This window comes from Oryza glaberrima, chromosome 10 (genome assembly GCF_000147395.1).
Source record: "Oryza glaberrima chromosome 10, OglaRS2, whole genome shotgun sequence".
NCBI classification, from domain to species: Eukaryota; Viridiplantae; Streptophyta; class Magnoliopsida; order Poales; family Poaceae; genus Oryza; species Oryza glaberrima.
The window spans coordinates 8,921,987-9,066,165 of NC_068335.1; the positions used below are offsets into that span (position 1 = coordinate 8,921,987).

Below are 144,179 nucleotides of genomic sequence, written 5' to 3' on the forward strand. Positions count from 1 at the left end.
AATCTTCCAAGGTATAACTTCAACTAGGCAAACCTCTTCCTCATAAGCAATATCTACACGATGGTCTACTATAAAATCACATACAATTTGGCCTCTCATAGATTTCAATGGTTCATAAGCCAAATCATATTTTATCAAAGCATATGCCCACTTTCCAATTCTCCCACTTAGAATTGGCCTTTGCAACATGTGTTTAATAACATCGGCTTGACAAGCAACTATGCATGTACTAGATAACAAATAATGCCTCAATTTGGTACAAGCATAGTATAAGCATAGACAAAGTCTCTCTATAAAGACATACCTCGTTTCGGCATCCAAAAGATGGCGGCTCAAATATGTAATAATATATTCATTGCCATCTTCCTCTTGCGTCAAAACGGCACCAATGACTTTGTCTTCAAAGGCAATATATAACCGAATAGACTTTCCGGCTTTAGGTGCCCGCACAACGAGTGGAGTAGATAAATACCTCTTCAACTCCTCAAACGCTTCTTGTTGTTTTGCCCCCCAAGTAAAATCGGCTTTCTTCTTCAAATGAAGTATAGGAACAAAAGCATCGATTTTACCCGCTAGGTTAGAAATAAATCTTCTCAAATAATTCACCTTACCTAGCAACTTTTGAACTTCCTTCTCTTCAACTCCTCAAACGCTTCTTGTTGTTTTGCCCCCAAGTAAAATTGGCTTCTTCTTCAAATGAAGTATAGGAACAAAAGCATCGATTTTACCCGCTAGGTTAGAAATAAATCTTCTCAAATAATTCACCTTACCTAGCAACTTTTGAACTTCCTTATTACATGTCGGTGCTTTGAAATCACGAATTTTTTCTATCTTCTTAGGGTAAATCTCAACTCCTCTCTCATGCACCATGAATCCTAAGAATCTCCCCGCCGACACACCAAAAGCATATTTAAGTGGGTTCATCTTCAAACCATACCGGCGCATCCTCTCAAAAGCTAACCTCAAATCGGCTATGTGTCCCTCCATACCATCTGATTTGACAACAATATCATCAATGTAGATTTCTAAGATAATACCTAGTAAATCATGGAAGATCAAATTCATTGCCCTTTGATATGTTGCACCGGCGTTCTTCAATCCAAAAGTCATGACAACCCACTCAAACAAACCAACAAATCCCGGGCACCTAAAAGCCGTTTTGTACATATCTTCCTCTGCCATAAAGATTTGATTGTAGCTGACATTACCATCTAAAAAACTAATCACCTTATGACCCGAGGCATCATTGATCATCATGTCGGCTATAGGCATAGGATATTCATCTTTGGGAGTAGCTTTATTTAAATCTCTAAAGTTTATGCAAACTCTAATCTTACCACTCCCCTTCTTCTCCACCGAGACTATGCTAGAAACCCACTCCGCATAACGGCATGGCCTAATAAACCCCGCCTTCAACAGCTGATCAATCTCCTCTTTGACTCGGTCATATAGCAAAGGATTAAAATGACGAGGTGGTTGCTTATAAGGCCTAAAACCCGGTTTAATTGGAAGCCGATGCTCAACAAGCTCACGGCTAAGACCCGGCATCTCATGATACTTCCATGCAAAGCAATCAACATATTCTTTGAGTAGCTTGATTATCTTAACCTTATAATCGGCTCTCATATTTTTGTTTACAAAAGTCGGCCTTGGTTTAGTTCCATTACCTATGTCTACTTCTTCCAATGGATCGGCCGATGTAAACCCTTGTCCAAGCTTCTCCACTTCATCAAAATCTTCAATAGTTTCACCAATATCGTTCTTTGTAGACCGATATTCTTGTACCCTCTTTTGTAACCACTCTAAATTAGCTTCTCTACTCATTGCACAAATTGACATGGCCTAGCCGTGCTAAACTAGCCGGCTTTACAGAGATAGGTACAAATTTGCCATCGGAAATACTAATGAAATCATAGCTAGAAAGATCCATCCCCGATAAGCATTGAATATTCCCATGACGCCACTCAAAAGTAGCATCGGCCATTGCAACATCGGCTGATGTATCCGCTTGAACAATCTCAACATCATCGCCGTCCCATTGAATTAAACATTGATACAAGGTAGAAGGCGCACAACAATCGGCATGGATCCAACAACGACCCAAAATAACATTGAAATTACCTTGCACATCTACGATGAAGAAAGCGGTTGGTAGTGTCTTGTTTCCCACGGTAAGCTCTACCGAAAAGATACCCTTCGCCTCCGTTGGTTCACCATTGAAGCCATTGAGAATCATGTTGGTCTTCTTCAACTCATCATCTCCACGCCCCAACTTCTTGAACAACGAATATGGCATCAAATTCATGGCGGCACCTCCATCCACTAGCATCCTAGAGACTGGCTTCCCATCAATATGACCCTTGAGATAGAGAGGTTTCATATGACGGTTTGACTCATCGGGCTTTTCAAAAACCGCATCTTTAGGACCTAGTGAAAATTGAGCAACTTCGGCTTCATCCACAGCACAAAACTCCATAGGCAACATACATACCATGTTGATATCCATGTCTTCTTTTAGAGATGACTCATCTTTATCAACCGATTGTTTTTTCTTCTTCTCTACAACAATCGGTTCTTCCTTCTCTACGGATTTACGCCTCCAAACCGGTGGTGATCACAACTCATTGAACCTCCTAGGTTTCGGCTCTGTTCCAGGAGGTAAATAATGCCCCCTGTTAGGTCTGCTTGAAGACGATGAAGTCCCCGCACTACCCTTTGTAAATCTCCCATCGAATCGGTGCTGGAGCCCGGTCAGACCGGACTTAGACCACCGGTCAGACTGGCCAGGGGTGCCGGTTAGACCGACATGATGCCGGCTGTCAGACCGGCCTGGAGCATCGGTCGGACCGTCGTTAGGCCGACGGTCAGACTGGCCAGATGGTTCGGTCAGACCGGCCGTATGGCTGCGGTCAGACCGGCCAGAGGGCCTGGTCAGACCGGCCGACTACGATGAGCTGGTACCGGCTTCTGGTTTGTTGCTTGAGGACTCTCCAACTTCATCTCCAGAAGGTATTGGCACATCATGAGACCCCACTTTGATGGTAAACACTTCCGAAGTCCTTGCCTCCACCTTAATACGTTTTCCTTCCCTCTTTTCTTCATTGGCCCGGTTCTTACCATAAAACCGGCCATTGTTTAGTGAAGACAAACGCTCATGGATTGGCCTCCTTGGTCCTCCCCACCCTTGGTTGAATTGTATTGGAGACATATGATTGAACATTGGCGGTGTTGCCCCCCATGGCATGTAGATAAGGATAACCCGACGGCTGCATTGGATAAGGACCCTATGACATGTTTTAAGAACAATTATATTGAGTTGATTCCGACCGTCTTGGTGAATGACCAAATCGCTCCCTAGGAGGTATTGATCTTGGTCTTTTCCCTTTGTTGCGAGCTCTCTCACCACCTTGCTTCTCGTACTTCTCCAAAAGCATATCAAAGGTCACTTTGGTCTTCCTAGGGGCTTTAGAAGTTGAAGCTTCATTCTTATTTTCCTTCCAAACACCAACCTCTGGCTTCTTTGGCACTATCATCTTTGGCCTCGGTTCACCAATGACCACTCCTTTTCCCTTAGTAGATTCGGCTTGCTCCGGCCGAATCAACACCTTCTTATCATTGAAATTAATTGTATTCACCGGAAAAGGATCATGATCAAGCTTCATCTTGAACTTCAATCGTCCTTCATCTATGGCCGATTGAACCTGTCGTCAAAACACATTGCAATCATTAGTAGAATGAGAGTGAGAATCATGCCATTTACAATAAGCTCGACGTTTCAATTCTTCTTGAGATGGTATGATATGGCCTTTAGGTAATCTAATTTGTTTTTCTTGTAAAAGGTAATCAAAGTCTTATCACACTTGGCCACATCAAAGCTATATTTAACCTCACTTTGCCAATCTTTGCGAGGAGTCGGCATTAGATTAGAGCAAACAAAAGGCTTGTTTTTGTTAGTCCATGACCACTCAGCAACATACATATCATGATCACCCTCACCCTCACTATCACTAGCCTCAGGGCAATCAATCAAATTAACATTAGGCTTTTTCTCATATGGTCTAACAAATTTTTTATTATCCTTAACCCGGCTTTTTCCTAAGCCAGAGCCTTTTGCATAAGTTGACTAACATCAAGAAATTGTTGGCCATCTAACCTTTCTCTAAGAGGAGCAATTAAACCATTAAAAGCAAGACCAGCCAAATCTCTATCAGTTATATTCAAGCTATAACATCGGTTTCTAACATCCCTAAATCTCTTAATATAATCAATGATAGGCTCATTATATTTTTGCTTAACTGATGTCAAATCACATAACCTAAGCTCAGTTTCTCTAGTATAGAAAAAATCATGAAATCTTTGTTCTAATTAAGCCCAAGTATGAATAGAATTTGCCGGTAAAGAAGTAAACCATGTAAAAGCGGTACCGGACAAAGATAAAGAAAACAAGCGCAATTTAAAAGTATCACTATTAGCCTCACCACATTGCGCTAAAAATTGACCTACATGCTCCCATGTGGTCCTACTATCTTCACCACTAAACTTGGTAAATTCGGGAACTCTATAACCACGAGGAAATGGCACATTATCATAATAATCAGGATATGGCTTTTGGTAAACCTTAGCATGATTCCTAGCTTCAATCCCAAATTTATCCCTAATAATCCCACTAATTATTTCCTCCATATTATCAGGCCTATGTTGATTTGGTGGTGGATTTGGTAGCCTAATAGGTTGTGTTTGCGGCGCAATATGATTATATTGGCCTTGCCTAGTATAGGGAGGATACCCCCTAGCAACATCATTATAAGCATTAGGAACATGTGGGGGAACTTGGGGATTAGTTGCAACAGTAGATACAGGAGAATCAAATGTTCTAAGATGAAACAAATAACTAGCATTAGTCATTGGATCTATCCCCTGAATCGGGATGATTGCGCCGGTTTGACCGGTCCAGGGCCCGGTCTGACCGACGTCCAGAGGCGCGGTCAGACCGGCCTGAGTCCCGGTCTGACCGCCGGGGTAATACCCGGTCTGATCGGCCGTTTGGCCGGTCGGACTGACGGCGAAGTCGCGGTCTGAACGGCCATCAGGCCCGGTCGGACCGGCTGTCTGCGCCGCTCCATCGGTTCTACTACTCGTTTGATCTATAGGAGCTTGGCTAGCACTGGTAGAGGCTTTATCTTTTAACATAAAATCGGCCATGAGAGGGCCGAATTTAGTTCTTAAAAACTCATCAAATCAACCTTCAATAGTTGCATCTAACTTATTTTTAAAAATAATCATGGATGAATCTATTGTAGATGCAACTTGTTGTTGGATAGATTGTGTTACCTCTTCATTGCTTACCAAATCGAGAGTGAGCTTAGGACGTGGCCCGGGCTTGATGATCATGCCTTGACGAGTCCTAGTGCACGCCCTCATCAATGCCTCTTGTGTGATCTCCTTAATGTACTCCTTCATGGACTTGCGATCTTCCCCTTCAAAATCATCCAATGTGATTGGTATCACATTGGTCGGCTCCACCTCCATCTTGGATGACGACTGCTTCGTCATGGCGAAGTAGAAGTTGAGTTGACGCTGAACGGACCTCCCCAGTGGAGTCGCCAAAAATTGTGTTGGCAACTTTTTGTGACAAGTTGACAACGACGATCACAGCACCTTATGCCTTGCGGTGATCCTAGAGTCGCCAACCACTTCGATCTAGCAAAGAGCTAAACCTAGATGGGTTTTGACAAATAAACCGGCTAGCGGAGCCGATTCTAGATAACTACCCGTCTCGTGGGCAAAACGGAAGGTTTTCAGGACAAACCTATAAAGAGATGTCGCACTCTCGCAGCGGCGGCGGACGGTTTACGGCGCAAACCGACAAAGATGGACAAACTAAGAGAAAACTAAAAGCAATATGAAAAACGATTCGATTGATTAATTGTAGATTGGTTGTTTACAATAGAACCGGCCATGTCCCTTATATAGGGGTTGGTCTTGCCCTCTACAGGCCCTCCTCCACGTCCAACTCGGGATAGAAACCAAAGGAAACCCGAAACATACCCTCCCGAGCAAGGAAACTTCGAGACCCAACGAAACACAGTCGGACTCGGACCTGCCGGTTAGACCGGCCACACACGCCGGTCTGACTGGCCTTCAACCGCCGGTCTGACCGCCCAACACACGGCAGTCAGACCGGCCCACTCGGAGGAAACCGGTAGACTTGTAAATTTTGACAATCTTTTCTATTTTAACCTTAGATGCCAAACTTAGGTGTAACCACTCAGCCCCTCGAGAAGTGTGGATATCTTGGCTCGTTATGCTTACTGGTCACCGATTCAGCGTCTCGAGAAGTAGCTCAAAAGGGCTCATCTCCCTCATCACCTTCTCTCAGGAAAAAAAATATGCCTCCGCCGTCGTCTCGCCTCTCTTGTTCATCCAAAGTTTCAGCCTCTCACCATGTATCGTGTGTTCCTCTCATCAATCCTTCCTCGTTGTTTCGTCCGCCACTGGAGGCGTTCGGCCCTGTCGTGCCAAGCAATGGCAGATTGGCAGGACGACTACGTTCAGCTCGAGTAATGTTGGGTCGACAATTGATGGGTCAATTCTGGCTCATGTCTGTCCACAACGTGCGAAGAAGGCCAACCGTATAAGGGTGGCATCTTGGCCAACTGATCTGTGGCTATAAAATGGGAAATTAATTTCGTCCCTCGAGGGCCCATAAATATAGCTGCGAATGTGGGATAACTATTTTTAGTTTAATTTATTATTTTTATTGCAACTTACAGAAGTTGAATTTAGTCTTACATGTTTGTGGAGTGATATGTTTTGTATAAATCTATATTGTCATTTTTTTTAAAAAAAATTGATAGCTATTTAGACAATATGCAAACAACGAGGAGATATCCTCTCTGAGGGATGAAAATTCACATCCCTATAAAATACATAATCTAGGCGTTGTACAGATATGAACCATCTCTGAATCTACAGAAACCTATACCGTCTTCCTCTGCTATGCTCTCTCCGAACCTCCATTTCTGTATCCTCTTCCTCCATTCTCTTTCGTGTCGGGAAAGTTCGTAACAGGAACGCCGGGCATGATTGTCGTGGTCGGGGAGCTCTATCTCACGTACAGCGCCACCTCGACCTCCGAATCTTCGACCACATTGTAAGCAATCAGCCCAACTCCCTTACCTAGTTGTTCTCTTCGACATCTATTAGACTGTTCGGAACATTATTTAGAGTTTGTTCAGAGTCAAGAGCATGATAATTGTTGTACAGTACATGGAACCCATGATCATCAAGCATTCCGGTGATGGTGATCGAGGGAAGCATGAGTGCATGACATGGAGGAGCAGATTCACAACAAGAAATTTCTGTGTATTTTCTGTAGAAATTTTTTGTTAAGCAAAAATGCTGAACATAGATGTAGTTTTGAGCTGAAAGAGAAAGAGAAACAGAAGCTTTCGTTCGATGTTGGCTCAGTGTCTGTTCTCAAAGCAGGCTAGAGGTGGAGCAAAGTCTGCCCAACTAGAGTTTTACCTTGCCTTTGATTTGGTGAAAGCTCAAATGGGTGGAACGACTACACCATGGCCTTAATATGCCTAATGAGCCAGTTCAAACGAGGAATTATAGTTTTTTGCAAAAATTTTCTATAAGCAAACCGAGGACGAACGCTTCAATACAGCAAAAGTTATTTAGCTGCCGAGACCTTAACTCAAAAACAATGTTTCTGCAATAATTCATTGAAACAATCACATTCTTTTAACACATCCATCACACTGTTCATTTCAAAACATCCGCATGTATTTCAGATTTTTGAAAAAATACATTGTACATTGATGGAAACATCTACATCAGCATCAGATGTTTTGCACAATAGAATAATCTCTTAACTGAATATTGGCAACGATGCATGTAACAGATCAAAAGTTCAAAACCATCTACATGAGCATCAAAGAATCAAAGGATTCATGCTTGATCTGAGACAATTACACTAGTGCAGCACCACACTACGGATCAATGCTCATGCAGCTCTACACATCCGTAGCGGAGGCGCCGCGGCGACCGCCGGGGCGATGCGCCGCCGCGGCTCGACCACGGCGACGGGACGCCAGTTTTTCACCTTCTTCCTCGGCGCGTCGATCACCTGGATCATCCTCTGCTTCTTGGCGGACGCGGCATCCTCGTAGCCCTCCTGGAGCTTGCGCTTCGCTGCCGCAAGCTTCGCCTCGTCCACGAGCGCCGGCGCCTCCTCGCGCTTGTTCGATGCCGTCTTCTTCGGCGGCGCCGTTGGCGCCGGCTTTTGAGCAGCCGGCGGCGTGTTTGCCTTCTTGGCGCGATCGGCCGCGGCGAGTGCAGAGGCAGTCTTGGTCGGCGGCGCCGGCGGCTTCCTGGTCAGGTGTTCGTCGACCAGCGCCTTCCAGTTCTTGTAGAGCGCGGCGGCGAGATCGCGCACCTGCTCCAACGAGTGCTTCCTCAGGCCGCTGATCGTCTTGCCGATCTTGCTCGCCTCCAGCGTCTGGAACGTCATCGGCACGGTTTGCAGCGCGCGGAGCAACTCGAACACGGTCTTCTCCGACGAGTTGGAGGTCGGGCTGCCGTCTTCTCCGATCTCGAGCTTGCTCTTGATCCTCTCAACCTCCTCGCCGGAGCCGGAGACCACGGCCATGGCAGGTTTCTTGGCGCGTCGGAGTTCTTGCTCATCGCAGAGCCGAAACATATCCTCGAACGGGATGTCGCGGCCCGCGAGCTCCATGGTGGCGAAGCTGATGGCCTCGTCGAGCTGCTCGGCTCCCATGGAGCGAACCATCTCCCTCACCGCCGACTCTGCCTCTCCACCGGCCATGGTAGCGCGCGAGCGCGAGCGAGAGAGATCGCTCAGATTTCGCTAGTGGCGTTGCAGCAATGCAGCTTTGCAGGAATTGGGGATGGTTGGCACCAAATTTTTAGGGAAAAGGGAGGACGAACACGGTGTCTCTCCTTCTCAGATTCGAACTCATGGCGGGGCGCGGACTCCGACTCCGACTCCGACTCTGACTCCGATTACGCGGGAAAACGCGTAGTCGATTTAGCGCTAATTCGATCACGCATGCTCATCCAAGAAACAGAGCCGCGAGAGGAAGCAGAGCACTTGCTTGGAACCGATCTCTCACTGCGTTGCTGCCATGGCCGCCGGCGGCGAGGCGATCCCGGAGGAGAGGTGGAAGGAGCTGGTTCGCTCCTTGGGAACCGAGCAGCTCGTCGACGCCATCTACGTCGCCATCGACGATCTGTCCGCGCGCGAGCGCGACACGATCTCGCCGGAGCTTTGGCGGCGCCTCGGCGACCGCCGCGCCGCCTACAAGAATCCTTTCGCACGCAATGGATTGGGCTCCGGCTGCTCCGCCGGTGAGGACGAGGTTGAGAAGATCAAGACCAAGCTCGTAGCCGTGGTCGGGGAAGACGGCGGCAACCCGAGGTCCGACTCGTCGTCGTCGGAGGCCGTGGTCGAGTTGCTCCGAGCGCTGCAGGCCGTGCGGATGACGTTCGAGACGCTGGAGGCGAGCAAGATCGGCAAGGCGATCAGCGGCCTGAGGAAGCACTCGTCGGAGCAGGTGCGCGACCTCGCCGCCGCGCTCTACAAGAGCTGGAAGGCGCTGGTCGACGAACACCTGACCAGGAAGCCGCCGGCGCCGCCGACCAAGACTGCCTCCGCTCTCGGCGCGGCTGATCACGCCAACAAGGCAAACACGGCGGCTCCGAGGAAGGCAGCGTGCAACAAGCGCAAGGAGGCGCCGGCGCTCGCGCCGGAGATGGACGAGGCGAAGCTGGAGGCGGCGAGGAAGAAGCTCAGGGAGCGTTACAGAGACGAGGAGACGGCCAAGAAGCAGAGGAAGATACAGGTGATCGACGCGCCGGGGAAGGCGAGGGAGCGACCCGCCGTCGTCGAGCAGCGCGGCGTGGTCCGGCGCACGGTGGCGAGTCACGCTCCGGTGGCTGCTTTTGTCCGGGCGTAGATGGTGTTGTGGTGTGGTGGTGTAATTCTTGGATGAATACTACTCCACTCTGCTTTGCTTTCTGTAGATGGATGATTTCTTTTGCAAGTTCAGTCGTCCTGAATGCAGAGTAATTTTTTGATGTAATAATGTACAAACTTCAGGTGTACTATGTATTACTAAGTCAGGTTATGTGAATTAAATAGCAAGGCAGTAATGAACAAAATTCTGTTGTATGTGGTTTCAGAAAATCCAGAAGCAGCCCATATTGTGTACTCCCTCCATACTCGTAAAGGAAGTTGTTTTAGATAGCGACACGGTCACCAAAACACAACTTTGACTTTTTGTTTCTATAAAATATTTATTGAAAAGTAATATATGCATACTTTTATAAAAGTATTCTTCAAGACAAATCTATTCATATAATTTTGAGAATTTTTACCATCCTTTAGTATGGGTTGGTACCAAATCTGGACCGTCCACTGAACAAGATCGGATGGCTCAAAACAGCTGGTACCAGCGCATCCATGTTTTTTTTGGGGTACCGACGGAACGAAATTTGGGTGGAAGGGTGAATTTGTCTTTTCAGCATCAGTGGCGAAGGGGATCGAGGAATCAGGCGTAGCCCTAGACTGCGGACGCGGAGGCATCAATGGTGGCGGCAGGTTGTGGAATCGACGCCCGGCGTGCACCTCCATCACGGTTCATCACTGGCCACTTCCCCGGCCACACCAACAGCACCATCAACAACCACTAGCACGTCGTCCGCGCCCGCTGCTCCCTCGAGCACTCCAGGCTCCTCGATAGGGCCATCGCCACCGTCTCGCCTTACTCCTACTGCACCGGCAGCCAGCTTGACTTCGGCAGGGGCGGCGAATCGTCGGACGCACCCCATGGCTCCCTGTGCATTGACTTTGGTTGCAGCGCCGGCGTGTCGGTGTTGATCAACAGGTTATCCTCATCGTCTTTCCCTGCATTGTTCTTTAGGTACTTCACCGGCGCGAGCTTTGACACATCCATGTATAGCGGCTACAATAGCAAGCAGATGGCGTTGCCAGAGACCATGGTACAACCGCGTTCATACTTAGAGGCGCTAGTGAGGCAAGGAGTTAGCGTTGGCTTCTTTTCTTCATAGCTCATCGTACCCTTGCCGATTGAACGACCGGATTTTATTTGGTGACTGGCGGTACCAGTACCGCCCGGTACTAATTGCTGAACGGGAACAGACCTCTATAATTTTTATATTTTCAAACTCAACAACTTGAGAGTTATTCATGATTTATATTTCCCAAGGTTTGACTTAAACATTGTCCTAAACGACTTTCTTTACAAGTTCGGTGGGAGTATTAGAACTTCAGAGAATGTACATATGACTTGGGCAGACTGTGTATCCTGCATTTTTGCAAATATCTATCTGAGTATATCCCTAACTGGTTATTTGACTTATTTGGCCACAACCTGAGCATATATTTTGCTGAAATGCAAATACATGAAGTAATAGTCACAACCAGAGCTTTCGTGTGGCTATCATTTTGGTCATTACATTAGCTTGTTCGTGCCAATGTATGTTTGCATGTTGCATGAACAGATTATACATTTTTTGACAACCTGAATACTAACCTATGGATTTAATGGCATTTTGTACCTTCAAATCTCATATCATGATAATTCATTTCTCTTTCTCTGTAATAAGAAGGCAGCTTCTGAAAATTCGGACGATTGGAACTGACGGCCGCTCAGGCTTTATGCCACCAGCCTACACTAGTGGAGAAACCATCTTTGGTTGGTCGGCCGAAATCCACAATAGTCCCGGATCCATTTAAAACCGGATCTTTAGTCCCGGTTGGTGGCTACAATAACACCAACCGAGACTAAAGATCATCTTTAGTCCCGGTTGTAGAGATGCCAGACGTTGTCAGGGCCCTAGGATCTTTAGTCCCAGTTGGTGTTACCAACCGGGTCTAAAGATCACGGCGATCTTTAGCCCCGGTTGTTAACACTAAAGATCCCCCCTTTATATATGCCTTTTTCCTCCTCCAGCCCGAGAGCAAGCTTCAAAATTTCTCAAAGAAAGAGGAGAGGTCATGTCAAAATTTCTTGTGAAATTTTTTTAGCGATTATATACAAATCGGAGGTGTCTAAAAGGTTAGTACCTACATCCTCCAATGTTTTTTTGTTGTTATATTACTTTTGGAGCTATGTTTCACACAATTTTTTTTGTCTCCAAAACTTTGTTGTAAGTTGATGAGAGAGAAAATTTGTGTGGGGAAGAAGAATATATAGAAATTTTATTCTCATAGTTTAAAATATGATGAAAATTAATCTTAAAAAATAGAAAACAAACTAAATTGAAAATTAAGAGAAGTACAACATTAATATTAGTTTAGAACTTCAAAAATTGTTAATAAGAATTGCTTGTCGAAAGAGTTTTTAATTATTTTATCATTACTGTTTGACTGTCATTATTGTACGAAAATTTATTTATGTTCGATATTTTTTTCATTTCATGTAGATGGATCGGCAATGGATGTACATTGACCGGCGGTCCAAAGAGTTTATCGAGGGCGTGCATTATTTTTTGAGAGTGGCCGAAGCTAACAAGCGTAATGGTTTTATTTGTTGTCCATGCAATAAGTGTAAGAACCAGAAGGAGTATTCTGCATCCAGGACTATTCATTTGCACTTGTTTGAGTCGGGGTTCATGCCAAGCTATAATTGTTGGACATCCCATGGTGAGCAAGGGGTTGAAATGGAAGAAGATGAAGCGGAGGACGAGAACATTCCCGGCTGGGCTCAGTACACTGGATTTGAAGGAAATCAAACGGGCGAGGTGGACTTAGATGCTGGCGATAACGACGCTGCGGATGATCTTGGTCAGATGTTGCAGGACGCAAAGGAGGACTGTGAAAGTGAAAAGGAGGCCCATAAATTGGAGCGGATGTTAGAGGACCATAGAACGTCGTTGTACCCAGGTTGCGAGCAGGGGCACAAAAAGTTGGATACCACTCTGGAGTTCTTGCAATGGAAGGCGAAAAATGGTGTTAGTGACAAGGCATTTGGCGATTAATTGAAACTCGCCAAGAACATTCTTCCGGAGGGAAACAAATTGCCCGAGACAACATACGAGGCTAAGAAGATAGTCTGCCCTCTAGGACTGGAAGTTCAGAAAATTCACGCATGTCCGAATGATTGTATCCTATATCGCGGTGAGGAGTACGAGAACCTAGAAGCATGCCCTGTTTGTAAAGCACTACGATACAATATTAGACGAGAGGATCCAGGTGAAGTTGACGGGCAGCCAACAAAGAAGAAAAATCCTGCTAAGGTGATGTGGTATTTCCCTATAATACCACGGCTAAGGCGTTTGTTCAGGAACAAGGGGAATGCTAGAATGATGCGTTGGCACGCTGAAGAACGTCAACAGGACGGGATGCTGAGACACCCCGCCGATGGTTCGCAGTGGCGAAATATCGACATAAAATTTAAAGACTTTGGAAAGGACGCACGAAACATACGGTTTGGTTTAAGTACGGATGGCATGAATCCTTTTGGAGAGATGAGCAGCGGTTATAGCATTTGGCCCGTTACGATGTGTATCTACAACCTCCCCCCTTGGCTATGCATGAAGAGGAAGTACATAATGATGCCGATTATTATTCAAGCCCCAAGCAACCTGGTAATGACATCGATGTGTACCTAAGACCACTGGTCGAAGATCTTAAACTGTTGTGGAAAAAGGAAGGTGTCCCCGTGTGGGACGAGGACAAACAGGAGGAGTTTAATCTACGAGCGCTGCTGTTCATAACCATCAACGATTGGCCTGCACTTAGCAACCTTTCCGGGCAGTCCAACAAGGGGTATAAGGCTTGCACTCACTGTATGGATGAAATAGAAAGTACGTATCTTAAGCACTATAGGAAGGTTGTGTACATGGGTCATCGTCGATTCCTTGCTGCAAACCACCCGGTACAAAAGAAAGGCAAGCACTTTGAACATAAGGTGGACCACCGTACGAAGCCTAAATATCGCAGCGGGAAAACAGTGTTTGCTATGGTTAAAGATCTTAAAGTAGTGTTTGGAAAGGGGCCTGGAAGCTAGCCTATAGAGAGCGAAGATGGTCACGCGACGATGTGGAAAAAGAACTCTATATTTTGGGAGTTACCCTATTGGGAATTTTTGGACGTCCGCCACACAATCGACGTGATCCACCTCACTAAGAACATTTGCGTAAACCTTCTTGGCTTCCTAGATGTATATGGAAAGTCAAAAGATACACTGGAAACACATAATGATCTGAAGCATATGGAACAACGCGGCGACCTTCACCCGGAACCAAAGGAGAAAGGAAGCCATTACTTGAGTCCAGCCAGCTACACTCTTAGCAAGGCAGAGAAGGAAAGTATGTTTGAATGCTTGGAGAGCGTAAAGGTACCGTCTGGATACTCCAAGAATATAAAGCGAATAATAAGCACGAAGGAGAAGAAGTTCACAAACCTAAAGTCTCATGACTGTCACGTGTTGATGACACAACTGCTACCAGTTATAATAAGGGGTATCCTTCCAGACAATGTCCGGGCAACAATAACAAAGCTATGTGCTTTCATGAACGCAATTTCGTAGAAGGTCATCGATCCGGATAGATTAGAAGCCCTTCAGAATGATGTGGTGCAATGTCTTGTCAGTTTTGAGTTGATATTTCCACCTTTATTTATCAATATAATGACGCATCTGCTTTGTCACCTTGTCAAAGAGATCGGTATTCTCGGGCCTGTGTACCTACACAACATGTTTCCTTTCAAGAGGTACATGGGCGTTCTGAAGAAGTATGTTCGTAACCGTGCTCGTCCAGAGGCAAGCATCGCCAAGGGGTATGGAACAGAGGAGGTCATCGAATTCTGCGTAGAATTTATTGAAGACCTTCGCCCAATCGGGGTACCTGAATCACGCCATGAAGGGTACGGGGAAAGGGGACTCTCGGAAGGAAAGCAATAATGATGGTAGACAACAATTTATTCCGTAAAGCCCATTTCACGGTTCTGCAACAATCTTCATTGGTGGCTCCTTACATCGAGGAGCACTTGGCTCTACTTCGCGCCAGAAACATCGGTAAGTCTGATGCATGGATTACACGGCATCACATTGATACTTTCCCCGCGTGGCTACGACAACATCTCTTGGGTAACGAGACGATTAACCAACAACTGGCCTTCCTAGCGAGGGGACCATCTGGCTCGATCGCGACATTCCAGGGATATGAGATCAATGGGTACACATTCTACACGAGAGCCCAGGACATGAAGAGCACGAACCAAAACAGCGTTGTTCGTATCGATGCCATGGGACACGATGGAACAACTGGCACGTATTATGGTGCCATCGAGGACATATGGGAACTTGACTATGGTCCTCTCAAGGTCCCTCTGTTCCGGTGCCAATGGGTTAGGTTGACTGGTGGAGGCGTAACGATTGATGACAGTGGGATGACAACGGTTGACCTTAACAAGGTTGGATACTCGGATGAACCTTTTGTCCTTGCCAATGATGTAACGCAAGTTTTTTACGTGAAGGACATGTCTAGCAAAGGAAAGAAGGGAAAAGGGCCTGAGGAGCCGAAGCGCCACGTGGTTCTCCCAGGCAAAAGAAAAATCGTGGGAGTAGAGGACATGACTGACGAGGATTACGATCAGTTGGATGGGCAACCCCCTTTCACGGTGACGATTGACTCTAGCATCCACCTATCAAATGAAGACACCCCTTACTCACGTAGCGATCGCAAGGAAGGAACAATAGTGAGGAGAAAGTACGTGCGGTCAACCGTCACCGCCGATGTATTGCCGTAATTGTTGTATACACGATGTAAACTATTTTGGATGTATTGAATATCCATATAAATCAATTGTTGTATGGCATATGTTAATTATGTATGATTATTAAAATTTTTAACAAGTTTAAATCATGCATATGCTAGTTATATGCTAGAATTTTTAACAATCATGCATATGCTAATTATATATGATTATTGGAATTTTTAACAAGTTTAAATCATTCATGTGGTATTTACATATGTTAATTAGAATTTTTAACAATTTTAAATCATGCATATGCTAACTATATATGATTATTAGAATTTTTATTAATTTTAAATCATGCATGTGGTATTTACATATGTTAATTAGAGTTTTTAACAATTTAATATCATGCATATGCTAATTATATATGATTATTAGAATTTTTAACAAGTTTAAATCATTCATGTGCTTATTACGTATTATCCCTTAATTTACTACAGAGAACAATAATTTTTCGAAGTAATTGTCATTAATTTTTCGACTTTAAATAATTTTAATGCATTATTTACTATTTTAGAAACACATATGTAATGAAATTCAATACTCAATGCTATTATCTGTAGTCCCGGTTCTTAACCCTAACCGGGTTTAAAAAGAATTTGGAAATAGCGGGAAAATGTCTTTAGTCCCGGTTGGTGAGAATAACCGGGACTAAAGATATCTTTACTCCCGGTTCGTAAGAACAACCGGGACTAAAGATCTTATCTCTATTCCCGGTTGTTCTCACCAACCGGGAGTAAAGATATCTTTAGTCCCGGTTGTTCTCACCAACCGGGACTAAAGATCTAGGGGTATATATATTCCCGATGCGCGCCCTCGTCTTCTCCACCAACACTTAGAAGTTTTTTCCCCGATCTCGGCTTCTTCTTCGCCGCCACTGCCTAGGGCATCCCCGCGCCAACGCCGCCGTCGTATCTCGCCGTCATCTCGCGGGCGTCGTCGTCGCCGCCTCCGCCGCCACCCCACCTCTAGGGTGAGAGCCGCCGCCGCCTCCCTCTCTCTCTCGACCTCGATCTCTCTCTCTCTCTCCAAACCGCCGCCGCCTCGATCGTTGCCGACGCCGCCGCCGACGTCAACGTGGCCGACCCCGACTCCGCCTCCCGCTGATGCCGACCCCGACCTCGATGCGGCCGCCACCGCCAACGACGTCGCGCCGGCACTGCCGACGACGCCGACGCCACTGCCACGCCACCACCCCCGTCTTGGCACGCTACCGCGCCACGCCGCAGCCACGCCGCCGCTCCGCTGCCGCCACTGCTGCCCCGTCAGTGAACGAAACATGAACTTAACGAGAACGCAAACATACGTACGTGAACGAAACGTGAACTTAACGAGAACGAACGTGAATGAACATACATGAACAAACGTGAACGAACGAATGTACGTGAACGAAACGTGAACTTAACGTACGTTAACGTGAACGAAATGTGAACTTAACGAGAACGCGAACGTGAACGAAACACGAACGAACGTGAACCAAACGTGAATGAAACGTGAACGAACGTGAATGAAATGTGAACGAAACATTAACGAACGTGAACGAACATGAATGAACGTGAATGAAACGTTAACGAACATGAACGAAACATGAACGAACGTGAATGAAACGTGAACGGTCGCCTTATACGACACTATGTGAAATACAATATATGGTACTTTGCGTTTAGACTAATACATTTTTTTTATGTTGCAGAAAAGACGTCGTCGTCGTCGTCCCTCAAGCCGGAGTGGTAGCTAGCCCTCGAAGGAATTCGCGCAGGCAAGTGATGTAAAGATATGATTGTTAAATTTTCAAATTGAATATATATATATATATATATATATATATATGTATATGTATATATAGGGTAAGACTATTCTACACCCAGGGTATAGAATAACTATCCTACACCCCCTACCCTTCTCATCCCGTACCACTCCCTCCCTCCTCCCACCCTCCCAATCCCCCCTCCTCTCGATCTCTCGTGCTCCCCCTCCCACCCTACCGATCCCCCTCCCCCCTCTCTCTCTCTCTCCCCCTCCCCCTCCCCCTCCCCCTCCCTCCTCCCGATCTTTCTCTTTCTTTTTTTTCTGTTTTTTTTCTTCCTGAAACATTTTTTATCTTTTCTAGAAAAATAAAAAAATAAATTGCTAAATTCAAGACTTGAACCCATGACCTCATAGTTCAAAACACATTCTTCTAACCAATTCATCTAATGATGCTATTTGTTTCAAGAACTTTGTGAGAAACTAATATGATTATCAATTCTAATATCTTTCACTACCGAAACTCATAACATGTTACTATGCTCCAGTAATAATATTGTTGTAAAAGTACAGTAACACGTGACGTTACTGTAGAACACATAGGACATTACTGCACTTTTGGCAGTAACGTCGTAGTAAAATTGTAGTAGACCAGGAATCGAAACAAAAATATATGGGTTAAAGCCTCACATACTAACCATATACTTGTTACTGTACAAAAGTAGAAGTGTTACTACATAATAGGTGCATGTTACCACTCCCAAGTAGCTATGTTACTACACGATAATCGTAGTTTTACTATGTCATTTTTACAAGATGAAGATCGAATAGGTGGGCTATAGGTAAGTCTGTAGGTGGCTTTGAGTGAGGTCTGATTGATGTAGGAGTGTTTTGAACAATTTTATACATTTGGTAAAACTATGTTACTGCATGTATATACCCATGTTACTACAAATTACATATTCTGTTACTGCATATGGAGTGGTAAAGTTCAAAATGTCAATATTTGAAAAGCAATATCTCACAAGATATGCATTATTTTCTAAAACCGTTTTCACAATGATAGTATAGTGTTACTGCATGTGGAGGATAGAACTTCAAAATGCATCTACATACTCCCCTCCTCAAGAAACCGTTCTTCCTCCCTCTTCTTAAGAAAACCGGTCTTCTCCCTCTAATATAGTGTTACTGCATGCATGTATATGACATTACTACACTTTTGACAGTAATATTGTGGTCAATTGCAGTAAATCAGGAATTGAAACAAAAATATTTGGGTACAAAGTCTCAAATGCTAACCGTATACTTGTTACTACACAAAAGTAAAAGTGTTACTGCACGGCAGATACACGTTACCACCTGACAGTTACACATTACCGCATATTTATGCAGTAACACTATCAAGAACTGCAGTAAAACACTTTGTTACTGTAAAACATATAGATTGTTACTGCACCATTGGTAGTAACATTGTGGTGGAATTGTAGTAAACCAGAAATCAAAAGAAAAATATGGGTTAAAAGTCTCACATGCTAAATATACTTGTTACCGCACAAAGTGGAAGTGTTACTACATGGCAGGTACACGTTACCACATGTTTATGCAGTAACACCATTCAAAAATTACAGTAAGACGCATTGTTACTACAAAACTTATGGTCTTTATTGCACACTTACAGTAACGTCGCGATGAGATTGTAGTATTGCATGACAGATGGTAGTAACGAGTAGTAATGCTATCTAGTATTACTACTTGTGAAGAGTTAAGATCCAAAAAACCCAAGCTTCGAATAACAATATCTCTCATGTGATGTATGATTTTTTTAAACCGTTTGCACCATGATATTAGAAAAAAAGTGCTTATCAAAAGTAGATCCGTCATGACTATATTTCAACTAAATTTGAATATTGTTACTGAATGTAAGACACAACGTTACTGCACGATGGCTGTCGCGTTACTGCACCGTTCCGCGAGATGAGAGCTGAGAAGAGGTGGGTGCTGAGGGGAGTTGGTAGGCGGTTTGCCCGGGCTTTGACCGATGTGGGGGTGCTTTGATTGACCTTTGACTGAGATAGGAGGTGGGTTTAACCCTTGGGAGGGAGGGGTGGTATAGAATAGCTATTCTATACCTCGGGTGTAGAATAGTTTTTCTATATATATATATATATATATATATATATATATATATATATGTATGTATTGAAACATATATATATATATATATATATATGCATGGTTTATATATTTATATAAACCATGCAGCAACAAGGCCATGCAAATAAAAAAAAAGGCAGCTCGATCTTTAATCCCGGTTGGTAACACCAACCGGAACTAAAGATCGATCTTTAGTCCCGGTTATTTCACCCGGGACTAAAGATAGCGATCTTTAGTCCCGGATTGATAGTCCTGGTTTGAAAACCGGGACTACAGGAGGTTACCAACCGGGACTAATAAGGGTTTCTCCACCAGTGCTAGCACTATACACTATGGATGTGTAGAGCGTTGTGTATCTTCACAAGCAGTAGTGTCCAGTAATTTTTGATGGTCTCGTCGTCTCCTCGGCACGAGGGATTAGCTATTGTTTTGTGGTGTAGAAACACGGGCTCATAACAATCATACATCGTGTATGTAACGCGGCCAATGACATAGGTTTTCAGATACTTCACAAAACACACATCAATAGAACGTATTAACGCCAATCTACTCTGCTCCCGTTCTTTTCTCCAACAAGAGTTGTATGAAAATTAAGATTTTTGTGGCACGCTTTTTAAACTGCTAAACGATGTGTTTCGTGTGAAAACTTTCTATATGAAAGTTGCTATAAAATATCATATTAATCTATTTTTCATGTTTGTAATGATTAAAACTCAATCAATCATACGTTAATACCACCTCGTTTTACGTAGAAAACTTAATCTTTATCTTCGGGAGAAAAGAACACCACCAGAGGTAAAAATTACTCTAGAGACATCAATCTTGTGCCACGCGTGCACACAACATTCTTTTTTCTTTGAGACTCGAAGGAGATGCATGTAAAAAGGAAATTTGAAGTCGATGCCAGCTTGAGCTGGTTTTGTAATAGTCAAATTTGGTACCATACTAAATTTACACCGTGTTTAGTTCTAAAGTTTTTCTTCAAACTTCCAACTTTTTCATCACATCAAAACTTTCCTACACACACAAACTTCCAACTTTTCCATCACTTTTTTTTTGAAATCAGATCAACTTGCATTGACCAGGCTTTTTAAGAAAGCCGAAAGACATACAAAGTCTTGTACAGAAAAAGTAAAAAACAAACACATAGCAGGATAACCAGCAGCAAGGCTGGGGACAAGCTTCAGCACAGCTCACGAGCAAACCAACTAGACCCTGAGAGAAGCAACAAAAACCTAGACATCAGACTGGCCAAACAGCCCACAAAAGTCTAAATATCTATAGGAAGATTACAGGGCTTCGGCCGATTGAGTTTTTTCATCAGCAACTCGCACCACCTCTTCATAGTTACTTGATCATCTTCCTTTAGCAGAAGGCACCAGCGTTGTACAAAAGATAAAGATTTGTAAGCAACCTGCAAAGGAGACTTCACCAGAATATTTGAAAAAACCCAATCATTCCTCGTTAACCAAATAGCCCAGCATACGCTTGCAATAAGCATAACCCAAACCTTCAGAACTTTATGCCCCTTCATCAAGCCCAAACAATTTCTAAAATTAATAGGAATCTGGGCTAATCCCAAGGCATCTCTCACCACACACCAGGTAAAGGCAGCTAAAGGACAAAAGAACAGGACATGGTTAGTGGTTTCAGTCTTGCCACAAAGTTTACAAAATTCATTCCCTCCCTTCCACTGTCTTTTAATCAATTGGGAAGCACAAGGTAACCTTCCTCGATCTGTCATATAGATGAAATGTTTAATTTTCAGTGGAATTTTACTCTTCCAGACAGCCATCATCCCAAGATCCCTAACCCCCCCAAAAGTTAATTCTCTATACATGGACTTGGTAGTAAACCCATTTTTACTGTTATGTGGCCAAATCATTAAATCATTGCCCTCCTCCAGAACAACTCCCTGAACCAGCTGAGTGAGCTCAGCTAGCTCTGCCTCCCCATTAGCATCCAAGTTTCTCCTAAAGTCCAACTTCCATCCCCCATCTTCAAACAAATCCTTAACAGTAGCAGTTTGGTGGTAACTGATAGCGAAAAGATGTGGGAAAAGAATTTTTAGACTACACTGGCAGCACCAAACATCAGTCCAAAAGTAAGTGCTTTCCCCATTATGAACCTCTTTCAGCACTAATCTTTCCAAAACCTTCTTACATTCATGCAAACCCTTCCAGAATTGAGATCCTCCTTGAGGAGAGCTTTGAAAAAACCCACCCAGATCCAGATATTTCTTCCTTAATACCTCCAGACACATATCACTATCCCCTCTTTCTAGCCTCACAACCCATTTGCTATGTAGGCACAAGTTCATAATCCTAGTATCCATAAAACCAAAACCTCCAAAATCCTTAGGTCTTATCAAACCCTCCCATTTCATCATGTGGTACTATTTCTTCTCTCCCAAACCCTGCCAGTAAAAGTTCCCTCTCAGGGAGTCTATCTTCTTATGAAACTCCCCAGGCAGATAGTAGAAACCCATCGCATACATTGGAGCACTCGACAGACAGGAGTTGATTTTGATCTTTCTCCCACCATAAGTAAGATATCCACTTTTCCAAGTTTGTAATCTCTTTTCCACTTTCTGGATTATCAGTCTAAAATCTTTCATCCCAACTTTTTCACAGTGCATTGGCAACCCCAAATAGGTAAATGGCATTGTTCCTACTTTACAATTAAGCATATTGGCTATCCTTATTTCTTCCTCTTTATCCACTCCCAACACATATACTTCACTTTTTTGGTAATTTATTTTCATACCAGACATCTCTTCAAAACAGAACAAAAGGAACTTTAAAACCCTCACATTGTCATCCCCCACCTTAATGAAGAGAATGGTGTCATCTGCATATTGCAAGTGGGACAAACCCCTAGGAACTAGGTCAGGAACTAATCCCTTCAAAATCCCCCTTTCCTTTGCCTTTTCTAGAATGACAGCTAAAGCATCCCCAACTAAATTAAACAACAGAGGAGATAGAGGGTCTCCCTGCCTTAAACCCCTAAAAGTTCTGAAAAAAGGGCCCTGATCACCATAGATGTTAATGCTGACTTTGCCACCCTCATTGAACTTCTTCACCCAACTGATAAGTGCAGGATTGAAATTCTTTTTCTTCATGACCTCATATAAGAACCCCCAATTTACTCTGTCATAAGCCTTTTCGAAGTTGATTTTGAAAATAACTCCTTTTTCACCCTTTCTCTTCAGCTCATGCAGAGTTTCATGGAGAATCACACACCCCTCTAAAATGTTTCTTCCAGGAATAAAAGCAGTTTGGGTCCAGCTAATAATTTTATCAGCTACCCTAGCTACTCTCTCATTGATGGTCTTGGTCAAAATCTTTATGATGACATTCTGAACACAAATAGGCCTATATTGTTTTATTGTGTTTAAATCCAAAACCTTAGGCAGGAGAGTGACCACCCCATATTTCAACCTGTCAGTATCAAGAGACCCCTGATGCAGTTCATCAAGCATTTCTTTGACTAAAACTCTAAATTCTGGCCACATGTTCTTGTAGAAACCCACAGGGAACCCATCTGGGCCAGGTGCAGTGTTTGATTTCATCCCTTTTATTACCTCATCAATCTCCTGGAATGTAAAAGGCTTGACCAAATCTAATTTATCCTCCTCAGAGAGTCTCAGATTTGTCCCCCAAACATCATCACTAAGATGCACATTTCTACACCCTTCCCTTCCAAAAAGTTTCTTGTAATAATCATAAATGTGGGTCTGAATTTGGGTAAAATCAGAAATTGTGCTCTCCCCATCCTGTAGAGAAAAAATATGCATCTTGCGTTTTCTGCCATTCGCCACCCCATGAAAAAACAAGGTATTAGCATCCCCTTGAGAATCCACTTTTCTCCACACCTCAATTGCCACCAGATTTCTTCCAGGAAATAAATTTTCTCCACTTCCTTCTCTAATTCATATCTCTCTGACCATTCATGATAAAAAAGCTCCCTATCTTCAGCCTTTGCATCAATCTCCCTAAGTTTCTGTTCAATTAGTTTCCTGTGTTTCTTTGTGTCACTAGTCTTATTGGCTCCCTAGCCTCTTAACCATCTTCTAATACAAGGCATCAACAGGTGCCAATAGTCCAAAACTCCCTTTTGCAACCTCACTGGCCAAACCCTCATTAACTGTTCCCTAAAACCTGGATGTTGAAACCATCCCAATTCAAATCTGAAAGATTTAGTTCTCATCCTATCTTCCTCTCTTGTGTCCAGTAAGATAGGACAGTGATCAGAACCCACTCTTAACAAAGAACACACCAAAGTCAAAGGATTCTTTTGTTCCCATGAGTTTGATGCAAAAACCCTATCCAGTACCCCCATAACAGGAGAGAATTGTTTATTAGTCCAAGTAAACTTGCAGCCAGCCTTGTAGAACTCATGTAGGCTATGATCATTGACAAACTTATTGAACATATCCATTCTTCTCACATCCACAACCCCATTGGACTTATCTGAGCTATATCTGTACATGTTGAAATCTCCCCCCATCAACAGAGGGTACAGACACTTTGAGATTGCATCTCCTAATTCAGACAAAAAGATATCTCTCCCCTCCTGATGAGCTGGTCCATAAACATTCATCAAACCCCATATCATGCCATCCTTCCTGTTCTTGACAACCATATTAAGAAGATGAGTCCCCGAGTCCAATCCATGATCTCAAATAGGCAATCTTTGACACCAGTAAGAAGGCCCCCAGAATGCCCTATAGTTGCTACATATCTCCAAGTAAACTGATCACCCAACAACCCCCTCAGTTCTCTGTCTGAAAAATCTTTCTTGATGGTTTCTTGAATGTAAAAAATATCTATCCTATGCTCAAACACTAGCTCCCTCAATTGCCTTTGTCTACCCACAGCCCCCAAACCCCTTATATTCCAAAACAGAACTTTCATCAGGACTTTTTCCTTCTTCCCTCATCCCCTTTCTTTTTCAGCACAGAGCCTTTCCGGCTACCTTTCCCTGGCTTTAATTTCACTAAACCCTCACCAATTGGTTCCTCATCAACCACAGTCAACCCATCACTTGCAACCCCCTCCTGATGGGCTGTCTCATCAGTTATAGCCCCCTCTATTTCCTCCCTACCAGTTGAGTCATCCACAGCTGCCATACTTATCAAGTTCTGTTCAGCCTCAAATAGGGTAGCCTGAGCTACTTCTCTAGCACAGATAGCCTCCAAATTCACATTAATCTCCTCCTCACTATCCCCAAGAGTAATACAACTAGCACTAGCAATTTCTTTTAAAATATTCCTATCAACAGAATTAAAAATGGCATAAGGATTGGATGTACCTGGATTCAGATTGACCTTGGACTTTCTGATCTCAGCCTTGAGTTGCACAGGTACATTCTTGTCCCTCACCCTTAAGCCTTGTTTCTTGGCAGGTATCACTCCCTTCTTCTTGTTCTTCCTTTCTACCTTTAGAAAAGCCTCTTCTTCTATAATTTGACCCATCACATCTTCACATGCCCCCTGCTCATGCTCTTCATCTTCCCCTTCATTTTCTTCCTCCCTCATTTTTTCTATATCAGAATCAGTTGGTATAGCACATTTTCCATCTTCCTCATCTTCATATCCCCTTATGGCATATTTCTTCTGAAGATCAATATCCATCAGATCCTGCAAGTCACACTCCCTTAATTCTTGTGAGTCAGGATCTAGTATCTCAGTGTGTTGGGATTCCTTCTCTGGCTGCCAAACTATCATAGCCAAATTCTCTGGAGTTTTTGGGGAACCCACATCAGACTTACATGCACTCAGAATGGCCCCTTTGTCACCCTTGGTAACAGGACTGCATATGTCAGTAGCCCCTTTACCATCTTTGATAACAGGACTGCATAGAAGAGTAGCCCCTTTACCACCCCTGGTAACAGGGGGAGCTGATTGTATAAGCCTTGAACTGTTACTAGCCCCAGTACCCAGCTTGCTCAGATCAGGTTTGTTCTTACTCACCCCTTTATCCCCCTCTTCCTTCTTTTCCAGATCCTTCTTGTCTTCATCTTTGTCATCTTCCTCATCATCATCATTCCCATCAGGAGGAAGAAGATCAGTTCCTTTTAGTGAATCTTTTTCCACTTCCCATCTTAATTTGTAGCCAACTCCATTAATGTATATCACTATAGAACAATTGATTGCAAAAGGATCAAGAACACCCAATCTTCATTCTCACAAATTCCCCCTTAGCCACAGAAGTCCCATCCACCTCTTCTAATTCCCCCACCAATTCAGCGACAGCTTTGATTGAAGCTTCAGATCTGGCAAAATCAGGCATCCCATACATTCTTACCCAAACCACATACAGTTCATCCATAGTCATCTTTGATTCAGTTACACTGGCCTTGATGGGAAACTTATCAAAATCAAAGCTCTTAACCAGGGTCAGCTTGCTCCTAGCTTCAGGATTAGGGAAATCCACTAGAAAGTCATTATCATTAATTTGTCTCACCTTCCAATCCCATTTGAGGCCCTTAAACAGAGAAGATAATTCAGCCATCACTTTAGGAACCGAGCCCTTGCCTCTAATAACAGACAAAATTCCCCTACAAGCAGTTTTAGACCCTTCCCCTGCTGGAACATCTATTTTCATGCTGTAAAAACCTTGCTCATTAACTCCATATCTCTTAAACTTAATCTCCACTCTCTTATCAGACCCCATCATGGTAGGACAATGAGATGAAATGTGGCCAGAGCTCTTACAGACATAGCAGAGAGATGGTTTTGTGCACCTCACCTGATGATGGCCGAATTCACCACAGTTGTAGCACTTGATGGTGTCCTCCCGGGGCCCCTCCTGGACTTGTTCTTTCCTCCTCTTGTCGAATCTCCTCACATCCAGCCCTTCCCTTTGTTCACCTTGCCAGACTCTCCCCTTTTCACCTTGCCAATTGCGACCCCCCTCTCTGCGCTCATCCGGCCGCCATCTTCCTTCGGGTCTTCGCTGATTCCGTCCAAGCAGGCGCCCACGGAGCTCCTCCTCCTCCCGCTCCCATGGTGCCCGATCCCCCCAATCCCTCTGCTCCTCATCCACAGCCCTCCTCTTGTTTGATTGCCACTGATCAGGGCGAGGATTCGGTGGCCTCCTCTCCATGGAATCACCCCGTACAACCTCAGCAAACGATCTGCTATCTACCCTACGCCTCGCGGCCTTCCAGATCCGCCTCGCACTCCCCCCAAATTTGTGAATCTCTGCCTTGCGAGCAGGAAACCCTAGCTGTGGCTCCAGCACACGACCTCTTGGAACCCACAACCACCGAGAGGGCAGCTCAATCTCCTCTACCTGCTTTGGGATAAGGTCGCGGATTGACCAACCTGCGCCATGCAGCGAGTCGCCATCTCCGCACCTCTCCTCCCTCCGTGCAGACGTGTCACCATCGCCATGGAAGCCCACACTGCCAAGTTGCGAGAGCCCAGTGCTACAGCATTGGGCTGCTTGAGTATCCCCTGCACGGGATCCCTCAAGGAGCGCCCATGGCGTCCAAACCCTAGGCCCAGGAAGCCATGGCGGCGAGATCGCCTCACGTGTCGCCACCGCCACTGCCTTACCTTTTCCCTCGCATGACGTCATAGTCAACTTGTTTCAACTTTTCCATCACATCGTTCCAATTTCAACCAAACTTCCAATTTTAGTGTGAACTAAACACAGTCTTAGCTTTTATGAGAAAGATCATAGCCTTCACGTTATGTCCGCATGACCGGACAATGAATCTTGGTCAGACAATAGATGTCCAACCGGTCTGAACTCTTGAGTCTAATATTGTATTTCTTGTATTTTTCTTGTCTGAGGCCATGGTTTAGCCAGACTAATAAGACATGAAGAAGTCCTGCGGATGCAAAACCCCCGCCTTTAAATATTGGGGTCAAGTCCGATTGAAGGAATAACCAATCAATCGTTAAAATTCAGGCTATGAAAAATTCAGGTTAAGGTTGCACCAATCAATCGTTAAAATATATAAGGTTTGATGTATTTCAGGCTAAGGTTGCACCTTTTGTTTAGAGTTTGCAATTGATATATGATGTGACATACTTATTTTCTACTGTATGTGTATCAAATGTCAAATGCCAAAATGTTAACCGATAGTTGCATCAAAAGATATTTCCAAAATCTCAATGCCACTCATTTTCATATTGGTTGGATCATTAGAATCACCTAGTAATGAAAAACTAATTTTAGGAGAATACTTTTATTCTTTTACTCTTAGCCGTTTAATTGCAAGTAAAAGTCAAGGTAAAAAAATAAATATAATAAAAAATCTCATAAAATATTTTAAAATAGATTCTTCAAAATTTAAATTTGGCTGGAGCTACCCGAAATCATCCTATTTCGTTTTTTTTTTACTCTTTTACCCTCCGTAGAACCCTACCAAATTGTCCACCTTCCCCAGACACTGCACTACTGCAGCCCCCCGACCCCGATTGATCGCACGTATCGCCGGCGGCATTGGCCAAGAACTAGCAGCCGCGCAGCGGATGCAAAGCCTCTCCCGCTCCACCCTCCTCGGCCTCGTCCGCCGCCTTCGCTTGTCCTCCCCTCCATCCCCCGCGCCCCAACCGCGCCGCCTCCTCTTGACCGCCTCCGCGCCGCCGCCGCCGCCGCCGCCGACGACTGTCTGTTGTTCTCGTCCGGCGGCCGCGCCAGGGCGAGATGCTCGGACGATGGCGGTGGCCCTGGCGGCTTCTCCCGATCGATCCATGGGCCGTGAATCCCGGTCTGGTTTCTTGTCCTGTTATGAGTGAGATAGATCTGCATTTTTTTTCTTCTGTTGGTCGGTTTCTTCTTCTCCGTGAATGGATGTGCGAGGGCCATGCGCGTCGTAGTGGGTTTTGGATTGGGTTCGTACGTAGCGTACTTCTAATTTGGAGGATTTTGTTTTAATCATGATCCATAAGGCTGTTCGCATTGTTCTGATTTTTTGGAGGCAAATTAAGAAAATGATTTAATTCCACACATGATCCTAACAAGAAGGAACTGAAATTAAACCAATTCAGGTAACCAAATCATGATGTCGAGTTCAAATTTAGGTAAATGACTGCGTTTTCATTTGTTGTATCTTACTCCCTCCGTCCTTGTCAAACTTTGATCAAGTTTATTGAAAAATTTAGCAACATCTAACATACCAAATAGTTTCATTAAATCTAACATTGAATATATTTTGATAATGTGTTTCTTTGTGTTGGAAATTCTACTATATTTTTCTATAAATTTGGTCAAACTTAAACAAGTTTGACAAGAAAAAAAAAGTCTAAACGACTTATAATATGAAATGGAGGGAACAGTATATATGATTTGGTTGCTTTAGACTGAAGAGTTAGTTACTTCTGCTCTCTGTCAATAGATTTCGTCATGGATGGAGGAGTCTGACCAGCAGCTCTGAGGAAAAAGGAGCGCTGAAAGATGTACCGGCCGCTGCCATGCTGAAGAATAGAAATGATAACGAGAAGAAACGGAGTAGGAGGAGGAAGCCTGGAATAACCATCCTTAAGAATAGCGGACACCGTGATGGTTCTATATTTAAGGGCAACCGTGGCTGGAAAATAGACTTCCGTATTGCAAACCCTGATGAGAGTAAGTAGTTTAAATTTATGTATTTTCTTTTTGCGCTATTCATATTTTGGTATACTTCCTTATTAAGAGTTAAACTATGCACTATGATTTAGTGCCGTTCTGAAGGGAGTAGGCTACAGTATGTAGAAAATCACATGTGCACAAAAATCTCAGTCTGTGTTCAGCTAGGTGCTAGTTGGTCGATGACCCACTGACTAGGGACTAGTCCTACTAGTTGGTGACTAGTTGGCAGTTCCAATATGTTGAACAATAAACCACAGAAGCAGCTACCTTATTTGACAACATATCTTCAAACTATTGAGTACTGACAATTGATGATTAAATGAAATATAAAACTTAGATTTGATAAACGGTGCGATGTGAAGGCGTGAGAGGGTGTGGCGGCACTTGGCTGCTCCATACAGGGCCAAAGGAGGGAATAAAGGGACCGTCTTAACCCTAGGAACCATCCGCCCCCTCTTATCCTGCTTGTTTGGCCCAAAATTTTAGCATGTGCTACTTTTTTATTTCCTAGTTGGCCCATTGAACTGTCTAGTCACTGAATCATACTGACCGACTAATCGGTCGGTCTGACTGATTCACTGAATCAAGGCGGGTTGGTTTCGACTACTAACTAGTCACCGATTAGCCAGCCTAGTTGGTTGACTAGGTGAACACTTGTTATGGGCATGGGCCTGGCCCATGCAACAGTTTAGGCATGATAAATTAGGAATAAGTCACATAAATATAGGAGATTACCTAGTTAGGAAAGAGATGAGGTTTATTAGAAAGTTAGAGATAGAGATTGGATTGGATTGGTTTATATAATACTAGAGACTAGTTCCTTAAGTGAGTCTGTCCTCCCTATATATAAAGGGACCCCATGTATTCTATTATCAATCAATCAATGAATCTCTAAAGTTAGCCCTAAGCCTCAGAGCTTCTTTTAGCTCAACAGGGAGAAGCCCTTCCTCTGCTATTAGAGGGCGAGCACGCTATCCCCGGGTCTTAGGACCCTTATCCTAGCCAATCCATAACAACACTGATATCAGTTAATGTCGTGTATTCACATGCTGAAAATTTTTATGTCCCTCACGTTTAACACATGTCATCAGCTCATCAATCATAGGAGAGGCACAGTTGCCATAGCAGCCCAAAGATGGCTTTGTAGTTAGTACTTCAGTGCAGAGTTTTGTGAAACATTTTGCCTTTCATACATGGGATTAAGTCAGTTTTTTCACTAGGCAATGGCTTTATTTATTTATGAACATAAGTACGGGAAAGTGTAAACTACTGTTATTTCAATATTTCTCTTGTTCTGATTGCTTATTTAACTATGACTTAAATCTCTGGTGAAGCCCAGTTCGAGGCCATGATGCTGTCAGATCCTGGAGATTGCAAGCCAGATGAAATAGCATGTGTTATGCACCAACCATGTCCCATGCTGCAAATTTTTTCATTGAAATTGGCTAAAACTTCCATTGATCGTTTTCCAGTTGAGTTGTATGGATACATAGCAGTGCGGGATCTCATGGATCCACTGCGCAATTATGTTGTCCGTCGCAGCAGGGATGATACCATTGCCGTGAAGCCGGTAAGCATCTGCACTTATCTGCAATTATGTTAATGTACTTCATTCATTTTACAATATGTGCCAAAAACTAACAAGGTTATAAATAAAATGAAACATGCATATCATGACATATTACAACATTTAATCTCTTTTACATCCTTATGATTTGAACAGACAGTGGAATACTGGCAACACTTTTCCCTTTCCATTTTTAAGGCTGGATACAATTTTGCAACATTGTATTAAGTATGATATTGGACTCAGTCTGCACTCTTGATTTACTAACTAATTAGACAGAAAATCCATATGTGGTTGAGCAGTGGATATTCATATTACATAAAATTTTATGGTTTTACCTAGTTTTGTTTTGGTCTACTAAGTTATAACTGAAAAAACTCCACTATAGACTATAGTAGTGCAGCGATTATATCATGGAACCAGTTAAGGTGCTAGTTGTTTTAACAAAAGAAAATATCTATCGGAGTAAGGACAATAGAAAAACCTGTCATTTCCTCTCTACTCTAGCGGTCGTTTGGAGAAGATAGGGAGAAGAAATCCCTTGTTTTCCTCGCGTACACCTCCCGAACTGTTAAATGATGTTTTTTTTTGTAAAAAAATTCTATAGAAAAGTTGTTTTAAAAAAATCACATTAATATTTTTCAAGTTTGAAATAATTAATACTCAATTAATGATGTGCTAAGGGCCCACCTCATTTTGCGTATCTTCTCAATCTTCTCTTTTCCCCTCCTCTCAAACACAGCATATGATAAATGAATTTGAATCATCACAATGTCTTTCCTCTTGTACCAGATATATTGCACATACAGTTGAGTAATAGGGATTTGTAATAAAAAAAATGAATAAATTATCGGGGAGAATATGTAATTACTTTCACACCCTTCGACACATAATAATGATTGATAATGCCGTGTTGTTGGCATTATTATCTGATAATGTATGAGCCATCCAGGCTGATCCTAGCCTGAATGAATAGGTGCAAGGAAAGTTGTTTGGTTGACGTATCACTTGAGACGGGATTAAGTGAGATGTTGTTTGGTTAGATGCATGAGTGGTGAGTTTGGTTACCTCTTTTTGTTGGGGGTGAGTTTACCCCCTTTTCAATCTATAACTGGTTTTTAACATGATAAAATGCAGTATACTAGTGAAATCTATTGCATAGTTAACACGTAATCAGTTTTAAAAAAATTAACTAGTTGCCCTTCGGTGTATAATAAATGAACCGTAGTATCTTTCAGTGCTCAATACAGGATGCATTTCTTTAACCGATTTGAGGAAAAAGAGGAAAAAAAGAAAAACAACAAAAATTCTTAGTGCGTGGATGTCGTCGTCCCCAACACTTCAATTGCCGGTAGAGGGGCCCTGCGGCGCTGGTCTCCGCTCCCCTCCACTGCCGGTGCCGGTCACTGTTCCCCTTCCCCTCGGCCATGGCACCAATCTCTGCTCCCCTTCCCCTCCTCTGCCATGCTTTTTGTCGAACCCCTTTCCCACCCTCCACTTGCGGCCATCGGTGCTTAGATCCACAGCAGGTAGCAATCCGATGGCTGTAGAAGGGAGTGAAGAACGGCCATGGAAGATGGCGCCAGCGATGAGAGGAGGAAGACGGTGGTGGTGACAGCGGTGGTGCCGCTCCAGTTTCCAGATCCGGTGTCATTCATCGAGCTCATCGTCCCTTCAACATAAGTGCAGTGTCCTCCGATGAGCTCCTTCGTCCTCCCCAGCCGGCAAACCTTCTGGATCTGCTCACGCATCCTCGAGGCAAAGAAGGAGAGGGCCTCTAGAGGAGAGGAGAGAGGAAGAGGAGAAGCATGCTGCAAATGGAACCGGAGAGGTGAGCGGATTGCTCGTGGGTCACGCACTCGCACCCGCGCCTGCATCCGCACAGCCAGGCTTAGGAGCGAAGCTCACTCCTCACGTTTCTGTTGGGCCTGCCTCGAGAGTGTATTTTGCATGTGTGGAACCAGGCTGAGATCTCCGTGCAGGCAACCAAACAGCTGGAATTTGCATGTGCGGGTGCGAGCCAAGTCCCATGCAGGGAACCAAACACACCCAGAGTGATCCATCTAAATGCTGCTAGGTGTCTAACAGGATACATTGAACAATGCTCGAATTTCCTGTCAGATTTGGTAGTTCTGTTCTAAAGCAATCATTTAGTACAGGGATCTTGTCCAAGCCTTTCTCATGGCAAGTATAGTCATCCAGCAAATTGAAAGCAAAAGTACTGATCCTTAAAGGAAGTCAGCACCAAAATTGAGAAGCATAATAAAACCAGAATTGGTTGTTATGAAAATCAGAAAATTATGGAAAACAGAACGCAGGCCTTTTATTTTTCCGGCCTGAAGGCTACAAATTATTCTCGTAAGGAAAATTTGAATCTGAGAATTGAATTCACCAGCAACTAGTGCAATATTGAACACATGTTTTATGAGGATTACAATAGGGAGCTCAGCAGAAATACTGCAGTTCTTCTTCACACTTTCTAAATATACATGTACTGTAGTAACAGGTGGAAGAACAAGAAAACAATTTTCGTTGCAAAAAAAATCTTATCTGAGTCAAGGTAAAAAATCCTTATCTAGATATACATCTGTGTAGAAAAATCGAAGTGATTTTTGAGTCATACATTTAATAGACAACCAATAAGAATGAATAGGTAGATAAACCATGGAGACATTTACATGGCCCCAGAGACTTGTGGTACTCAACAGGTCCTCACTCACATAACAAAGTTCTGAGCCCATAGAGTTGGATATTCCTCTTAACTGCATACCTTTATAATTGAAACATCATAAAGGAAGTATTTAGCTTTTGGTATTTCTTACTTTGCTATGAAGAGCTACTAAAAATTTGTAATTATGTAGGGTTCTCTCATCGGAATGACTGGACCCAAGCGTGGCATAAAATTCTGTTCATCTGCCCTAATTGAGTATGATATGAGAATCAAGACAGGAGAACAAGAAGAGGATGATATACAGCTGATTGACGGTGTATTAGGCATCTTTGATGATCTAAGCAAGCCATCGTGTAAACCGTTCAGAAGTCGCATTGATGGAGTTGGTGGGGCAGTTGACATCACCGTTGGACTGCTTCCCAGTGCAGTGGAGGCCACATTTGAAGTTGCCATATCAGAAGTCCAAAGTTGTTTCGATCTCACCATGTGTTCTTATGCTGGTGGGTTAAGCCAACAATTTAAGATCTTTCAGGGCACCATTGGTGAGTCGTGTGGCTTGAGAAGGTCCGTGGTTGCTGTAATGTTGGATGGTATGTTGCACCTGAGGTTCATAGCTCGGAGAAAAGGCTCTAAACGGGATCATGAAATTGCTTGTTCAATCAGAGCAAAGAAACATGGAAGCTCCACCCACCAGTTAAATACTGAGCTCGCTTCCTTCTTGGTCAAGGTGAATTGGTCGACATTGCCTATGTAAATTCCTTATCTTTTCTGTTATTCCTTAAATTTTTGTTAGAAGAGATAACCTTCTTCATCCCGTTAATTCCTTAAATTTTTGTTAGAAGAGATAACCTGCTTCATCCCGTTAATGCATCTCCATCAATTGTGGATGTTTGAAATGACCATTTTAATTCCCATGAAGGAATTAACAGACCAGCAAAATTTGCTCAGTAGTCACTAGATTGTAGTTCTGATTCATGGTTAAGAGCCTAAGAATATGCTGGACTGAGCCCATCTTTTCGCTCATGCTTATCAGCTAAAATTTGAATTTTTAACCTTAAATTGTTGATTTTGGGTTTTGTTTCTATCGTAGTTTAATTTTTAGTCTTTGCTTTTAGATCGTTAAGAACACATATATAAAAGTTTTATTCATATTATTTTTCATTTGCAAATATGCCGTTTGGCTTATTCCAAATGGTGAGGCTTCAATGTTTAGAGCACAATTAATATATTCTACTAATACTACAGATTTACCAGTAACAATACCCTGGGGGCGGGGGTGGTATAGAAAAGAACCTTTACTGAACTTCATGGAGATTAACAATAACTTGACCAATCTGAATTGAACAATATTTCTGCTCTAAAAGGTTGAAACTAACATATACTTAAGTCACTTGTTTTACGACCACCTTGCTGACCTATACAATAGGCCTAGTTCTTCGCGACTGATGAAGAGAAGTATTAAGGCCTTGTTTAGTTCACGAAAAGAAAATTTTTGGATGTCACATCGGACATTTGACTGGATGTCAGAAGGGGTTTTCGGACATGAATGAAAAAATTTCATCACTCGCATGGAAACCGCGAGACGAATCTTTTGAGCCTAATTAATCAGTCATTAGCACATATTAGCACATGTGGGTTACTGTAGCACTTATGGCTAATCATGGACTAATTATGCTTAAAAGATTCGTCTCGCGATTTCCCCCTAACTGTGCAATTAGTTTTTATTCTTATCTATATTTAATGCTCCATACATGTGTTCAAAGATTCGATGTGACGTTTTTGGGAAAAAAAATTGGGGAACTAAACCGGGCCTAAATAAGGATACACAAAATGAGAAAGCCCTTCGCGTATGATTAAAATTTAGTTTAGTTATTACAAACTTAAAAATGGATTTATTTGATATTTTAAAATAACTTATATATAAAAAATTTTCACACGAAATGTACCGTTTAGTAGTTTAAAAAGAATGATAACGGAAACTAAGTAAAATCTGTATCTTAATCAAGGTTATTAGGATCAGGACTAAGTAGTCTCGTTTTGCTCAAAGTAGTATCGTATCGTAGTATCGAGATACTATGAGATTTTCTTTTTTTAAGTTTATTTAATATTTATATTAATTATATATAGCAATTCTATATAAAAATATGTAGTAATAATATATGTTATGCAAATATAGATATTTATCAAGAGAAATCACGTTGGTTTTGATATATTTAGCTAATTTCTATATAAACTTGAGCATATTTATTTATATTATTTTTAAACCATCTTATTTTAAATAATATTTTGTAGTATCGTAGGGATCGTAAAATCGGGATACCACCTAAGATTTCATAGGATCGTATAGTGATGAATAGTATGATCGAGATACTATGAAAATTAGGATACTTGGTGGGATCGGTATCGTTTCGGCTTGGTAGCATCGTAGTATCCTAAGATACTATATACGAATCGGGATACTGACACACAAGATTCTTAATCATATTAGAACGGGCCTGCTTATTATGCATTTACCTTAAATAGGCAAAGCTCCAACAAAACTATTTAATAACTTGCATGCAAGAGATGCACAATGAATTAGGCAAGACATAAGAAATTGCGTGAAGTCAATGAAATGATGACCGAACCGAGCGATTTGCAAGGCTGTAAAAAGAAATGAACTAGCAGCAACATATCTGTAGCAAGAGTCAAGTGTGGTCCATCAGAACTAGTCAAACTCAGGTGGCCAATTGGCGCGGACTGTGGTAAAAATAATAATTCACAATGCTCACCAATATTGGTTCTCATCATCTAACAATATGGATTTCAAATTCTATCTATGTAATTTGTTTTTGAAAGGGAAGTGTACTTTTACCCAAGAGTGGATGTCTCCTCATGTACCTTTACTTATCAAATACTACGAAAGAACCTAAAAAGATCATTAGCGTCTACTGCTCCAAGAAATCCAATATGTACCAATGTTTTGAGTGGTCAGTAGCAGTTCAAACAAAACAATTGATATAATGAGCATCATATAGCTACAAGATCCCCAATGTGAGCGACTAGATGCACCTTGTTCGCTTAGCTATTATTACCCTCGAGGTGTAGATCGAGGTCCCATAACTTGTTTGAGTGTGTCATTTCGGTTTTAAATTGCTATGACCACTTCGGGGTCCTACATGTCGTGGACGTGGCATATCACACAGACATTAACATGGTACCATCACTCATATACACTCATTGCCAATGGGCCCAAAATACATAAGTATTTTTTCCTCCTTTTCTTTTTTTTCCTTCTCCTCTCCTTCCTTATTCCTCTCTCTCTCCCGCTTTCACGGTGCGCTGCAACAAGGAGGACTAAGGCACTGCCAGTGTAGCCTTCTCGAGTAGTTCGGTTCAAGTCGGAGGATGGCGTGCTTGTCATGGTCGTCGCCGACGCATTGTCGTGGTGGTTGCCACCTACGCGGGCTTGAGTGTGAGCTTCTCTGCGCTGAGTTGCTCCCCCAACACAAGCTTGAGCTTGAGCTGCTCCAAGCTCGAGATTGTCCCCGGTGGTGTACCTAGGATTTTTTATAGGTGGTCCAAATAACATATCTCTTAAATATTCTAAATACTAACAAGATTAGAAGTATAAATTCTTCAAATGTGAATCTAAGTATTGTTGGAATTAATGAATGGGCCTTAGCCCACTCGAAGATTAATTATTTGGAAAATCACAAAAGCCCACCTCATGGGATGGCATGGATGTGGAGTTTAGTACCACCTTACTTATTCTAGGAGAGGGGGACCTCCTTAAAAGGGAGGATGCCCTCCTAGCCACTTGAAGCATGTGTGGTGGAGAGAAGAGGGGAAACACACGCGCGCACTCGCTTGCCTCGCCTGGCAGGGCAAGGCAGGCGGCGCGCGTGCACGACGTACGCATCGAATGGTTTGAAAAATTGGCTTCTCACCCTTGCGCAGATGCAGCCTCTTTGCAGTTTTGTTTTGCTGCAAATTCGGATTCGTTTTTGTTTTGGAAACGTTCCGAAAAATTTGGTACGTGCAAACGGCGTGGAGTCCGGATAAGTTACGCGCGACTTATCCGGTTCGGTTACGCGCAGTAGAGATCGTGCGGGCGCCCTGATCATGCGAACCTTCTCTATATAAACCGACTTGCCGTCTTCACACAACACACGCGAAATCAATCTAGGGTTTGCCTCCTACTCTGTACTGCGCCGTCGCTCGTAAACTACTCCATCTCGCTCGTCGGCGTGCACCGGCGATCGGGAGAGCAGGTCTCCAGAACCTCTGCCTTCGACGTCCTGCACTGGGAGAAGGCGGCAATAAGGTTTTTGGGAAGCGCTTCGCGCGACTGCTCCCTGTTCGTTCGCGACGGCTCGCCTTCCTCTTCGCTCGCGTGTTTCGTGACTTCGTAGACGCCTGCAAAAAGTTTCGACCAAGCAGCCGGTCTTTCCGTCACCTCGGTACGTGTTCAATATGTTGCGCATATTTGATCTGTTCATGTTATACTGTGTAGTTTATATGTGTAGATCTAATGATGCGTTCATGCTAGTTTTCATCTGTAATGTTATGATTTATTTATGGAATAGATTAAATCATTATATGCCTATAATCTCAACAAGTATATGTTGACTGACTGTGCATCATAATTTACTAATAAGGGAGTTATTTTTTGTTTTTACATATGTATATATGCATTGGGCTAGGATTTTTTGGTGGTCCCGGGACCACCCCATATATCCGCTTATGATTGTCCCACCCCAGATCCATGTTGCCAAGCTTGTCATTGTCCCCCGAGCTCAAGTGTTGATGACCTCGTCCTTGTCTCTTGCTTCGCGTTGCTGAGATCGTCAACAAGGTGAATGGCAACGACAGCCAATGCAAGGTCGAACCGCTGCGCCTTCCACATGGCCCATAAGGCTAGGTGCCACACCTCGGCCAGAGGTGGATGTCCTGCACTCTCCCTGGTGGCTGCACACTCCTCTCCCTGGAGGCGTGAGACGGGCTCGAGGAGGAAGGCGAGGACAGGAGCAGCGATATTGCGTGCTTCGGGGAGGACATGATGGTGAAGGTATCGACGCCATGCTAGCAGGAGTAAGTGGGGAACCAAAGGAGTGAAGAAGGGAAAGAAAAGAAAAAATGGGGAAAAATATCCTATATCGTGCCCATTGGTAGTGAGTGTATATTAGTAATATAGCCACATTAGCATCCATGTGTGGCATTTCACATAACACCACATAGGATCCGAGAGAGGTGGTCATTTGGGATAGAATTACACATTCATATAAGTTCTAGTACTTATATATGTATTTTGTGAGTACAAAAACCTAGATAACACATACGAACAAATTTAGTAATTGTCCATGAGTTGTATCCGAATACCATCTATTTCCCCTGAACTGGTATTCAAAGTGAAAACCGCACCGTCAATATGACCATGCTGCCTATTGATTTTTATCCTAACCTCGCCATGTCTCACATTCCTGACACTTGTCGCCTGGCAATACGAATGTGAATATATACCTGATCACCGACACTATTACACTCGGGTATCATATACTCCCTCCATTTTTTTAATATATGATGTTTTAAGATACGTTTGGCCATTTATCTTATTAAAAATTCTATAATTATTATTTATTTTATTATGATTTGATTTATCTTCAAATGTTCTTTAGTATGTAATTTTTTTAATATTCGTAAAAAAATTGAATAAGACGAATGATTAAACGTTTGTAAAAAAATTCAACAGACATCGTATATTAAAGAAGACGTAAAGCATGGCTACCATTGAACATTTGAACATGGCTAGTTTTAGAAAAGATGGCCTGGTCTCCATCAGAAAAAAAAAAAAGAGCCTGGTCTCTTGTGATTATTTTGGGACCGTTAGTTCCTGCAAGAATCATCTACTATCCCGACCTCGCACTTCATAACATGTGAATTTATATATATTGATTTGATCTAATTTGGGTATTGCTGCATGTAGTTAATTAGAACTTGTAAATTAAATGATCCTTGGATCGTTCATCACAGGACAAGTACTGTCGGCAGAGAAATTAAGGCCGGATATATGGCGTTGGATTGATTGGATGAGGAAATTGACTGCATAGGTGTGTGAAAAAAAAGGAGACCTAGATCGATCTAGGTAAGAAAAACTAGGTATTCTATGTTCCATGGGCCAGAGAATCTTTTAAACTTTCATCAAGGATTCAAGGGAACTTCGCTTTCCACACTTGTAGCATCTGCTTCCTGCATTGACTTGACTAAAGCCCACTTGATTTCATTAGTACCCTCTTGGAGAATAGACCCATCTAGTAAACTCAGAAGCTCCAATCAGAGAACAGCATCACTTTGAGGGATAAGATCGCCTACTCTGAGTGGACCTGTGCTCGTTCATCCCAATATACTCGGCCACACTATCACATAAGTATAATGTATTGTATCTCTAGCAAATGCAGACGTGGCAGGAGTGTTTGTTTCCAATATATATGAAGCACACATCATGTGAGAACATAGTATCAGCCCCAATTTTTTCGCTTTGTCGTTAATGTGAAATCTTTGTCACAATTAATATTTTTTTATGAATAATCGACTTTGCAAATGAATTGATTAATGGAATTGGTATTTTGTGATGAACAATTAACTTTGCAATTGAGTTGATTAACATAATTGGTTTGGAAATATATATGAATGTTGGTGTTAGTGCGTGTGACTAATATGGGTCAAATTGTAATATCTGTGCACAGAAATAGTTATTTTGGTTGATTGTGTGTGGTGAGGACTGGAGCCATGCTTAGGTAGGAGAAAAGTCTTATACGGTTAGGATACCATTTGAAAAGTGATTAGAGTTAGCTTTCTTGTAGGTTAATTTCGGTCAGCGGTGAGACCGAGACAAGATTCAGCGAGGAATTGAGATCCAAATGATCAAGAATGCTGGATGATGAAGTTTTACAACAGGCTTTACAAGGTGTACGTGCAAGCTTGGTGTTCACAAAGGAAATTGGTGGAGAAAAATTGAAGAAAACTAAATTGGGGAAAGAAGTGCTACAGTACTTGAGGTGCTGTAGTGGAGATACTGTGGCACGCTGCACGCAGTTCTTGGATGAATGTGGTATCGATGTATGCAGGTGTGCAGGTCCGGGCAGCAGCAGTGGCGCCTATAGGCCAGCTTGGTGTTTGTGCAGAGCGGCTCGGTGACAGGCCGGCCAGGAGAGCCAGTCTGATCACGGAGTCGGATTGCTTGCGTGACTGAAGCTTTCCAACTTTTTCTTTAAACTTTAAACTTTTTCATCACATTAAAACTTTTCTACACACATAAACTTTCAACTTTTTTCTTTAAACTTTCAATTATAATCAAACTTTTAATTTTGGTGTGGAATTAACAGCATGAGATTTGTCTAGGATTTCTGTTTGGATGAATTTGGAAATTGATGGTTTGAGTTCTAGTGAAATTAGGAATTCAAAGTAGAAACTATAAATAGGAGGTTTATGATATAAATAGAGAGGGTGGTTATGCTCAACCACCTAAAAATCTCTTGCGCCCAACTGCTGCATCAGGAATGTTATCAGTTCCATATGCCCTTGTTTGTATCCCCACCTAACCAAGGCGAACTGAGTGAGATCGACAACTTCGCCAACCTTCCTACTCTCTCTTGAAACCTCTCTTGCTACAGTAAATCACCCTCTCTCGACCCCTCTTCCTCCTCGATTCCGGCGGCCTCGTCGCTGGCGGCGGGAGGGAGAGGGGTCGTCCCCCCTCCCCTAGTATAGCTAAGTAGCCAGGCTAGTCTCGTTAGGTCGGGTTCTTCCCGTTTTCCCCTCGTTGGTGTGGTATGGAAGTTGGAGATGGTGGTGGATTCGACATGGATGCAGCTTGTGATGGCGATGGCGACGCGGAATCGACCCGAGACGACGGCAGCGGTGCGGATCTGATCCGCGGTGGTGGCGGCGGCTCGGATGCGACATGCGGCAGCTACAGCGGCTCCGATGCAGTTTGTGGTGGCAATGGCGACTCGGATATGGTCAGCTGCGGTGGCGGCCTCACGGATGCGGCCCGTGGCCGGGGCAAACGCGCAGATGCGACCCGCGGCGGTGGCGGCCGCGCCGATGCTGCCCGCGGCGGCGGCCGTGTGGATGTGGCCCGCGGCGGCGACGGCCGCGCCGTTGCTGCCCGCAGCGGCGACGGCTGCGCCGATGCAGGCCGCGATGGTGTCGGTGGTGTGGATGTGTCCTGCAATGGCGGCGTGGATGCGGCTCGGATGATCTCCTCTTCTTCAACCTTCTCCATCGAGTTACCAAGACAGCAAGTTTTTCGCCACCATCTTCAGATTGAGTCTTTGGTTGGCTGGATTTGGGGAAATTCTTCCTCTCTGTCTCATGGCAGTAATAACCATGCAGGGTTTATCGTTCGGGTTGAGCCCAGATTGGATTTGCAACCTTGGTTTGCAGGTTTACAGTCCGAGCTCCTTAGATTCAACGATGAACTCCGTGGAAATCTTTTGCGGAGTCCGGTGATGCTCACACCAAAATCTACGGCTTCGCACCAAACCTCTCATATGTGTCGTTCCCGTGGAGGCAGCTGAAGAGGTTTACCGGTTCGTCAAGCGGAGTACACATCAATAGAGGCCCTTGGATGCAATCGTAGCGGCATTGCCGCAGTACCCTGTCGATTGGCTCCTTCATTGCTGCTTAGTTTCATTAGGAAGTTTGCTTCCTTTTTTCAGTTGACCTCTCTCTTGTTAAAGATGGTCCAACTCTTAGGTTTATCCTGGGCGATGTATTGGGGAATTCAATTCCCCTAAATGCTGTCGTTTAATAAAGTGTGATGTGTTTTTTTAAAAAAAATCAAGGCGAACTGAGTGAGGATTTTTATTTTTTATGGGGGATCATAGGAGTTGAGTGCTTTTTAGATAAAGGCTGTGAAGGTCAATAATATGGATTTATACCATTCAAAATTATTGAAGCCATCACCAATACTTTTTGCAAACAGCTAAATATACTCCCTCCGTTTCACAATATAAGTCATTCTAGCATTTCCCATATTAATATTGATGTTAATGAATCTAGACATATATATTTATCTAGATTCATTAACATCAATATGAATATGGAAAATGCTAGAATGACTTACATTGTGAAACAGAGGAAGTATATAGCTAGCTTTACCTACTCAGAATACATCTAGATGAAAACCTATAGGCAGCCAACTAGCAAGAAAACTAAATTATTATTCTTATATGTAATTTAGCTAGCAGAACTGACAAGAGGTCTACATTATATACTCCCATTCCCATATTCTAGCCTTGTTACGGCTCATTTGGTTGGAGGGAGTTTTTAGGAGAGATTGGGAGTTTAAAGGGATAAGGCTATTAAGTGTTTTGTTTGATTGGAAGACATAGGAATTTTGGTGGGATGGGGATGGGGAATTGAGGAAGAAACTCCCTCCTTTTCAATACCTAGGTAGGGGCAGGTAATTAGGAGAGAATTCCTCCTTTACTTTTTCTAAGCAAATTTCAGCCATCCGTTTTTATTAATGACATAATCTCCAACTAAACTTCCTATCAATTTCCATCACCTCTACCAAACAAGATATTAGAATTAAAAATCAAATTCTCATTTTAATCCTATCATCATTTCTCTTACGTAAACTCGCAATCCCCTTATATCGAGTTACCAAACAAGCCACAAGTGTGTTGTTTGCTTCAATAGTAATTTATGGGCACACCGTAACTTGGCTTTCCTTCAACACAACTTGTATTCTACTTTACGAGGATTGCCTTAATAAAGCCTCTTAGCTGTTTTTGGTTGCCTTCCACTTTTCTTCATGGATAGACCAACGCAAGAAGCTATGTGTCTATATGATTGGTGCCTTTCGTATACTGACGAAGTATGATATAATGATTCTACCTTCGTTTTTTCAATATATGACGTTGTCGATTTTTTAATAAACGTTTGACCATTCTTCTTATTCAAAATTATTTTTAAATATAAAAAATTTAAGTCATGCTTAAAGAACATTTGACGGTAAATGAAGTCACGATAAAATAAATAATAATTATATAATTTTTTTTAAATAAGATGAATGGTTAAATATATCTTAAAAGTCAACAGCATCATATATTACAAGATGATAAACGTATCTCAAAAGTCAACGACGTCATATATTACAAAACGAAAGTAATTAATTAGATAAGAGGGGAGAACCGCCACCGAGAGGAAGCCCTGATGCCAACGATCTGAATGCGAAAATTGACTATCAATGATGCTTGAGAAAATTTAATATTGACGAGTTTGTGCTATCTAGAGTATAACAAACGCGGTCATCTATTTGCAGTTTAGCTAGACCGAGTCTAGTGGTGCGGCAAGTCCCTGTATAGCAAACTAACCTGTGAACGGAAAATTCATTCAATAGAGATAAAATCGCAAGCCCAGAAATTAACTTTCACTTAAATTTAACAAGAAACTTACCACCGATAACGTTTGTTTTTTTTGTATAAATATTAAGGACGTGGTGAACCTGCAAAACGAACAAATAGATAGGTGGTCTTTCTGGAAGTGTTAAACAAAAGTTTTCCATGTCACTACTTACCAAATTAGTGGTTTATGTATGTGCGTATTTCGAGTCATCATAAAATAAAACTCAAATAAAACTCTTAGTGATATTAACTTTTTTTTACGCAACTGTCTCTTAGTGATATTAACTTTTTTTTTTTACGCAACTATCCCTTAACAGTGATAGGGACATCTGAGGGGCATTCTTGTCATATTTCTTGGCATGTCTGTTTTAGGTGGTCTTCATGGGCTGACCTTAGGTCTTAATTGGGTGTTTACGCTGAAGGAGGCCTACTACTTGACTGCCCCAGTGAGTACACTCATGTGTTTGTGGCTCCACCATACTTGTTATCCTTTTGTCGTCCTGTTGCTTTTGCCACTTCAGCGACTCAAAAACATCTCATCATGCTTCCTTACTCATGTGGCTTCATCTACTTCATCCTTTTTCCGCTGTGGTGCTTACCTAAGTGGCTCTGGTTGTTTCATCATGCTTCGCCGCACAATCTTGATTGCTTCGGCTGCTTGGCGGAAAGCCTCACGACCTACCTCCAATGGACATAAACATCAGATCTAGAAAATCAAATGGATGCTCTAATTAGCCATGTCCAATATCTTTTTTCTACGGGACGCTTTCCAAAACTCTTTTTTTTTAAGCGTAATCCCTAGAAAGGTGATCCATAGCATATTCCATCACAAAGCCAATATCGAATAAGAAGGTTCACGGACGTTAACATCTTATATCTTTAATGAAGTAGAGGACCAGAGGCATTCAAGAACTATTAACTAGTTACAAATCTAGATTGCTGGATTGAAAAAACTATAGAGTTACATTTTCTCAGTAATAAAATCAGTCTAGCCTATGCATCAGATGTATTCGGTAAGTCATAGAGAACTCAAACAATTGCCAAATTGCGACGGAAAAAAGTCAGCCAATTGAGCTTAGAAAACAAACACTTGCCCGTAGAGAACTACAAATAACCATTTGCAATTTAATTTAATCTGAACTTCTGAAGTCATGTTATCTCCGATCCAGTCCCCATCCACACTGACACGCAGAACCAAACAACGAGAATAATCAGGTATTATATGTAATTGAGGATAGTACTACATCACCAGACCTTGGAATCAACTTAATTAATTGGCAACCACACGTACTTATTAGCCAACTAATTAATGGCTGGCTAGATGACTTTGCCGACTTCCTCCTAGAAAACCAAAATAGTATCCACACTGACACAGCAACTTGGCCAGCTAGGAATTGACGAGCGATGCCACCCGTATTGGGAAAGTACACGTGATACACCTTAGATCTCGTTCCAGGTCCTTCCACCATCCGACAATATTACTTATTTATAATTTGTTATCCACATATGCTCCATATCAATTGATAAACTTGATATATCAATGGCTAGTTAATTCAAAGACAGGAAAAAATAATTCATTAACTGCCAAGTGGATTCCTGGACAGGTGGACTATGAATATTTTTCAATCAGACATTGCAATTAATTTTGCTAAGCAAACAGTTAAAAAAAAACCTACACTGCAGCAGGTGCATGCACCCAACGCACAGTGCTGTCCCACCGTACCGAAGTTGTGTAGTTGACCGACAGGTTGTCATGTAGCAGTATTTCAAAAATTACACATATAAATTTGGTGCGTCAAACAAACTAAGGGTCCCCTTTAAATCAAAGGATTTACGTAGAAATTTCATATAATTCAAATCCTATAGAAAATTTACCTATTTGGTCCTTTGATTTAAATGATTGAAGCTTTCCAAATCTCATAAAATTTCTATGGAATGACACATTGCATGTGAATTTTAAAGTAAATTTAGCAAGAGTTCCAATCTCTTAGAAAACATTTTTTCAACCCTAAGATTCAAAGGGGTCCTAAGAGGATAAACATTGAAACAAATGAAACAGATGAGTGATGACCACAATCACCATATATATCTGCAATCCATTATAGAGCGTCTGTTTATATTAGTACTTGCTCAACTTTGCTTGGATTATTGAGAATACTACATATTTCTGAGTTTTCGTTGAATCAATATATGCACGTAAGCGTTCACTACTAGAGAAACCATCTTTACCGGGTTGCCCAAAAATTACATTAGTCCTGGTTTTACTAAAAACCAGGACTCTTTAACCCCGGTTGAAAAGCCCAACGCCATTATATGATCTTTAGTCCCGATTAAAATAGCGTCTGGTCCCCTACTACCAACCGGGACTAAAAATCAACACGTAGTATATAATCCCTCACACGTATCCTCTCCTTCTCATTTTAACTTCCTTCTCCTCCCTTTCCTCTCTCTTTCCTTTCTTATCCTCTCCTTTTTCCTCTCTGATCTCTTGTCCTTTTCTTTAAAGTTTCCTCTCTTTCGTAGGCATGTAGCAGCAGTGGGAGAAAGCAAAGGTGGGGGCGGCGGCGGCTGCGGTGGCCCGCGCGCGGCGGCGGCTGGCACCAGCGAGGGGCACGGCGGTGCCGACTCTGGCGCAGGTGGCGGAGCGGGAGGGCAAGTGGCCACACGGGGATTTTTATCTGTGATGTTTTGTTGATTTGTGATGTTTAGATCTGTAATTTTGTGATGTGAATGGTAAATTTGTGATGTTAATCTGAGTATGTTCATTCGATCTGTAAATTTGTGGAAGATTTTGTAATGTTTTTGTGAATGTGGATGTTTGTTGTTGAGTTTGGTTTGAAATTAATATGCAAATAGCAAAAAACAATAAAAAAAGGAAAAAAATCTTTAGTCCGCCAACCGGGACTAAAGATGGCTGATCTTTAGTCCCGTTTTTAGACCCGGTTATTTCAACTGCGACTAAAGATCGCTATCTTTAGTCCCGGATTCGTAGCCCCAGTTTGCTACCCAGGACTAAAGGGGGTTGCAAACCGGGGTTAAAGAGGGTTTGTGCAGCAGTGGTTGCTTCATCTTAGATGACTTTGAATTTTAATTTTAATAGCCTTTATATAGATTCTGTTAGCAACTCTTAGATTTTCTCTCCGGATTGATATATATTTCGTCAGGAAAAACTTTTAGTTACACTAGAAAAAATACCCGTGTATTGCAACGGGAAAAAATAATATTATAATAATGATTATAGTTATTTTATAGTTCCATAGGAGTTATATGAGATAGTTCTGGACATAAAAAATGAATTAAATCTATATCTAACCCTAGTTCTCTCCCACCGTGAGCGACGGCGGTGGCAAAATAATATGATATGGTTGGATTAATTTTTATTAAATTAACCATGATTAATAACAGTCTTTGAAATTTTGTTGGAATTTTTGAAGCTTAATTGCAAATTTTACAATAAAAACATCATTTTAGCATTTATTTAAATAAAAATCCTAATTTCTCTCTGGGCCATTTTCAGCACATTTACTTTCTCAGTCTGCAACTCAAGTCTAATTTGTCTCCCCCAACTCCTCCTCGCTGCGTTGTGTTGGACCCGCCAGCTTGCCCTTGGCCCATCAAGCGTGCGTGGCCCAACAGTGATGTGGCCCAACCGATGGAGGCAGCCCGATGCAAAGGTGATTTGATGCACGGCTTGGATCGCCTCTGCGCCGCTGAAGATGCGGACGGGAGAAAACCCTAACCCTAACCCTCACACTTTATCCTTCTCTCTCCCGATCCTCTCTCCCGGCGACGAGCGTGAGCCTCCCCCACCGCAAGCCACGGCGGTGGTGTGCGAGCAGCCGTGGCAGCGCCCTCCCATACCGTGAGCAACGGCGGCGACGCGCGAGTGGCGGCGGCGGCGGCGCCCTCCCATACCGCGAGCAACGGTGGCGACGACGTTCCCCACCACGAGCGATTGCATCCTCCACTGGCTTCCACGGGTGGATCTGGTGGCGTCGTGTGGCTTCCCGCGGGTGGATCTGGTGACATCAGCGACTTCCCGCAAGTGGATCCGGCAGCAACGGCGACTTCCCACGGGCAGATTCGGCTGTGTCGATGGCTTCCCGCGAGATTGAGATAAGATTTGTGCACTTTTTATTAATTTTCCCGTTCTTTTTCTCTTTGTTTGGATTGTCTGATTGGATTTCGATTGGATTTACGGACGGAAAATTATTGTTACGGACGGAAATTTGATGTGACGAATGGAAAGTTACAAATTTTTTTAAGTAGTTAAGATATAAATAGATTTAGTAATAACTATAACTATTTATTACCTAATAAAACTTACTCTATGACCTATCACATTTGGAAGATTATGGCCGGTCTTTACACGTTACCTTCCTCGCGAAAAAATATATATACACACATTACCTGGGTCGTGGCCCATACAGGCCTTGAGGATGTCATCCCGCTCCTATCAGTTATGCCAATCTATCCGCTACCTGTAATATCTTTTTTTTTTTCCTTCTCGGCAATGAACGGAACAAGCACATAGAAACATAATCGGATCGAGAGACAAGCAAAAGCCGACGACGTACGAAATATTTTTGATAAAAACACCTTGAATTTTTATAATATTAGAGATGTGAACTTTTGTTAAATTAGGCCAAGCCAAATTAATGAATTTTCAACAAATTTTAACCAAATTCTAAACCTTCCAATGGAATTTAACCAAATTTTGTTCAAATTCATTGAAAAATAAAATCTTTGTGTTCAAATAAATGGTAAAAGTCAAAATCTTTTGTGATTTGGTAAAATTCAAATTTTATTTTCAAAGCCAGCTTAAAAATAATGTGACTTCTGGTGATTCAGAAATTTAGCATCGTGCTCTATATGGGGACCTTACTCACTAGTTATTTTCAAGGGCAATATGGTTAGCATTTAGCATTGTGCTCTACAAGGGCAATATGGATATTTTCAAAGAAAATAGCATGATTAACTTATGTTCAACCAGTGTAATGTGCATATAGGCCACAAAAAATGAGAACCTAATTAGGTGGGGCACATAAGGGTTGAAGCAAAACCCAATATGCAAGGATTGAGTGCAAAAACACATCAATTTTATCTCAGTTATTATATCATGGAGGGCATAGAAGACCATAGTTAAATGTAAAGAAATAATATTACGTGCTTGGTAAGCATTACAGAAATATTTATGATTGTGCATGCATCGAAGTAAGCATTATGTACACTTTTGAGTGCGCACATATTTGTGCACCCCACATTATTTAAGATTAGATTTTAGATGGAAACCCCCTTGCCAGAAACTCTTTCTTATAGTAGGTGAAACCTCGCGCGTTGCGATGGAAGTTTAGTGCGATAATAATAAGTAAAAAGCTTACATAAGTTGAAGTGGTTTATGATAATTTAAATTTCAATAATATATAGAATGTTGATTCAAATGTAAAAGTAAAGTGGTGTGGTTTTATGTGAGAAGAAAATTTGGGAGATAATTTGGGTCAAGATTAATCATCTAAGGGTTAAAAAGAATTGAGATGATATGGAAGAAATTAAAATGAGGGAGATAATTTGGACCATAGATCATATACAGACTAAAAACAATTGTGTGATATGGCTTAATGAGAGAAAAGAGAAATAACATCAACTAAATAAGAATGAACTATATAGATATATATATAGGATATTACAAGAAATGATGGAGGGATATATGAAAATATTATGTGAATTATGTGGGATGATGATTTAACATGTTTGCATTTTAAAGCTATAAAATTTAGTAAATTATAAAATTATAGATAATATGACATGTTTGCCTGATGTTTAAATATAATAATTGTTAGTAAATAATGATGTGACATTTTTTGTATTTTGAGTTTTAGAATTTTTTAGTGGATCATAACTATATAGGATGCGGTCTCTTCTCAACTCACTTTCTCGTAGCAATGCCCTTGGACTAATTAATTAAAATAGTGAAATTATACAAAATCATATATATTTTAATATGGAGGAAATAGAAGAGTGTGATATAGAACCGCAACAATATTGGTAAATATATGCTACGTGTCGCATAGGAAGCAAACACGACAGCAATTAATGACTCACCTCACCGAGCAAGCATTCATGAGTACTTCTTTGTTTCACAACGTAAAACTTTCTAGCATTATTTATATTCATATAGATGCTAATGAATCTAAGCATATATATGTGTCTAGATTCATTAACTTCTATAAGAATATGTGCAATGCTATAAAGTCTTGCGATATGAAACGGCGGGAGTAGTATATATCCACCGGAAGGGTAAGCACTAACAACTAACCCTTCCGTCCCACGAAGATGGTATTTTTCAGTTTTTGATATAATATTTAACTCTTCGTCTTATTTAAAAATTTTATATGATTAGTATTTTTTTTATTGTTTTTAATGATAAAATATATATGGTACTTTATGCATGATTAATTTTTTATATTTTTTTATAAATTTCTAAATAAGATGTATGGTCAAATGTTGGATATAGAAATCCAAAAATAAATCTTTATGAGACGGAGGGAGTATATATATGGTGCAAGTGACAATATCCTTATCTCATGATGATGTGAACCACCACACAAGGTGACAATCATAAAAGAAAGAGGCAATATATATACCAATGACTACAATTAATGACAAGGGCATGTGAAGTGACAAGGACTATGGCACTCTATATATATATATATATATATATATATATATATATATATATATATATATATATCACCGTTGTTAGGCCTTGTTTAGTTGGGGAAAATTTTTAGGTTTGGTTGTTACATCGGATATACAAACACACATTTAAAGTATTAAATGTAGTCCAATAACAAAACAAATTACAGTTTCCGCCAGAAAACTGTAAGACGAATTTATTAAGCCTAATTAATCCGTCATTAGCAAATATTTACTGTAGCACCATATTGTTAAATCATGGTACAATTAGGCTTAAAAGATTCGTCTCGCAATTTACACGCAATATATGTAATTGGTTTTTTCTTTTGTCTACATGTAATACTCCACACATATGTCTAAATATTCAGTGTGACAGCGTGAAAATGCTAGTTCTGGCAACTAAATAGGGCCTTAGTTTCCGATCGAGCAACCCTTTAGCTAGCTAAACTATTGAGGGTTTTAGCCATTTTGCATGCTAGTATTTTAGTGACTTTCGCTCTTTTTTCCCAACGGACTCGTCTTCAGTAGCTCAAAAATTAAAATTTGCCTTATATAGCAACAAAGCACGTACTTTATTTCTTATCTTCGGTCTCTTCTCAACTATTATGTGCCTTTGTTTAATACCGGCACTTTATTTCTTATCTTCGGTCTCTTCTCAATTAGTTTAGCTAATCCCTAAAACACGTTTTAGTCTCTTCTCAATTAGTTTTGGGAGCTAAACCCTAAAACACGTTTTAGTCTCTTCTCAATTAGTTTTGGGAGCTAAACCCTAAAACACGTTTTAGTCTCTTCTCAATTAGTTTAAAAATGAAATGACTCATTAGCGTGTGATTAATTAAGTCTTAGATAATTTTTAAAAAAATAAATTAATATGATTTTTTAAATAAGTTTTATATAGTAAAATTTTGAAAAAAATATTGTTTAGCAATTTGGGAAGCGTGTGTATGAAAAATGAGAGAAAGGAACAAACGTATTGGATAGGTGGGAAGAAACACCTGAGATAAACTGGGTCTAGGTGAACCGTCGTATATAGTGCTATGTAGCAGGGAAACTACTATGTAATAAAGCAGCTATTTCCTTCAAAAAAATGTAAAGCAACTAGAACTTCCAAACCAGACGACGTTATTACTCAACCTTTTCCACTATAAACACCTGTTCACATTTCAAACTTAGTCTATATTCATTGTGTTTTTAGGTGATGTGGCATCGAAATCACAATATGGTCCTATAGTGAAACTGTAGTTCATTTTTCAAATTAGTAGATGACCTAAAAAATCATAAAATAGTCCCGTTTGCACGCGTGAAATAAAGTATAGGTAAACCTGCACAAAAATATCTTCTAGTACGAAGAGCAAGCTAGGCGGATGATGAAGGTGTCGCAGCTACGAGGTTCTATAGTCTACTGGATGATCCCTAAATGTTTGACGCCGTTGACATTGTTAAATATGTTTGACCGTTCGTCTTATTTAAAAAATTTAAGCAATTATTTATTCTTTTTCTACCATTAAATTTATTGTTAAATATACTTTTATGTATACATATAGTTTTATATATTTCACAAAAGTTTTTGAATAAGACGAACGGTCAAACATATTTTAAAAAGTCAATGGCGTCAAACATTTAAGGAAGGAGGGAATACCATTTAGCTCCTTTTCTTTTCAGGTTGTAATAGTTGTAGCTTTGTGCTATGTGAAGCACTCTGAAATGTGTGGTGTTGGGGCCTGATCCTCCTGTTTTTTTGCACCTTTGGAAATTGGAAGTTCCGGCTGGGTCTCCTAGTCCTGTTTTTCCTTCTAGTTTTTTCAGACCTATGTAACTTTTGGCTTTCTCCCTAAAGCTGGGTAATGAAAATTGCCTTCTCTCTAAAAAAAAAATCTTCAAGTATAAGCCGGTATCATTTATGATCACTTCCGAATGTGCCATCAAATCTGCCCCGCCATCTCCACATTCATCTAAAACACACAGAGAGCAGTTTGAATGTATTGGCCTCATAGTTATAGTGGTCGGTGTGGCAGCCTTAAGGTCTAATCGATCGGATATGATGGCCTTGAGCTCGTTTGGATGTCATGTGCATTTGACAACGTCTTGCTTCCATCTCTCCTTATAGTGGACAAGTGTGGCAGCCTTAAGGTCTAATCGACCGAATCTGATGGCCTTGAGCTCATTTGGATGTCATGTGCATTTGACGATGTGTCGATGTCTTGCTTCCATCCTCTCCTCACACATATGTTTAATGCATAGTCGAGAGTAAAAAAACATTCTATATCTTGTTTCTTTCTCTAGGGATCTCAATTACCTATTTTTAGTATTTATTTTAATTATTTCTGTACAATATCGCCGCTAAACACATATGACAGAGCATCGTCTAATTTGCAACTAAAGGCTTATATACAAAATAAATGCGCAATACAAAAAGTTGAAAAATATATCACAAACATCATAACATGGATAAATATGTTTTGTTTTCTTGTATTTAACTATTGTCCATTGGATATATGTATATTAATTTTCCTTTCAACTAGGTGCACACTCTAATGAATACAAAATATATAATGACACCTATTGCTAGTACTATATCTCCAAGGCCATGTGTCAACCACTGCCTTATAAAATTATAGTTAGACTATATTGAAACCCTCAACCGAAAGCAATGGGCAACGAAAACAACATAACTTTTTATATATATTGCAGGCCTTCCATTGTGAAAACATAAATAAATATTGTCTCACAATTCCACCTCTAAAGTCTGTGGAAAGGAGTTATTCACTCTAAAAGCTTTACTTCAGACTTTTGCTCAAGGGACCGGACTTCAGACTTTTGCTCAAGGGACCGGGCTCAAGGTTAATTACCATAAATCTTGTTTGATTCTAATAAATGTCAGTGAGGATAAGGCTCAAATGTTGGCAAGTGTTTTTGGCTTTGGTTCTTTAATTGCCTTTTAATTATCTAGGTTCTTGTTTAATAGGAATGTTTCAGTCCAGTGTTCTTCGTCAATTCAATTTGAGAATAACTTTCATCTACACCCCCCCCCCCCCCCCTCTCTCTCTCTCTCTCTCCCTCCCCGCAAGCATATGATGAACTTCAGTCGTTATCAGATATGATAAGTGAGGTTGATCAGTCACTAGAAAGTGATAAATGGATTTTTATTTGGGGAGGATTGAAATACACTTCACAGTGTTCTATGCTATTAATCAGAGTCGGTATATTTTGGGATACCTCTTTGAACATGGACAATATGATGATGGAGGCCAGAAACAACTATCAAGGTCGATGCTTTATGGAAAAAATTCTTGTAGGGGCTTGGAACATATGTAAGCAAAGAAATGGTTTTATTTTTTTTAATAACAAGTCACCCTCTTTACTTTCTTGGAGACAGCTTCTTTAGGGGAGACTTCTCTCTTTTGTTGCTTAGGATGTAGTCAAGAGTTGGATTCGGTTAATGTAATTTTGTATATTTAGACTAGTTTGTTTTTCTTTTCTTTCTCAAGAAAGTTTAATTTAACAGCGGAGGCCTCCCCTCCAGTGTTTTTTTTTTAAAAAAATTATACTACACTTTCTCCCTTTCCACCAGGGCTTTGATGAACTTCTATGAAGTAGGACCTCCATCTCCACCATATATAATCTCCATGGTATCACTAACCCTTATCCATAGTTTTGCTTGCCTCTTCCCAATCCTTGCGTGCCTAGATTAATTAAGATCTAAGTTAATTAATTAATAATGTCTTATTTAAGACTACCTCAATATATAGTAGCATCTAGCTAGATCAGATCAACAACAAACATAGGAAATTCGAGATAATGTCTAAATCCACTCGGAGCATTGCTTAGTTCGATCAATCGACATGACTGCTCAACTACGTTTTCTGTCCTCTCATAGACTTCATTTTTTTTCTTTTTCCCAGGCTCTTCGATCTCATTCTCATAAACTTTGCCATCATGGCTTTAGCCATGTGTACCATGGAGTGGTCTGACCCAACAATAAATTGCCATTCTCGATCTCTCTCCTTGAAATCCCACACTCCAAGAGGAAGAACAACCAAATGTTAACGGTTTTTTATTGTATTTTTTTAAATAAAGAAGATCAAGAAGAGGAGAGCAGACTTGTTGGCCATGTTGTAGATCCTGTAGCAATAATAATTCACGACATGATGACATGCATATATAGTCCTAAATACGCACCCCAATCAAGTTGTTTGTTTTAACAAGATAATGCAATATATGGATAGAGACTTCTTATTTTCAGATGTGCATATGTCATAAATTTAACACACAATCATGGGAGCAGATACCATCTTCCTGTACTATTCTATTTTTTTTTACCATGTAATTAAGCATACACCTAATATGCTAGCTAATGCAAAATGTGAACAAGAATCAGGTTAGAGGACTGATAATATTATATCCTCCGTTTGCAACATTAATATATGGCTGGTGACACCTCCATCACTCTTCCTCATGTGCATCGATCAAAGCAACTCCTGTTCTTCACCTACATATAGACCTGCCGTTGCTCTCCATCGTCTTAGGTGCAGGGATTTACCGGAAAATAGTCTCTGCAGTCTGCACGCGAGGACAATGGCCTCGCGTCACCAGCTGCATACGATGCAGTTCACGGACCCGGCATCTCGCAGCCCACGTCCGGTCGGCGGCGGCGTCCATGGCCAGCCGCCGCCGACGCCCATGTCGTCGCCGTTCTCCTCGCGGAAGCCAAGGTAATAATTTGAGGATTTTCTCTGATGATCAGCTGTCTTCTGCATGCATATCGAGCAGCAATGCCGTTCGTTTCCTTCCCTATTTCTTTTCGTCGTCCTAATTATACGAGAAAACATATACATATGCATATTGGTTTTGTGCATATCTTAGCTATGCAGCTGTGTTAAGACTGATCTTTGATCAATGCGATTGTATCATCTTAATACTATACGTATAATTAATTAGCCGAGTTTAATAAAAACTCCCATATATGTTCTAAAACACTTATCCATGAATACACATATTTACTTACACTAACTCACTAGATATAGAGACCATGATAGAAAATCTATGGACGTTAAAATTTCCTAGTGAAACATATAGCCGGTGAGTACATAATCTTGAATCTTGATGCATGGATGAAGTCATGCACACCCATAACCTCAATGCGCTGCAGATCTAACACTACATAAATTACCGCTGCAAAGTGTGTTCTCGATGCCAGGACCTTATTAACAGAATCTTCAAGCTGAAGACTCCCGCAACGCTGAAGCTCCAAAATATTCAACAATGAGGAGGCACTATAATATTATTCAACTAAGGCCTCGTTTAGTTCCAAACTTTTTTTTCAAACTTCCAACTTTTCCATCGTATCAAAACTTTTCTACACCATATAAATTTTCAACTTTTCCATCACATCATTTCAATTTCAACTAAATTTCTAATTTTGGCGTGAACTAAACACACCCTAACATCTCTCAGAGAAATAAATCAGGTTCTCCCTCTCCCGCTGGAGTTATTAGGGGCACAATATTTAATCTGTGACGTAGGGCATATTAGTTGCTGGACAGCAGCGATTATAATTCAATAGTTTGTCCAAGTTGAATATGCTGAAAGAGTGAAGTCTGTGTGCCTTGACCTTACAATTTTACAAACTACTATAGTCCTTTTTTTTAATGAGTACAGAAAACAAATTATGTCCGATACATTGCATCTACAGCGTGCTCCGGATAATTTTAGCACTAAATAATTAGGCCCCCACATATGATATATATATCATTCTAATTCAAACTCAACTCACCCCAAGTGGTATATATGGAGAGGCAAGTGGCAATTATCTATACAGACAGTGTAATTTTCAGTTATATATGAGTACTTTGGCTCTTGGTGTGCATGAGGAGCTGGTATCCCACAGTATATATATGGAGACATATAACCTCTCAGGACAGTACGTGTTGCACGTTGCATAAATGATGTGATTATACTGTTGGCTTAGATCTTCCAATCATATTATATGGCACAGTATTCAAAGTAATTAAATATTTAATTCTCCACTACTAATAGCAGCAATCTACATAAAATTAGAGTATTTTGAAATATATATACACACACAGATCTAAGTATATGTGCTGGCTAGTAAGAGCAAGTATAATACTGAGATATAACTCTACTATAAACTTACGTGGAGAAAAGATATAATATAAAAAATCATGCAAGAGCTAGCTTATCACAAGCTCCAAAACAAATATATTAAATGTATAAGTGAGAAATGGAGAGAGGAGAAGAAAATTGTAGCCAACCTATATGTTGGCTTTAAGATAGGCTAATAATAGAAAGTGAACTCTACTATTATTCTTACTCTAACTATATACATGTAGAACGTAACTAAGAGGGAGGACCACAAGCTGTTGTGAAGGGGCTGGATAACTAGTATATGTGATGGTTTTGCCTTCTGTACATCTACTCTCTCTATCCCTCTATCCCATAAAGAATTAAATTCTGGGGATGAGTCTGTTCCTAGGATTTAATTCTTTACGTGACAGAGGGGGTATGTTGTTAAAATCGTGATACTATATCGAAATAGGAAGTTCCAAGTAGGAGCAAATAAAAATTGTAAATCGTCGATTTTCTACCTATGTGTACTGAACCATAAAATTAGGCACTTAGACGTACTGTCAAGCTGTAAAATCGTATGACATAATCGAGATTTTGATAAGTTTGCCTACATAGAGAAACTGCTTAATTAGGATACGTTGCTAAGCTGCTAATGGAACAGATGATGATATCAAAAGCTGGACTGCTAATGGAACAGATGTGATGATCGCGGTGCAGCTGGACTACTGGAGAAATATGACGGTCTATACACACCACCATTAATTAGTGTGCGACAATAGAGTGGTCAACAAATTTATAAAGTAGATCTACGTACTACTCCCTCCGTCCCAAAAAAAGGCAAACCCTGGGTTTTCTTGTCCAACTTTGACTGGCCGTCTTATATGAAATTTTTTTATAATTCATATTTTCATTGTTATTAGATGATAAAACATGATTAATATTTTATACGTGACTTGTCTTTTTAATTTTTTTTCTTAATTTTTTCAAATAAGACGGATGGTCAAACGTTGGGCACGGAAATAAAGGTTTGTCTTTTTTTTTGGGACGGAGGGAGTAGGCAGGAGAAATGGTAGTAGAAACATTAACCAGAGCTATCGATTCACGTGGGTTTTATTTGAGATAAAGAAAACTAGGTGAAATCCCGCACATTGCTGCGGGAATTTAGTATGATAACAATAAAAAAATAACGTGTAAGATAGCTATGATAGCTAGATAACACCATATTAAGTAAATTAATGTGGTTTATGATAATTTAAATTTAAATAGTATGTAGAATGGTGATTCAAACGTAAAAAGTAAGGTGGTATGACTTTATAGAAGAAGAAAAATAGGGAGATAGTTTGGGTGTGTGGACTGTAGATTAATCATCTAAAGGATAAAAACAATTGATAGGATATGACTTAATTAGAGGAAAAAAGGAGAAAGATAATCTGGACCATAGATTAATCATTTAAGCACTAACTAAGTGAGGATGAACTATATAAGTATATAGGGTATCATAAAACATAATAAAGATGTATATTGAAACATTATGTGAATTATATTGGATGATAATTTAACATGTTTGTATTTGAAAAGCTCTTAAATTATAAAAACTATAAAGACATAGCATGTTTGCATAATGTTTAAATGTGATGATTGTTAGTGGATGATGATGTGGCATCTTGTTAATTAGTGGATTAGTGGATGATGATGTGACATCTTTGCATGTTAAGCTTAAGGAGTTAGTGGGGGATAACTTTATAGTAAGATAGGATATGATGAAATATGTAGATCATTTCTACACACACACACTAGCTTTATATTCCATTATCTAAAAATATATACTAGCTAGTGAGACCATCGTAAAAGATGTTAAAGATAGAAAAATATAACAAAAGAGGAAGGTGGAGGACGCTGGGCCTAAAACCTTATCAACATATTTAATTATATACATGAAATCCTTGCTTAAAACTATTTGCGATGAATTTATTCAACACACATTGAATAAACATCTACTATCGTGTTATACGCATTGTTTCGTCTTTAAGATTAAGTCCTTGCTCTTACCTCACTGGCCTTCTAGCAACTTGGTTAGTATATATCTGGCTTGTCTTCTATATGTGTTCTAGTTTTCCTATAAAACCCTTTTGTTTCAGCCTGTTTTTATATGGCAAATTGTTTGATATGACATATTTGAGGATATATTTAGAGTGGTGTGCATTATTATTATTATTATTATTTTGACATGAAAGGTGTGCATTATATTATTATTGTGCATGCCCTCACATAACTATATATAAACGAGAGTAGGCCCATTATATTCCACAACCTTTTCAAATTTACCATCCTCTGAGCCTAATTTACAATTTATGAATTTCTTTTGAAGTAGTTAATTACTTTAGAGTAAAATTATATAACGTGGGTCCATTATTTGTCAAATAAAATGTACCCTTATCTATATATGAATAATCACTTCATAGGAGGTGTACATGCATACATATCACCAAGATTTCTTTTTTTTCCATGATTTCATTGACATTACTTATTCCTTGTTTGGATGGTGAACAAATATTGAATAAGTATCATATAAACGTGTACAGTTCTACAATATAAACGACAGTACGTACTTGTACCGTATACATATCTTAGTACAAATTCCAAAAGTTGTGCTAGCATATGAAAATCTATTATCTTCTATTATATACTAAAAGTCCATTAAACTTCCTATAAACGCTCCTAAGCCGCCATATGGCATCCTATAAACGCTCCTAAACTGCCACATGGTACTTTAATAAATAACCGTTGATTTCTATTAAATTTGGTGGACCCATTATTTACAACCATTGGATTTTTTTTTAAAAAAAATATCATCTCCTGAACTCGGCCCACCCAGCATTAGGTACGTTACAGTTACGTACGTACGTACGCCTTCTCCCTTTTTCTCTTTTCCATTAATTCTTTCTCCATCTTCATGCTTTATTTGTTAAAATATTAACTATCTAAGATATCTAAATCATATAATAGTTTTTTTATCCATCGATGTCTTTATGACCAAATTCACGGTTAAAGACCAAATTACACTATTACTAAAATATGAAAATAAATATGTTACTTTTGGGCATGCATTTGAAACAATTAGAAGAAATATAAAAAACAATAATAATAAATATTTATCATCCTACATAACTTCACGATAATTAATTTAGATCTACATTTCTAAGAGTAAAATGAACATAACTAGGCTGTGTTCATTCCATGGGTTACGACCTAATCTCTAGAGCACCAGAAGAAGCGACTTATTAGCACATAATTAATTTAATATTAGCTATTTTTTTAAAAAAAATGATTAATATGATTTTTATAAAGCAACTTTCGTATAGAATTTTTTTTTAAAAAACATACCGTTTAGCAATTTAAAAAGTGTGCCCTAGAAAAAAAAAGAGGAATAAGTTGGGAAGTTAAAGCAAAGAACAAAGAAGTAATATTCCCGGCCTAACTCATCTCAAAAGAGGGGTAATTATTTTTCTAATTAGGTATTACATCTTAAAAATTAGAAGGAAGAATTGAAGGAAAAATTTTAAGTCGCTATGTGCTACATCTTAATAATTAGAAAAATAATAATTTGAAATTTTATGAACAAAATAAATCATTGGTTTTCACTTAAATCATTTATTAAAAAAAAAGAGAGAACCCCCTCCCCAAAAACATCCTCTCCTCACATGCGCACAAACACAACACTACCCGTCTCCTCACTCCTCGGTTCGCACTTTCCCCTCTGCCCCTCATCGATATTTTTATAGCTATCAAACTAAAAGGAGAAATAATTTTTAAGCCACACATTTTATTTCTAATATAAATTGCTCTATTCATAATGCCTATGTTTGAAACTTAAAATAAGAGTAGTATAAAATAAAACAATAAATAGAAAATATTAATAGGAACATTGTTTCCTACTTTTCATTAAAATTGGAACAACCATTATATGTTCCATTGCCATAACATTTTTTTTAAAAAAAGATACTATAGATCACGCATATATCAGGGATGGAGGTCTACAAAATAACATTTGAAATTTATATGTAAATATGTAAAAAATTGCGTCAATATGAACCAACTAGGAGGACTAGCTTGGTACACATAAAACATATTCATTAACAATAGTAGTTATTTAGGATTTGCTAAAAAAAAGAAAGCTCCTAAACATTCTATTAAACAAGACAAAACACCACATGTCACCAAACAAATTAAATCAAACTCCTTTATAGATAATGAAGAGATGGTACAAAATTGTTTATAGGAATGTATTAAATATTATATATTTTAAAAGCTAACAAATAGATTGAAAAATTTATCTAAAGCAACACTCATTTTAAGTTTTCTTCAAACATAATCTATAATATATGCCCGCGCAACGTACGGGCTACCTTCCTAGTTTTAGATAATGTTTTCATATTTCCGCAATACTATTACAGGATGCAGGAAGGGCATCCAACATGTGTCAACCTTACGCCTATACCACATACAGATGGCCATCTCTGGAGGAAGTATGGAGAGAAGAAAATCAAGAACTCATCGTTCCCAAGGTACGTTTTGGAAATTTTCAACATCCCCTATATTGCAATCCTAATTCACGCATAATCATAATGCCCATTGTGTTATCCGAGTTAAAACTAAACCCTAAACAATTGAGAGGCCGCCCGTATGAGAAAAGTGGCATTGAAGTAATATATACAAAAAGAATTGAGTAGGATATTATAATCTCCGGAATGAAATTTCTTACTTTTATGTATCACCATTCACCAAATATATATAAGTATTTGTTTTCACTAAATATACATAAGTTTCATTCTGTACCAATCTTTGTCATCACCCAGGTATGAACCACATCTTTATTAATTAGTATATCTTTTGATCTCTACACTAAGAATGCACACAGCCATAATTGTGTAGTCCGGGATTTCAATTTGGGTTAATTTTGGTGTGGATGGACCGCGAGTATCATGAGGCATGACACTATCACACCTATATCACAATATTTTTAAAGAAAAAATAATATTTTCTAATCTTTGGTGCACGTACTAATTGCACATTTCATCAATCTAGATTATGTACCTGTATTTAGTATGTTTGGTACTCGTACCTACTAGTCTACTACCAAAAACTCGAATAGCCCCCAGGGCAGAAAATTAATTTACCTGACGTGTGTATTAATTAATCTGTCACGAATAAACCAATCTTTCAGACGTTGGTGTAACACTGTCGCGATCTACAGGCTATACTACCGATGCTCTTACCGGGACGACAGGAATTGCATGGCGACCAAGGTGGTGCAGCAGGAGAACGACGCCGACCCGCCACTCTACAGGGTCACCTACATTCACCCGCACACCTGCAACCCATCGCCGCCGGCCCCGACGCCGGCCCATGTCTTCACCGAGCCACCGCCGGCCAAAGCGGAAGTACACCACGCGGTGTTGTTCAGGTTCAGCTCCACTGCCGGCGGCCACACGGCCAATAATGCAGTGCATCGTCAGCAGTGGCAGCCTGCGGCGGCTACGATGGCGGCGGGGGCCCAGGCGCAGCTGTCAATGACGATGAGCGACGACGAGCGGGAGCAGCCGCCGGAGGCCATCCGTTCTGCGCCGCCAGCACGGCGGCTGTCGATGTTCCGCGCCGTCGTTGATGGACTCAGGCAGATGCGGTCGTCGGCGCCGCCAACACCGTCGTCGTCGATGGTGGTGGACGACGGATGGGACACGTTCTCGTCGTTTGATTTGGATACGTGCGAATTCAGTGTCGATGACGAGCTGCTCTGTGGTGACCATATGTATTTCCCGGACAGTATGCAGCAATAGTAGTTCTGACGAGCCTGATGGATGTTCAGACTAGTCGATCCGTAGTACCACTAGATTTGTCGTGGAATTATTTTGGTGCCATAGTATTTTTTCTTTTCTTTTCGTGAGCATTTCACCAAACTTATAGTCATGAAAAATGCATATCGGAGCGCGTCATGAAAAAAAAAGAGGGAGAGCACACTGGAGTCCAAATGTGTTGACATGCATTGTGAATACATGCACTCCTTATCACTCTTTGTTCAAAGCACCTACCGGGCTCTTACAAGATTTTAGTACCAATCCTACCTAGTAACATGCGCGTGCTATTGCTATGGCCATATTTGGTGATGATACAAATTAAACAGTTAAAATACAATTTATGTTTTAACAATTAAGCATACAATGAGATGGATATATGATTCACATAAAAACAATGATTAAGAACATTCCAAAGGGATCATCCGGCAACAGGTAAAGGGTAAAACACACCAAATATGGCCTAAAAAAGCTTACAAAAATGGTATAAAACCTTTATGTCGGGCACCTTTTCATGTGCATCATAATAATTCCAAAGAATTATTGAATCGCGTTAAAAATTAACAGCATCAAGTCACATCATTGTGAGCACATATTGCCAAAGCAAAAAGCGCCTAAGTCCCTAGGGATCACAACGGGCCACGCTGAAAACATAATTGGGCATAAGTACTATACAGGCCCAGGCCCATTAGTACTCCCGATACCCTAATAATACCGAAGTGAAAAACGTCTCTTCGTCTTCCCCGCCGAGACTCTCGCCATTTTCCCCATTTCCAGCTACAGTGCAAAACTGCGCCGGGCGAACTAGGGTTCATCAATCCGCTCAAATCCACCCTCAAAAACTTCACAAGATTTCTCCCCGCATCCACCGCTCCGATTCCCCATTCCTTTCCAGCCATATCTCGAACTAAATCAATCCATCCAGTTCACATTCATGGCGAAAGAAAGAGAAAGCTTCGAGAGTCAGTGGGCGCCCTCCGATGTGACGGAAGACAATCTGAAGGAGATGGTGGCACACGGCGTTCTTCCAGCAAAAGAGATCATCGGGTGGCGACCGGCATTTGGTGAGGCATTCCCGACCCCCGATACACACGAAATCGTGGTATTTGCTCATTTCTTCTATGACGGATTTTCTCTTCCAACCTCGAGATTTTTCCGGGGTATTCTGAACTTCTACGGGATTAGCTTGCATCACTTGAATCCAAACTCCATAGTACATATTGCCAATTTTATCCACGCTTGCGAAGCTTTTCTGGGCATTAGGCCTCATTTCGCCTTGTTCCGCCGCATCTTCTTCCTCAAGCCCCAGCCAAACAAAAGCAAGCCGTGCGTTGTTGGGGAAGCTGGTTTCCAACTCAGATGAACCTTGAGCCAAAAATATTTCTCCATGCCCTTCAAAACCTCGAACAAAGGCTGGCATGCGAACTGGTTCTATGTTCGGAATCCTGAGCCCGCACTCCCCGAGTACTGCTGTCTTCCTCCGGTTTACCAGGACACATGGAACTCATTGCCTATGGGAGATGAAGCTGCTCAGGCGGTAGAACTGATGGAGAGGATGATAAAGCTGAAAGAACAGGGTCTTCAAGGAGAGCAGATCACCCGGCACTTTATCAAGTGTCGGTTAGCTCCAATCAAAGAAAGATCCCGCACAGCTTTTGAGTTTGATGGCAAGCATGATCCAAATCGGGAAGATCCAGATTCTCTTGACTTTAAGGTCATGAAAGAAATAATGTACAAAATCTTCTCAAACGCTATTGTTGTCAGCTATTCACATCTGCTGCCCGTTGTGCCATTCAACGCATTCAACCCTCCTCCACCGGTATGCACTCAAACATTTCATCCTTCCTCAAAATATGATCTTGTTTTCCTGTTGAATCAATTAACAATGAAAGATATTACACCCAGGAATTTGCTTTGATGAAGTCGGATCTCCCAATCGCTCAACGCTGATCTCCCCGCCACCAAATTGGGCAAGGGAGCGGAGGACCAAGAATTCGGTCTGAAACTCAACCAAGTGCTTCTGATCCAGTCGGCCAGTCAGACTCTCGAAAGAGGAAGCTGGTTTTAAGTGACGACGAAGCCGATGATACTACCAGGCGGCCTGAAGACCGAGAGACAACCAAGAAACTACCAAAACAGGCTACTCCAAGGAAGAAAACATCCAGTCGCCCTGCGCCAAAGATCAGGAAGTCTTCTAGGTACAACTCATATAACGATCGCTCTTGCATTAATGCGCATCCATTGCGGCAATAACACTGATAATCAAACTTGCAGGAAACCATCTGATATAGATCCGTCTGGGAAAGATTCTGACCCGACTAGCGTGGACGCAAGTTCTTCCAAAGAAACCGGGCCAACTGCCGAGGACCGTCCGAGTGACAATCAGCCGGCAATCGATAACGTAGAATCCGGTGATCAACCCTCGACAGGAAACCAGTCGGCCGAAGCCAAAGCCGGAGTTAATCAGGAGCCCCCGACTGGAAACCAATCGGACGCAGGGCCAAGCCAAGAGGTTCCAGAAGTCGGAGCTCAAGCAGACAGCCTTCGCGGTCAAGACGCCAGCAATAACCAAAGATCTGGATCTCCTTTAAAGGCATCCGAATCCACTCGTCCTCGTCCAGAAATCATTACGGGTAAAACACTTTGTCTGAAACCATGTCGACCCAAATAACTCTGACCAATTGTCTAACCTCTGTCAGTGGATACATTAGGGCCAATGATCAGTAATGAAGAAGAAATTCCCCGCATACGAGCAGCTGAGGATTCACGCCCTCCGATTCTGGTCAAGTGGTGGGATGACAACATGCAGCCTCAAGGGATCGTGATAAATAAGCAAAAAGAGGACGAAGAGTTATGCCTACTGAAGAAGGCACTTGGTCAGGCAACCCGCATGGTAAATGTAAGCCCTCTGGTACCTGATCTCGACCATCTTGTTTGCCATTTAATTCATGCGCTAATTAAACTGTCTTGCAGAGGATTCATCTTAGGAACGAAGCTAAAACGGCAACCTTAGAGAGGCTAGTCCCTCATCTCGGGACCCTCGAAGCCACCAGGAGTCTGCTGCACGAGACAAAAGAGCTTGCCAGGAAAAATGAGCATGATCTGAGAAATCGAATTGCTGAGCTCCAGGAATCCAATTTTGAACTGAGTGGCTCATCAAAAGGTTTGCACAAACTCTGCCCAACTGATTTATACTGTTATCTTTGCAATCTTGATTTACAGTAATCAATGTTAGCAAGCTGCCAAGATATCTCAGTTGGAGAAGCAAATTCAAACTCTGGAAAACGACAAGGCAGAACTGGCAAGACAAAAAGACCTGGCTTTGAAGGAAGTTGAAGGTATCAACAATCAATACCTCAAAAGCCATTATCCTCCATATGCTGACTTATTAATATGAATCTGTCGATGCAGACCGCAAGATCAAATCTCAAGCTCAATTCGACGTCCTGGTTGGCAAGATCAAAAAACTTGAAGGAGTCCGGGATGAGGTTGCTAACACTGCTGCCCCAATTGTTCAAGCGATGTTCCTCAATAACAACGGCCCGAGTACACTTGATGCTTCTGAAATTTTCAACAAGCTGAGAGTTGCTCCGGATATATATTTCAAGAACATCAAAGAAGCTGGAAGTATGGGAGCAAGCATGGCGTTGGTCATGACTAAATCCCTTTATCCGAGAGTTGATATTGACGCCATTGATGGCTTTGCAGATGGGACGAGCGAAGAAGCTGCTCTTGACCTCATCAGTAATGCGCAGAAAGCGGCTGACAAAATTGCTGTTGATGTAGTTGAGAGATTTCAGGACACCGATCTTCGACCGACTGGTCCTGATATTTCTGATGATGAAAAGACTGATACTGATTAATGTACCGATAATCTTGATGATTAATGATGATGGAGGCACAATTTGTACAATACTGATGAATTTATGTTGTGCTTGATATCTTAACTTAGCTCCTGATTTCTTAAAAGTTTTTGTCAAACCTTGTTGAGCCTAAAACCCGCAAAAGTTGTTAAAAAACTTTCAGTCCTCATTGACTAAGCCAAGAAATCAAACAGGGCAATGATACATCAAGTAAGCAAATTGAATTGATAAAAATCACACTCCATTATTATTATAGTAGCCCCCTGACTGAAAACTTCGAGGAAAAACTTGAAGTTAGCAGTCAAAGAGGAAAGATACAAACGAAATGCCTAAGCGTAAAATCGACGAAGGTGTTCAATATTCCATGAATTGTTGATGATGGTACCATCTTCGCGCTTGAGTCGATAAGAACCTGGCCGAGTGACTTCAGCAATTATGAACGGTCCTTCCCATAAGGGAGATAATTTATGCCGATCCTATGTTGTTTGAATTTTCCTCAGAACCAGGTCACCGACTAAAAAGGCTCGCGATCGAACATTCCGATTATGATAACGACGCAACCCTTGCAGATATCGAGTCGATTGAATTAAAGCTGCTTCTCGGGCTTCTTCTAGTCGGTTGATGTCATCTACTCGGCCCTCTTCATAGCCCTCCTCGTTGAAGTTCCGAAATCGTAGTGATTCAAATTCCACTTCACTCGGCAACATTGCTTCTGCGCCATAAACCAAAAAGAACGGCGACTGGCCAGTAGCCCGACTAGGAGTAGTGCGTAAAGACCAAAGTATGGACGGCAGCTGATCTACCCACTTGCCAGCATAGGGGCGTAGTCGGTCGAAAACTCGTGCTTTGATCCCTTGCAGTATCATGCCGTTAGCGCGCTCAACTTGTCCGTTACTCATAGGGTGTGCCACGGAGGCATAACAAATTTTAATGCCGAAGTCTTCACAAAAGTCTTTAAATGCTCCGCCAGTGAATTGAGTGCCATTATCAGTGATGATCCGATTAGGTACCCCAAACCGATGCACAATGTTGATGAAAAAATCTCTAGCTTTATCTGCTGTGATCGTGATGACCAGTTTAGCCTCAATCCATTTGGAGAATTTGTCGATAGCCACAAAGAGATGTGTGTAACCGCGGACTGCCCTTTTAAATGGGCCGACCATGTCAAGCCCCCAGACCGCAAACGGCCAAGACAACGGGATGGTTTGCAACTCTTGGGCTGGCAAATGAGTTTGTCTGGCAAAAAATTGACAACCTTTGCATGTCCGCACAATCTTGTCTGCATCGGACACAGCTGTAGGCCAGAAAAAACCTTGCCGGTAAGCTTTGCCGACAATGGTCCGTGCAGCAGCATGATTACCACAAATACCAGAGTGTATATCCTTCAACAATTGTCTCCCTTCCTCCAAAGATACACAGCGCTGCAGTATTCCTGATAGACTTTTCTTGTACAGCTCAGTCTCATGAATAATGTAAAGTCTGCTGCGCTTGGAAATCCGCTCGGCTTCATTTTTGTCTTGAGGGAGTTCTTGTTTGCTCAAAAACTTTATAAACGGTTCTCTCCAGTCGGCTTCAAGCATGCTTACGCCTTGAGTATCCATGGCTTCAGTTATCTCCTTTCTGGGTACGGTCGGTTCGTAAAGATGTTCGACGAACACATCTGAAGGAGCTGCTTCCCGTTTTGAACCAAAATTGGCCAGTCTGTCGGCTGCCTCATTGTTATGTCGGAGGACATGGGTGAGCTCGAGTCTGTCGAATTTATCTTCCAGCTTACGTACCTCTTGTCGGTAAGCGGTCATATTAACATCTAGACATGACCACTCTTTCGTGACTTGATTAACAACCAACTGAGAGTCTCCACGGACAATTAGTCGGCGAATACCTAGAGATATTGCGAATACCTAGAGATATTGCAATCCTTAGTCCATGGAGTAGCACTTCGTATTCCGCTACGTTATGGGACGCAGAAAAATGTATCCACAATACGTAGCTCAATCTTTCTCCAGTCGGGGAAATCAAGACGACCCCAGCTCCAGTGCCTGTAAGACTCTTCGACCCATCAAAATGCATAGTCCAATATTCCATCTTTTCCTCTGGCATGTCTTCTTGGCACTCGGTCCACTCGGCAAGGAAATCAGCTAGAGCTTGTGACTTGATCGAAGTTCGTGGTTTGAAAGATATATCCAAAGACATCAATTCTAAGGCCCACTTCGCAATCCGTCCGTTTGCTTCGCGATTATGAAGTATATCCCCGAGTGGAAACGATGTGACCACCGTGATCGAGTGACTTGTCTTGGAGTTGGCTAAAACCTCGCTGACAAAATAGATTGGTCGTTGGACTTTTTGAATATGGCCTTCCTCTTCACGCTCGACAACCAGGACCGTACTCACAACCTGGGAGGTCGCCGACACATATAACAGTAGCGGCTCTTGTGGATGCGGTGAGGCCAAAACTAGTGGAGTGGTGAGGAGTTTCTTGAAGTCTTCAAAGGCTTTTTGTACTTCGGGTCCCCACTGGAAATCGTCAGTTTTATTCAGCAGCTTGAAGAAGGGCATGCCCCGCTCGCCGAGTCGTGAAACGAACCGGCTGAGCGCCGCCATGCAACCAGTCAACTTTTGGACATCTTTTTGGGAGCTCAGCGGTTTCATGTTGAGGATGGCGTTGATTTTCTCCGGGTTGGCCTGTATGCCTCTCTGAGATACCATAAATCCGAGCAACTTCCCTGACGGTACTATGAAGATGCACTTTTCCGGGTTTAGTTTCCTCTTGAAAGCACGAATGCTTGTAAAAGTTTCTTCTAAATCCGGAATCAGGTCATCCTTCTGCTTGGTCTTGACGACTACATCATCAACATAGGCTTCAACATTGCGACCGATCTGAGTTGAAAAACACCTTTGAATCATGCGTTGATAGGTTGCTCCTGCATTCTTCAATCCAAAGGGCATGGTGATGTAGCAGTAGGCCCCAAAGGGCGTAATAAACGAGGTCTTCAAGCAGTCGGATTCTTTTAGTCGGATCTGATGATATCCCGAGTAACAGTCCAAGAAGCTGAGTAGCTCGCAGCCGGCCGTTGAGTCAACCACCTGGTCAATGCGAGGTAACCCAAAAGGGTCTTTGGGACAAAATTTGTTGAGGTCGGTATAATCGACGCACATGCGCCATTGCCCCGTCTTTTTCCGAACCAGGACTGGGTTAGCCAGCCAGTCGGGATGAAGGACTTCCTTAATGAAGCCTGCTGCTAACAGCTTGGTTAATTCCTCCTTGATCGCATCCTTCCTGTCTTGTGCAAAACGGCGGAGTCGTTGCTTGATGGGTTTGGCGTCTTCCTTAACATGTAAAGAGTGCTCAATCACCTCTCTGGGGATACCAGGCATATCGGATGGTTTCCACGCAAAAATATCTTTATTATTCTGAAGAAAGGTGATGAGCGCGCTTTCCTATTTACAATCTAACTCAGCGCCTATTACAGCAGTCTTATCAGGATCAAAGGGATCTAGGGGAATCTTTTTCGTCTTGGTATCACTTTCTTCGGTCTTCGCCAGCTTGGTTGCAGGCACTTCTCCCTCGCTTGCCGTGGTCGCAGCCAGTCGGATCACTTCGCGAGCGAGAGTAGTCTCATGGGTTTGGGCCATCTCGCAGCTTTCTTTGTCACATGTGACGGCCTGCTTGATGTCGCTCCGTAGTGACATGACCCCTCGAGGACCAGGCATCTTCATCATCATGTAGGTGTAGTGTGGGACGGCCATAAATTTGGCTAAGGCCGGTCGTCCAAGTATAGCATGATATGCTGTCTCGAAATCGGCAACTTCGAAACAAACATTTTCTGTGCGAAAATTTTCCCTAGTGCCGAAGGTAACTGGAAGAGTAATCTGGCTGAGTGGTGTAGCTGACAATCCTGGGATAACACCGTGGAAGGGTGCATTACTCGGCTTTAATTCCGTGCGAGGAATCTGCATATCGTCCAGGGTCTTGGCGAAAAGGATGTTGAGTGCGCTGCCACCATCGATGAGAGTCCGTCGGAGCTTGACATTGCGAACCACTGGGTCTAGTACCAGGGGGTACCGCCCCGGGTGGACCACTCGGTCGGGATGATCCGAGCGGTCGAACTTAATTGCTGTCTCTGACCACCGAAGATATTGGGGCGTGTTAGGCTGAACCGCATTGATCTCCCGTTCTGTTAGCTTCTGTTTTCTCTTGGACTCATAAGCCAGGGGTCCGCCGAAAATATGATTAGGTTCTTTGCGATGATCTTGAAAACCAGTCGGAGCATCGTCTTCATCATCTTTCTTCTTTGATGTACCCTGATCTCCGTCTGCAGGTTTGCGTGCGTTCTTGACGTATTGCTCCGCGAACTGTTTGTAGACGAAGCAATCTTTGGCCACGTGATTGGAGTTGGGATGATGCGGACATTGGGAGTTCATTATCTTGTCGAAGGTGTTGACGCGGGGACGTTGTCGGGAAGATGGAGAGGTGGTCACCACAAGTTCTTCGGGCTTACGCTTGCGATCCTTGTGGTTGTTACTTCCATTCCCCCCTGCAGTCGGCGTGTCCTTCTTTGGCTTCTAAGTGGTGCCCGACTGTTTGGACGTGGTGATAGCATCTTCGGCTTTGGCATACTCGTTGGCTTTTTCGAACATTTGCTTAACCGTCCTGGGAGGTTTACGTCCGAACTTGCCGACTAGGTCCTCGTGGCGAATGCCTTTAGTGAAGGCGGCGATGATGATGTCATCGGCGATGTCGGAGATCTTGTTGCATTGTTCGGAGAAGCGTCGGATGTAATCTCGAAGGGATTCTCCAGACTTCTGAACGACGTTGTAGAGGTCAAACTGTGTGCCGGGGCGTTCAAAGGTGCCCTGGAAGTTGGCGATGAAGTGATCACGAAGTTCCGCCCATGATCCGATCGTGCCGCGGGGTAGTCCGTGGAGCCAGGATCGGGCGGAGTCCGCTAGGGCCATAGGTAGATAATTTGCCATGGCCTTGTTGTCTCCTCCTGCTGCGCGGATAGCGAGTCCGTAGACGGTGAGCCAAGACTCCGGATTAGTGGTGCCGTCATACTTCTCGATTCCAGTCGGCTTAAAGCCGACTGGCCAATCCACTCGACGCAGGTCATTAGTGAAGGCAGCTACTCCATCCACGTCGTCGTCGTAGCGATTTGGTGAATGGCGGTGACCTCGTGCTACACGGCGCTGGTTGATCGTGTCGCGAAGGTCGACGGGACGCTGGCGAGGTGGAGAGCGAGGCTGTTCAACTCGGCGCTCCCTGTGACGTTCGGGAGGCGAGTGAACAGATCGTTCGTCGTGACCCCTGCTCCTGCGACTAGATCCTGTGCCGATGATGCTGAGGCTTGGCTGATGATGATCATGAGATCGGAGGTGAGGGACTCGGCTACCAGTCGGGGTGCGGGTGCTTGCGGAGTTGGCTGGAACCGAGGCAGCGATCATGGTCTTCGTCTGGTTCAAGATGTTGACGACATGATCAGCCTGGTTGAGTGCGTCTTCCTTGAGGAGGGTGTCGAGGAGAGTGATTGCTGCAACCGCGTTCTGCTGGGGGGTGCGAAAGACCGCTGTCCCGTCGACGTCTTGTTGCCCAATGAGCTCTCTCGCCCGTCGCTCGGATTCCAAGGCGCGTTGCCGTCGATCTTCAGCCTCCTTTGCAACCCTTTCGCGATCTTGTTGCTCACGCTATATTCGTTCTCGCTCCTGTCGCTGTCGCTCTTCCTCCAGTCGGCGACGTTCAGCTTCTTGCCGTGCGCGATCTTGGTCTGCTTCTTGGGCTCGGCGCTGTTCTTCCGTTTCGTTGTCAGCCATGAATACGCTGAAGAAGAGGGGCGTGTAGTTATCCTCATAGCTGTCATCGAAGTTGTCGAAGTCGCCGTGGTCGTAGTGGTAGCCGAAGTCGTCGTAGTCGAGGATCTCGGTTGGTCGAGAACTGACGCCGGGGGAGCTGAGGTAGCCATCCAACTCTTCCGTCGAGACTGTCCCAAGAGGTTGGAGTATAACGCCAACCTCCCTGGATCTAGGCTGGATCGGGGCCGATGCCGGAGCCCGCCTAGATCTCCGAGTGGGAGATGTTTTGGCTGTGAAGACGGCGGCCAAGTCATCAGGAAGTTTCATCAAGATTGAGGGATAGGACCCGTCGTCTTGATCTGGTCGCGGAAGAGTAGATTGGATCTCGTCCGAGTGGTTTGAAGCCGACTCAGGAGAGATGATCTTGGAGTAGGCCTCGGTCGAGTTTGGAATACCCAACGGCACGGGGACCTAGTTTCTCCCCGACTGGTTTGAATCCGAGTCAAGGAGAGAGATCTTGCCGAAGTCGTTGGTGTTGAAGTCGAGGCTGCCGAATCGGAACGCCTGCCCGGGAGGGAAGGCGAAGTCGTCGATGCCAGAAACGAAACCCATCGCACTTAGTCGGCGAGAACTTGACGCCGCCCCTACCTGGCGCGCCAACTGTCGAAACAAGATTTCGGCAATAATAAAAGGGGGTGGCTATCAAGCTAGGAAAGTGGATGGGTTTGGAGACAAGGAATTTTATACAGGTTCAGGCCTTCTTATTCAAGAAGTAATACCCTACTCCTGTCCGGGGATGATTCCGCCGAGTGTGTTATTGATTGTATGATTGGGAGGAAAAAGAATCGTGCCCCAAGAGGCACACGGACCCTCCTTATATAGGGGAAGGGATCCGTAATACAAGGTACAGTCCATATCCTAACGGAATATGGGATTACAGATAAAATACAATCGTAGCCGACTAGGATCCCGGGTATTTTCTTGACATATAAGTTTAGAATCTAATCCGAGTCCTCATAAAGATATTCTATCTATATTTGGTACCATATATCCGACTAAAGTATAACTGTCATGCAAATATGGGGTATCCATAATCTCCACAATAATGCAAGAGTTCCTGTTGTAAACCAGAGATTGGCCAATTATCGTTGTTTGCAAACTGACCAAAATTCAATGTACGGAGGTTTCCCTGAAATTACAGAATTGATGTGTTTTACACTTGTTCTTCAAGAACATGTAAATGTACGTACTGCATGTCCTTGATACAAAGAAGAAAGATAGGGGGTAGACCATATTGTATTATTTCTTCTGAATAGTAAAAGGGTAATGTAGTTAAAGGGCTTCATCATGCTCACAAGTAAAAGAGACAGCTGAAACGCACTGATTACTTGAAGACGATGAGGATATCTATCCATTGAATTACACATTATGTGCAACAAAATAACATCTTGTAAAAACTTGGCACAAGACATGCAGGTAGAAGTGTCACATTGAAAGCCATGCAGCTAGTGAACATTAAGCAAACATTATAACATCAACAGCAATACAAGATTATTTACCGAAAGTCTCCCAAATAATCACCCAAGGTTCAATTCACTCCAATTGATCCAGCTTCACGTGCTTCCTCAAAATATATTTAGATCCTTTCAGGAGACCAATCTGAAAGCTCTACTAATGTTCTTCCAGTCACAGTAAGAAACAAAAGAAGATTTTAACAAACATATCAGTGGACGAAAACAAAACAAAACAAAGAAAGAGGACGAAAACCTGGCATTGGCAGACCTGCTCATGTTCAAAATCTATCTATTATATACTAAAAGTCCATTAATCTTCCTATAAACGCTCTCATGCCGCTATGTGGTGCTCTAAAAACGCTCCACGATGCCACGTGGCGCCCTAATAAAATAGAAAAAATCATAGAAATTTTGAAAAAAAGAAAAACATCTCACCATTGGTTTTCACTTAAATCAGTGGCCTCACTATTTTTAACCATTAGATCGATTTTTGGGAATAGATAACTTAAACCAACCTGTCGGCCTATTAGATCAATCTCAATGAATTCGTTTTCTCTTCTCTTCCCCTGCCGTACGTGCACACCGTGCATATGTGCTCACGTATTTCTTTTTCTTTTTTTGCTCTTCCCTTTTCTCATAGCTATTTTCTAACAGCTCAATATAAAATAATTTAAAATTAGCTAAATCATCATGATTCTCAATTTATATACAGTTTACAGTTATCTATACTGTTTTTATTTGTAATTAAATAAATACTTTAAAATCCGCATTGCATTTATTTTCCTAGGTAAAAAAATAAAATATTGAACATAGAAAAATTTTGACAACAGTTATATCATCTTAAATCATTCTACATATATAAATTTGTACATTAAATATCTTCTAGGCGCAAGCCATCACCCATCACATCTTAAAAATTAAGAAATGTTGTTTAAATTCTATAAAAAAAATATCTAACCATCATCATTTTGCACTCAAATCGGTAGACCCATTTTTTTCAGTCATTAGATCTATCATTCTACATTCATAAGCCACTACATATCACATCTTAAAAATTAATAAAAATCATATAAATTCTAAAAGAATGAAGCATCCGACCTCATTAAAACTATTATTTCACCCACTAGATCAATCTTTAAAAAACTAAAAAAAACAGAGTATCATCCCACTACCCCTCCCCCTCACATGGATTTACAAGGCACCATCTTTATATTATAAAATTATAAAAATATAGTAAATGAATAAAGATATCGTTGGAGTGTATAAGCATACTAACGAAAACATGAGGTAGGGCAATCCTCAATAATTAATTAACTCAGGTGCCAAGCATTAGATTTTTAACTTATGTGGTATGAAAACTATTCTACATGAACCAATGAGACTGCTAGAATGTTCCATTAGGATATTTCCAAGGCTACACGTTGTCAGCGATGGAAACAACAATTAATAAAAAATTCATATGAAAAGAATTGTTATCTAGTAGAGAGAGCGTGTCTAATATCATACCATGAAAAGACGACTTTGCATGAGAAATAACATGTAAAGGTGGGCTAATGATGATCATCTAGATGATTTAAACTTTAACTCAAATGCTTATCTCAACATTGCTTTGCACTATGTTATTATAACATAACTTTATCTAATATGGTCAATACTATCGACAACAGTAATATCCTTAGCTCTCCTAAGATTTCTTTCGAGGCCCTAACAAATTAGAGAACAAGTCTGATCACAATGGGCCATAGTGAGAATGCACGGAATTGTGCAAGCCAAGGAATCCCGATAATGAAATTGCCTAAACATCAACTCTATTTTGAATTTACAAAGAATTACATAAGACTAACAAATTAGAGAAAAGCCCGAGCATGGCAGGGGTTGTGCAAGCTAGGAAATCAGGGCAATGAAATTGCCAAAACATCAACTCGATCTATTCTGTATTAACAAAGAATTGCATAGGAACCAACTCTACTGTTGAAAAATAATTTTGTCGTAAATTCAAGAATCCTCAATTTTAATCGATTATAAATTTAGAATTTATGTGTTTTAAGGATCGTCACGAACAAAATCATAACCAATTTTCAAAACAATCCCAAATAGATTTTTGAGAGAAGGATCATAAGTTTAAAATATGATTAAAAATCCAAGTAAAAATCACCCAAATTTAAATATTCACGGATCTATTATATACTAAAATTCCATTAAACTTGCTATAAACGCTCTCAAGCCATCACGTGGGACTACAAATGCTTCTGAACCACCATGTAGCACTAATAGATTATAGAAATTATAAGGAAAAATAAGAACATCTGGCTCTTGATTGTTACTTAAATCGGTCAACCCGTTATTTCCAACAATTAGATCTAATCTTTATAAAATTAAAAACAAATTGAGAAGGATAGGTGTGTTGATAGTCGTTAGCAATTAGTTTCGCCCGTCAATGTTACCTAAATAGAGGAGAACTAGGTATGCTTGCAATACATATTTATGTTTAAATAATAAATATTCCACTAGCACTAGGATTATTAACCTCTTGCAGAGAATGAATGTAAAATGGAGGAGAATCGACATCAAAACAGGCGATCAATCAATCGGGCGATGTCAAGAATTAGACTTATCAATGAATGGGCAAAGAACTCAAAAATGACACAACCAATTGGGCCAAAATTCATAAGTCTGCGGAGAGGAGCAAAAGAGGATGCCACCTACCGAATTTGGGCCAGGCTGGTCCCAGCCCATGGTTCGGCTGAACCCGCCGTGCCGCCGTTAGATGCAGGGCTTCTTCTGGACGGCTTGGATCACTCCCCAATGACGGTTGGAGGGCAATTCTGGCCATTCCAATCGTCATAACCGTCATTGGAGAGCTATAAAAAGCCTTCACCTCCTCACTTCTCCCACACAGCTCAAGCAAGAAGCTTCATACATCTCTCAAGTTTAGTATAGTCTCTAGAGTATAGTGGAATAGAATTAGAATAGAATCTTCAGTCCTCGGAGTCTTCGGAAGAATTCGGGTATGGCTCTAGTAGCTTTTCTTTCTCTTTTAAGACTTGTACTTTCTTTAGAATATTCTTCTTTATACTACTTTGGTATTGTATTACTTTCCGAGTATATGAATACCAACTTTATTATATATCCAAGTTATATTTATTATGATGCTAGCTTATCTGGGAGATGCAATGGTGTGAGTATAATGATTGTATTTACGATGACTCTATGTCATGACGATGATATTAGAGTAGTATTTGGTAATTTAAGCGTGGTATTTAGATTACTGGATATCATTATTTGGGGTTATATGCTGTGGAAGCAAGGTGGGCCACTGATGGTGACAGCTCAGTACGGGTATTCCTCCGCGCGTGTATATAGTCGTAAGTTAATTTCCTGGTGAGGGTACTCCTCCGTATTTAGCCCCAGTTGGATGGTTATGACGGATTATCGTAAGGAACTCCGCAATCAGGGGTGGCTTCTCGAAGCACCAAAAGGGCATCGGAAAGAGGGTATATATTAGCTAAGTAATCATATGACTAGGATGTATGTATAATATGTATGTATACTACAAGTATAGGAATAGGATCTTTCTATTTTCTATCCACTTAGCTTAGATAATTATGAATGAGTATAAATACTTCTGCTTAGTGTCACTCTACCCTTGAATTATATTAATCCATGCCTAGACTTTGGTTATTACAAGTAATATTTAAATTATTCGTATGGATCTCTCTATTATTGCCACGCCCAGGAATTCACTAGTAATTTCTGAACTAACTTGTTTGATAAAATCCTCGTCCAGGAATCAGCCGAGATACACAAACTGACAATTTAATATACAGATTCATCAAAATAATAACGTTACATACTTACAAAAGAAAAGTAAACAACATTGGAATTATGGTCTAGCGAAGCTCCGGCTCCACTCCCACAGGCAGCTCAACTAGGGTATAAGCCAAACGTCTTCTTCTTCGCAACTTTTCTTCAACTGAGGTTTGATTGATTATTACAAGGTGAGTACATGGAATACTCCGCAAGCCACATAGCAAATATGCAAGTGCACAAGGATACCAAAGGATGGTATAATATAGGCTCATTTGCAAAAGCAGCATTTAGTAAACATTTAAGAATTGTAAAACAGTAAAGTAATTAATCATCACTATTAATCAACACTGAACATGACACACATGCTGCACAGGCCCAACTAAACCTAAACAACCATACCCGATTGTACAGCTCTATCTCCAAATTAGGAATGTACCATTCCAAACCAGGAGCTAAGCAAATTATTACCAATTATAGCATCAATAATTATTGTGAGAGGTGTGAGACTAATCACGAAAGACATTGTTAGACCCGCCCATGACCGCGGGCATGGCTATTCGAATAATTTTACTCTGGCCAGAGATGTCTGTACCCACAAGACACGGCCCCACGACATGTCACCATGCGCCTCGATACCACCACAGTACCTCGGAAAGGAGCTGTGACAGTACCCCTCGCATAACACAATCCACCACAGCGCACCGTTCCTGGATCATAATCACCTCCTCATAAAATAAGGCATGGACTCCTCGGCGACCCCCGTGGGGTTATCTCCGCCACTTCTCAGTCTGGTGCCCCGCAATGAACCATGCTATACAAAAGGTAAAGCTGTTGCTCATGCTGGCTTGTGGTTGGCACGGTTAATGTTTCACAACCAAAACTCGTGAACCGGTAATTAATTGTCATGAGCACGACCATCAAAACCATGTTCTCACAACCCACCATTATCAAGTTTTAATTGGCAATTAATTAATTAACCAATCACGATTGACCATCGTTAGATATCCACCATTAGGTAATAGTGAAACATTAGTTATCCCAATCATATGCTAATGTTTCTAAGCATGGCTAAGCAATTATATCTAATACATCTAGTTGAACCAATACATAAATCCAACTAGTCAAATTTTAACCCAAGGTAATCAAGAAATAGGGTGATCAATGCAAATTGGCCATAACAAAGGAATAGGTTCACACCACCCGGTGACATTCGAAAATAAATGCATAGTTGAAATAAATAGAGAATTTAAATATAGGATCAACATGCTCAAAGGAATTGTGTTTGGGATCTGTGTGACTTGCTTTGCAATAATCGGTCTTCAATTAATCTTCTAGAACACTTCCGACGCACTTGCGAATCTTCGAAACGACGGAAACGACAAGCTAACACTCAAAACGAGGAAAAAGACTAATAAACACCAAATAAAAAGTACATATAAAGTAAACAAACATGTAGATCATGAATTTAGATGAATTTAGAGACTTGAACCACTTAATTCCGACTTCATATGAATTATTATGAATTTTATAAGATTAATTCCAATTAAAGCCTATTAAAGAAAAGACTATTCGAAATTAATTAAACAATTTACAAATAATTTATAACTGAGATATAAGACTAAATCATCCTCTGGAAATTATTGGAACGAATTTAGTAGACGACATATAGTAAAAAGAACTAATATGCCATTGAAAAGGGATAACAGGATTTATATTTATTTTGGACGGCTGAGATTAATTTTGACCGAGTCGACCAAGATCAGATGGCTTGGATTGATCTGGCAAGCGAGCCACACAAGATACCGACTCAAGGAGTAAATTCTACATGACACGGGATCACCCAAACGATCAACCGAAACCGGCGAACGGAACGACGGCTCTGAACGGCTCTAAACTAAAGGACGACTCCACACGGACGAACGAACGAAGCATGGGGAACACCTCGTTCAAACAAACGAGCGAACGACTCAACAACAGCTGCGGCTAAACCAGTGAGCTAGACATGATTAACGGTAAAGCCCTAGTACGGCAAACGATAGGCCGGTAGGAACCTAGGGTTGCACCTATAGCTAGATAACTCGACTACCGAGCAACGGGCTAAAGCGGCGGCTAGGTTTAAGCGGCACACGGCTGCAACACGGCACAGCAGCGACGGCACGGCACAGCAGCAAGTGGCTTGGTAGCTGCAGTAGCGGGACACAGCGACTTGGCACGCACGAGCAGCGGCCAAACGGCAGCTAGCGGCAAGCGGCAACACACAGCACAGCAGCACGGCTGTGGCAGGGAGCGGCACGGCGGCGGCTAGAGGGCTAGCGCAGCGGCGACGCTAGGGCAGCAGCTAAGCGTGGCACGGCGGCGTGGCAGCGACAACGCGGCTACTCGACGACACAAACGAGAGATTAAAACCTAAACCGAGGGAACACAGATAGAAATCTCACCAAACCAAAGCGATCGGAGAGGGAGAGATGACGACGGCGACCCAGCGGCAATACACGGAGACGACGACAACGCTAGATAGACAACGGATTGGTTAGATTGGATTAAGTCCCTAGGGAAAAACCTCACCGGTGAACAGCATGGGAGCGGTTACCGGCAAACCACGGCACAATAACGCAAATGGAGGGCACCGGGAGGTAGAGAAGGTGACGGCGATTCTTACCAACACTTATGCAACGACGGACAGCGAAGGAGATGCCCGGCGACGAGCTCCGAAGGGCGGCGAGGTTCTGGTCAACGACGGCGACGACTTTCCGGCGATCTTCGGTGGATGACAGATGGCGGACGGGCTTCTCCTCGCAGCTGCGAATCCAACAGAGGTGGCGGTGAAGCTTGGCGATGACGGGAGGAGCAGCAGGGCCTCACCGGAGATCAAAACGCAACGGTGAACTTCGGGTTGACGGCGACAATGGAGCTCCGGTGGATTTTGGCGCAAAATAACCAGCGGCCGGGGTAGAACTCGACTTTGCGGAGCCGAGGGAGGTGGCGGCGCAGAGCGGCGACGACCGAGGCGGCAGCGCATGGCGGCTGGAGCGGCTACCGGCGACGGAGAGAGTAGGCGCTCGCGGGAGAAGGTTTCCGCCGACGGCGGAGAGAGGGAGAGGTGGTGGCCGAAAGAGGAGAGGTAGGGGGCTCTATATATAGCCATGGGAGTCCGGGATCGAGCCCACATCGACGGGAAAAGCTCCGGAAAAGTTTAGGATCTTCGCCGGAGTAAGGAAAGATTGATCCGCGAAATTGGAATGGATTTCCATAGAAAATTTTGGGGATTTCTTGGGGAAATTGTAGAGCAGATTGAGAGGATTCCATTCCCGCAACTAATTTGGAAATAGGAGCAACGGGAAGATCGGATTTGGAAGGAGGAGGCGGCGGCAGCCGTGCACCCGGCTGGCTCGGCTCTGTCTAGAGGTTGAAGATGCACTGTAGCGGCAGGGATGCAAAGCAGACTTCCGGCTGGGCTGCTATTCCTTGGCCCGATTAAAGGAGGGACACAAGCTAGACTTTGGAAAGAAAAGGCCGACCAGAGAGAGGAAGGAAGGATGGCATGAAATTGAACTTTTCCTGTTTCGGCCTGAAAAGGAAAAGGAAATTTAATTACTTTTCCCAATTAAATTAATCACTGAAATGATCTTTCAATTTTTAAAAATACTTCCAATGCTCAAATAATTCCAATAAAATTGTTGAACATAGTTGGACACTCTAAGTATTTAATAAAATTGAAACCAGCTCATTTAATGATTAATTTAAAATGTGAATAATTACTGGAATGTTCTTTGTATTATTAAAATTAGGAATTGAGCTCTGAAAAATCTGACAAAATTTCAGAGAGTATAATTAATCATGGAGAATTTAATACAAATTAAATCCAACCATGCTTTATATTTAGAAATTTTGATTTTCCATATTTAACTTCACTTGTAAATTAATGAACTTTTAATAAAAAATCTAAGAATAATTTATTAAATAATTTATGAATTCTGAAACGAAATTCAGGCTGTGACAATTATAATCTCCTCACGGGATTAAATAAATACGATACCCTTGGAATACTCTCTGGTAAAATGCTACAATGGTATATCCGTGTGCTTGCGGATGGACTTTGTAATCATAATATACCAGGAGTATTTTTGCGTCATTGATGATAATTATATTTCTAGTAATATTGTTAAGAAATACCAAGAAGGTGCTTCAACGGTGATTCTCACTGAGACGAGCGAATGCGAGAGCCCTTTAATTGTTTATATATGGTAAGCCTAAGTGGGCATGTAAATGGTAAAGTGAGAAGCCTGGTGATGGTGAAGCTGTTATGTTTATATATGTTGGAGCCTTGACTTCAAGGTATTGGAAAAAAAAATGAGGTGAGCCAATGTGAGGGCCTTGATTGTTGTGTATGTGAGTAGCTTGGTGGTGCAATGTTTGCATACAAGTAGGAGCAACAACCGTGATTTATAAGTGAATATCATATGCATTCTTATTATTTGATATTTGATAGATCCAAGTTCAATCTTCGTGACCTATACATTTGACAGCATATATATCACTTTTATTTTTTCTACAATAATGAGATAATTAGTAATCAAAATTTATGGACTACTTTAATAGATCGTCCTAGAAAAATAATAAAGATGCCTGCACGAATGCACAGGCTTTCTTTCTAGTTTTTTTATAAAACGTCACAGGACAAATAATTGTGGTGATTTGTACATTGTTTTGATATGCTGTTCTGTACTAACAAATTAGTTTAGAAAGATTGGAATGTCAATAGCTGCATTTTCTAAGTTCGATCCAACATAGCTATCAGTTTTGGCAATATATAAGTTGGATCTGAATATATGACTGAATTTTAAAAAAAAACACATGGTTTAAAGCGATTGTTTTTTCACATCATGTTTCATCTGTGAAGGGACCAGGTGTACTAACTTCTTGATTTGTTTGCAGTCTCCCGTTGTTGCTAAGGGTGCAAATACTCTTGCATGGATGAAGGTTCAATTGAACAATTATGAACTGCGATGGCGCCCCCTCTCAGGCGCAGGGGAGGTGGCGTTCGCCGGCAGCGGGAGTGGTGACGGCGAGGTATCATGGCTAGGGGGCGGCAGATCCGGCCCCGCCGCCATTGGATCTGGAGAGCTTCGGCGGTGGCGACGTTGGGCGGCGCTGTCGGCGGTGGCAGCTGTGGCGCGGGGCGGCCAGCGAGGCGGTGGTGGCTACTGCGGCGCAAGGCGGCTCGCAAGGCGACTCGCAAGGCGACGGAGTCCGGCTCTCGGTAGCGGCGGCGGCCGGCTCCGATGGTCGACGGGGCGTCGGCTGTCCCTCCGGCGCCTCTAGCTGCCCCTCATCGCCAGTGATAGCAGAGGTCGCCCCCCACCCCCACCCACCTCCCTCCTCCACCTCAACCACCATCTTCTCTCCTTTTTTTCTCTAGTTTTTTGGGAATTACTTCCAATTGGTCGACCAACAAATCCCACAAATATCGGCCTCCTCCATACAGATGGAATCACAAATATTCATTACATGCATGCAGGCGAGGTGCCCCAACTTCTTTTTCTTTACTCCTCTCTCTCCATTTTTGTAGGTGTGAATATTTTTTTAGCAAATTTTGAATGATTTTTTCTCTTAAATCACTTATCCAATCAATAATTCGATCGCATTGTTGTATTCTTCATAATCTAATCTTTTAAAATAAGATCTCACATGAATATATTGATTCTAATTTTTTGTTCTTATGTTGTGATCGATCTTTTTAAAATGTTGATACATCATATTATTTGTATGTTTTAACAAGTATTTCCTAATGTTTCACTAGTTTATTTGTAAATGTTGCACAGTGTGGTTTTTTTATGTTTTAGCAAACATTTTATGATATTTTACATGCTATGTTTCATGTGAGATATAAAAATATTTCACAATATCATGTATTTGCAAAATATTGTACATTTCATATTATTTCTTTGATGTTTCACTCGTTGGGACTAAATATTTCGTATAGTTGTTATTGGTGTAGCACTTAGTACTTATATATGAGATAGGAGAGATGAGGGGTTGCATGTAGCACGGTGCAGACATCAGGCGGAAAAGCTAGCTGGCGCGTGTGCCGCTAGCGTGCGTTTTGCGCGTGTTAACGTAACTAACTCACTGACGGTTAGTTAAGGATAATGACAGTAATTAGGGAACAATTTTCTTTTTTGGGGGATATTTTTTTACTAACAAATTGAAATCTTTCAAGTTAGATTTTAAAACTTTCAACTTAAGATTTAAAGTTTGAAGACAAATTTTGAAAACTTTCGCACTTTGAAAATTTTCTACTCGAAATTTAAATTTGCAAGAAAATTTAAAAACTTTCAACTCCAATTTGAAAACTTTCAAGTCCAGATTTGAAAATTTTTAAATTAAGATTTAAAAATTAAAAACTTTCAACTCAGATTTGAAAACTTACAACTCGAGATTTGAAAACTTTCGAGTCCAGATTTGAAAATTTTTAAGCTAAGATTCGAAAATGTACAAATCAAGATTTAAAAATTTTCAACTCAAAACATTTAAAAATATGTGTGCTAAAGATTAAAAAAATAATCGAAAAAAGCGCCAAAAGGAAAGATAAAGAAAAGAAAAAAAATCAGGCGGGGGAGGCGGCGCCAGCTGGCGCGCGCCAATTAGCCACACCGACATCAGTTGGAAACATGCATGTCTGCGGGGAGTTAGCTATGGCCTATGGGCGCTTGATTTCTTTTTTTCCTTCCGTGCGTCCGATCCGCTTGCATCAGAAATCAGAATAGGAAAGGAACAAAGGACCGGGCCCGATTCGGATTTCCATTGTGTACCGGCCTGGCCTTCCTCGGCGGCCTATAATAATAGGACACCACAACTCATCGGCACTTCTCCACCTGTATCCAGTTCCAGTTCCTGGCGATGCTGCCGACACCCCGCCGCGTCAAGAACAAAGCACCGGCGCCCGTGCAGCTCACGGCCGAGCATCTCATCCGTGAGGCCCGCGAACTGCACGGCGATGGATCGGTGACCGTCTGCCTGCCGGCGGAGTCCAAGAAGAGGAGGATCGTCGATGCCGACGAGCTCGCCGAGCACCGGCTCGAGCGACGCGCACGGTTCGAGGCCATCGTCCGCCGAGCCGGCAGCGGCCGCGGAGGATGCGGCGACGCGTCGTCGGCGTGGATGAGGTACGCGCGGTGGGAGGAGTCCCCCGGCGGCGGCGGCGGCGACCGCGCCCGCGCGCGATCCGTGTACGAGCGCGCGCTGGCCGGCGGCGCGCCGGCGTACCGCGACCATGGTGTGTGGATAAAGTATGCGCAGTTCGAGGCTCGTGGCGGCCGCGTCGGGCACGCGTGCAACGTACTTGACCGCGCCGTGGCGATCCTCCCGCGCGCGGACCGCATCTGGTCGGAGTACCTCCGCATGGAGGATCTCCTCGGCGCCACAGACAACGCCCGCGTAGTGTTCGATAGGTGGACGTCTTGGCGCCCCGGCGCCGATGCCTGGGCCGCGTACGCCGCGTTCGAGCTCCGCCACGGCGAGGTGGACCGCGCCAGAGCCGTGCACGAGCGGCATGTTGCTGCTCTCCCGTGCGCCGACGCGTTCATCCTTTTCGCCGAGTTCGAGACGAAACTGAAGAACCTGGACCACGCGCGCCGCGTGTACGAGCACGCCGGGAGCCTGCTCGCCGCCGCCGGCGACAACGACGACACCGCCGTGCTGCTCGCCGCGTTCGCCGACTTCGAGGAGCGGTGCGGGGAGCCGGACCGAGCGCGTGCAATATACCAGCACGCGCTCCGTGGCGAGCCGCCCGAGCCCCGCGCCGAGGAGCTGCGCGAGAAGCAACTCTCTCTCGAGAAGCGGTTCGGCGACCGCCATGGCGTCGAGGACAGCATCGTCACCAAGCGGAGGTCCCAGTACGAGCGCGCGGTGACCACGAACCCGCTGTGCTACGACGCGTGGTTCGACCTCATCAGGCTGGAGGAGAGCGCCAACGCCGGCGACGCGAACCGGATCAGGGACCTCTACAGGCGCGCCGTCGCCAACGTTCCACCGGCGGCGGCGGCGGCGGAGAAGCGGCATGGGCGGCGGTACATCTACCTCTGGATCAACTACGCCCTCTTCGAGGAGCTCGACGCGGAGGACGTGGCGCGCGCCCGCGGCGTGTACCGGGAGTGCCTCAGGACGATCCCACACAAGAAGTTCTCCTTCTCCAATATCTGCGTCATGGCGGCGGAGCTCGAGATCCGTGACAAGAACCTCGCCGCGGCGCGGCGGCTCCTCGGCAACGCGATCGGCGTCGCTCCCCGGCCGAAGCTATTCAGGAGGTGCAGCTCCAGCTCCAGCTCGGCAACGTCGGCCGGTGCCGGATTCTGTCCCAGAAGTTCATCGAGCACGCTCCGAGCAGCAGCCACGTATGGAGAAGCTACGCCGCGTTGGAGAAGAAGCTGGGCGAGACCGACCGCGCCCGATCCGTATACGACCTCGCCGTCTCTCAGCCGGCGCTGGACGCGCCGGAGCTAGTGTGGACGGACTACATCCAGTTCGAGATCGACGCCGGCGAGCTCGACAGAGCGAGGCAGCTCTACGAGAGGCTTCTCGGCAAAACACAACACCTCAACGTGTGGGTGAGCTACGCCGAGTTCGAGGCCACGGCGTGCTCCGGCGGCGCCGCCATCGCCGGGAACGCGGCGGAGAAGGCCGAGCGGGTCCGGAGGTGCCGCGCCGTATTCCGAAGAGCGGACGAACACTTCAGGGGATGCGCTGATGATCCCGCCATGAAGGAGGCAAGGGCGATGCTTCTCCAACAATGGCTGGTGAAGGAGGCCGCGTTCGGCGACCTCGGAGAGGTGGAGCCGGTCGAGAAGAAGACGCCGAGAAGGGTGAAGAGGAAGAGGAGTCTCCTCGCCGACGGCAATGGCGGAGGAGGAGGATGCGAGGAGTTCTTCGATTACATTTTTGGTGATGAAGAGGATGCAACGGCAGCAGCTGGCTTCAAACTGATGAAAGCTGCTTACGAATGGAAGAACAGTGGCCATGTTATTACTTATTAGAGTGTAAATCTTTCTGTTCTAACAACCTTGTTGTATGTTATTGCCGTGGAATTAATTTGTTAAGCATATAGAAAATTCACTAGATTTTGACATAAATTTCACAACGAACAGTCAAATGATGCTGGAATTATGAAAACAGCCCGTGGATGACACAGTTACTCATAGATCGCTTGTAACTTAAATAGTTATAAATAAATAAAGAAGTAACAAAAAATAGATTAGTATGAGATATATCAATCCATAAGTATGCATGCTGAAATTCGACTTGTATAAGTTGTAAAAACCAGTTATAAAAAAACAAAAAATTAAATTAAAACTTGTATACTTTGTTCAACTTATAGCAATCGAATTTGAATGTGCAATGTTTATGGAGTGATACAAATCAATCCATATTGTTATTGTTTCTAACTAATTAGATGATATACACCCATCGAGTAGGGAAACGCTTTTCCAAACAAACATCTACAGACTTCCTTCAGTTATTTGTTCTTCCAATTACAGCAATATCCATACAAAACAGATTTGCTGCAAGAAAAAACATGTAAATAAAATGTTGGTGCGGCAACACTTACCGGAATGAAGAACAGAAAAAAAAAATTCTTGGAACAAAAGAGAAAATACATGAGGAAAAAAAAAGGAACTTCCTCTAGACGTTTCCATAGTATATAGCAGGGTTTGCTTTATCGGTTTGTGCTTTTATATCGGGGGTCACCAAAATCCCGAAATTTCGGAAATTTCGGTCTGAAATTTCCGAAATTTTGAGCAAAATTTAGTTGAATTTGAATAAATATTACCCAAATTTATGAAAATTTTGAAAATTGAAGAAATTCGGCCGGAATAATATCGTATCGGAGGGAAATTTCGGTCCGAAATGTCTAACCCTGGTATATAGACATATCCTTGCTCATGAATCAAGATAAACCAATCTAATCATTCAAGTATAGCACTATCTCAAATTGGACAAATAATCATGAGAAGAAACCCAAAGGGGTGACCTGAGAACACAGTTACAGAATTACTCCATTATACAGTAGCTCACCATACATTGTATTGGCACCTGTGTTCTCAGTACCACTCCTCTGGGTTCAGCTTCTCTTCATTGCTGTAACCGGCAAGTAATTTCTTCAGATAATGTCAGTGGTTACTGCCAGCTTCTCCATTAGGCTAGTATTGTTGATGCATATGGTTAGATTGAGAAGAGTCATGAACACAAGAAGATGGTTGGAGAGAATTTATATATAGGGCATAAACATGATCTAGGAGAAGGAAAAAGATCATCCATGTACTCTCTTTTTGGACCTTGAAGTGTCACAGTGTTGACATCATGTTACATAGTGTTGACATCTTGCCAACCGTTGTTTTTGTCAGCTTGTAGTGGACATAGGTTTCAAAAAAAAGCTTGTAGTGGACACATATCCTGGTCTAGCAAACTTGTAGTAACTGCATGATGAAAAGTGAGCTTGAAAGCCTGCTAGAAGCCTAGAACAAGTGGAACTTTGGATTTAATGTGATGGAATTGCTACAAAATAATTTTATTTGTAGATAGACTAAAGACTATTAAGTATGTGTTCTTTCCCCTATTTTCCCAACCCACCTCTCTCGTTTTCCGCGCGCACGCTTTTCAAACTGCTAAACGGTGTGATTTATGCAAAAAACTTTCTATATAAATGTTATTTTAAAAAATCATATTGATCCATTTTTCAAAAAAAAAATAGTTAATACTTAATTAATCATGCGATAATACTAGCTTTGTTTTGCGTGCTGGGAGGAGGGCCGAACACAGAGTTTTTCGAGATAGGCAGGAAAATCTTTAAATAAAGATAGGCAGGAAATAATCCGCTATTTACGTTTCGCATGTCACACTCATCGGGAATATCCATATCAAAGAGTTCAAATTTGCGTACTGTATTCTTCTTCGAGAAAAATGCCGCACCATATTACCATAAGGACGACACTGCAGCGTTTTATTTACCTGTTTCAACTAATTTGTCAAAATTTGGTTTGGAACAATATGTGATCTGCGTGTGGAGATGGATTTTTATCCCTCGAGTAGACATCTCACCGTTTCTTACATATCATCTAAATAGTCATAAAAAAGTTAAAAAGCATTAACAAGATTTTAGTTTAAGTCAATCTCTTCTACGTACTTGAGTTTTTCTCAATTCCTTGTATACCCTAAAATTTTGCTTTTGATCTCTTCTATACAATTTTCGTTACATGACCTTTAGTGGTTATATAAAAAATCAAATTTACCTTGGGCACGCAAGGAATGAAGAAGTTTGTCAAAATCTTTGTTGTGTGACTAGAATCCAACGATATTCTCTATGATCACTTTCTTCCATGACTAAAGGAAAAATGGATAATTTTATAGGAATTAAACAGTCGGCAGATGGAAATGGTGTGGAGAGAATCCAAATCAAAATTCAGGAGTATAAAAAGGAGTGAGCAAAACTCGTAAACATAGAAGGGATTGGTTGAAATTTAAGGAGGCACACAAGAAATTTTCCTCATTAATAAGAGATATACTCCACAAACGTGTAGGTCATATTTGATTTCTAGAAGTTGTAACAGAACAATAAATTAAACTAAAACTAGTACACAAACATTCAGAGTTGTATTTTTTTTTAATTTTTGTTACAGTTTGTAGAAGTTAAATTTAAAATTACATGCTTGTGAAGAGATATATATTTCATATTAATCTATTTTGTCATTTTTTAAAAAAACATTAATAAATATTTAGGTAACATGTAGAAAACAAGTGGATGTCGATGAATAAAAGCACTTTCCCACCTGCCTAATGAAATAGTATCATAACATTCAACGCAATGCAAACTGTGTTACAAATCTAGTAATCCCAAAAAATCACTGATAAAATTCCTCAAAATCTCAGTTATATATATATAACTTCAAAACAAAATTACTGTCGGATGCTCCTATCCTGGAACAATCAGTCCTTTAGATCATGTGCAGGTAATTTGTTGAGCAGAACAGTGATCTGCTCCGGCATGCATGATAAAGCTCAGCGTGGTATATCAGGGGATATGGACTGGGTGGATCCATATTACTGATTTGTGGGGCATCTACTAGCTTGGCCCACATGCCATTGGTTCAAATTTGGGCTTGTTAAGCTGCTGTTTTTGGGAACTGGGCTTTCAGGCCATTTGGTTTTGTTTGATTTGAAGCCCAAATTCTTTTGTGGGTCATATGGTCTCCTTTGAGCTCCAGTACCAACCAGGTGAGGAAATTCTCCTGTTTGGATTACGGAAAGCCTGAGGTCAACTAGGACTGCATCCACATGAGACTTCTTCCCTGAAGATCCCAATGGGCCATCAATCGATATGATTGGATTATGATAGATTGATAATGTACACTACACTGATTCTTCAATTCAATTCCATGTGTTGCAAACTGCCATTCCAAATAAAAGAATGCCATTCTTAAAAATATATAAAAAAAAAACTAAGAGAATGTTTGCATGTTCCCGCCATCATCATCTTGTTGAATTAGTGGGCAGCATGCATGCATCTCCTCTTTGATCACGGATCACCACTACTCATGTTTCCTTCTGCAGCTGTCATACCAACATAATTTATATGTCTAAATTGACCTGAATAGATGAAGTCAGAGGAGTTGATTCTGCGTTGCAGAAACGTGGCAACAACTACACAGTTTTATCTGATCTCTCTCCGCTTCTTCTGCCGTGATTTTTTGAGCATGACAACCACGCAGAGGTTGGAGGAAGGGCAGCACATGATTTTGTCGGTTACTCTGGAAATTACATTTACATCCAAGGATCCCAGATTATAATATACATTATTCGTTCGCTGTCAGGCTTTCTCATCATCTGCAGTGGTTACGATCAACGAATTGTTGAAGATTGCCAAAATAAACCGAAGATTGCATTGGTGCACAACGGTTCTGATCAAACATACAGGAGAGGTAATACAAAATCCTTGATTACAAAACCAGAAAGAAAAAATTGCATGAATAAAATCCAAAGTCCCGAACAGCTCATTACAACCATGGACTATGGTTAAACCAGGTTAAACCGTAAATGTTAGAACAAAGCTGGATTATGACCGCCTGGAAGTATTAATTACTAGCATTTTTGATCCATTATTCAAATACTGGCACCAACTTCACATTCACTCTCTGTTAACTGCGCTGATGCGCACAAATTAACATCACTCACAATTTGAATTAGGAGTGTCTTAATTAAGATATATATATATATAAATATATATATATATATATATATATATATATATATATATATATATATATATATATATATATATATATATATATATATATATATATATATATATATATATCTTTCCAACAATTTGACAAGTATACAACATTACACCGATAAATCATGAATCAATCACCAAATCAGATCCAACAGAAAGAACAATTGACTGCAGGAGAGAAGAAAAGGATGGCGCGACGAGACGATCTCGCCGGCAGTGCGGCGGCCTAGCTAATTAAGCTAGCTAGCCGCGGCACTGCGTGATGGCGGAGCAGCCGCGCGTGTAGGGGTTGGCCTCCGCGCCGGGATGGCAGTTGTAGTACGACGCGCCGCGCAGCGAGCACGGCACGCGGTCCGCGAACAGGGCGTCGTAGCTGATGTACCCGCTCGTCGTCGTGTTCGCCATGGCGCCGCCGGGGGCGGGGCCCGGGGCCGGTGCAGGCGCTGCGGTGTCCAGAACGCGCCTCATAACGGTCACGCCATCATCGGCGCCGTAGGCGGACGCCGACGACGTTGCCACGGCGACGGTGAGGAGGAGGACGAGGAGGAGGGGTAGGATGCGACGTCGCGCCATGGTGGTGTGGGGTGGTGTGCTTTGAGATTGGTGCGATACTGCGATGGCGGGAGCAGATGGAGTAGGAAGTGAGCGCGAGGGTGAGGAGAGGTTTTTAAGCGTGATATGATGGGCCTCCAATCCAGCTTGTCATTTGAATTCTCTTTCTCCGTCTCTCTCTTTTTTTTAAAAAAAAGAAAAAAACTAGACTATTCCAGCTCTGGTATGATTGGGCTCCCACTACTTTTTTTTCAGTAAGTTTTAATGTGACTGGTATATGTGAATATATTTGTTTTGTATACGATAATGATGATGATAATAATAATAATAATAATAATTTGTTAATGAAGATAGGTAATATTTATTAATTATCCTATATAAAGTTACAACCCACTAAAATCTAAAACTCAACATGCAAAAAGAAGGTCACATCATCTTCCACTAGCAATTATTACATTTGAACATCTGTCAAGAATGTTATATTACTTATTTTATAATTATTAAATTTTAGAGCTTTAAAATGTAAGCATGTTAAATCATCATGTCACATAAATCACATAATATTTTAAATCTCTCCATCATTTTTTATAATATCCTATATATCTATATAGTTCATCCTCACTTAGTTCATGTTATTTATCTTCTCATTAAGCCATATCATAATTATTTTTAGTTTTTGGATGATTAATCTATGGTCCAAATTATCTTCCTCATTTTCTTCTCTCATTAAACCATATAACCTTAATTATTTTTAGCCCTTTGATCGTCAATGTGTAGTTCAAATTATCTGCCTCCTTTTCTTCTGTTATAAAGCTACATCTTCTTACTTTTACTTTTGAATCATCATTATAAACCACATCAACTTACATAAACTTATGTTATTTAGCTATCTTAAATATTATTTTTATTTGCTCTTATCATACTAAACTTTTGCAACGTGCGGAGTTTCATCTAGTTAGATAAAGAGACAATATTTATTATGTAGAATCTATCTGTTCATGAGTTATAACATCAGTGGCGAAAATTCATAATTACACAAAGCGTAGCTACATTATTAGCCGGATATATGTATTTTTCTCAATATCTAGAGTTGAGCTTGTGCTTGCAGGTTTGATGGCAAATATATAACTTGTGCTTGCACGTTTGTGGGGCGATATCACATAATCTGTTTTGCCAACCAAAAAAAAAAATTTGGCCACTTACATGGTACTATGCAGCATGTCTATGTATACTCTAGACTCTAGTCTAGTGTATTCTAGAGTAAAGTCCATCACCGGTCGCTAAACTTGTACCGCTGCGTCATCCCGGTCCCTAAACTCGCAAATCGACCGTTCAGGTCCTCAAACTTGTTCGACTGTATCATTCCGGTCCCTAAACTTGCAGATCACTCGTTTAGGTCATCCAACTTGTTCAGTTGTATCACCCCGGTCCCTAAACTTGGATTTGAATATCATCTGGGTCAAATAGGACGGTCTAAAGACTTTATATTTAAAAATAATTCATAACTTTTTCATGTAAACTCTAATGAAGACAAACTTTATATTAAACTTGTAGCCCTCGATGCGATCTATAACTTTGTTGTAGGTCGTGTCGAGAGCTACAATTTTGATATAAAGTTTGTCTTCATTAGAGTTCACATGAAAAAGTTATGAATTATTTTTTGATATAAAGTTTTTAGACCGTCCTGTTTAGGGACCGGGGTGATACAACTGAACAAGTTGGAGGACCTAAACAAGTGATATGCAAGTTTAGGGACCGAGATGACACAGTCGAACAAGTTTGAGGACCTGAACAGTCGATTTGCGAGTTTAGGGACCGGAATGATACAGCGGTACAAGTTTAGGGACCGGTGATAGACTTTACTCTATAATTCTCAAATTTCCTTACCCCGTTTAGCCAACATATAAATACGACCTCCCACGAAAACAAAACAGCAATCACGATCTGCATCCGCGGCAGAATAAGCTGAATATTCTAATAGATTACCTAACTCCATGATTGGTTAAGATAACGAACATTTCTACAGCTACTGATTCTTCAATCCAGTGTGTTGCAAACTGCCATTCCAACTAAAAAGAATGTGTGTTCCTTCCATCATCTCGCTAAAAAGAATGTGTGTTCCTCTCTCTGTCGGCCAAGTCAAACTAATAGTGGAACACCAGTTTTTGTGCTGCTGTCTGCAGCTCATATATAACAACTCATTTTTTTACCGCTAAAAAGCCTAATAAGAAATTGGTAGTGCAGGACCAAATCATCTAGGAAAAAGTGCACCGAAGGTCCGTCAACTTGTCATCGAGTTACAAAATTATCCCCCAACTACAAAACCAGATATATGGCATCCCTCAAGTTACAAAACCATTCAATTTAGGTCCTTCGGTGGTTTTGACCCTGGTATTGTCCGACGTGGCGGCTGAGTCAGCGTGGGACTCACATGTCAGACTATCCACGTCACCACTTCTTACCCTCCCCATCAACTCACTTCCTCTCTCCTTCCCTCTCCATGGGCGGTGGCCGGCGAAGAGCAGCCAGGGCGGCGCGGCAGGACGGTGCGGCGGGCGCGGGCGCGGTCGCTGGTGCAGAGGAGCACGCCACGGTCGGGCGTCGCCATGGCCTCTCTTGTCCCCGTCGAAGTCACCCCGCTCGACGAGGTCGGTGTCGGCGAGCACGGTGTCCCGTTGCGGCGTGCCCCGTTGAAGTCACCCCGGTCGACGAGGTCGGCGCACGCGAGCGGGGAGGGGCGTCGGTGGCGAGACCACAGGGGTAGAGCGAAGGGGGAGCTTGAGGGGAACGACAGTGGAGAGGTGGAGGAGGAGGACGCCGCTCCGACGAAACTCCCATCCGGGGCGAGGGAGGAGCGGAAGACGGAGACGGCGACAGCGGGAGGGAAGTGGGGATGGAGGAGGCGAGGAGGGAGTTGGCCGGCCGACGCGTTATCGCCGCCGTTGTCCTTCCGGCCGTTGCTCTTCCGCGAGGCCGTCCCCAACGAGCCGCCACTCCGGCCGTCCTCCCCCGTTCCAGCGCCATGGCAAGCGACGAGAAGCCGGCGGCGCGGCGCCCCCACCCGAAGCCGCCGCCGACGATGAGGCCGAGCGGCGCGGAGTCATCGGCACCGCCGCTCCCCATCCGCAGCCGCGCTTGCCTGCTGCTACCGCTGCCTCTCCGCCACCGCGCTCGCCCAACTCCCTTGCCGCCGTCGGCCTGCTCCCGCCCGTCGCCGTCCACTCCTCAACCGCGTCTCCACTACTTCCTTAGCCACCACCGCTGCGGGCTCGCCTTCGCCGCCCTCGCTTGCCCGTCGCCACGTGTCGTCGTACCTCACGCGGCTGTCGCCGTGCACCGGGAGCCCGCCATGGCCTCCCGCAGCACCACGCTCCTCATCTTCTTCGTCGAGCCCTCCTCGCCGCGCCGCCCTTCCTCTGCCTCGCCGCCGTCGTCGGGAGATGACGGCCTGGCCCTAATTTTCTCTGCTCCTCTAATATTGGTCCCAAACTGGCGCCCGCAGCACGTCGTATGCCGCCGCCACCATCCGGAGTCCCGCGCCTTGGCGTCCTTGCCGCCACCGTCCGGGCCTCTCTGACGGCCCGACCCCGAGGTTGCACGCGCGGTGAGCCTGTGACGCTCTCCCTTCTCCCGCATCGTCGACGCCGCCGCCGACGGCGCCGCATCGCTGGCCCGCCGGATGTCCTCTCCCACCTCGCCCCGACGAGCTCCCCACCCACGGGGCATCCTGCAGAGGGGAAGAGAGAGAGAGAGAGAGAGAAATAGAGAAAGAAGAGGAAGGGGGAGAAGGGGGAAGGGAGAGGTGCTGACTGTACACCCTGACATGTGGGACCCACGTGGGTCCCACGCTGACTCAGCTGCCACATCGGACGAAACCGGGATCAAAACTACCGAAGGACCTAAAGTGAACGGTTTTGTAAGTTGAGGGATGTCCTATATCTGGTTTTGCGGTTGGAGGATGATTTTGTAATTCGATGACAAGTTGAGGGACCTTCGGTGTACTTTTTCCAATCATCTACTAACCAACTTGGTCCCTCAATTGGTAGATGCTACTAGTCTTAGCAGTGTTAATGTTAGAGATATATTCCTAGTTAATAACATATCACATAGGGTTGCATGATAATTGTCAGTGATTAAGCGATCTCAAACAGTTCCAGTTAGTTTATAAAGATTGAAAACCCGTACTCGTAAATGAATAATCATATCTAAACTAGTCGTTTTCCCTTTTTGGCTGAGAATAGTTTGCAACGAATTTGGTGTCCTTTCTTTTAGAACCACAGAGAAACAAAGGTTCAAATATTCTGTACTCCTATGCAAACAATTATATTTGATAACAAAGTTGAATTATTGTACAGTAATAGGTACTTAGGTGGGCATGCAGCTGCAATGCAAGAGTTGGGCTTCAAGGTCTAGAAAAGTGAAGCAACTCAGGGGAGTTTTTTCCGCAAGAGGAGACGGCGGCCGGGGCACAGGAGCCAATGCCATGCTCCTTGAACCAGCTCCATCGCCAGGTTCCTAAAGGAGCACGAGATCCCCAAGGCCAAAGATCTGGCTCTCAATGGAAGGGCGGCGAGATTGAGAACCTCACTTTACGCCGACGATGCCGCTATCTTCATTTCACCAACCACCAGAGATATGACAAATCTTTCAAAATTCCTTTCAATGTTTGGAAAGGTCACCAGGCTGAAGGTAAACCCTCAGGATAGCGGCGATCCGTTGCGGGAATCTCGATCTACATGACATCTTCCTTGCGTTCCCGGCGAGGGTTGCTACTTTCCCTTTGAAATACCTAGGACTACCCCTCACTGTCTCTAGGCTTAAAAAGATCCACGTCCAGCCGATATTCGACAAGATCGTAACAAAGTTAGCACCCTAGCAAGGGAAACTCATGAGGGCAACAGGAAGAACGTCACTAACAAAGTCAGTCCTAACGGCGCAACCAATCTATCACCTTACTGCTCTAAAGATCCCTGAAAACACACTACACGAAATTGACAAACTATGATGGAAATTCCTATGGGCGAGGGGCGAGAACATCTCAGGAGGAAAATGTAAAGTCAACTGGGAAAGGGTCTGCAGGCCAAAGGACTTGGGCAGCCTAGGCATCTTGGAACTGCACAAATTTGCAAAGGCTCTCAGAGTCCGCTGGCTATGGTACGAATGGACAGCCCCCGATAAGCCATGGATAGGAACACCGGTACCCTGTGATAATCAGGATAGAGATCTATTTGCTGTGGCAACAACCAGCACTATTGGTGACAGAAAGAAGGCGAGCTTCTGGCACTCTCACTTGATCGATGGTCGAACGCCGAAGTCTTTAGCGCCACTAATCTTCCAAGCTTCAAGACGAAAAAATAGGTCTGTGAGGGAAGCCGTGGACGCAGGAGTATGGATCTCCGTTATCCGCACAGAGGAACTCTCCACGTCGGAACATCTTCGCCAATACGTAGACCTTTGGGTTAGACTACTTCAGCCACTGGCCTTCAATGAGCATGAAGACACCATCATATGGAAACTGACAGCCAACGGAGTATACACAACAAAATTGGCATATCGGCTGCAATTCATCGGCGCCACAAGATCTACCTTCAATGAAACCATATGGAAGTGTTGGGCCCCTCCAAAATGTAAATTTTTTGCATGGCTGGTCATCCAAATCCGTATATGGACGGTGGATAGATTGCAGAAGAGAGGATGGCAGAATTAGCAACAATGTCCCCTATGTCGAGTCACCCAGGAATCTGCCGTGCACCTATTGACTTCTTGTAGAGTAACCTGCAGAATCTGGGAAGAAATCCAACGATGGGAAAGTTGGGACCTACGCATGCATGATTGGGGTAGGCTTACCTCGGGGACCGATTGGTGTCACTTCCTCCTATCGTGCACTCCCACCTCGACAAAGACCTTGAAGTCGATGATAATTCTAATGTGCTGGGAGGTTTGGTGTGAGCGTAATGCAAGAATCTTCCGCCACCACGCCTCAACTACTGCAGCGATAGTGGCGAAAATAAAAGAGGAGGCAAGAACCTAGGTCAAGGCTGGGGCGGTTGCTCTTGGAGGATTGCATGTTTTAGGAGAGATCACGTAGTCTGCAGCCCAAAACCTCTTGCGGGAGGGGAATTTTAGTAACCCCTGTATGTAAACCATTTTTCCTACTCTATTAATATAAATGACAAAGCTTTTGTCGGGTTCAAAAAAGAATATCTGGCTCTATACACCTCGACTCATATGCATATACACCTCAACTAGACGATTGCCAAGAACGCTAAGAATGCATCCCACAAAGAGAGTAGTGGCCTCATCGAATTCTTTCTGCTAGTCAGCAGTAAGAACTCCCATAGGTTTGACAGTACTCACCTAGAAGCATTTCATAGCTGTCAGCCACAGAGTGACCCTGATTTGCCATCTCTTAAAATGCACACCGATGAATTTATCCGGCCTCAGTGCATTTGCAAAACCAGCCATAGTAAAATCACAATGCCTATAATAAAGTTTTTGATTGTTGAAATTATAAGCACAGAATGATTTAATTTATTCCATAAATAAATCATGACATTGCAGATGTAAACTAGCATGAATGCATCATTGGATCTACACATGTAAATTAGGCAGTAAAAATGCATCATTGGATCTACACATGTAAATTAGGCAGTAAAACATGAACATATCAAATATGCGCAACATGTTGAGCACGTACCGAGGTTGCTGAAAGATCGGTTGTTTAGCAGGAATTACTCGCGGTTGCGGGCGACGACGAAGGCGCGCACTGCTCTCCCTATCGCCGGTGCACGCCGGCGAGCGGGATGGAGTAATATCTACGAGCGACCCGATCGCCGGTGCAGCACAGAAGGTGTCCGCACGATCTCCACTATGTGTAATCGAACCGGAAAGGAGGTTGCATCTGTGCAAGGGACACGATCTCCACTCTGTGTAACCGAACCGGATAGGAGGTTGCATCTGTGCAAGGGTGAGGAACTAATTTTGGCTGACCATTCGACGCGTACGCCGCCTGCCCTGGCTAGGCGAGGCGAGCGCGTGCGTGTGGTTCATATGCTTCAAGTGGCTAGGAGGGCATCCTCCCTTTTAAGGAGGTCCCCCTCTCCTAAAATAAGCAAGGTGATACTAAACTCCCCATGCATGTCATCCCATGAGGTGGACTTTTATGATGTTCCAAAGAATTAATCTTCGAGTGGGCTAAGGCCCGTCCATTAATTCCAACACGTACTATCTAATTTATACTCTTCTGTTTGTTCTTCCAGTGTCTTCAAGACCAAAATCAAGTTAAGAACATCATATTACAGACCCGGTTCTTCTTTGGGAATTAGTGTATTTTTTTTGAACCTTTTTAATTTTTAATTTTAAAACTAAGCCTTTTCAAAACTTATTTCTAAAATCTGAACCTTTTGGTCACGACAACCTGTCTGGCGTGACAAAACAACACTGGCACGCCACCTATAGCGGACGTGACAGTTTTGCCATGTGACCAAATAACGCTATCATGGCAGGCGTGACAGTATTATTTTGCCAGCCAGTTTGGTTGGCGTGGCCAAAAGATCTTGAAAATAAAATTTGGATAGGTTTATTTCTAAAATTAAATATTAAAAAGGTTCAAAAAATAAAAAAAATCCTTTGTATCCTCTTTTTTCTACAATGAGATGTAGACTATGGCATATTTTGATTTTTTTCAGATCATGGATAGAATTGTTTATCTAATACGAGTATTATCTAGTGTTTTCCGTTTACTTGAATATGCAGGGGAAAGAAGAATCAATAAGTAAAAGTAAAATATTGATATGGCAACATGATTCTTGCTGGTGATGAATAAACAAATCTAGCAACTACCTCAGGTGCAATCAATAATAAAATCTTTGCTATTGATCAATTAGTTTCTTGCGAATCTTCCTTATTTATGAATCGACCAAATTAATTGTGTCGTAAGCCTATGTTGTATTAACTTGTTTTCTTTTATTTAGCATGCCTTTCTTCATATACTGTAGGCCACCAAGCCAGCAAGAAGTATATGTCATACTTTATGAGTACGTGAGTGTTGAGCATAATTGTTGCACATTGCATTCGTTTTGCATGGCAACAAAACAAGTATGTGGCCCCTTTTAACCTATGTTAATGTTTTATTTGTTGCTCCCATGTCTCAAAACAAAAACCATTTTTATGTACTGATACACAAATAATCAAAAGCTGAAGCGCAAAAAACACCAAAGTGTGCCCTTCACTATGGGTGGTGTGGCCTATACGTGCCGAATAGCATATATAGGGATACACATCCGTGTAGTTTGCATAGTTTAGGCCCTAAAACCCGAGAGTTCAAAGTGAGTCAGAAGGAGTGTATCCAAAGGGATTAAAAGCGGTTGCCTTTGGGTTGTTGTTGCTTGGAGTACCAAACTTCGGTAATATTGAGTCCCAATTTAATAAGCTTATCGCATACATCAACATCGATCAATTTGATTCGACACTAGCAGAAAGGATTTGTCATATCACCAATGATGGTTTGTGCCACGGCCTAGGTAAGATCAACCTCGTCGGCGAGCATGCCACCTTCCACAGCTTAGCCACCGTTGCTGCCGCCATCAACCTCTACACGAGTTGCTACCTTCATCTCCTACCCCTCAATGACAATGAGGCGGGCATCGCCCCATTGGAGCTGGACATCAAGAACCCCAGGCTCACCTTCTCGTAGCCATGTGCGCGCCTTCGCGAAGCGCTGCTAATGGAGGAGGCAGGGGCACAATAACCAAGGCCATGCTCCCTGGACCAGCTGGCCTCTATCACCAGGCTCTTGGAGGAGCATGAGATATGGCTCTCTGCCAGCCTCTTTGCTTTGCTCTTTCTCTACACTTTCAACTTGGAGTTGGTTCTTTGTTTCTATCCTGAAACCAATCCTTCAATTCTTTGTTTTTTTAAGAAAAACTGATGACCCACGTATCAGTGAGAGAAAAAAATAGGTTGGACTGGTTTGCCAGTTTTTAAGGGCTAAGGTAACTCAAATCTAAGGGAAATACTCCCTCCGTCCCAAAATAAGTGCATTTTTGCACTATTCACGTTCAACGTTTGACCGTTTATCTTATTTGATTAGTATTTCTATTGCTATTAGAAGATAAAACATGAATAGTACTTTATGTGTGACTAAATATTTTCAAATTTTTCACAAATTTTTCAAATAACACGGACAGTCAAATGTTGGGCACAAATATCCACTGCTGCACTTATTTTAGGACGGATGTAGTATTTTCTATTAAGGACCATCTCATCTCACCTATGAAAGGTGTTAAATTCAATCCAATCCAACCCATTCCAACCATTGAATCAAACACATGCCTATATTCTTTGATATGGAGTACCAAGTTGCAATTTTCTGTGTATTGCTTGTTGGAATTAATAGATGGGCTAAGGCCTATTCGAAGATTAATTCTTTGGAAAATCACAAAAGCCCACCTCATGGGATGGCATGCATGTGGAGTTTAGTACCACCTTGCTTACTCTAGGAGAGGGGGACCTCCTTAAAAGGGAGGATGCCCTCCTAGCCACTTGAAGCATGTGTGGTGGAGAGAAGAGGGGAAACACACGCGCGCGCTTGCTCGTCTGGCAGGGCAGGGCAGGCGGCGCGTGTGCACGATGTACGCGTCGAATGGTCCACAAAATTGGCTCCTAACCCTTGCGCAGATGCAGCCTCCTTTTGCAGTTTTATTTTGCCGCGGGAAATTCGGATTTGTTTTGTTTTGTAAACATTCCAAAAAATCTGGTGCGTGAAAAACGGCGTGGAGTCCGGATAGGTTACGCGCGACTTATCCGGTTCAGTTTACGCGGGCGCACTGATCAGGCGACCTATCTCTATATAAACCGAGCCGCCGCCTTCATGCAACACACGCGAAATCAATCTAGGGTTTGCCTCCTACTCTGTACTGCGCTGTCGCTCGTAGACTACTCCATCCCGCTCGCCGGTGGTCCGCAAAATTGGCTCCTCACCCGTGCGCAGATGCAGCCTCCTTTTGCAGTTTTGTTTTGCTACGGGAAATTCGGATTTGTTTTGTTTTGGAAACATTCCGAAAAATCCGGTGCGTGAAAAACGGCGTGGAGTCCGGATAGGTTACGCGCGACTTGTCCGGTTCGGTTTACGCGGGCGCCGTGATCAGGCGACCTATCTCTATATAAACCGAGTCGCCGCCTTCATGCAACACACGCGAAACCAATCTAGGGTTTGCCTCCTACTCTGTACCGCGCCGTCGCTCGTAGACTATTCCATCCCGCTCGCCGGCGTGCACCGGTGATCGGGAGAGCAGGTCTCCGGAACCTCTGCCTTCGACGTCCTGCACCGGGAGAAGGCGGCAATAAGGTTTTTGGGAAGCGCTTCGCGCGACTGCTCCCTGTTTGTCCGCGATGGCTCGCCTTCCTCTCCGCTCGCGTGCTTCGCGCCTTCGTCGACGCTCGCAACCGTGAGTAGTTCCTGCCGAGTAACCGGTCTTTCCGCCACCTCGGTACGTGTTCGACATGTTGCGCATATTTGATCTGTTCATGTTTTACTGCTTAGTTTACATGTGTAGATCTAATGATGCATTCAATCTAGTTTACATCTGCAATGTCATGATTTATTTATGGAATAAATTAAATCATTATGTGCTTATAATTTCAACAATCCAAAAACCTTATTATAGGCGCCGTGATTTTACTATGGCTGGTTTTGCCGATGCACTGAGGCCGGATAAATTCACCGGTGTGCACTTTAAGAGAAGGTAGATCAGGGTCACTCTGTGGCTGACGGCTATGAAATGCTTCTGGGTGAATACTGGCAAACCTGAAGGAATTCTTACTGCTGATCAGCAGAAGCAATTTGAGGAAGCCACTACTCTCTTTGTGGGATGCATTCTTAGTGTTCTTAGCGATCGTCTGGTCGAGGTGTATATGCATATGACCGACGCTAAGGAGTTGTGGGATGCACTGCATACTAAATTCGGTGCTACTGATGCTAGCAATGATCTGTATATCATGGAGCAGTTTCATGACTACAAGATGGCTGACAACCGTTCTGTAGTCGAACAGGCTCATGAGATACAAACCATGGCTATGGAACTCAAACTCCTTAAGTGTGTCTTACACGACAAATTTGTGGACAGGTGCATTATTGCGAAACTACCTCCATCATGGAGAAGTTTCGGTACTGCACTCAAACACAAGAGACAGGAATACTCCGTTGAGGGGTTGATAGCGTCTCTTGATGTTGAGGAGAAAGCTCGGGAAAAAGACGCCGCGTCTAAGGGCGATGGTGGGCAGTCTAGTGCCAATGTTGTGCACAAGGCCCAGAACAAGAGCAAGGGGAAATACAAAGCTCAACAGACCAACAACTTCAAGAACCAGAAGAAGAACAACAACAATCCTAACCAGGATGAGAGGACTTGCTTTGTGTGTGGGCAACCTGGTCATCTGGCTAGGAAGTGTCCACAACACAAGGGGATGAAGGCACCTGCAGGGCAGACTTCTAAGTCTGCTAATGTGACCATTGGCAACACTGGAAATGGAAGCGGGTATGGTAATTTACCTACTGTTTTTTCAGTTAACCAGTCTACTAATTTGTGGGTTGATACTAGGGCCAATGTACATGTTTGTGCTGACATCTCATTGTTTTCTTCTTATTAGGTCGCACGGCGTTCCACCGTCCTAATAGGGAATGGGTCACATGCTTCTGTTCATGGTGTTGGCACGGTAGATCTGAAGTTTACTTCGGGAAAGATCGTGCAGCTCAAGAACGTGCAGCATGTCCCTTCTATCGACATGAATCTTGTTAGTGGCTCCCGTCTGACTAGAGACGGATTTAAGTTGGTTTTTGAGTCTAATAAAGTAGTCGTGTCTAAACATGGATATTTTATTGGTAAAGGTTATGAGTGCGGAGGCCTGTTCCGCTTTTCCCTTTCTGATTTCTGCAATAAGTCTGTGAACCATATTTGTGGCAGTGTGGATGATGAGGCTAAAGTTTGGCACTCACGTTTATGTCATATTAATTTTGGCTTGATGTCTCGGCTTTCCAGCATGTGTTTAATTCCTAAGTTTTCCATTGTCAAAGGTTCTAAGTGCCATAGTTGTGTGTAATCGAAGCAACCTCGCAAGCCTCACAAGGCTGCCGAGGAGAGAAACTTGGCACCACTAGAACTCCTACATTCAGATCTTTGTGAAATGAATGGGGTGTTGACGAAGGGTGGAAAACGATATTTCATGACGTTGATTGATGATGCTACTAGATTTTGCTATGTGTACTTGTTGAAATCGAAAGACGAGGCTCTAGACTATTTTAAAATTTATAAGGCAGAAGTTGAAAATCAACTTGATAGAAAGATAAAAAGGCTTAGGTCTGATCATGGTGGAGAGTTTTTCTCAAACGAGTTTGACTTATTCTGTGAGGAACATGCTATCATACATGAGAGGACGCCTCTCTATTCTCCCGAGTCTAATGGGATTGCTGAAAGGAAGAACCGCACACTGACTGACTTGGTGAATGCCATGTTGGACACCGCGGGACTACCTAAGGCATGGTGGGGGGAGGCATTGTTGACCTCGAATCATGTGTTAAACAGAGTTCCTAACAGAAATAAGGATAAAACGCCATATGATATATGGATTGGGAAAACATCACTTTCGTATTTGCGCACATGGGGGTGCTTGGCGAAAGTCAATGTACCAATAACGAAGAAGCGCAAACTGGGACCTAAGACTGTGGATTGTGTCTTTCTGGGATATGCTCATCACAGCATTGCCTATAGATTTTTAATAGTTAAATTTGAGGTACCTAACATGCATGTTGGTACAATTATGGAGTCTCGTGATGCTACCTTCTTTGAGAGCTTTTTCCCAATGAAGGATACACATAGTAGTTCGAGCCAACCCTCTGAAGTAATTCCCAGTTCAATACACCACCAGAACAAACTGAACATACACATGAACATGTCACTGAGGAGGATGTCAGTGAAGCTCCTCGAAGGAGTAAGAGACAAAGGACGGCTAAGTCCTTTGGTGATGATTTCACTATGTATCTCGTGGATGACACTCCTAAGTCAATTTCAGAAGCATATGCATCTCCTGATGCAGACTACTGGAAGGAGGCTGTCCGTAGTGAAATGGATTCCATTATCACTAACGGGACTTGGGAGGTGACAGAGCGACCCTATGGGTGTAAACCTGTGGGGTGCAAGTGGGTGTTCAAGAAGAAGCTTAGGCCTGACGGTACTATTGAAAAGTACAAGGCTCGGCTTGTTGCTAAAGGCTATACTCAGAAAGAAGGCGAAGATTTCTTTGACACTTACCTATTGCTAGATTGACCACAATTCGTGTGCTACTTTCCCTAGCAGCCTCACATGGTCTTCTCGTTCATCAAATGGACGTTAAGACAACTTTTCTTAATGGAGAGCTGGATGAGGAGATCTATATGGATCAACCTGATGGGTTTGTGGTTGAAGGTCAAGAAGGCAAAGTGTGCAAATTGTTGAAGTCTTTGTATGGTCTGAAACAAGCTCCTAAGCAATGGCATGAGAAATTTGACAAAACATTGACATCTGCAGGCTTTGCAGTCAATGAGGCAGATAAATGTGTGTACTATCGCCATGGTGGGGGTGAGGGAGTTATTCTATGCTTGTAAGTTGATAACGTACTGATATTTGGGACAAACCTTGAGGTGATAAATGAGGTTAAATCATTCTTGTCTCAAAACTTTGATATGAAGGATTTGGGAGTAGCTGATGTTATCTTAAACATTAAGCTAATTAGAGGTGAGAATGGGATTACACTCTTGCAGTCCCATTATGTGGAGAAGATCTTGAATCGCTTTGGCTACATTGATAGTAAGCCTTCTCCAACACCTTATGATCCTAGCTTGTTGCTTCGCAAGAACAAGAGAATTGCTAGGAATCAACTGGAATACTCACAAATCATTGGCTCGCTGATGTACCTGGCTAGTGCAACTAGGCTTGATATCTCCTTTGCTGTGAGCAAGTTGAGCCGGTTTACCTCTAATCCGGGAGATTGATCACTGGCGTGCGCTTGAGCGAGTAATGCGCTATATGAAAGGTACTATGGAATTGGGGCTTCACTATACTGGTATCCTGCGGTATTGGAGGGTTATAGTGATTCTAACTGGATCTCTGATGTGGATGAGATCAAAGCCACTAGTGGATATGTCTTCACACTGGGTGGTGGTGCTGTTTCGTGGAGGTCTTGCAAACAGACCATTTTGACGAGGTCAACCATGGAAGCAAAACTGACGGCACTAGATACTGCTACTGTTGAGGCAGAATGGCTGCGTGATCTATTAATGGATCTGCCTATTGTTGAAAAACCGGTGCCGGCTATCCTTATGAACTGTGACAATCAAACGGTAATTGTCAAAGTGAATAGTTCTAAGGATAATATGAAATTGTCTAGACATGTGAAAAGATGATTGAAGTCTGTCAGGAAATTGAGAAACTCCAGAGTTATAACGTTAGATTACATGCAAACAGCTAGAAACCTGGCAGATCCCTTCACGAAGGAACTATCACAAAATGTGATAGATAATGCATCGAAGGAGATGGGTTTGAGACCCATGTGAGTTATACTATGGTGGTAACCCAGTCTATGTGATTGGAGATCCCGTGAATTAGAACCTGGGAAGAACAAACCATTAGTAAACTAGAGGAGAGTACCTATCTATACCCTCTCTAAGTGAAGATGCATGTACTCTCGTGAGCTGCAAGGCAGATTAGCTATGCCTTAATGAGTTCTGTTGGCTTTAATTAGCGAAGATGCTGTCCTGCAGAGCATTCTTGAAAGAACTCACTTTTGTAAGCTTGACTGTTGGTCGTAGTCTATGGAGATTTTGGGTGAATCTTCTAGGAAGCTTACTAATGACCTAGGAGTATGACTTATACGCTCCACCCGAGGGGTAGTCTACAGACGGTCTAGTACCAGATAAGACTCTGAGTGAAACTTGCTTACACAAGACTTACAATTCAAGGCGTAGTCCATTGTTCAAGTTGTGAGTAAGTGTAGCTTGGAGTTCTAGGTGGATGTTCAACCTTAATCGGTCTCCATCGAACCGCTGGTATATAAACAGTACATTGGAAAAGGCAAATCTCAATGGGATTTTGAGATTTGGTGGGGGATTGTTGGAATTAATAGATGGGCTAAGGCCCATTCGAAGATTAATTCTTTGGAAAATCACAAAAGCCCACCTCATAGGATGGCATGCATGTGGAGTTTAGTACCACCTTACTTATTTTACGAGAGGGGGACCTCCTTAAAAGGGAGGATGCCCTCCTAGTCACTTGAAGCATGTGTGGTGGAGAGAAGATGGGAAACACGCGCGCGCGCTCGCTCGCCTCGCCTCGCCTGGCAGGGCAGGCGGTGCACGTGCACGACGTACGCATCGAATGGTCCGCAAAATTGGCTCCTCACCCTTGCACAGATGTAGCCTCCTTTTGCAGTTTTGTTTTGCTGCAGGAAATTCGGATTTGTTTTGTTTTGGAAACATTCCGAAAAATCCAGTGTGTGAAAAACGGCGTGGAGTCCGGATAGGTTACGCGCGACTTATCCGGTTCGGTTTACGTGGGCGTCCTGATCAGGCGACCTATTTCTATATAAACCGAGCCGCCGCCTTCACGTATCACACGCGAAATCAATCTAGGGTTTGCCTCCTACTCTGTACTGCGCCGTCGCTCGTAGACTACTCCATCCCGCTCACCGGCGTGCATCGGCGATCGGGAGAGCAGGTCTCCGGAACCTCTGCCTTCGACGTCCTGCACCGGGAGAAGGCGGCAATAAGGTTTTTTGGGAAGCGCTTCGCGCGACTGCTCCCTGTTCGTTCGCGACGGCTCGGCTTCCTCTCCGCTCGCGTGCTTCGCGCCTTCATCGACGCTCGCAACCGCGAGTAGTTCCTGCCGAGCAACCGGTCTTTCCGCCACCTCGGTACGTGTTCGACATGTTGGGCATATTCGATCTGTTCATGTTTTACTGCTTAATTTACATGTGTAGATCTAATGATGCGTTCAATCTAGTTTACATCTGCAACGCCATGATTTATTTATGAAATAAATTAAATCATTATGTGCTTATAATTTCAACATTGCTTCCTCTTATTTTTGTGACCTGGCTAAGCCCTCTCTGTTCAGCTTCACGTGATCTGATCTGAGAATACTACAAAACTGCCCCCTTTTTTTTTCAGAACTGTACTAAACTGACTGCAGAAATTGATTCAACCCAGTAAGGCCAGGGAGGCAGGGGCACATGCACGTGTTCACGCGCAGCGGCGTGGAGAGGACTGTGGAGTCCATCGCTTGGATTATTCCAAATTGCATATTTGCAAATAAAAAATAATTTATAAATAAAACTTTTATATATATGCTATTAACGATCTGAAAAATAAACTACGATGAAAAAAACTTCAAAATCAACTATAAATTTAAGGTTAAAAGTTTTAGATTTTTATTTATTAGTACTCCTCCGTTCTTAGAATACAGTAGTAACAATCTACTATAAGCATAAAAAAAAAAAGAAGCTGATAAAAAATTGAAGTGCAGTCACAAAAATTTCACTCAACTGACACATCGACAGTCAAAAAAAACAAACAAAACAAAACGGCCACTCCAATCCCCTCCCGCTCGCACAATCGACGCCCACTTCCGCCGATCCGGCCGCCGTCTCCCGCACTGCCCCCACCTCAACCGCCGCTGCCGCCGATCCTGCGGTCTCGCCTCGCCTCGCCGCCCTCCGCCTCCGCCTCCCTCCCGCCCCTCGCCGTCTTCCGCCTATCCCCGCCGTCGCGGCCCCCTCACTTCCCCACCTCCACCGCCGCTGCGCCGATCCATCATCCTGCTGCCTCGATCCATCATAGCTGCGCGCGCTCCGCCGGTCGCGCCTCCACCTTCCCCTCGAAAGCAACTCGCCTTCTCCACTGGTGGCCTCCGCCTAACCCCGTCGCCGCCACTAGTGGATCGCGACCGTGCCGACAGGTGATTGGATTTTTTTCTTTTTTCAATCATAAGTTCGACTGATTTGATGAATCTTGGATTGAAGGTTGGAGAGGACAGCAAATGCCTCTCGCCCGATGTCAATCGCGGCAACTTCATTTCTTTAATCTCCAATATGGACTTGGGACTAATGCCCTAAGCTTCACTATTAAATTTGGCTGCGCTAATGAATTCATATGAATTCTGCTTTTTTTTTTGTGGGGTGAAATGATATGTTATTTTATTTTGGGGAGAACTTGCTTCACAATCTGCTGCTAACTCAACCTGATCAAATCTGTTTTAAAATGGAGCTGTCAATGTACAGAAATTGAACTAAATTGCAGTGGCATATATTCTAGCTTGCTGAAAGAGTTATCAACTACTGCAATGTTGAATACTGTCAGTTTAAGCAGCACCATGGTCTGTATTGTGTGTTGACTACCTCAATCACCTAACCGACAACCACAAACTCACTGATATGAATAAATGAATGCGAGCAAATTTTTTATCTGGTTCTGAACTTCAGCAATCGTATGCTGTCCTCAATTGGCTTTCAGTCTCTGAGTTTCGCAAGTTTGACCTTCAGCATTCTGTTTTACATTTGTTTGTTTGTGCAGAGGGGTTCAGCTTCAAGAAATAGATCCCACTGATCTTTAATGTAGTTTTTCTTTTCCTATAATATGCTGCAGATCACACACATTTCAGAGTTAGTCTCCACACCAACGTTGTCGTCACTATCAGGTGATTTTTAGGTCGCTTCAGCTATGTGCATTTTATTTGGTGATGGTATAGAGGCCACAATTCGACCACATATAGTGGCCTGACCCTGACGCGTGAATTCATATCAATATTTATTACACCGAACTCGTTTCTTTTTCTTCCAGCGTGGGTAACTTTTTACAGCTTGTATTTATTCTGAAAGTAAATTGCTTGGAAGCAAACATATGCATAAGAGTCTTTTTTTACATAATAATGCAGCATTTGATGGACATTTAACATGAAACTTTGTAAATCTAGACACTTGTGCAGCTGAAATAACATATATATTGATTGGCTCTTTCATAGCCATAAAGAATGAATGATTTGTTCGCTTCAGCTATTTGCATATTATTTGTTTCAATCTTATACTACTAATTATAGTTTGAAACAATAAACCATGCTATAGATGCATATTCATTCAGAATTTTTCAACATCAATTATTTGCCCCATAGACCATACAGATAGTCACCATCAACAATTTTCTCCACATAAAAAAGAAACCTTAACTATCTGTCACCAAAAGATTGTAATTCAGGATTTGCATTCTGTTCATCACACAGAGTTTATTTAGCGCAAAATGTTTTTCCCTACATGTCAATCCCAGAATATAATCGTTTTCAGATTATCGCAGTGTGAACTGTTTGATGTAACAGATTGTAGGCAACCAACCAACCAGTCCAGGGGCTCCCGGAGTCCAGGCTTGCTTTTTGAAAACCCTTACCTACTCCACAAGCAATTATGAGAATTGAGATGTTGGAAAAACTCTGTGAATAGTGTTTGAACTTTTCGAAAAGGTTAAAAATTGATGTTATCATTTATATACTGCTATTCTTCACATTTGCATTATTTCCTCAAAGTTTTATTTCTCTGAGTTCCTTTTTGGTATCCCTTATTTCTGCCTAGAAATTAAATTAACATTCTTCTTCTGTCCACTATATATTATGGATGCTTTCTGGTGCATATACTAAGCAGAAACACAATAATGGTTTTTTTTACTAATCAAGGGTGATAAGAAGGTACTATATATATTCAAGAACATGCATTTTATTATATCACAGAAGAAGGGGTGATCCTTGATGATATAGGCCCTTGGATAGGCTGGTGACTGAAGGAACAGCTGTTAATTGTGTTTCATGATATAGGCCCCTGGATATTTCAGTTTCTGGCTCTGTAGAGGGGTTTAAATTTCATAAATAGATTCAACTGATGTATAATGTGATCTCAATCTTTTAAGTACTGACACAGATATTCAAAAGCTGAAGCACAAAAACATGAAAGTGTAGCCTTCATTATGGGTGGTGTGGCTGATACTTGCCAATAGCATATATAGCGATAATCATCCGTGTAGTTTGCATTGTGCAGGCCATAAAACCCGAGGGTTCAAAGTGAGTCAGAAGAACTGTATCCAGGGGATTAAAAGCAGCGGCCTTTGGGTTGTTGCTTGGAGTACCAAACTTCGGTAATATCGAATTCCAATTTAATAAGCTTATAGCATACATTAGCATTGATCAATTCGATTCGACATGAGAGCAGGAAGGGTTCGTCAGATCACTAATGGAGGTTTGCGCCGCCCGCGCCCCAGGCAAGATTATCCTTGCCGGCGAGCACGCCGTCGTCCATGGCTCAGCCGCCGTCGCCGCCGCCATCGACCTCTACACGCGCTGCTCCCTCTGCCTCATGCCCCTCGCTGACGACGAGGCGGCCGCCACGTTGGAGCTGGACCTCAAGGATCCTGGCCTCACCTTCTCGTGGCCGTGCGGGCGCCTCCGCGAGGTGCTGCTGACAGATGAGGCAGCGGGGGCACGGGAGGCGAGGCCATGCTCCCCGGACCGGCTGGCCTCCATTGCCAGGCTCTTGGAGGAGCACGAGATCCCTGAGGCCAAGATCTGGCTCTCCGCCGGTCTCTCTGCCTTCCTCTTCCTCTACACCTCCATATTGGGGTTGGTTCGCTTGCTCTGCCTCTATCCTGAAAGCAATCCTTGACGTAATCATGAAACCTCCTAATGGGTATGGAGGACTTTGGGCCACATTGTAGGTGTAGACCCGGGAAGGTGACGGTGAGCTCGGACCTGCCCATGGGGTCGGGGCTTGGGTCATCGGCCGCCTTCTGCGTGTCGATGTCGGGGGTGTTGCTGACAGCTGCCGGCGTGGTTACTGCAGTCGGCGGCATCAGCGGCGAGGGCATGGGGTGGGAGTTGGTCGGGAAGGATGATCTTGAGCTAGTTAACCGGTGGGCTTTCCAGGGGGAGAAGATTATCCATGGGAAGCCTTCTGGCATCGACAATGCTGTCAGCACTTTCGGTATGCTCTCCTCTCTCTTTCATGGGAAGTCTTTCGATTTAGTACTTTTAGATGCCGGCTCTGTTGGACATCCAAGTGACACTTAGTTGAATGAATGAGATGATGCAAATACAGATAATATTGTTACAGTCATCAAATAAAGTGATATATCCTATTTTAGATTCATTACCATTACCGTGTTAAGTTTAGGTACCAGCCATGCATGTTGTGCTAGTTCCAGTTATTTCCAGGAATCTAAACCTCCCTTTACTTGTTATTTGTTTTCCTTGGTTTTGCATATACTAATTAAATCTGTTCCTGATTGTTAGGAAGCATGATCAAATTCAAGAAAGGGGAATTGACAAACCTTAAATCTAGCAACCCAGTGAAAATGCTTATTACGGATACAAGAGTTGGTAGGAACACAAAGGCTCTGGTTGCTGGTGTCTCTGAAAGAGCCTCCAGGCATTCAGATGCTATGGCTTCTGTATTCAACGCAGTGAACTCCATTAGTGAAGAGGTGTCAAGCATTGTTGAGTTAGCAGCTAATGATGAGATAGCTATCACCTCAAAGGAGGAAAAGCTGGCGGAACTCATGGAGATGAACCAAGGTTTGCTTCAGTGCATGGGTGTTAGCCATTCTTCGATAGAAACTGTACTGCGGACAACATTGAAATTCAACTTGGTCTCCAAGTTAACAGGAGCTGGAGGTGGTGGTTGTGTTTTGACCCTGATACCAACTAGTATCCTTTTTATGCCTAACATTTTACAGACTTTCATTCATGACTTCTCTATTGTGAAAATACCACGCCACCTATATATGATTTTATATCTAATAACTCAACTTTCAACAACTTTTGTTCTTTTTGGACATTTAGTGGTTCTGAATTTAGCAAGCTAAATTTCAGAACTACAATAATGACTACAAAAAAATGATTCTGAAATTGCTATGGATCAAATCAGTATACATTGTTATGAAATGTCATAGTGTAGAGAAGCGGAACATAAATGACATATTGCAATCTAAAGATTCTCATATTTCTTTACAATTTAAATACTCAATTTCTTCATATCTGGCTTCTGATATATATTCACTCATTGATGTTTAGTCCTGTTAGATATGCATTTTTACTACGTTCAATGCCCTTGTTCTGGTTTAAGAATGCTTATTAGATCTTTATTGTACTTCTAGCTTCGGCACAGAGTCCACATACTGACACTAAGCTATGTGACTCCTCTTCTGTTGGGATTTATGCCTATCTTTTAGTGATGCATGATGTTTCCTTAACATGAATATCAGTGCTATCCAACTTAGTTCTGGAGAAAGTCATTGCAGAGCTGGAGTCGCATAGTTTTCGCTGCTTTAAAGTTGAGGTTGGTGGACAGGGTCTTCAAGTTTGCCAAGGAGGCTGCTCCTATTTTAATGGAGATGTTGTATAATACTTTGTAGTTATGGATTAGTCAACGGTTTGAGATTTGTTCTTCACACTGTTTCTTCTAGATTAATCCATTAGTTATGTCCTTATTTTAGCCCCGGGCAGTTCCTGTATCAAATAATCCTACCGTCGCATGATTGCCCTTGGGGTTTGTATCAAATACAACTTTTTTTTGCTGATGCAACTGTTGTATGAGGGAAAGTGCTATGGTAGATGTGACTACTACCTCCAAATTTATCTATTTTATTCACTTATGAAGCAAGAAGCAACCCATACAATGTATCACCTCGAGTTCACAAATACCAATATATCTAATACTCTCACATCCTTTTTGAAATTTGTGTGGAGGTTGCCTCTTGATTTAGGGGTGGCTCATCATCTCTCTCTTCACTTTTCTCCTCCACCTCATCACTCAATCTAATGTGGCACTTGTAGGGGCAACATATGAAGCATTATAGTACTTGCCCTGAGTAAACCATTTCACTGCTGCGTTTGGTAATCTGGGAGAGGATTCTAATACCTCTATCCTCTCGCCTAACTTTTTCTCTCAAATTCAATAGAGGTGATTATGAAAAAATCTAAAACAATTTGGCAATATAGTATGGTAGCATCTACCTCTTCATCAAAAATTATATTCAAATTTTATCTATATATTGAGAAACAAAGAAGACAAATTCAGGAGTGAATAGTACCAATACCATTCATATGCTGTTTTTTTTTATTTCTCAATGTGTGAGTTAAGTTTTGACTTGATTATTTAAAATAGTTTATGTTATGTATATGGTATGAATGTTGTTTTGTTTGAGAATTTTTGGTAACTATTTATATGGTGTTTTTTTCTCTTGAAAAAAATAATGGGACATCCCCGCAGAAATTTAAAACACTTTTCCATTGTACCAAACACAGACGGACAGACCTTTCTATGGCTACAATTGGCATCAGCGGCATTAAATATAGGTTTACTTAAACATCGTGGGAACGCTGGAAGATTAGGGGCGCCACGTCAGCGATTTTTGCAAAAAAACCCTTCCCCTTTCGGTTAATTATGGACCGGTCCCCGCTGCTGTCCACCGTCCGATCTCGCCGTAGGGTCGATCTGGCCGTCCACGTGTCCCGTTGTGCCGGCCCTTCCACGCCCGTGTGATCGTCGGATTGTGGACGGACGGCCTGGATTTCACGAACCGGTACAAACCCTAGCCGCCCGTCCTCTCCTCTCCCCACGCACGTCAGTTCGTCCGCCTCTCCACTCGCGTGCGCCGTCGCCGCCGCAGCTCCCTCTCCTCTACCATGCTGCCGCCGCCGCTCCCTCCCAATGAGCCGCTGGATCTCCCAGTTAGGAGGCTGTGGCCGCCGGATCCGGTGACCCTGGTCTCCTCGCCGGCAGATCCGGCGCCCAGACGCCCACCTCCTCCGCTCGCAAGCGCCATCGCCGTCGCCGCCGCAGCTCCCTTCTCCTCTACCGTGCTGCTCCGGCCGCCGCCGTGTCCCTCTGCGGCCGCCGCCCTTGCTCCCGATGCCACATGACAAAAGTGGTGGCTCCTTCGCCTTGGCCTCCTCCGCTCTGTTCCTCTCCTCTCTCTAGCTCTCCTCGCCCTCTTCTCCTCACTTCTTTACACCTTCAACGTGGGCTCGCCCCGCCCTGCCCTCTCACGCTCTCCGTCACCGCCGCCGCCGCCGTCGCTGTCCTCTCCTCCGATGCTGATCCTGATGCCGCCGCCTCCGTCCAAACTGCCTTGACTGTGTGCCAGGCGTCGGCACAAGCCGCCGGTGGTGCTTGCCGCCGTCGATCCGCAACCCCACTCTTCCCCGCCACAGGTTAGTCCTAAACTCCCTTGCTCCCCATCCTCCATGTCCCTCTTCTCTCTTTTCCCTTGGAGGTAGGTGCAAGGAGCATTTGTTTTTGTTTTTTCTCTTCACAATTTTGTAACCTAGAAGATAGGATTACTAAACCATTGTGGATCCCATAATATTAAACATGCCAGTTCTATTGTACTTTTTATATCTTGATGAATGTGTATGATGATTTACTTGATACTACTTTGATCAAACACACATATTGCTATCATGGTCTTCTTGGATGCTATATTGCTATTGGCCAACTTAAGATGTTTCAATTAGGTCTTTTTAAGACTTCATCAGAATAGTTGCACCTTAGATGGTCCCTAAAGATGTCGAATAGCCGTATCCCTAATTCGTCACATTAAATCTGAATGCAATAAAATTTGTGAAGAGAACCTGTGGATTCAGGAAGTTGCGCTTCCTTTTGATTCACTATCGTGGCCTACCCACTCATGAGTGGACTATATATATGTGTACATGATCTATTTTATTATCCTTGTGATGGTCTTCTGTCATTGTGCTCCATATGGATAACACAAAAACACACACACACAAAATATAGAAGCATCGCCTTGTAGTTGCACATGCCAATTATTGTATCTTCTATTTGGAGGTTTCGATGCTCTTTTGTTGTAAATGTTTAATACTATGTTGCCAACTATTGTAGCTTCTATTTGGATGTTTGGACAATGAGGTCGACGCTGGCAAGGCCGTGCTCACGGCGTCGCTTCCTGGTACCTCCAATTTCTTCTCTGGCCCTTACCTCATCTCTTTTGCCAAAGATTTCCTTCCAATCGGCAACCCTTCTTTTGCAGTGCCAACAAGGACGCCCCCATGTGGTTCCCTGCTTGCAGTTGGGGCTTTCCTGCATTTAATCAAGCCTAGGATACCTTTCAAATGTACGCAATGATTCTCTTTGCTTGCCAAGGTAAATTTCCTTTTTAGACTGCTTTGAGATTAATATTTGTGCTTCTTTTTTGCCTGCATAAGATGTACACTTAGAAACATAAATAGTGTGGATCCATCTCAAAGCCTTTAGGATCATATATAAATGCCCTACTGTTTTTTATTACTGCTTTTTAAGCTTATGGTATCCCTCCCCTGCATATGAAGTGTGACATGTCTATGTGAGTTCTGTTTTTCCTCCATAAGAATCAATTACTTTTTAAAACAACATATAAAATTATAAAGTCATCATGACCTATTTAGAACTGAAATTTTAGCTATCATTGACCTATGTTAAAGCCATGGGACTTTTTTTTGTTTACACCACCTTGCATGAGGTGCATATTAAAGTCTGTGTACCTTAATTTGGTTCTTCCTCTTAGCTAGAGGTATAGTAAGACATACTAGCTAGGAGGGCCTACGATCCATTGATAATGTTTCACTGAATGCAAATTAAAAGAGTCTTAAGTGTCTACAGATGTCTCTAGATTTTAACTATATTGTGCTAGGGTAGAATGAATCAGACTTGACCCTGTTAAATCATTTTTTTTCTCATAGGTTTACCTTGAAAGAATTGTTTTCTTTCAATCTTTATTGAATAAATGTTTATGGTTTTACCTTGAATTGTTTTTTTAATCTTTCATTAAATAAATGTTTATGTTGCAAATATCCAATGTCAGGTGATGGTTCGGCTATAATATACACTAGCTTGCGCCCCTTTTTGTCTATGATATGCATTTAGACTGTTGTAGGTCACTGGCACAGGTTCATCGCAGCCGCCATCGTTACCTGATGATTTGCTGCCCGGCCTTCCCGTCTCCAGGTCAGCTGTACATCACCGCCCCCCCCCCCCCCCCCCCCCCCCCCCAAGAGAAAATTGCATATGTACCATTGCAAAAGAATGGATTCGTTAGAATACCATCCTTAAAACAGGCTTCGGTAAAATACCACGTTCAACGAAGATGGCTTCGCCCGAATGCCCTACTGGACTAATTTGCCCTTGGGCATCTTCTTCCACCCTTCGGCACCTCTTCCATCTTCCTGTAGCTCACCGGCGGCCATGGCACCCGCCTATTGCAGCAGCAGGTACATATGCTAGTGGAGGGAGCAAGTTCCGTGCCCGCGTCCGTCCGCCCTCGGTCCAAAACCTGCTTGGCACCGGCCGTGCGCTGCGCGCGAGGAGGAGGCGACTCCGGCTCGGGGCAAGGTCGGACTCGGGAAGCGGAGGAGACGAGGCCGTGCGCAGTCGCGTTGTGCATGCACGCCCACCACGTGCTCTCGCCAGCCGCGGGCGCGATGACAACGACCACCGCTGCCATCACCGTCGAGGCATGCTACCAGATCTGGTGCTGGCGGGTGAGGATGAGCGGCAGCTGATGACCACGACGGAAGGGCAGCGCTGCAATTGACGATGGAGGACAATGAGACGGCGGCGAGCGGTAGTAGCTGGTGATGCGGGGACCCAGACTTGGAGCCACTGCGGAAGACAGCGAAAAATTGCCGTGATGGACGACGAGGCGGCGGAGCCGTCGATGGCGTCGTGGTTGACCTGTGGCTGTTTGAGGCTGCTTGTTCTGCTTGTTTGCTTGCTGGTTGAGAAGGACGAATTGGCTCTGCTTGTCCTCAATGAATTGGCTGCTGACCATCGTGGTTTACCGTCGTGGCTGCATCTCCTCTCCAATGCTACAGCTAGTGTTGGCCATGGCACATAGTCGTCGCCGGTGAGCTCCTCCGGCTCATGGAGGAGGAAGAAGTGGAGCCAAGGGTAATATCGTCCAGGATGGCATTTCGGCGAAGCCGTCTTCGTTGAACGTGGTATTTTACCGAAGCCTGTTTTAAGGATGGCATTCTAGCGAAGTCATTCTTTTGCAATGGTACATATGCAATTTTCTCCCCCCCCCCCCCCAAAATGTAACATCCTGAAAATGCGTCATTTTCTAATCCTGCATCATGTCGATTATTATGATCTTAATAACTTCCTAAACCTAGGATAATATAATTAGAGGGACCTCCTAGAACTAACTCGCACAAAACCTCTCTGGTATTTAATCTCTTTTGTGTTTTTCATTTAAAAATATATATTTGGTTAAATTGAGGTATTTCTTGATTTGGTTTAAAACCTTCTTTTGATTAAAATTTCTTTTATTCAAATTTAGTTTGAAAACCCCTTTCTATTTTTATGAATTATGGTCCAAGAAATTCTCCACTATTGTCCTAGAACCTAAACCAAACAATTCCAATTGGATTTAATTGTCGACCCATCCTTTGATTTTAAACCTATCCTTTGATTCCAAACCTATTCTTATTTATCGCCAAATATCTAAATTCTTCCTTTTGATCTAGCCGCTAATTTAATTCCTGTGGCTTGATTTCCTTCTCGGCACAAGAAAAATATTATTACAAATATTGTGAATAATTGCTCTTGTGCTAAGAAAATAAATTATATCCTTATCACCTAAATTTCCTTTTAGCCTCAAACAATTCCTTGAAACCCATGCCATATATTTTAGGATTCAAATCCTATCCTTTTGCCTCCACCTATTTTCCTACCACATTCCCAAAAATATTTTGAGGAATACTATTAATTTATTTTCCTATTTGAGTGCTTCCAAATAAATTCCCTCAAACTCCACCTCTAAATATTGCACTCAAATAAATTAGAAAATCTCCTTTTCTGAATTCTCTCCTAATTCAAATTCTTCGCAAAACAACGTTATCCAAATCAAGTATACAAATTAGACTTCTTTCTTTTTGTCATCGAGCCGAAACTCCGTTCTTTCTTCCTTTTGGCCCAATCCTTTTTCTTTCTATTTTCCTCCTTCCTCTTGGGCTGCCGGCCCAGCTAAGCCCGGCCCAGTTCGGCCCACAACCCAGCCGCCTCCCTCCTCCCAGTGCGCGTGCCGTGCACGGCGCACGCCGCCGCAACCGTCGCCGCTAAGGAATCAAGTCGGCGCCGTCATCCTTCTTTCCACGCCATCGCCGTCGCCGATTCTCCCTTGTCTTCCTCCTCTTCGAACCGCCTCTCATCGCCTATATAAGAGGATGAACCCCCTCTGTTTATCCCCCACAAACCGAGCTTGAAGCCCTCCTCTCTTTTCTCTCTCCTTGCCATGGCCGGCTATCACTGTCGTCGGCCGATCTCCCTCACCGGAGCAATACCGGCCAATCCCTCGCGCCATCGAGCTTGCCTCGATGAGAGGAATCCATTTTTCCCCTTTCCCCTCTTCCTCCACCTCTGAATCAAACCTCACCGGAGCTCTCTCTCTCCTCCCGGTTCACGACCTTCCATCCGCCGTTCCGGCTATTTCCCTTACTCCCTTTGCCGGCCACTGCCATCCCTAGGTGCGTTGCAGTCGGGAACACCACTGGCCGCCGGCATCACCGCCTCCTCGCCACCGGAGCCCGGCGCCCCCTCTCCTCCTCCTCTCTGTTCGACCGAGGAGAAAAAGAAGAAAGAGACGGGAAGAAGAAGAAGAAGAGGAGAAAAAGAAAAAGAAAAAGGAATCCCTGACAGGTGGGCCCATGAACAGTATACTTTCGCAATTTACTCTATTTAATTCAAATTCCAATCTTTAGAAGCCTATATATCCTAAACCGTAGATCCGATCTCAGTGAAACCTGGATCTAAATTCATCTAAATTCAAATGCTTCATTTTGATGCCTAATTTGTTATTTTATAATTTTATTTGAATTTATTCAAATATCATTTGAATTTTTATTTGCCTTTTTCAAATATTTTCTTTTACCCCAAAATACCCTTTAGCCACTAAAAAGCCGCCGGTTGGAACTTTACGCCTTCCATGGGGACGTTTGCGGTCTATTGGCCCCGACGTCGAACCGTTGGTTGTAAAGCCCGGCAAAACCAAACCCAAGGTCGAAGTGCTGCTCCTGGCACCCCACGCCTTGATGCGTACAACGGTCGGAGCTTCACTATTCCCTCGACCTCCACAGCATGCCGCACAGTTAGCTCTTGAGCTCTGTGTGATCCTAGCCGCTCCGTCGCCACTCACGGTTGTCGGAGTAACACTTCCGCCTCTCTAAACCTGCACAAACCTCCCATCCCTCTAGCCGTTATATTGTCTATCGACACCAGCTAAAGAAGATACCAAACCTAGTCGTCATGCTTTAGCGACGACTAGCGAACACCCAAACCCTAGTCGATATTTATCTTACCTCGATATCGGCTTAGAAAACTGAAACCTTAGTCAACTTATTTGCTAGACTCCCCACCAGCTATAATCACAACCATTTACCCGCCTACTACCCATAGCCTATGCATGAATTACGAGCCGATATGCTATCCTATTTCAGCATCGACTCGAGAACAACTAAATCCTAGCCATTCTTCTACCAAAGCCCAACCTCGACCAATACTAGCCACATATCCACTTAACCAGTTAGATTATTCGGTATATCTCCTACTCTCCAAGAAACCAAAACCCACACAAGAAATATAAGCGACAATTGTTGCTTAATCTCCTATCCACCTTAGCCCCCAACCCTTTAGAACCTGCACATAAAATATCAGCCCAGTAATCCATATACCTGCATAAAAGAGATAACCTAAACCCTAGTCCTCCTAACCGTTTATCTCTTTCTTGCTATTTTATGGCTTTTATTGAATTTGGATCTTCCTCTTCTTCAGTAGAGTCTATTTTATATGGATAGCAACCTGTGGTATTTTAAGCATCAGATAATCAGGTTGCCTATTTCGGATTTATTTGCGTTGGAGCAAGGCAAGTTATTATTTCTCTCCTTTGAGCATAATAATCCTATATTCTATATCTCCAATATCTTCTGCATTAGCCATACATGATTTTAAATGCATAACCTGAATATATAGCAAACCAGATATATGCTAGATTTTGCTTAGCCATGCCTAGTTAGATTATGCATAAAATATAATAAACTTAGATTGGGATAGTACGGTAGAAATGGTTGATTTCTGGGTGGCTAGTACTGTTCCAACCGACATAAGACTACCAAGTACATGTGAAGAACATACGAGTACGACCGCAATTCTCGTATAGGCATAGACCTAGCTGATTAAGTTATCTAGCAAAGGCGGTACCTCTGTATAGTGGTTCTTCTTAAGTCCTCGCGTAGGAGGCAAACTTACGCCGAGCAGGGCGATTGTGATATTTACCGAGGCGCAGGTAAATATCTTAATTATCTCGTGAGCTGTGTGTGTGAATTATGAAAACCTGATTGAGATGATGGGGGTCTCTCAACCAGTTCTCTCTAAAAACCCCGGGAACGCCAGAACTCCTCTCGCTGCTGATAACGTTACGTTCAGAGCGTATGGGGACTAGAGTTCATGGAACAGGTACCACTGATGTTAGTGACCGAAAAGCTTTACCATGACAAGGCTAATGTGTTTGGCACGTCATGGATTGCGGGTAAAGCGTATATCTACTGCAGTATGAATATTATTAAAACTATTCGAATAGCCGTGCTTGCGGTTATCGGGCATTGGGACTCACAATGTCATCTTGGTTAGAAACATAATTTCAAACTTTATTAAATACTGTTGCATTCAAAACATTATAGACTTTCCTTCTATATTCTCTGCTTTCTGCAAGTAAATCTAGCCCTACTCAAATATTATTATTTCATGCATTCATTGTTGATTAATATAATAGTTTGCTGAGTACGTTGTACTCACCCTTGCTTCAACCCCACATTTTTTTCAGTCCGTTTGAGTTCTTACTGAAGCCGGGAGTTCAATCATATAAGTTAATCTCATTTTAACTTAGTTCTCAAGTATAGATTAGATAGATGGTTTAAGTCTATAGCAAAACACTAGAGTTGAGTCATCATATAGCTTCTGCTGTAATAGTTAGCCACAAGCTTGTAAATACCCTTATATTTTGTAATATTATCTCCTTTGAAACCTTGATCAAATGTATGCAATGAAGATCCAGATCGTTGAACATGTATCAATCTACTGATACAGGGCTTGATACAGTCTAAACATGTCGGTTTCCGAATCATTAGTTTTGGGACCCCACACCAAATTTCTTCCTCCTTGGCATAGGTGACTTTCAATAGTCCACCAAGGAGTGATGGCAGGATAAAAGTGACACTTCTCTACCATGCTGAACCATCCCAGAAAGCTTCTCCGACCACTACATTCTATTTTGCATTGAGGTAAAGCCAGTATAGAAACAACAAGTATTCTCACCCACTTTAGCATATTGCTAGCTTTTTTGAGTACTACAAAATTAGCTGTGTTATATATATGTAGAGTTCAGGTTACAGTTTCCAATCCAACCATACGCTCATTCATTTCTTCCTTAGAATGGAAATATTTGTGTTGGAGCATTTTCAGAATTCGAACAAGCAAAGTTCTGTATAGTATCACAACTACCTAGCATCAGTGATAAATATAGATGCTACTCAAAGCTTTTTAATTAGTATAGTATTCCTTTTCACCAGAGTTGATATGGGAGAGAAATTATAGAACTCCTGGAAAGTGATGTAGTTTTTTTTATAGATGTGGGATATTTAAGTATCTTAATCTGTTGATTTAAAATTATTGTCATTGGCAAGCATTGATGATATATGTCATTGGTAAGCATTGATCTGATCATTGCTTAATCTCTTTTCCTTAATTTGTATTGAAATACTACTAGGAAGTATTCAATTCTTAGCACTACTTAACACTGATCCAATACAAAGATGATCTGATTGTTCACCATCAAGTGAACACTGTAGTTTACCAATACACAATGTGTTGATTTCTCTACTTTCAGATATATGTGCCAAAGCAAACTTGCAAACAGCCTTCTGTTGTGTGTACAAGTTAATGGTAATTAAGTCTCTTCAATATATTGGGGCAGTTATACTTGATACAATGTTCAATTGTTAATTCTCTTGAACCAGTTTGAGCAATTATGTATACTCAATTCAGCGGCATCATGGTCAGGCGCGGCGTAGCACGCCAATATTTCTACTATTCAGAATAGATGGTAGTAATTTGGATGACCCCTTGCGGCGTCTGAGTTGGTGGAGAGGAAGGTGCCAATGGTCTTGACAGCCCTCGCCAAAAGGGCAAAGGGCACTGGCAGTGCTGCATAAATCAATAACAATACAGTACATTAGCAAAGATCAAAGCACCCAGTTACAACCACCTGATACTGGATGCGACATATTCTAGTACTACGTACGAATCAGGATATGCCCTAGTCTAGATTCGTAATACTATATATGCCTCATCCCGTCATAGGTTGCTATATTTTGAGATGGAGTGAGTATTGACTTGCATATTGGTTGCGTTCTAAGTTTCAACTCCAGTCTCCAAACTATAACTTCCTCGTTTTCCGTTAGATTCCACTGTAAAAATTGATACATGAAAAAGATGTTATATAAAAAGGATATTGTAGATTCAACATGAAAAATGATTTAATGCAGTTATATTTTCATCTAAGCAAACTATCTCTCCTCAGAATCTGTAAAGTATTATCAGCCCAAAACAATTACATTCTGTCAATCTTAGCAGAAAAACAGCAGCAGCACTCTTCGATCTATGCACTCCACGGCAGATAAAGGTCTTCAAAGTACAGTGTCAGTTCAGATTTTATTCATGAATGAATACAGAGGAATGTTTCAAATTTAACTGCAATTTTTGTAGGCAACACAGGCAATTTGGAGGCCACACAGCCACAGGTATGTAGGTTAATTTCACAGAGATCTCGAATAACCTACAAAGCCATTCCATCTTATTCAATTTTCTCTTTCAACCATAGGTTAATCCAAGGTTGTGAAAAAAGCATATAGACTAGTGGTTGTACTGACCTGAGTAATACCTAAAGTCCTGAGTTCAAATTTCGATAGGAGTGAATTACATATTGAATTATTTGATGGTTAAGTTCCCTATCTTATAGGCTAAGTTCGTAATTTAAAAATATTGTATATATCCGGTTGGATGTAAAGGCCGGGTAAAAGATATCCTTCTTTTAAAACAAAAGTTTAATCCAAGGCATCAAGATCAACCAGATTGGGTTATTTGAGGGCTAAGTTCCTAATTTTAAAATGTTGCATATATTCGGTTGGATGTAAAACCAGGTAAAAAATACCCTTCTCTTAAAAAAAAGTTTTACTCCAAGACACCAAGATCAACCTGAATTTTAATGGATCTTTAAAAAAAAGGTACTATTAGCCATGAAAGCGAGAATAGGAGACGTGACCATATTGTAAGAAAACATAATTTCAGAAACATAGTTTGCTCTGTTCGTAAAACCTGATAACTGATCTGGCAGCGCCTATGATGCTTTATTAGCAACCACTCTTCATGCGAAGCAAAACTGGGCCGATATCAGTACACAACGCATAACATAGTGAAACAATCAAGCAAACAGCCACACACCAATTTTCGTTCTTCTGTTTCGTATACCAACCTTAAACTGAGGATGAGCAGCCGTGATCTGGAGGGGATCGTTGCAGCGATGGGTGACAAAGGCAGAAGCAAGAACGAAGCCTGACGAGGTGGTGAATTCAGAAGCATTCATCTGGAGCATAATTGAAATGTTACTCCCTCCGTTTCACAATGTAAGTCATTCTAGCATTTTCCATATTCATATTGATGTTAATGAATCTAGACTAGATTTATTAACATCAATATAAATGTGAGAAATGCTAGAATGACTTACATTATGTAACGGAGGAAGTTCTACTTATCAGGAGCTTGTCAAGTCTGAATTCGCTTGCTATGAATGCCACTTCTGAATTTATGAGGAGCTTTTCTGTTCATGTGATTGAAGCTCAATTCTCATTTATTTAACCAGATTTGGAAGGAACGAAATGGTCGGGTCTTCGAGGGCGTGGCAACATCGTCTTCTTTGCTCTGCGCAGCCATTGAAGATGAATGGGAGTCTTGGAAGGCGGCCGGTCTGTTAACGGCGCTGTGAGAGGCCCTTATGTGGCTTCCTCCGGTTCTCCGGATAGTGGTGTGCATCGTGTAAATAGGCAGTGGCTGCGAAGCCTCGCCATCTCTGTACATTCTCTAAATTCTTAATATACTACGGTCGGCGTTCTTTGTCGACCCGGCGAATTTATTTAACCATTTTGCGATATGAACAGTTAAAGAACAGATTTAATTAAAGGAGTATAATTATATAAACCCATATGAACATATGCTGTCCCAGAACACTATGCAATGTAACAGTAAGCAATCACAAATTAGTTGAACAACAGTAAAGCGATCATCAAGTGGCGCATCTAGCATTTTTATATGGGTGGTTCAAGTTATATTTTTTTTATATGGCCAGGTGGTCCATTCCATCAATATTTGGTTATATATGTCACGACGTTTGTCAATCGGCAGAGAGCACGTAGAATTACTTATAAAAAGGTAATTGTACAGAGCTATGCGCTTTCAAAACAAAAAGGCCGGTTTTAATCTTCACTACTCTGCTTTGTGTGAGGACAAGTCCAATTGCTTGGAAATCACTTAGGAGTAGGTCCACTAGGATATCTGGAATCACAATCATCCAGGTCCTCAGTCTTGCCTTGGCATGTCACAAACACCAGGAACTTGATTACAGCAACATCAAGTATTCATAGGCTTGCTATGTTGAATGCGCACGAGAGCTTTGTTGTTCAACACAAAACAAACTTATGGCTAAAATATATTCTATGTTAGATTTAATAAAATTAATTTAGTTTTATAAATGTTATAAAATTAAAGAAGTTAAGTTGAAATATGATATAATATGAAATGGAGGGAGTTAAGAAAAATGGAAGTCATAATCCATTTGGGCAGATGATGGAAGCGCACGCGCCGCGACTTGTGCCCTGCAGTTGGGGAGCTCGGTGAATGGTGCAAGAAGATAAACAGGCTGGCCGGTGGAAGACCCTCGAAGTGAAGCAGAAGCATCAATCGAACTTATTCTCTCTCTCTCTCTAATTAGTCCCAAAGGACAGAGCTTATGTGTCTCTCTTACACGCCATCTCGCGGGTTGTTAGTGTAGTTTTAGGAAACTTCTATATATACCAAAATGTATATAGCTAAGTGCTGTTAAAGTGTGTGGTTACTATAACTTGGAATTTACTATTAAAAATGAAACTATTTTGAAGAAAAAAAAAGACATGGTAATTTGTCAAGTTTTAAACATGTTTTTAAACACTTTTTCATTAGAAGACGGGACCCACATGTCAGCCTAATATATTAGTCACTTAGCTAACTTAATCTCCTTCACTAGTTTTAAAAAATAAAACTTTTTCATGGTGGGCCCACTGTCAGCCTCTCTCTCTTCTTTATTTCTTTCTTCTCTCTTCTCGCTGCTCTCCCTCTCAAGCGCGCGAGCATGGGCTGCCGGCGCTAGGGCTTGCTTGTACCGGTGGTGAGCGGCTTGGAAGTGGTGGCGGCCGGTGGGGGGAAGATCTTGGAGGATCCGCCGTCATTAGGTGGCGGCGTGAGGGCTGGTGAGGACCGAGGCGGCAGCAGCCTGCGGATCCTGGGCGCGCCAACGAAGCGGTGAAGGAGAGGGGAGGCTAAGGCCGGCGGCGGGCTTCCGGGTCCCTCAGGAGCATGATGGTTAGCGCCAGCCAGAAAACTTCACTATATCGGATGTGGTTACAAAGCACCACACGACAGCTTACAAAAAATATATATAAAGGTGAAACATGACGATCTGTACGGTCGGCCGGTGAAGACCACGCCCCAATGCACGGCGCGCGCATGCGTTTCTGCAGCGCAGCCGGTCCGGCGGCCAGGGGACTTGGCAAGGCGAGCGAGCGCGGTAGATGGTCCCAGGGGCCTAGGAGCAGCGACCAGGGTTCACTCTATCGGTTGAGTCCTTTTGATTGGGGGTCACCGAAATCCCGAAATTTCGGCCCGAAATTTCCAAAATCTTGAGCAAAATTTAGTTGAATTTGAACAAATATTACCCAAATTCATGAAAAAATTGAAAAATTTCGGCCAAAGTTATATCGTATCAGAGATGGCCGAAATTTCCAAAATTTTCAACCTTGGCGGCGATCAAAGCACGGAGCCGGTGTGGCGGTTCGCCCTTTGGGCGGCACAGCGCCACGGCGGCAGCGGCACGGCAGGAATGCGGCCAAGAGGGAGAAGGGAGGGGAAGGGAAAGGATGGGTGCTCACCGTGCAGTAGCCGGGGACCGGCACACCGAGTGAAGTCACGACAAAGCCACGGGCGTAGAGGTACCGGTCGAAGGCGCTCGGGCTCGCGGTTCGTCCTCGCGCCCAAGGTGTTCGACCGACGCCTCCGGAGTTCGTCGCGGACGCGCGCGTGGTCTACGAGGGTGGGGCCGGCTGCCATAAATGCCGCGTCCTAGTTTCTCCGACTCTCCCGCAATCATGGACGGCTGTCGACTACGCTTGCGTGCGGCGCGAACGGGGTGGTTGGGCGGGAGCAATAGAAATGGCGACGGAACAGCGGCGCCCCGGGCGGGTTCTTGGCTGGTTGCGGGCGCGTGGCGGCGATAGATTGGGTGCGCGCGCGGTCCACGGCGACTGTGGCGGGTTTGGCCGTCGCACGGAGTTGGTGGACGGCCTCGTCCCGTTGCCAAAACAGGAAGGCGGCGTGTCGAACGGTGTTCCCGGCGCGGCGCGAGCGAGGTGTTCGTCCGCAGCGCGTGTCTCACGGGTGACATACCACGAGCCGTGGGTACAGTAGCGGCTAGGGTTTCCCATGGCGGCTCGGGCGAATGCGGCGGGTGCGGAAGACAGCGGCGAGCTCAAGGGCAAGGGCGGTGGCGCAGTGTGGCGCAAGAGGAATGGCGGCGAGGCTCTGCCGCTGCCGGAATGGGAGGGGAACGAGTCGTTGGCTCAGGTGGCTCGGCTTGGCTGGTAGCCAAGGAACTGGGTTGGGCTGGTTTGAGAGGTCTGGGCCGGGAAGGAGAGAAAAAGGGGTTGGGCAGCAAGGGACGTAAAATAAACTTTTTCAGAAAAGACCTAGCTGAGATGGTTAGGGTGAGAGGGACCTAGGCTAGACTTTTTAGGACAAAGGCCTTTTCACAAACAATGAAAACCTCTTTTAAAGACTTGGTAATTTTCTCCAAAGGAGTAAAGGAGGCGAAAAAAAGAAAATTATGTTTATAAATTAGGATTTGGCACCGGCGAAAAGGGAATTCAAAACAAAAAATCCAGCATGAGGGAAATTCGAAAAATATTTTTGATTATTCCATTTTTTTTGTTTTCGTATTTTAAATTCAAAATTTTTAGGGTGTTACAAGGTTGCCGACCGGGAGGAGTGCAACAAGGCAATCAGGCACAATGGGAGCACTTCCAACACGAGGTGGAGACCGCCAGGACAATGCGGGGTGAACTTGTTGATGCCCTGAAGCTGACGCTCCAACTGTTATTCCTAGGTTTTCGCGAGGAGGGGGGCATGTGGGCGTAGGTGGGACGACTTCTTCCAGAGGGGCCGACTGTTGTGCAGTGTTTGTCGAAGGTGGTGGCTACCTCGGACATTGATCATGCCTTGGCGGTGGTGAAGTCCCACTATTCCCGAGTGGATTTGGAAGTCGTCGGGAAGGGGGATGCTGCCGACTGCTCCGACAAAGATATTTAGAGGTTGGAGGGAGAGGTTCGCCCTACCGCTTCGACGAAGACAACTACTAAAGACGCCATCTCCTCATGAAATGACAATCAAGCGCACCCCTACTTTAGCATGCCAGCTATCGATTCTTATGATTAGCAATATAATTTATAGGGTGCGCAAGATTAAGTAGAGATGGTGGCATAGTTGTTTATACTGGTTCAGGCCCTCAGCGCGGGGTAATACCTTAGTCCAGTCAGTGTAGATTAGATCTGTATTGGTGTGCGCAGATCAGCGTAGGAATAGCCGATAGCGTGTATACGGGAGAATGATCAATCCTTAGTGTTTCCCCCGCGCCCCTTATATAATCACGGTGTCGGCCAGCTAGTGATGGTAAGGTAGCCCTTATAATTCGAGTACCTGCCACCTATTTACATGGGATAAGATTTATAGCTTTATCTTTAATCCCTTTCTTAACTTACAAGCAGTCTGTATGGGCCTAGATCACTCGGCCCACCCCACGCTTTAAGGCCCAAGACCTTGCCGTGAGTACCCGGATATACTCACTGCATATTCCCATTTTATTTCTTGTTCCTAAACACCTTTGAGGGATTCATATTATGTGACATAGGGTAGACATGTCACGAGGTGACATAGCGTGAATCTTGGCCCTCCAAAACAAATCCAACGGCTGAGATTCGTCCACGTCATCACGAGTTAAAATTTAACTCCCAGATCCAACGGCTGAGATTCGTCCACGTCATCACAAGTCAAAATTTAACTTGGGAGTTAAATTTTGACTCGTGATGACGTGGACGAATCTCAGCCGTTGGATTTGTTTTGGAGGGCCGAGATTCACGCTACGTCACCTCGTGACATGCCTAAGCTATGTCACCCAGTCTGAATCCACCTTTGAGGCAGGTTCAACAGAATCAGATATCGACTCTCCATAGTACAGATATTGTTGAAAACCTAGAAAGAATACTCCTAGAAAGAACTTATTAAATAAGCCAATTACCATCAATAAAATTATTTAGAATTATAGTTTTTTTATTAACTGAGCCTAAAACGAAAAAAACAATATGGGAAAGTATGTTTTAGCATCCTTAACTTGCCTTGTATTCCCTACGTCTTTGCTTCTAAAGTTCAGTAGTTTATCTGGCAGTAAAATCTGAGGAATTACTAATAAGAGACATGAAAAAGTTACATGACAAGTTAATGTCTCCTGAAAAGAAGAAAAGAAGTGCTTTGTTCCCTTCTCTTTTTCTTTTTCCCTAAAAGAGGACGCAGTTTCGTCGTACTCCCTCCATTCCATAATATAAGGGATTTTAACTTTTTCTTACGCTGTTTGACCACTCGTCTTATTAAAAAAAATTGTGCCAATATAAAAAACGAAAAGTTGGGCTTAAAGTGCTTTGGATAATAAAGTAAATCACAAATAAAATAAATAATAATTCAAATTTTTTTAAATAGGACGAATGGTCAAACAGCGCAACCAAAATGTCAAAATCCCTTGTATTATATTATAGTACAGAGGGAGTATAAAGTGGCACGCACTAATTAATACTACCTCCATCCCAAAATGTTTGACGCCGTTGACTTTTTTAAAAATGTTTGACCGTTCGTCTTATTCAAAAAATTTAAGTAATTGTTAATTCTTTTTCTATCATTTGATTTATTGTTAAATATACTTTTATGTATACATATAGTTTTACACATATCACAAAAGTTTTTGAATAAAACGAACGGTCAAACATGTTTAAAAAAGTCAACGGTGTCAAACATTTAGGGAAGGAGGGAGTATGTCACTGATGTGGTAGCTGCGGAGAGGTTTCATCAAAACTGTGAATCAGTTTGTGAATCTGTAAAATGTGAATCAGTTTGTGAAGGGCTAGTCAAATCTCGGTCCCGACTCCCGATCGACCCTGGTCTGTTGTTTTCACCTACAGTTGTATATCTTATCATACACTATATTTCCAGATGAGTGACAATGTTTGAATGATATTCATTTTAGGCTTATGTAGTAATTCACACTCACACATAATGCAGCTACAATATTTCAAGACAAACTAAACCGGAGCATGTCTGAAGTGGTAACTTTAGAGTTTAGAGTGGCACAAATATACATTTTTCTTCTATCTAGGATGAAACTCCGATATGGAAACCTCATTCAAAGATAATGCGGCCACGTTTGAGCTAGAACCTGTCGTGTGCCCACCATTCACGAAGGTGAACGCTGGTTTCGACGGCGCAGCGAAGCTGGTAGCATCAACGTCATGGAGCATTACAAGGATGTGCAGCATCGTCGGCCGGTCCGCCGGATTTTCCTGGACACAGAGGAGACCGAGCTGGATGCACTTGAGCATTTCGCTCTCCGGCGGACCACGGCCGTCGCCGAGCAGTGACGCGTCGACGATCGCCAGTGGCGTCCCCTTCACCCAGTGATCCCAGACCTGATGTCAAATGTTTTGCATCGTTTTATGAGTGCTTTGTGCATGAAAAATGCCATTGGTTTTAGGGAAACTGTAGACCTGTCGCTAAATAGGACTCACATAGCTTAGCAAATTGTTGGATTCTTCCACTGCACCAAACACATCAGTGTTCCTCCTTCCTGTCACTACCTCCAGAACTAAAACTCCGAAGCTGTAGACATCTAACTTGACTGATAGGAGCCCAAGAACTGCATACTCAGGCGCCATATATCCTCTGCACGTAAGTAATCCAGACTAGAAATAAATTAAGAAATCTAGCTAGTTATATTTAGATACATATATAACCTTTATAGTTTTGTATGCCAAATGTAACTAACATTTATAGTTTTGTATGCCAATTGTAATTAAGTAAAATAGATTTATATATAACTAGATGAAGGCAACGTGTAAAGAATTAATGAAGGAATTTAATTATCAGTGTCTTACAGTGTCCCGACGACATGGCTTGTGACACTAGCAGTCTTGTTGCCATCGAAAAGCCTTGCCAAGCCAAAGTCAGAGATTTTTGGGTTCATGCTAGAGTCTAGCAGTACATTGCTGGCCTTGAGGTCACGATGTATTATTTTTATGTGTGAATCTTCATGAAGGTAGACTAAGCCTCGTGCTGTCCCATGTATGATATGGTATCTCGTTTCCCAGATTAACTGGCCTCTCTTCTCCGGATCTGCCAAGTACCAAACTGATCATGTGCTTGCAAACCATGCTCGGATGCTATTTACTACGCAATTATACTACTAGTTGTCAGCATATTGATGATTACTACAGCTGAGAATGATTCCAGACTACTGGGTGTTTCATAACAAAAATGAAGCGTAGAACTATAAATGCTGTTACCAAAAAGAAAGGTGTCAGAGGCTTCGATTAGGAAGGTACTCATACACGAGCAGCTTCTCCTCCCCCTTGATGCAAACACCTAGAAGTTTTGCAAGATTGTTGTGCCGAAGTTTGGCAACCAATAGGAGTTCATTTCTCAGCTGCTCAATGCCTTGTCCCGAGGCCTTGTCGTGCCTTTTGACAGCTATCTCCTCTCCATCTCGCAAGAATCCCTGAAATAAGTTTCAGATCATATCAGCAGGGTTCTCATTGGTATTTTCAGATAGTATCAAGGTGCATATACCTTGTATACAGCTCCAAAACCACCATGCCCGAGCTTGTTAACTTCTGCAAAATTAGCTGTTGCCTTCCTTAATGTTGCCAGGTCAAATAGAAGTGAACCTGCTTCGACATCTTGGTCAGCAGTATCTGCATATATGGTACACACGCATTTCTTCACCATCAGCAACCATGAATTTATATTGATGTTCCAATAACACCTGCTATAATGATTTGGTATTCAAATATTTGTCTTTTTTTTTACTTAGATTAACTATATTTTTATGCTCATCCCAACTAGGTACCACACAATTTAAAAGATACACCATTTGGATATCAAAATCATGAAAACCACCGTTCAAACCAGGTTGTATTGCCCTGAGTGGGATACATTAATTTGATCTGTATTGATAATTCATGAGTGAACGATAGCTAGTTTCATAGTTGGGTGTTCTTTTGGAGAAACCAGATAGTTGACAGACGCAATATGGACAGCATCCCAATCATTTTTGTTCTAATTCATTCAACCTTTCTTTGTCCACTACCACTGGGCAGGCCATTGGTGCCGGTTCATAATGACTATCAATATTGATTTCTTAATCGTCACATTACAATCGATAGTGATCATACCGCAATGTGCTATTCTTGGCACTAATACATGAGTATCAGAGCTATTCTTGGCACTAAATTAGCACAAATGGGCTGGCCCATTGGTGTTGGTTCGTCTGATTACCGGCACGGATACCTGAGCACTAGTTCACGGCTTGAACTTGCATTGATAAGTGTTACTTTAGGGGAGAAATTGGGGATTTTGCTATGGAATTGGAAAATGTCTAAAATACCTCTAGACATACTATCCTTAACACCTCCACTTAAATGCAATGTATGCAACAACATTGCATTTGAAAAGTAAACTAAACACTAGGACACGTATTAGCCTATCTTCAAAGTCTTGTTGATGTCGTTGAAGTGTGCGCAGTTTTAGAAGTTGAAGAAGAAAAGATCCATCCCTTCCTCAATGAAGCAGACTTCAAGGTCTCACTACTACACGATCGATTTTCCTGGATGCCCTCCCCCTTTTGTTTCTATGCGGTTCATAAGTGGAACCGCATGGAAAAATAGGGGGACCGGCGCTAGGGCGTCGCCCGCACAGGAAAATCGATTTTTCCGTGCGGGCGTCCTAATCCAACCGCACGGGATATTCCTCCCTCCTTTCCCTCCCACCCACTTCAAAATTTTCCTAACTCTCTCTTGCTTTTTCCCTTTTATTCCCTCTCAACCACTCCCCTCTCTCTCTACCTTATCTCTTCTTTTATCCCGTCCTCTCTCTCAACCACTCCCTTAACCCTCTCTCTACCTTATCTCTTCTCCCTCAACCACTCCCTCGACCGGCCGGGGCGAGGTGGCGGCGGTCGGGCGAGGCGGCCGCCGGGCCAAGGTGGTGGCTAGGCAAGGCGGCGGTCGGGCGCGGCGGCGGCCGGACACGACGGCGTCCTGGGTGAGACGGCGGCCAGGCGCGGCGACAAGCAGTGAGGCGGCCGTCAAGACCTCGCTGAGGGCGCCGACCGCATGGCCCTTGCCGTCGACGACCACGAGGCTGTCGCCGACGACTTCCGCGGCGCCACCATGAGGTGGCGCAAGACCAAGGCACTCCCAGTGCCAACGTCATCACCTGGTCCCCGCACGCTGAGCGCCGCAACTACCGCCTCACCTTCCACCACCGCCACCGCGCGCTCGTCGAGAACGCCTACCTCCCCCACGTCCTCGCCGAGGGCCGCGCCGTCACCGTCCGCAACCGCCAGCGCTGCCTCTTCACCAACGGGTGCCGGCGGTCAGGCGTGGCGGCAGCCTGGGCGAGGCGGCGACGAGCAGCGAGGCAAGGCTTCGTCGTGCGCTCGTCGTCCTCCTCCTGGTCGTCGTGTGCATCGTCAAGGCAGCGATGTGGCGGCCGGCGGTGATTTTTGCGTATTATTTTTGTATTTTTTTGGTTCTATGCGGGTAGTATAACACAACCCCACAGGATAATCGATTATCCTGTGCGGTCGGCCCGCCCTTACGCGAAAATGCCGATTTTTCCAGACACCCGGCTGCAGACGAGCCGGACAACCGTATGGAAAAATCAAAATACCCGCACGGAAAAATCTTGTCTGTAGTAGTGTCTTCATAAACTATTTTTCAGTCCTCGGTACATTGAAGCTGTCATGAACCGTTCTTCAACTCTTTGCTGATTCAGAGATGATGATGAAGAAGATGACAGACCTTCGCAAACTGATGATTCGGCTTCAACAGGAAGCTACGATGATGGTTAACTCTGGTGAAGATAGAGATAGACTTGAATAGCACGACTTCGATTAATTGAAGGATATACAATGACATTGGTGGACTGAATGGATTGCCAAATGACTTAAACTAGCAGTAGGATGAACTAGTAAAAGACACCATGGAATAGAGATGACAATGGGTGAGCCAAAACTTTCCCTGTCCCCGTACCCACGAAATACAATGAGGATACTTTCTTCTCATTCCTGTCCCCACATGGGGAATTAGTCCCCGTGGGGTCTCCGTCCCACGTAAAACAATATATATGTACCAAATCATACATGCAATACAACACATATATCATGTTTTATATTAATACATCAATGTATATCCACTAATTCACATGATAAAACACAAGATTATCATTTATAAAAAGACATAAGTAAGATAATTACGTAAGATAAGTAAAAAAACAATGAACTTTGACTCCTAAGAGGGTCGGGGGGGGAGGGTGAGGAATGAAGGATCATCCCTGCTCCCGCAAAACTTGAGAGGGATATGATTCCTCCCATTTAATATCTCAAGGAGAACCAATTATTCTAACCATCCCTTCCCTCTAATAGGAGAATTCTCCGTGGGCAAACGAGGACGGCCCCCCATTGCCATCTCTACCGAGGATATAGCCACAACAAGCAATAGCATAACATAGTAGTAGTGATGAAAAATAGTAATAGATGATGGCGACCGATAAGAACGACAACGGATTGCATATGTGATGGAACAGAAACTGCATAGGAAAACAAGATTCTTGAAGATAATGGTGGATTTGCAAATCGAAGATGACGATGAGCGGATGCTGGCATGCTGCTGCTACTTGAAGACAAGAGGAATAATGGAGCTCGAGGACAGCGACCAGAGGCTTATCTGATCTAGCTCGAGGACAACAAATTTACGAGATCTAGTTGGAACGAAGAAGAGGATGAAAGGAGCAGATATGCTTGTTTGTTGTTTGTTTGCTGCTACTACTAGTTGATGAGGAATTCAGCCGGGATGATGGTGCATCCGGCAGAGATGGGAGCCGGCGGCATTGACAACGAGGGCTGGGCTGCTGCTGCTGATGCTCGAAGACGAATGAGCTCCAGGATGACATGAGGTTTGTTTCCGCTAGATGGGATGTGGATTTTCATCCCTCGAGGGGACATTCTATCATTGCTTGTATGTTATTTAAATAGTTATCAAAAATTTGAAAAAAATGACAACATAAATTAGTACGAAATATATCACTCCATAAATATGCAAGATCAAATTCAACTTCTATAAGTTGCAACAAAGATAACAAATTAAACTGAAAATAGTTATCGCACATTCACAACTATATTTGTTATTTTTGTTACAACTTGTAGAAGTTGAATTTAAAATTGCATGTTTGTGAAGTGATATATTTCATATTAATTTATGTTGCTAATTTTTTATATATTTTTTGTGACTATTTAGATGATATGCACGAAACGAGGGGATATCCTCCGGAGATGAATTCGATCACTTTCCCCTGCTAGATGTTGCTTCACAGATCGACCTTGGGCGGCTGGTGCTGCTAGCTGCTTGACAGGAGGGGCAGATGAAACTGGCGGCGCGGAGGCACGGCCGAGACGAGATCTGGAAGCACGATGGATAAACTTGTGGCTGCTGCAGCCAGAAGACGAAGGTGACGACTTGCTACTGCTGCTCGTGCACTTGCTTGTTGGATTTGGACGTTCTTCTTGCTGCTAGATCTTACTTGCTTGTTTGGATTTGTATGTGCTTTGCTGCTTGATCTGTTTGCTTGCTGCTTGCTTGACGATGAGCTGTTGAGCGGTGGCCGCCAGCGGCGAGCCTGCCACTCGCAGCGACGGAGGTTCGGTGGCTGGTGGCTAGGATATAGGTTCTGATACCATGTCACTTTATGGGAGAAATTGAGGATTTTGCTCTTGAAGAATTAGGCTCAAAGAGAAAAAATATATTTGTACAAGAGAGAGATGGGAAATATTTAAAATTCCCCTAGACATACTACACCCTTAACAATAATGAGTATTTTTTTGCGGTTTTCTCTAGGCTAATTAATGTTTGGGCAAGAAAAATAGATGAACCAGTAGTAATAGTATAATCGTTGTCAGTTCTATAGAGAACTGTATAGGAACTGATAATGATGAGTTGGTTCGGACCGACCGTTAAGTACTCTAGATTGCTAATTAGTAATTAGCGGTCAATCGCCTGGGGCGATTTTTTTTTCATCACTTTCTTTTTCTTTTGGCACCATATAGTTTTTCTTTCCGGGTAAATTTATATACCTAAAGTTTACACACCTAAAATTTATATGTCAAAAGTTTATATACCCAATTCAAATTTGAATTCGGATTTAAATATTTTTTGTATAGTACATAAAGTTTATACTTATAAAGTTTACTGTATATATTTATAAGTATAAAACATATGCACATGAATATATTTTTAAGGGTAATAGATTTTTTTTCTATTTTCTTTTATTTTTTTCTAACTTGTTTTTCTTAAAAAATTTATGGTGCGGTAGGAAGGGAAGAAAGGGGAGGAGTGTGCGCGTAAGGCGGAGGGACGGGGGATGCCCGATCGCCCACAACGATCAGCCGCCCAATAGCACTCCCCTTAAGTACTTGCTGGAACAAATATAACAGCATTATTGTCTCATGCCTCATAGCCTAGTTGTTTTAATTTGCTCCGAAATCTATGGGTGGCTCTCGGTTTAGTCGGTTCTGTTTAGTTCTCAGCTAGCGTGTCACAAAATAGTTCATTGTAAGGCATAGAGTAAGTGGACGACCATTTGCAATTTCATTAGTCGTTAATTTGGAACAGGAAATGGAGCGGATAATTAAGAAGACACACTCACATTGTTTTGCTTGCAATTTTCTCCAGAGGTAAATGGAGAGCACAGACAGAAGTGCAATTATTACAGCAGCAAGGACAGATACAACAATAGTTGCGGCATTTGGGCGCCTTCTCCTGTTTCCTGCAGTAAAATGCAAATGTGCCGTTATTTCAGAATAATCAGAGGACAGGACGACAGGTATGCTAGAAATTTGGTTATCCGGCCTTGTAGTGTTGAACAACTCACCTATAATCAGAGTTGTTGAACCATTAATGTTGGGACCCTCAAGTGATGGCGACGCGACGAGCCTCACCGCTGGGTCACCGTCGTAGAAGACCGATGTCTCATACCTAAGGTTGCACCACACAGCATTGAACTGCCCCCCAATCCTTCCACCAAAAGCCTGGGGCATGTCGACGATGAGCGCCTGGAGACACGCGCGGCACGCCGGCGGCGCCAGGTCTGGTGCACACTGCACCAGCCCATAGATGTTGTGCACCATGTACCCCGTTGTTGACGGGAACCCGTCGCTCGAGGCCATCACCCCTGCGGCGTACCTCAACGTCGAGTTGTACGCCGCCCAGTCCGCCAGCGCACCAGCGAGGCGTGTCACGAGCGCGTCGAAGTGGCCTGCGTTGACGGTGACTTGGTACTTGCTGGGGCTTACCATGAGCACCTCCGTATTGTCGGGCCTCGCCGTGAAGTCCCCGTACGAGAACCGCGCGATGCAGCGGTCGTAGAAGACGGTCACGTCCCTGACGCCGCGGCACTGGTGGAAGGCGATAGCCGGCACGGCGGCGACGCAGGACGCGCACACGGCGTGGTCGGTGTCACCCCGGCAGAGCGCAAGGCCCCAGACCGTGTCCGCGCCGCGCCCTGCCGACGCGGTGGCGAAGCGTGTGGTGGCGTTGGGCGTGCTGGCGGACAGCGCGGCGAGCACGGCGCGGACGTTGGAGTCGTAGGTGGAGTTCTCGGCGTAGGAGCTACCGTTGTTGCAGGAGTAGTTCATGATCACCTGAGCGCGGCAATGGCGGGGGATGGAGAAGAGAGGAGCAAGCAGCACCAGGGTGGACCACAACATCGTCGGCACAGTCATGGCGCTGGTCATGATCGGTCGAGTGATTAACTGTATATATGTGGACTTATATTGTAGAACTTGGGTAACGGGCGCTTAAAAGTCCGCCAAGTTTCTTTCATATGCCGTGCAACAATGTGAAGACCGATACATTTTTGACAAAGCTGACCAAAGTGTCAAGCAAGGTGGCTTGAAAAATCTGCTTGGCTGAGATCTTCTTTCTTTCGGCTGACACTTATAATTAATCCGTGACGCATAACCGATGAAAAAAAAAAGTATAACATATGTACTTCCACTCTTAGCGGTTTAAATGAATGTTAAGGCTGAAAAATAGAAAATAATCAGAATAACACATATTAATATTAATATTCTAAGTTGAAAATTGGTCGTAACTTTATAAGCCAACGAGCTGCTAAAAGCACACAAAATTTTGGATTTATCAGTGGATCCTGCTAGGAAGTACACTACTGCACTAGCTAGCTGAAAATTACGAAATTAGGTAGAATTTCGTGCTGGATATGTGGAAATGGATCAAAAGTTTAAACCGTCTGAAAACTTGGTTTGAAAATTCTATGATTTCGGTCCGCTCTTCTTTTCTTTTAACATTTCAAAAGGTATTCCACTAATATTCTGTCCGTGATATTAATGAGAGTGCAAAAGTTTCTCTAAATTAAGCCATGTCACCAATTAAAACACAGCCACCTGATTAAACCACGGACTCTCGATAATTTAGTTGGCATATTGCCCAAATTGTTGTATGTGTGATAGCTGCATCTTAATTGCCTAATGTCAGCAACGAATCTCAGCCATGTGCTGGCCCCGTCCAGTCGAAGGGCCAAGAAAGCTAGACGACTTGCATGCGATCGGAGTTGAAGCCTTGAAGGGGCCAAATTAATCAAGTGGTTAATATAATTATTTAATTAATTAGTAAAATATTTCATTGAGGTGGCCGGGCCTACAGGTTCCTACTGCACGCTCACGCGCCAGCTCAATAAGTAGCAAGTTTTCAAATCTAAATGAAAAAATTTCCAATCTATTAGTAAATAAAATCTTCAAAAAAGTCTTCACATTTTTTTCTAATTACTGTCATTAGCGTTAACTAATGAGTTAGTTACGCGTAGAAGTGGCGTCGCTGGCGCGTACGCGCCAGCTAGCTTCCCCCCGCCGAGAATCCTAATACGCGTGCGGGCCGACAGCCCGCACTCCCGGCCCACACGGCCCACGCAGTGCGCGCGCACGATTTTTCTTTTTTCGCTTTCCTACCGCCTTTTTTTCTTTTTTGCTTTTTTCGCAATTTGATGCCGTATGGGTAGGAGAAAAAAATCGTAATTAGTTTTACCATTGATTAGTTTCCTATTTTTACTAGTAATTTTTAAATCTGAACTTAAAAATTTTTAAATTTGGACTTGAAAGTTTTCAAATCTCGAGTTGAATGTTTTCAAATCTCGAGTTGAAAGTTTTTAAATTTAGATTTGAAAGTTTTCGAATATTGAGTTGAAAGTTTTCAAATCTTGAGTTAAAAATTTTGAAATCTCAAGTTGAAAGTTTTCGAAATTTTCAAATCTGGACTTGAAAGTTTTTGACACTCGAGTTGAAAATTTTCAAATTTCAAGATGAAAGTTTTCAAAATTTTCAAATCTAGACTTGAAAGTTTTCACATCTCGAGTTGAAAGTTTTCAAATTTTGACTTTAAAAATTTAAATCTTAAGTTGAAAGTTTTCAAATCTAACTGAAAATTTTTTCAATCTACTAGTAAAAAAAATCTTCACTTTTTTTCTAATTACTATCATTAGTGTTAACTAAGGGAGTTAGTTACGCGCGGAGGTGCGCGTCGCTGGCGCGCACGTGCCAGCCAGCTTCCCCCGTAGCACGCACGCGGCACCCCGACGTCCGTGTCGTCCTAGCCACTAATTTAAAAAAGTATATAAATAATTTATTTAGTTAATAGTTTTAAAAATACATTTGAAAGTTTTAAATTTTAGTTGAAAATTTTAAAATTTTGAGTTGAAAGTTTTTAAATTTGTGATGGAAGTTTTGAAATTTTGAATTGAAAGTTTTGAAATTAAAGTTGAAAAGTTTCAAAATTTTGAGTTGAATGTTTTAAATTTTGACTTGAAAGTTTCAAAATTTGAGTTAAAAACTTTTGAATTTTGAGTTGAAAGTTTCATATTTTGACACGATAGTTTTCAATTTTTTATTTTTATCTTAAGATTTGAAAATTTTCAACTTACATTTGAAAACTTTTATCTCCAAATTCAAAACTTTTAACTTAATTAAAAACTTTTCAACTGAAATTAAAGGTGAAAGATTCAATTTCTAAAATTAAAAAAAGGTAAAATTTGCAACAGGACAATGAAAGATTGTGGCTTTTGCTGTGAGACACCCAAAAATCGTGAATCTTTTCGAGGACACTGTAAAAAAGTGGTAATTAGCTACTAGACACTACTCACATTATTTTATTATTTTCGGCTAAAATGGAGAGAGAAAGAGTAGTGTAAATACCAAAATGCCACTAGACACTATTTCTCCTCTCCTCCTTCCAGCCGAGTAACAGAGGAGAGGGAGAGAGTAGGGCGTCGATGCTCCGGTGGCCGGGGATCGGCGACGTTGGTGGCGGATGATGTTCCCAGGCGACGCGCATCCGGGGAGGGTGGTGTCAAGCAAAGGGGGAGAAGGAGATGGCTGGAACGACAACACAAAGAGCTCAGCTCCGGCCGGCTATGGTGGTGACGGTGGTGGCCTGACTAAGAGGTGGAGGGAGAGGGGAAAGGGGAAAAATGAACTCTCCTCGGTGAGGCAGAGCCGATGGTGAAAGGGAATAGGAAGGGGAGCAACGGAGGAGGAGATCGGCTGGTCGTAGGTGGCGGCCGGTCATGGCAAGGAGAGAGAATTTTGGCCGATGGCCGCGCCGCCCACTTCACCGCAGCCCCATCCGAAGCGGAGCCTCAGGAAGGACTCCTAGTGGTGGCGCACCGCCCCGTGCTCTAGCCCGGCCATCCCCGCGCCGCCCCGTGCTCTACCTGCTGCAGCACGCGCGTGAGAAAGAAGGTAGCCGCAGGAGACGCCGAGCACCAGGTTGGCGCCCTTGAGCAGCGTGAGGTCCTCCCGAAACGCGCGGCCCAGCGCCGTCCGGCTCGAACTATGCCTCGTCGACGCTGTTGAGGATGACGTGCACGCGGTTGGGAATCTGGTACATGTCGCGCAACATCTCCCTCGCGACGTCGCTGATGGCCACGTGGTGCGCATAGCTCCGGAAGAAGCGCACCTCAGACAGCACCAGTTCACCGACTGGGCCAGGTTGTGGTTGGACGCCGGCGACATGCGCTCGTCGTCGCCGCAGGCCGGGTGAGGTCCTGGTATATCCCTGAGTGCAGCGCCTCGAGGGAGATGCTGTGCCACGACACGACCAGGTCGGGCACGCCACGCACCCAGCGGTGGAACACGGCACGCTCTCCTAGTGTATGACGTCGAACGGGTCGTTCTTGTCCTCAGCCTCGTACAGCTTCCACGCCTCGTCGCAGCGCCACACCTCGGGGACGCGGGAGGAAGATGAGCAGAGAAAGGGAGAAAGAGGGATTGACAAGTGGGCCCATGGGCAAACTTGTCTTTAACCAATGTTTCTCTTTCCGTTTTGGCTGGAAATCTTTACCTATTATAAAAGTTTAAGATGTTTTTGCCCTTAGATTTTCGTACGTTGTCCCAATTTTTTAGTCCGATTCAAACATATAAAAAGAAAAAAAAAGTCCGATTCATCAATGACTTGGAGAAAAAAAAAACTCCCAGATCGCTCTCTTGCGTCTATTCCGAGTCCAAAAGGAAAAGGTGTTTGAGGGGATTCCGTTTTTGGGCTCGGATTTAATTAGGGGGCAATGGCTGCGTCGGTTTCAGAGGAGGAGATGGCGGCCATGGCAGAGTCCGGTCTTGTCGCGAGCTTGAAGACGACACTGTAGCGAGGGCCACTTGGCAACGAGGGAGGGACAAAAACAGACGGGCGGGCTGGGCCTCTCGGGCCAAGAGGCCTACGGGAGAGGGAGGAATGGGAGGTGCTGGGCCAAGATAAGAGAGAGAAAAACTAGACTTGGCTAGCTGCTTGGAGGTAAATAAGAGATGCAAGGCAGGGATTGTACGATTCATGCCACTTTTTTTCCCCAAAAATTCTTGATTATTTGGAAATCTTTGATGCTTAAATGAGAGGCCTGTGAACGTTAGGATTCAATTATTTTGTGATTTATTTTATCAATAAATGTAGTATAAGTACATAAGTATTAATTATTTTACTGTGATTTGTTTTATCATTAAATCTTTTCCTATTATAAAAGTTTAAGATGTTTTTGTCCATGAATTTTCGTACATCGTCCCGAGTGATTTTTTAGTCCGATTCCCTCCCATATATAGCGTGATTGTTGTGATTTTTTAATCTGATTCCCTCCGCGTGTAGTGCACGATTTTTTCTGTCCGATTCCTCCTTAATAGCTCCATGATTTCCTACTCCCTTCTAGATCTGTTCAGGCCCATGTCACGTTTCCCCAAAAAAAAGCCCATGTCACGTTCAGGTCCACTACGCTCAGATCACGCCCTAATACGTACACCACAAGACCACCCCATAGTACATATATACCTACCTAATAATAATATATCTTATCTTAATCTTAACTTAATTAAAAGATTCGTATTTTTCCTTTCGTCACACTTTTTTTTCGTCCGTATGGTCCGGTTCCCTCCCCTCTCGCGCATGCGTGCGTGGTTTTTAAGAGAAAGACTAAAAAAACTAGGGTTTCGCTTCCGACATCTATACGACGTGGTTTTGCTTTTATTCTTGGGAAAACGGAAAGAGGAGAAAACAAGGATCAAAACCCCTCAGTTAATTTCGGATTATCTCCAAGGATGTGGCCGGATTTTACGGAGGAGTCGGATTCAGGCGTCGTCGGGCACATGCGGCAATATAGACGAAGGTAGGAGACGACCCTGTAGCACTGGCCCACGTGACCCCCGTGACAGTGAAAGAAGGAGCTGGGGAGGCTGATTAGACTTGTAGTGCCTTGCTAGGCCGGATGCGTACTTGCGGGCCGAGGTGGAGCGGAGGAGAAGGGAGAAAAGTAGGCCGGCTAGGCTGCGGGCTGATGAGCTAGAGAGAAAGGGGGGTTTTTATTTAGATTTTTGTTTAAATAAATGCTGAAATGATGTTTGTATTATTAAAATTAGCATCTGAGCTTTGAAAATTTCAAGAAAATTCTAGAGAGTGTAATTAATCATGGAGAACTTCATAAGAAAATTAAATCCAGCCATATCATTTTATTTCCACACTTAGTTTACTTTTAAATTAATTTAAACAACTACATAATTAAAAAAATATCAACTATTCCAGGAAATTTGTATTTAAGTTAATTACATAATGTAAATGCTTCTCAACTTCTCCTTAATTTTCTCATCTTTCCTCCCCGTTGCAACGCACGAGCATTTTTTCTAGTAATAAAATAATGTGAGAAGTGTCCAGCAGCTAATTACCATTTTTTTCCAGTGTCCACGGAAAAGATTCACGATCTTCGGGTGTCTCACAGCAAAGGCCGTAATCTTTCGGTGTCCAATAGCAAATTTTGCCTAAAAAATCGCAAAAATAGCAAAAAAAAAAATGAAAAAAGAAAGGACGTGACCAACATGGGGGTGTTAATGAGCCAGCCCGCACAGCGTGCGCGCTAGCAAGCGAGCTGGTGCAGGGCTGGCACGTCTGCGCCATTTAGCTTTTCCGATCAAAATAAGGACGCTTGGGCGCTGCCTTTACTAGTTGTGTACTTGTGCGGTGTTGCAGCAGGAGGAACTATGGTCAGATTCACACAATCACATTGCTGAATTTTTTTACAATTTGGTCCTGTTGACAAAAAATCCGCGCTTGACGAATGGTGTTGAGTCTGTGTTGGCGCGAACTAAGTCGATGAACACAACGGTCTAAGAGATCTACTTAGCTCCAGTGCAGTTCCTAAGGTTGGTGAGATGCGGGCGTACCAGTCAGTTTGGTCCTGCAATTGACAAGATATATAAATAGCAGATTAATAAGCCGATCGGCTGATAAGGCGATGGAGTAGTCCAGCCGATGCCGATACCAGCCGATAACGATAGGGTTTTAAGCTATCAGCTATATATTTGATATAGAATCTGACACTTGAGGTAAACAAAGACAATCGACTGATAATAATATGATATAACAATAGTATAATCCAGTAGAAACCAATCAGCTAACAATATGATAGAATAAGCACTGATTCGAAGGT

The 144,179-nt window shown here is 42.9% G+C and overlaps 6 protein-coding genes, 1 long non-coding RNA gene and 3 pseudogenes across 16 annotated transcripts; 7 read left to right on the top strand and 3 right to left on the bottom strand.

Moving 5' to 3' along the window:
* Nucleotides 1–8,011: 8,011 nt before the first annotated feature.
* Nucleotides 8,012–8,859, bottom strand: LOC127785807 (probable mediator of RNA polymerase II transcription subunit 26b). The gene has a single exon (XM_052313196.1). The coding sequence runs from the start codon at nucleotides 8,831–8,833 to the stop codon at nucleotides 8,012–8,014; it is 822 nt and encodes a 273-aa protein (XP_052169156.1). The 5' UTR covers nucleotides 8,834–8,859.
* Nucleotides 8,860–9,152: 293 nt separating this feature from the next.
* LOC127785808 (probable mediator of RNA polymerase II transcription subunit 26c) lies at nucleotides 9,153–9,983 on the top strand. The gene has a single exon (XM_052313197.1). The coding sequence runs from the start codon at nucleotides 9,153–9,155 to the stop codon at nucleotides 9,981–9,983; it is 831 nt and encodes a 276-aa protein (XP_052169157.1).
* A 2,506-nt stretch (nucleotides 9,984–12,489) lies between these two features.
* Nucleotides 12,490–15,781, top strand: LOC127786281 (uncharacterized; annotated as a pseudogene).
* Nucleotides 15,782–28,105: 12,324 nt separating this feature from the next.
* On the top strand, nucleotides 28,106–35,470 carry LOC127753457 (uncharacterized). Its single transcript, XM_052278936.1, has 4 exons — nucleotides 28,106–28,438; nucleotides 29,066–29,295; nucleotides 30,633–30,868; nucleotides 33,727–35,470. The coding sequence occupies exons 1-4, from the start codon at nucleotides 28,200–28,202 to the stop codon at nucleotides 34,288–34,290; spliced, it is 1,269 nt and encodes a 422-aa protein (XP_052134896.1). The 5' UTR covers nucleotides 28,106–28,199; the 3' UTR covers nucleotides 34,291–35,470.
* Nucleotides 35,471–55,081: 19,611 nt separating this feature from the next.
* On the top strand, nucleotides 55,082–62,789 carry LOC127753194 (probable WRKY transcription factor 32). Its single transcript, XM_052278657.1, has 3 exons — nucleotides 55,082–55,338; nucleotides 61,168–61,278; nucleotides 61,968–62,789. Exons 1-3 carry the CDS (start codon nucleotides 55,082–55,084, stop codon nucleotides 62,548–62,550), a joined length of 951 nt encoding a protein of 316 aa, XP_052134617.1. The 3' UTR covers nucleotides 62,551–62,789.
* Nucleotides 62,790–84,014: 21,225 nt separating this feature from the next.
* On the top strand, nucleotides 84,015–87,545 carry LOC127786200 (uncharacterized; annotated as a pseudogene).
* Nucleotides 87,546–90,920: 3,375 nt separating this feature from the next.
* On the bottom strand, nucleotides 90,921–91,460 carry LOC127786203 (uncharacterized). Its single transcript, XM_052313545.1, has one exon. It carries the CDS (start codon nucleotides 91,395–91,397, stop codon nucleotides 91,068–91,070), a length of 330 nt encoding a protein of 109 aa, XP_052169505.1. The 5' UTR covers nucleotides 91,398–91,460; the 3' UTR covers nucleotides 90,921–91,067.
* Nucleotides 91,461–99,760: 8,300 nt separating this feature from the next.
* Nucleotides 99,761–113,064, top strand: LOC127786202 (mevalonate kinase-like). Of its 7 annotated transcripts, none has more exons than XM_052313543.1 (7): nucleotides 107,969–108,358; nucleotides 108,973–109,096; nucleotides 110,464–110,574; nucleotides 110,649–111,055; nucleotides 111,151–111,416; nucleotides 111,725–112,138; nucleotides 112,696–113,064. In XM_052313543.1, exons 4-7 carry the CDS (start codon nucleotides 110,670–110,672, stop codon nucleotides 112,833–112,835), a joined length of 1,206 nt encoding a protein of 401 aa, XP_052169503.1. In that variant the 5' UTR covers nucleotides 107,969–108,358; nucleotides 108,973–109,096; nucleotides 110,464–110,574; nucleotides 110,649–110,669; the 3' UTR covers nucleotides 112,836–113,064. The 7 variants fall into 7 exon arrangements, with proteins under 7 accessions (XP_052169504.1, XP_052169503.1, XP_052169500.1 ...); XM_052313540.1 differs by having other exon boundaries at nucleotides 110,478–110,574; XM_052313541.1 differs by having other exon boundaries at nucleotides 109,045–109,096.
* A 5,623-nt stretch (nucleotides 113,065–118,687) lies between these two features.
* On the top strand, nucleotides 118,688–124,676 carry LOC127786204 (uncharacterized). Of its 4 annotated transcripts, none has more exons than XR_008019928.1 (3): nucleotides 118,688–123,283; nucleotides 123,877–124,165; nucleotides 124,402–124,676. It is a non-coding gene; the product is annotated as an uncharacterized LOC127786204 (long non-coding RNA). The 4 variants fall into 4 exon arrangements; XR_008019929.1 differs by having other exon boundaries at nucleotides 118,688–121,765; nucleotides 123,117–124,165; XR_008019927.1 differs by having other exon boundaries at nucleotides 118,688–119,129; nucleotides 121,309–124,165.
* Nucleotides 124,677–130,098: 5,422 nt separating this feature from the next.
* LOC127786201 (cysteine-rich receptor-like protein kinase 44) lies at nucleotides 130,099–137,939 on the bottom strand (annotated as a pseudogene).
* Nucleotides 137,940–144,179: the final 6,240 nt, after the last annotated feature.

Excerpts from the sequence above, each read along its gene's own strand:
- LOC127785807 (XM_052313196.1), bottom strand. The coding sequence starts at position 8,833 with ATGGCCGGTGGAGAGGCAGAGTCGGCGGTGAGGGAGATGGTTCGCTCC.
- LOC127785808 (XM_052313197.1), top strand. The coding sequence starts at position 9,153 with ATGGCCGCCGGCGGCGAGGCGATCCCGGAGGAGAGGTGGAAGGAGCTG.
- LOC127753457 (XM_052278936.1), top strand. The coding sequence starts at position 28,200 with ATGCAAAGCCTCTCCCGCTCCACCCTCCTCGGCCTCGTCCGCCGCCTT. Across the intron at positions 29,296-30,632 it reads TATTGCAAACCCTGATGAGA|CCCAGTTCGAGGCCATGATG; the intron begins GTAAGTAGTTTA and ends TCTCTGGTGAAG. Across the intron at positions 30,869-33,726 it reads ATACCATTGCCGTGAAGCCG|GGTTCTCTCATCGGAATGAC; the intron begins GTAAGCATCTGC and ends GTAATTATGTAG.
- LOC127753194 (XM_052278657.1), top strand. The coding sequence starts at position 55,082 with ATGTGCATCGATCAAAGCAACTCCTGTTCTTCACCTACATATAGACCT. Across the intron at positions 55,339-61,167 it reads TTCTCCTCGCGGAAGCCAAG|GATGCAGGAAGGGCATCCAA; the intron begins GTAATAATTTGA and ends ATACTATTACAG. Across the intron at positions 61,279-61,967 it reads AAGAACTCATCGTTCCCAAG|GCTATACTACCGATGCTCTT; the intron begins GTACGTTTTGGA and ends CGCGATCTACAG.
- LOC127786203 (XM_052313545.1), bottom strand. The coding sequence starts at position 91,397 with ATGGCGCGACGTCGCATCCTACCCCTCCTCCTCGTCCTCCTCCTCACC.
- LOC127786202 (XM_052313544.1), top strand. The coding sequence starts at position 110,670 with ATGGAGGTTTGCGCCGCCCGCGCCCCAGGCAAGATTATCCTTGCCGGC. Across the intron at positions 111,056-111,150 it reads CTCTACACCTCCATATTGGG|GTGTAGACCCGGGAAGGTGA; the intron begins GTTGGTTCGCTT and ends GCCACATTGTAG. Across the intron at positions 112,139-112,695 it reads TTTGACCCTGATACCAACTA|TGCTATCCAACTTAGTTCTG; the intron begins GTATCCTTTTTA and ends CATGAATATCAG.